This window comes from Aegilops tauschii, chromosome 2 (genome assembly GCF_002575655.3).
Source record: "Aegilops tauschii subsp. strangulata cultivar AL8/78 chromosome 2, Aet v6.0, whole genome shotgun sequence".
In the NCBI taxonomy this organism is placed as follows: domain Eukaryota; kingdom Viridiplantae; phylum Streptophyta; class Magnoliopsida; order Poales; family Poaceae; genus Aegilops; species Aegilops tauschii.
In genome coordinates, this window is record NC_053036.3 from 164,783,700 (window position 1) to 164,927,878 (window position 144,179).

Sequence of the window (144,179 nt, forward strand, 5' to 3'; positions counted from 1 at the left end):
ACTTCACAACAATTATTACTGTAGATCTTATTCAAATAGAGAAACGAATTCAAACTTAGTTCATATTGAAGCGGTAGTATATACGTTTGGAATGCACTAAAACGTTCATTTGAGTAGTAGGTTGCATGCATTATACACGTAGCGAAATATTTTAATTGAACATAACATGAATTCAAAGTTTTGAATGACATTTGTAGTGCGCATTGATTTGGTACAGTACACGTTAGGCTTGTCCGGAAATTTCAACCCGCGCCTTGTTAGCCCGAAATATTTAAGATATATCTTTGTCTCGTTGTGCTCCGACAACTCCCTCCATCTCAACCCGTGCCTTGCTATTCCGAAATTACAACGCGCGCGAAAACTCCCACCTCCTATGAAATCCCGACACGTGAAATGCCAGTGGTACCCCTGAACCGAAAGAACCGCCTCAAATTGGTGGGGGTACTTTCGTAACTTACCCCACATTTCGGACAAGCGCGTCTCTAAGCCAGGTTCCCCACTGCCATCCCATCCGCCCACCCATTCGTACACCGAGGCCGCGAAAACCCACGACGAAACCCCACACCCTGCTCCGTCCGCCACCCAGCCGGAGCCTCTTCCCCGACGACGTCGTCCACAGCAACACCTCGACGTCCCTCATTCACCATACCGGATGAGGATCCGTCGTCGATCTCATCGTCCTGCCGGTTCAGCCACCCCGTCCTCCACCTCCAAGGAGCTGCCCCGAGGTTCCTCTCGTCTTTCACGCCACCTCCATTCCCACACCGCCGTCTTCACCTGCACCACCGGAAGAGCATCATCATCACCGTTTCCTCGGATGAAGCTGCGGCCTAATCGGCGCCACCAAAGAGGTTGTACACTAATCGCCGCATTTTCTTCTTGATTCGATCTCACGGTGCTGCAGGCGCTCGGTCCCGAGCCGACACGGCGCGGCTCCATCCACGGCGGCGTCACCGGCCACTTCCTCCACGGCGTCGCTCCCTCGGCGGCGACGTCCACATCAGTAGGAGCTGCTGCTGCTTTAGCTCTCGCTCGCGCTGCTGCTTTGCTCTTGCTCTCGGTCCCCTGCCTGGTCTGCTCTTGCTATTGCTCTTGCTCGCGCTGCTGCTCTCGCTCTTGCTCTTGCTTGCGATGCTGCTCCGATTTAGCTACACTTCAGTCGACTGGATCGACTTTTGGGTCAGTCGATTTTCAGGGGGTGGGGGGGGGGCTCGCCGGGGTGAAGGAAGAACCAGCCGCAGCGGGGAGGGGGGCTCGCCGGAGAGGTACCCCACTATCTATCTTAGGGTTCAGGATGGGGGCGGTGGTCGCCGGTGGTGGCGGGGCGTTGGCGGGGCGGTGGCGTGGGGATCACCGGAGAAATAGCTCGGCATGGGGGGCCTAGAGGGATGGCCGGGGCGGCGGCGGACCGGCGGTGGGGAGTGTTTTCGGGGCGGGCGGGGCGGCGCACCGCCGGCCGTGGGCGGCGGGGGGGCTGCTGTTTGGCCGGTGGTGGCCGGCGGCTCAGGGGGGTGGAGGTTGAAGATGAACGGCATGCCCTTGATTTCGTATCCAACGGCTACAAAATCGACTGACCAGAGATGAAAAAGTCAGTCGACCGACATGTAGCCTCACCTTGCTAGTGCGTTCAGTTTCGACAGCAAAATTCAGTTTCGACAGCAAAATTCAGTTTCGACAGTTAAGTTCAGTTTCGACAGTTAAGTTCAGTTTCGAGAGTTAAGTTCAGAGATGAGCGGCTGATGTATTTTACATCTAGCACTTTGTGGTTATGTATTTTACGTCATGTATTGGAGATGCTATTAGAATTCCACTCAGGTTAACGTTGTTCGTTGTCTCTCTTGTCCTGCTTCAGCCTCGGCGTCGTACAACTCACCGGAGCTGCTCCAACGACGAAACCCTCCATCACAGCGGAGCAGTACCTCGGGCTCCATCTCCAGACGCCTAAGATCTTCTTCCCCTCCTCCGACAGCAAAGTCAGCCGGAGCATCCTCACCGGCCAACCCAATCACGCTGAGATCGACATGGCTTCGCCAAAGAGGTTGTACACTTGTTGCATCTCTTTTTTACTCTACATGTTATATATATTGTCCACTGAGCACACGGATTTGTTCCTTTAGTGTCTCCTTGAAAGAAAAAACGTAGGAATTTTAATTTTCACTTGTCCTCCTTTTCAAATTCCTATTCATGAAGCACAAGACTAAGAGATAGTAGCATAATAGCATTATAACCGTACATTTTCTTGTGGTTTGACTTAATCTCACCATGCTTCTTTGCATCCTGTGATCTTCCAATTGTTGTGAATCAAACACCCAGATTGGCAGAAATCCTGTGTTGTTAAATTCTCTGTTTTGCACGTGCATTCCTATCCTATTCCTGTCTATTTCCTATCCCTGCATTGTTGGAATCCTCCAATTCAAACGAGCCCTTACAGAATTACTTCTATTACAGATAGTTGTCAAAGAAAACCTTGCGTGGTTTGTCCCGCTCCTGCTGCGCCGTCGTCCACCCCAGCTCAGCTGCTCCAACGACAGAAGGGTCCATCACAGCAGGGATCCGGCCTCCAGACTGTCTTTCGCCGCCTCAGATCTTCTTCCCCGCCGCTGGCAGCCATGAAAACTGCATTACCATCATCAACCGAGCAGATGACCTCGAGGACTACACGGGTCCGCAAGAGAGGTCGCACTCTTTCGTGTCTGCTTACGTTATGCATCGCTTAATATTACATGCTACTTTATCGTCCTGTTCACCGATTAGACTCTGAGTCAGCTCCAAACTAATGGTCAAACTTGAGTTTTTAAATGGTTGTGGGGTACATATCGGGGCCGCTATCAATAGTATCTATCTACTATCTGGTTAATCTCCGGTGTCTACTAAGAGTTTCATGTTGGGTGGGAAACAAACAGTAAAGAAGCCATTATCTGTATTTTTTAACTAAAGGCATTATCTGCCTGCTATTATTGGTTTTGGGTCTATCCATAGGTTGCTACCATCACTCTGGATTTCTGCATGCACTCCTTACATAATCTCACTATGTTTTATTCCTATGCATGACAGTTATTGTAAACAATGGAACTGAACATGTAGAGCAAAAGAGACGAGCCTTGCGTGGCAAATAAAATTTCATGCAGACGTCGCTCCATGGTAGGCGCAAAGGCAGCCCCCCTCCACGCATTTCGGATTGTAATCGAGAGGAAGATATCTGTTCTGAGGGGGATTCAGAAGGAGAAGACAACTCCTATTTACCCCCTGAGGTCTTCGTTCTAACTTGGCATGCTGATGTTGGTTATATCATGCATATGGTGTCTTGCATTGCTTACTTTATACATCAAATATGTCATCTACTTAGTTTAGACATCCTTTGTGCGAATGCCATCTGTTTAGTTTATTCATCGTTTATGTGAATTATGCAACGCCATCTTGTTTAGCCAGGCATCATATATGTGAATTTTGCAATGCCATCCTGCTTAGCCAGTCATCTTATATGTAAATTATATCAGGCCATCCTTTTTTTTGTTACATATTTCATTTGTCAACAATGTTAGTACATTCAACTGCTCTTCGTGTGCATCAGCCATTTGACACGGTGATGGAAATTCTGGAGTGAAAACAAGGTCTTCAGAGCAGACTATGCTATCTGACGAAGCGCATATCTCGCTGGTTACGGATAGCTCCTCAGAGGAGGACTCAGAGACAGATGACCAGTCCTATTCCCCCCCCCGAGGTGTATGCTCTAACTTGGCAGGGTTATGTTGCTCATATCGTGCATATGGTGGCTCGCATTGCTATGTCATTTGATTAGTTTAGACATGCTTTGTGTGAATGCCACCTGTTCAGTATCTAATTACCATATATGTGAATTATGCATTGCCATCTTGTTGCAAGACATTATATATGTGAATTATACAATGCTATCTTGTTGCAAAGGCATTATATATGTGAATTATGCAATGCCATGCTGTTTAGCCAATCATCATGTATGTGAATTATATCATGCTATCATTTTTTTGTATTACGTGTTCCATTTGTCGACAACGTTTGTATATTCAACTACTCTTCCTGTGCATCAGCCATTTGAAGCGGTGATGGAAGTATCTGGAGTGAAAACAAGGTATTCAGAGCACACAATGCTACCTGCTGAAGCAGACATCTTGCTGGTTACAGAGGGCTCCTCAGAGGAGGATTCAGAGACTGATGACCAGTCCTATTTCCCCCCTGAGGTCTATGCTCAAACTTGGCAGGGTTATATTACCCATGTCATGCATGTTATCTTGCATTGCTTAGTTTTTACATCATATATGGATTGCCATCTGCTTACTTGCTTACTATATAAATCATATATTTGAATTATATCATGCCATCATGTTTACATAGTACATACACATCATCTATCTGAATTATGGTATGGCAACCCATTTAATAAAGACATCATATAGTTATATCATCTCATCCTGTTTAGTGTTTACAGTCATCATATTTTGAATTATGGCATTCTATCCGTGAATGTATGTGAATTATGGCATGCCAACCTATTTAATAAACACATTATATAGTTATGTCATGTCATCCTGTTTACATAGTCTCATATTTTGAACTATGTCTTTCCATCTTTTTTAGTTAGCCATCATAATGTGAAATTGTGTCATGCTATCCTGTTTAGTTAGCCATCATATATGTGAAATCGTGTCATGCTATCCTATTTGGTTAGACAACATAAATATGAATTATTTCATGCCCTCTTTTATTCCAAACTATCCATTGCACCTATCTATCATACAATGTCTATACTTTCAATTACTTTTCTTGTTTATCAGCCATTTGAATTGGAGAGTGTGATGGCAGTATCTAAGGGAGTAACAACACGGTCTTCAGAAAAGATAGTGCTACCAGTTGATGCAGATAGAACCACGGTTGTACTTGCCCAAGGACCAGATCCACCACACATAACCCAGACTCTCGCAGATTGTACCCCTACCCAGTTGGACAGAGAACCAGCTACACCACTTCTAACCCCAACCCCGGCAGATAGTAACCCAATTCCAGTTGACACAGCACCGTCTCCACCACAGAGCACCCAAACACGAGCAGTTAGTAAGGGAACTGCAGTGCCCAAAGCACGAGGACCACCACTCCGAATCCCAACTCAACGCTTACAGGAGAAGAAGATTTGTTCTCAGGTCAGGTTCTGTAGCTATGGTTCATACTCCTTTGCTCTTGCATTACTGTATTTACTCATACCAACTATTTTCAAATTTGAAGGATGGAATTGAAACTCCAATGGCGCAACAGGTATGTTTTAAACCTGTTTCTTTAACTGGTTTGCTGTTGTAACCTGCTCTATGTTGATTTTAGTTTCAATTGAATAAAAAGTTATGTTCTCATGTCATGCACATTACAAGTGTTGTTATTGCTCTATAGTTACCCACACTTATATTCTGTCTATTCTGCTTTGTCTTGAACAAATATTATTTGAACTGTGTCTCTATCTTGATTTGGCAACAGAAACTAGAACGATATAGAACATAAAGTGACCATGGTACATAGATATATGTTTGTTTCATGCTGTTATCCTGTCCACTTTACTACTGAACTCATTTACCAAAATGAGTCTCATATACAACATGGTAAACATGTGATGTGTCTGCTTGTTTCTCTTTTAGAATGCGGACAAAATATTGGAGAACAGTACCGCGTTATCCAATGGTAAAGGAAGTAATGCAGATAAGGTTCAAGATAGTGAGACATCCCTGTTGGTCTCCAAGAAAGCTGATAAAAACTATCTTGACGACAGTGAGGGAACCCAATAGTCCTGTCTTGATGTAGTGTTTGAGTTACTGCTCACTACTGCTGGCACAAGCTCTTCGAACTCGCTGCCTGAATCAGTTCGTCTTCTTGAGTCTCAAATTCAAGTTGAAAGACATCGATCAGATGTGCTGCGACAGGAAGCTAAAGGACTGAGGAAGCCCCTGCAGAATTCAGATGCATATTTTCTGGTGCAATAGCAAGCGCTGGAGGATTTAAGCGCCAAACAAGAGAAAGTTAATAAGCTTGCTAAGCATCTTGCCAGCATTATGGGTACCCAGGATATTGTTTCTTGAGATCTTCTGAAGTGGTTTCAGTTCTGGATTTGTTCTGCTGCGGCATTTATTTGCGCTGGTCGCCAACTTTGACAACCTGTGTATATGATATGCTGCTTTGTTCCCTATATTTGCACTGGTGGCGAACTTTGATGCCCAGTGGATGTAATATGTGTAATAGCCGTGATAGCCTAGCGTTAGTTGCTTGCTTATTTATTTCCTTGTTGTCTTGTTTATTTGTTTGCTTGTAGTCATTGCAATTCTTTTTCCGCGGTTAGCTAGTGGCTGCAATAACCTATTTTTTAAAACTAGGCCACAATAACCATGGGCTAATATTTACTGTAGTGACACTGGGCCTCCTACTGGCCATAGAAACAGTGGGCCTTCTATGGGCCGTAGAAACAATGGGCCTTCTACGGGCAGTAGAAACAATGGGCCTTCTGCGGGCCGTATCATCAATGGGCCTTATACGGGCCGTATAATCGATTGGCCAAACATGGGCCAAACAGACCGCATTATGGCCGTAAACGGGCTAGAGTTGGAATCGTCCGTTCATGGGCCGACCATAATGGGCCATCGTTAATAGGCCGTATTTGGTGATGCTATGAAAATGGCCCAACAGACTAACGGTCCACAAACGGGCCGACTGTAACGACGGGCTGAATTTGGCCCGCAAGCAGAAAATGACAGTAATGGGCCGTAAGTAACCGAATGCTGCAAATGAGCCCAAGAATAAATGGGCCCTCAGAAGGCCGAAAGTTAACTTGGGCTGGAAACGGCCCAACGGAATAACGGGCCGTTAATGGGTATAAAGTGATACACTGTTCATTACGGGCCTGTTTCACCACGGGCCGTTAATGGGTCTAAAGTAATACACTATTCATTACGGGCCAGTTTCAGCACGGGCCGCTAATGGGCCAAGAGTTACAAAGGGCCTCATATGGGCCGAAAGACGTCATGGGCTATACATGGGCCAGAAGTGAAAATGGGCTGGAATCATATTGGATGGCCCAGATGACGCTACCGGGCCTAATTCGGATAGGGCATAACGGGCCTTGGGTTAGTGGGCTGTAAATGGGCTATATGCGAACAGGCCGTTAACAGGCTTTCCATGGGCCGGCCCGCCAGCTTTTGACCAAGTCAAACGGGCCGGCCTTTTCATAGGAATGGGCCACTGTTGGGCCGTGCCACGTGTCGACGTATCATAGGCGCCTTGTGTCCAGTGAGTGGATGACATCTGTCCCAACGATGAGCCGACTCGTGTTTCCTCTAGCCAATGATGATTTTACACGTGGAAAATCCCCATTGGTCGGGGCTGTTAACGGGTTATTGGATCCAAAACCCGACCCGGTAGCTTAACGGTGTTCCGTTACGGTGGATGCCACGTGTCGGTCACCCTTGACGAAAACACTTCTGTGACGCGCGATTTATCATCATGGAAGTGGACACTTCCGTGATGATAATTTTGGTAATGTCATGGAACACTTCTACGACAGCACAGGTATGACTATCTTGATTCTGTCATAAATTTGTCATGGATGTACATGCATGACAAAAAACGTGACCTACTGTGACAAACACGTATCATCACGGAAGTGTATTTTTTTGTAGTGCAACTGCTCAACGCTGTTGATGTAGTCGTCCACCACGGCCGGGTCGATGGTGTACACCACCAAGAGATCTGTCTCCCTCGCGTGGGTCTCCACTCTATGCTCGCCGAACTCCATTGGAGCGCTGCCGGACATCCCCTCTCTATGTGTCATCGTGGGTGTGCTTGTTGTGTTGTGGGGCGCGATCGAAAGGTTGAAGAGACTAAGGTTATAATGCCCGCGGAATTAAAGGGGAAGCCGGACGGCCAGGAATATCGGCAGGCCCTGATGGCATTTCTAATTTGCAGCGCGTAACTCCATCGTGCCGCATGTAACTGCATCGCGTGGTAACGCGCGCGGCGCAACCACATGCATATGGGGCCCCCGATGTGATCGTGCGCACGCCCAACCGCTGGCAGAGCGCGCGCGGAGGGACGCGAGCAGAGCGCTTCGCGGTCGCCTCAAGGAAAAGCTGTCCACAAGCCGAGTGTGCCGACGGACGCGAGCAGAGTGCGCCAACGGACGGGACCGAGCGTGCAGTGGTGCCTAACAGCGAGCAAAGCGCGCTGTGGCACCTAACGGCGAGCAGAGCTTGCCGAGGGACGCGAGCAGAGGACGGCACAGTGATACGTGGCAAATAAGACGAACTATGCGAGGGATGTCGAAGACATCAAGCACGAATCAGATTAGAGTTGCGTGTGCGATACATGGCAGACAGTTGATCCATCAGAGCTGTTTGTCATGGAATAAGCCGTGTGTGTTGCGGGCAAACGCTTGTTGGTGTATAACCTTAAATTTAACTAAAAAAGTGTTAATGCATGTTACAAAAATTGTATAGCTGGAAACTATGTTCAAATACGACTCCAACGATATAATCTATGGCGACATGCATTCCTATTTTATTAGTTAATAAATCCTACTTATAAACCAGGACGGGGGTATAGTAGGTAATTAAATTGCAAAGGTTTTTTTATTAACTGTATGTGTATGTGTCCTCTCGTCCTCCTCTTGCATGTCTTGTCACCGCGCTGCCGCAGACGGCTTACAACGCAGCGCGCGGGGGCGTTCTTTTGGCCAAACGGTGGCACCAATGAATCGTCGGTGAGCCCGTTCCCACGCAACCTTGCAGGTTCCCGCGCAAGCTTCGCGCCCAACTCGGTGAAATCCCCCAAAATCCCAATGCTTACCGGCCTGCTATAAAAACCCTCACGGCCGGTGAGTCCTGCGTCGCATTTTCCCCTCCCTCCCTGTAGCTTATCTCGTCTGCTTCTTCCACAATCGCCAATGGCACCAGTCCGTCATCCTCGCTCAGCCACTCCGCCGTCATCAGAGGACAGCTCCAGCTGGGAGGCTACACCGCGGCGGCGGCGCAGTCCCCGGCGTAGTGTAGTGCACGTGGCGTCCCTGTTGGGTGTGCGCGGAACACCCACCACACGCTTCGCCGCCGCTGCCCGTCGGCAGCTGTCGCCAGCCGCCGTTGCTGCCACACCACCGTCGAAAGCTAGGGCCATCTCCCGCTCCGCCGCCGCGGCACGAAGGCGGGAGGTGGCCGTCGTGGCCGCCACCTCACTGCCGGCCACCGTGGCCATCACCTGCTCCGCCACCGCGGCCCGAAGGCGGGAGGTGGTGGTCGTGGCCGCCACCCCATCGTCGGCCGCCGTGGCCGCTAGCCTACCGTCGACCGCCGAGATCATCACCCACTCCGCCACCGCCGCCCGAAGAAGGGGGGCGGAGGTGGAGGCCCGCACATGCGTGAGCGACCTTGCGCGCTACATCGAGTTCCTGCGGGAAGAGGAGGAGCACCTTGTCGAGCACGCAAAGAGCCTTACCACAGCCGTGGCCGCAGCACACGCCAATGCAGAGGCGAGGAATCAGGAGATCTACGAGCAGTCCAGCCGCTTCGAGACGGATCATCTGGAGCGGCAGTGGGCGTTTGAGCTGGCGAGCGTCGCTGAACGTGCAGCAGCGGCAGGCACCGTATTGCATTTTTCCAGCTTGTCGGTAGGCTCCTCCTCCTCCTCTGCCTCTTACTGAGCGCACTCGACAGAGGAGAGGCTGCCGGAAGTAGCACAAAGCCCCTCCGTGGTAGTAGTAGTATTTAGGGGCTATTTTGTTCAGTTCATCTGACTATAGATGTGTGGTTGAATTGTACAACGTACTTAAAATTAGCTAGTATATATAGGTGAACTAGCTATTTTAGTACGTGGTTGGCAACAATTGGGGAGAAGTTTGGTCGGTTCAGCTGTCGAGTTGAACTGTTTGTATAAATTATTGCTTAATCTATGAATGAAATCTATCCTTAATTACTGAATTTTAGTTGCAAAAATTACATAGTGCTAATGATTTCTAGCTGCATATTTAGACAAATCGTAGTGTTACAAGGATTGACAAATGGCAACGTTACTAGATCAACAAATGTAAATCTTTCCAGTTTGACAAATGGCAACATACACAATATGATAGATGCAAATCTTACCAAATTATCTGTACGTGGTTGCACACGGGTCATCCAGAACAACCGTTTGCATTGAAGGGATGCACAAATCCTGCGCTGCTCTTACTTTGCATACGGGTGTTCTATCTAAATCGTTTGCGATCAAGAGCTGCAGAAATCCTGCTCGGCACATTTTCTCTTGGCTTCCTGGGGAAGCTGTCGGTTTGCATACGGGTGTTCTAACTAAAACGTTTGCGATGAGTGTTTTATATTTAAAAAGTGAATTAAACTGCGGCGGGCGCCATTAATGGAGAGGACGCGAGCAAGGCGGGCAGCCATGGAAATCAAAGGGCTCGCTTCCCAGTGAGCCTGCGCAGCGTACAGCTCGCACGCTTCCCGGTGAGCCTGCGCACTCGAGGACAGCTTGCACGCGTCTCGGTCAGCCTGCGCACCTGACGGCGCTCGCATGCCTCCGTTCAGTCAAGGTCAAGCAGCTGTCCACACGGCACCTCCTACAGCCATCAAAACCAAGACACATGGCGTCACATGAATGGTTAACAGAATTTTGGATTTACTAGAATTTAAAAACCAGGCACCTCAATGTTTTGCCAGCAATCAACGGTGCCCCGGTGTTTGAAATGCATGCCCATTTCTTGCATGGGACCTAAGCATGCACCCAAGGACACAGATTTGACTTTTGAACCAATTTATATGCACTGGAGCATGTGCAATTAGTTCAAATTTGAATTATGCACATAAAATGCATTGAAAACTCAACTAATGCATAAAAATGTCCAAACGAACCTCGAAAAATCACAAAAAATCACACAACACTCCTATTGTTCTATCTTGACACGAGAAAAAAATTTGAAAGCAATAAGAGGCAATGGATATCGTTTCGTCCCCAAAGGTGGGACGTTCCCTACCGAAAACCATCATGCTTGTTGTGAGAAGCTTCAGTTTGTGAGAAGCATATACCCAAACCTGCCCCAAATAGGACAAAATTTGTACCACAGCATGTTGATGCCGCTCCATGATAGCATGCCAAGTTCCATGAATTTCAGACGAGTTTTGGATTTACTAGAATTTAAAAACCAGGCATCTCAATGTTTTGCCGGCAATCAACGGTGCCCCGGTGTTTGAAATTCATTCCCATTCCTTGCATGGGACCTAAGCATGCACCCAAGGACGCAGATTTGATTTTTCAACCAATTTATATGCACTGGAGCATGTGCATGTAGTTCAAATTTGAATTATGCCCATAAAATGCATTGAAAACTCAGTTAATGCATAAAAATGTCCAAACGAACCCCAAAAAATCACAAAAATTCACACAACACTCATGTTGTTCTATGTTGTCATGAGAAAAAAATTAAAGCAATAAGAGGAAATGGATATCGTTTCGTCCCCAAAGGTGGGACGTTCCCTACCGAAAAGCATCACGCTTGTTGTCAGAAGCTCCGGTTTGTGAGAAGCATATACCCAAACCTGCCCCAAATGGGACAAAATTTGTACCACGACATGTTGATGCCGCTCCATGATAGCATGCCAAGTTTCATGAATTTCAGACGAGTTTTGGATTTACTAGAATTTAAAAACCAGGCATCTCAATGTTTTGCCGGCAATCAACGGTGCCCTGGTGTTCGAAATTCATTCCCATTTCTTGCATGGGACCTAAGCATGCACCCGAGGACACTGATTTGATTTTTCAACCAGTTTATATGCACTGGAGCATGTGCACGTAGTTCAAATTTCAATTATGCACATAAATGCATTGACAACTCAGTTAATGCATAAAATATCCAAACGAACCCCGAAAAATCACAAAAATTCACACAACACTCCTGTTGTTCTATGTTTACACGAGAAAAAAAAATTGAAAGCAATAAGACGCAATGGATATCGTTTCGTCCCCAAAGGTGGGACGTTTCCTACCGAAAACCATCATGCTTGCTGTGAGAAGCTTCGGTTTGTGAGAAGCATATACCCAAAACTGCCATAAATGGGACAAAATTTGTACCACGGCATGTTCATGCCGCTCCATGATAGCATGCCAAGTTTCATGAATTTCAGACGAGTTTTTGATTTACTAGAATTTAAAAACCAGGCATCTCAATGTTTTGCCGGCAATCAATGGTGCCCCGGTGTTCGAAATTCATTCCCATTTCTTGCATGGGACCTAAGCATGCACCTGAGGACACAGATTTGATTTTTCAACCAGTTTATATGCACTGGAGCATGTGCATGTAGTTCAAATTTGAATTATGCACATAAAAACAATGAAAACTCAGTTAATGCATAAAAATATCCAAACGAACCGCGAAAAATCACAAAAATTCACACAACACTCCTATAGTTCTATGTTGACACGAGAAAAAAAATTGAAAGCAATAAGAGGCAAAGGATATCGTTTCGTCCCCAAAGGTGGGATGTTCACTACCGAAAACCATCATGATTGTTGTCAGAAGCTCCGGTTTGTGAGAAGCATATACCCAAACCTGCCCCAAATGGGACAATTTTTTTACCATGGCATGTTGATGCCGCTCCATGATAGCATGCCAAGTTTCATGAATTTCAGACGAGTTTTTGATTTACTAGAATTTAAAAACCAGGCATCTCAATGTTTTGCCGGCAATCAACGGTGCCCTGGTGTTTCAAATTCATTCCCATTTCTTGCATGGGATCTAAGCATGCACACAAGGACACTGATTTGATTTTTCAACCAATTTATATGCACTGGAGCATGTGCATGTAGTTCAAATTTGAATTATGCACATAAATGCATTGAAAACTCAGTTAATGCACAAAAATGTCCAAACGAACCCCGAAAAATCACGAAAATTCTCACAACACTCCTGTTGTTCTATGTTGACACTCGAATTTTTTTGAAAGCAATAAGAGGCAACGAATATCGTTTCGTCCCCAAAGGTGGCACGTTCCCTACCGAAACCATCACGCTTGTTGTGAGAGGCTCTGGTTTGTGAGAAGCTTATACCCAAAGTTGCCCCAAATGGGACAAAATTTGCACCACGACATGTTGATGCCGCTACATTATAGCATGCCAAGTTTCATGAATTTCAGACGAGTTTTGCATTTACTAGAATTTAAAAACCAGGCATCTCAATGTTTGCGGCTGAGTGACAGTGGCAGGGTGTTTGAAATTCATTCCCATTTCTTGCATGGGACCTAAGCATGCAACCAAGGACACATATTTGATTTTTCAATAAGTTTATATGCACTGGAGCATGTGCATGTAGTTCAAATTTGAATTATGCGCATAAAATGCCTGGAAAACCAAGTTAATGTATAAAAATGTACAAACGAACCCTGAATCATTCCAATTTTTTTGACGACACACCTATAGTTGCCTGTTCACTGCAGATATAAGTTCTAACAATTCAAACACCATCCTTTGTAGCTGTGACCCCATTACGTAATTCAAATGATCAAGACGATAAATCAAGTAGATCGCATACAGTTTATTATCACCAACCGTGTGAGATGCAGCACAAAATATCTTGGAGCACCATCGGTGTATAGTACGCCCATGGCTTACGAGAGAAGGTGCGTCGGCTACAGTCCATAGCCGGCATGTCAAGCACACTAGCTCACTCCCCAAGTATCATTTCACTGTTCATTCGTCGCCGGTGAAAGATGGGGACGTGGACCCACGTCGTGAGGGCAACTTCGGCGGCCCACTCCGGCGAGAGTGCGGCCGCAGCCGCCAGGCGTGTGCTAACAAGCTTCGTGAGGGCGACCACAGTCTGCGTCCGGGCGGCCAAGGCAGCCCAAACGGCCGCTATTGCTTCTCAGGCGGTGGCAGTAGCATCTTCCTCGAGGATAGCAACTGGCGAGAGCGGCACAACAGATGTCCGTTCTACAGCGGCGGGCTTAGCCCTGCTGGAGGCTGCCCACTACCATGTCGAGGCCGTCCACTCCTAGCTCGTGGCGGTCACCACACAAATCGAACGAAGCTTCTCCGACAACGGTCGGCAACCCACGGCCAAAGAGCTGGCAATCGTCGAGAGAGTTCGAGCAGCCGTCCGTTCCTGCGCGGCATACCTTGCCACGACGGAGCCCGCCAGAGCCTAGATGGCGTCCGCCCACGCCCAGCTCGTGGCGGCATTTTCCAAAGAGATGGCGGACGCGGATGGCGAGATGCTTGCCGAGTATGGTGCGATGGATGCCATGGAGCCCCTTCCCCAGGAGACCGTCGGGCGCGAGCTGGACATGGAGGCGGCGGCGGAGATCGACGAGCACCAGCGGTAGTAGTACTCTTTGTTTTGTTTAATTAAGAGCGCCTATCTTTAATTTCTTAGAGTAATGTTTAGGTCAGCTAGCTCTATTTAATTGCTGAACTTGCTCGATTAAGAAGTTAGTCTCCTTTATTTGCAAAAAAAATAAGTTAGTCTCCTTTGTGTACCCAAATTATGCAATGACGTGGATGATCACTGTAACCAGGGAATTTCGAACCAAAATTTTTGACGTTCAAACTCAACACACACGGGTTTAGCTATCTGAATCATTTGTGATGTGCACATATCGTACACAGTTCTGAATAAGGGACCGTGTCCGATGACACTTTGCGCGCCAGTTTTTTGGCTGAAGCGATTCCAAATTTTCGGCTTCCGCGGAAATATCTACCTCCCCGCCCCCTCCCCCTTACCAAAAGCCACATTTCCCATCTTTCCGCCTTCCTTTCCAAGTTGAAACCTTCACTCCTTGCTTAAAGCGCCGCCGCCTCCTCGCCGTTTACCCTCCTTCACGCTCATCGGCCTCGCCTATCCAGGCAGGTAATCCACACCCGACCCCCATCCTCCTCCTCCTTCCACATCCCACATACCCCTACTGCCGGCGCGAGCGCGACACCTTCCATCCAAATCACCGACCCCTCCACCAAATAAGCGTCAGCCTAAGCCATGGTGCACACAGTATAGCCAGGACCTCAAGGAGCATTTGGCAGCGGAGAAGCAAATCGCGGCCGCACGCGCGGATGAGGTTGCGATGGTTGCCATTCGTGCCGACCCCCAGATCTTGAAGGAGCACCTTGCCATTTGCTAGCTACGCCGGTTATGCATGCTCGGTTTACCCGTTGCATGTGCTGCTCGTGCCTTTCCTTCACAAATTCTAGTGAATTGTGCTATCTAATTTTACCATGCAATCTGTTGCTCTAGTGTATATGTTCTATATGTCGTGTAGTGTGGCGCTCACTTATTAACTGTTTTGTTAATTAGTTGTCGTCTTCAGTTAACTGTTTGGTTCAATTCTGCAAATGTGATGTTCAATTCTTCAGGCTGCAATTTTGTATTGTCTTCCATGTGAGAAATAAATCGAATTTATCTTTACGAAATTGTGGGTGCATTCTGTTATTGTATACCATGTGAGGAATAAATTGAACTTGGCTATATTAAATACATGAGAAAGAAATACAATTGCTACAATTGGTTGTAGTTAACTGTTTAGTTAACTGTCTGATCTTCTATTAGGAGTATGTTATATTGTGCAATGTGGTGCTTAGTTAATGTTTGGTTCATTTGTTGTGGTGTTTAGTTAACTGCTTGGTTCAATGTTATATTGTGCAATGTGGTACTCAGTTAATGTTTGGTTCATTTGTTGTGGTGTTTAGTTAACTGCTCGGTTCAATTCTGCAATGCGATGTCCAACTGTCGTGGGTAGAATTTTGTAGTATTGTGCATGTGAGGAATAAATTGAATTTGGCTGCACTTAATACATGAGAAACATATACAAGTGCTATATTTCCTAGTTCTTAATCATGCTTGGTTTGGATAAATGGGTTTTCCCTATGGCTTGAATTAATCTGATGAATCTACAATGTGATTATTTTTCATCAACATATTTTACTGATAGCATGTGAACCCTTACTTAACCTGATGACTAACTACCTTATAGTGTTGCAGGGAAACAATGGGAAGCACTGAGGTTTAAAATCGAGGTTAGCACGTGCATGGTCCGTTGTCTAATAGCACATTATTGTGCTATTACAGGAACCATTCTGATATTTAGGTTTTTAACAATTTGGTCTTGCACATGTAGGTCCTGCTGTCAGAGGTTTTGACCCACTGTTCGACCCTTTTTGCATATGGGGAAATGAGTTGTCCATGAATATCAGTCAAGTCAAGAAACTCAGAAAGATTGTTAGGATAAAGAAATTAGCGACAAAAAACAACAAGATCTTTGTCTGCACAATGAAGAAGACATCAGTTCACTACAGGATGGTACTAACTATTATACCTTGCCTTTTTTATTCCTTTGCCCCATTTCCAATATAGAGAATATATTTATGCACATCCTTGTTTTCAGGCCTTTCCAAAGCATTTCACTGAGGATTACCTCTCAAACCACCTGTATGGTCAGGAGACGAGGACGGTATTCATACAACACCCACGGTTCAATATTGAAGTGTTCCTGAAGAGGATGAAGGATGGACGGTCAATCATCCACAGGCACTGGCCTAAAGTTACAAAGACCTTGAACATCAATGAAGGCTCAATATCCGCCTTCTGCTTCAGCATTTTTCCAGATGAGATATATCTGTCTATGTACCGTCTATGATGCTAATTTCGAAAGGTTATAGATGTTGCATGTGAAACTTGGTCCTGGTGTAGTTGTGTAATGGGGTAGCTGAGTGCTGAAGCTATATGTTGTTGTACTCTGATGTATTTCAATTATGAAAATGAAATATATTGTGTGCTTAATATGAACTGTCAATTAGATTAATAAATGGATTATGAATAATCGGATAATTAGCCTGCTAGTGGCGAATTAGCCTGCCAATTGGGTTTCGCTATTGCAAACGGTTGTTAAAAAATACCGTGGGCGATGACCTCAGGCAACGCACATAGTTTCTAGGAATGAACCGTGTTGGATCAATGAACAATCACACACGACTTTCTCTTGAAAACTATTTGCGTTAGGCCACCTTGCGCAAACGTTTACCACATGAAAACTGTGTGTGATGTACAGCCTTTGCCACACAGTTTCTTCCATGGACCGTGTGTGATATATTCAATAATGCAAGCGATTTAACTGGAAAAATACCTGTGAACGGACACGTTTTCCTTCGAGCGACTGTGTGGGATGTACATACGAACGGAAACGTTTAGCGGGGACTGACTGTGTGGGATGTACTTGCGACCAGAAACAATTTCGCCGTATAATTGTATTTTTTAGCTCTACTGTACGTATTTTCGTATCAGTGCTCGCCGGTCGCACACGACCTCATTTTGCCGAACGTGTGTGCCAGGAGGGCATATCCCCAACGGTTTCTGGGTCGTGTGGGAAGGACCCCCTATCGCCGACACTCACTTGGCGACGGTTCCGGATGCCGTCGCGGAAAGGGGTTTTAAACTGTTTGTTTAGGAGCTCACTGTACTAGTGGTTGCACAAACTTGTGATGGTGAAGAATAAAAGTGACAGACTGCATAATAAAGGTCGCTATCACAAGGGGCAATGCAACGTGACGTTCTTTTGCACTAAGGGGTTGAGCATACAAACAAATAAGCACATGGCAACCTCTGCTTCCCTCTATGAAGGGCCTATCTTTTACTTTCATGTATTTACTTTTATGCAAAGAGTCAAAGTTTTCTCTCTATTCATTTTTATTTTCTCCTTTGTCAAGCATCATGTGGTGAGGAAAGATCTAGGCACATATGTCCAGTTGAATATGGGTAGCATGAGTTATTATTGTTGACCTCACCCTTGAGGTGAATACGTTGGGAGGCGAAACTATAAGCCCCTATCTTTCTATGTGTCTGGTTGAAACGTTTTGCTCATGTGTATGCGGTGAGTGTTAGCAATCATAGAAGACTATATGATGGTTGAGTATGTGGACTTGCCTAAAGGCTCCAATACGTGACCCTTCCTGAAAAGATGATGAATTGTAGTTGCAAAGTTGACTGAGAACATAGTTTGTTGGTTTCTAATAGAGTTTATGCTTTATACTTTGATTGCGTGATGAACTGTTACTTATTCATGAGAAGTTTATGATAAGAACTCTATGATAAAAGTCTTATGTTTAATTTTGTTGCTGTTATAATAATCTACATGATGCTTCTATGTACGCATTTTGTTTTTATCGACACCTCTCTCTCTAAGCATGTGGACATGTTTTTCGATTTCGGTTTTCGCTTGAGGACAAGCGAGGTCTAAGCTTGGGGGAGTTGATACGTCCATTTTGCATCATGTTTTCCTACTGTTATTTATGATGTTTTTATCCATAATAATGCTTTTTGGAGTAATTCTAATGCCTTTTCTCTCATAATATGCAAGGTACACACAAAGAGGGAGAATTCCGGCAGCTGGAAATCAGGACCTGAAAAAGCTACATCAGGCTACATATTCTGCACAACTCCAAACAAGCTGAAACTTCACGAAGGACTTTTATGGAATATTTCAAGAACATTGGAGCAAATAACTACCAAAGGGGGCCCACCAGGTGGGCACAACCCACCTGGGCGCGCCAGGCAGCCTTGGCGCGCCCGGGTGGGTTGTGCTTGTCGGCATTCTGGGAACGGGGGTCCCCATACTTGCCTGCCTGCGGCCCACGGCATGTCCCTGCGAGCGGGCCCATACGACCCATCTTCACCAACAAGCATTCGAGACCCTCGCGAGGGGCCAAGCCTCGCGAGGCCGACGACACAAGACCTCCTTGGGAGCGGCCTCACCAGGTTGGCTCGCGAAGGGCGGAGAGATCAAGGCAAGGCAAACCTCGCGAGATTCCAATGACGTAAGCCATGACGATCGAGACCAGGCGGGCGCCAGCGTGCACAGTGTCCTTGTTTCCTCTTGGTGCTAAGGAGGCAAGCGCAGACGAAGAGTACCGAGGCGTCAAGTAAAGGTTTCCATATCGGTGCAACGAGGCCATGACCAGCAGGACGGCAAGATGGAGGTCACCATGGAGCTCAAGGCGGCGTCACCACCAGAGCCTTTGGCAGGCGAACACTACTTTTGTCAGGATAGGTTGTACTAGCTGTTCCCTTTCAAATTGGCCGTTGTTGGCTCCCTTCCCACTCAATATTTGAGGAGAGGACTAGGGCCTCTATAAATAGGATTAGCCACCATACTAGGAGGCAACTCAACTCGAACTGAGCCTCAGCCATCTCATCTTGGACTAGATCCAACCCATCCTCACACCCACCAAGCACAAGAACACCTAGCCTCAGGAGGCTGTTCTTCCCCTTGTACTGTTCATCCTCAGCCCGAGAGGCAATCCACCACACCACACTGGAGTAGGGTATTACACCACAACGGTGGCCCGAACCAGTATAAATCTTGTGTCTCTTGTGTTGCGAGTTCGTCGAGCTAGCCTTTGAGATTGTAGCGAGATTGAGGGCGTGATTTGGTAGGGGGAGATCTTCATCGAGCTAGCCAGTGTTCGAACCTTGAGGGTTTTGCCGGAACCCGAGATCCGACATTTGGCGTGCCAGGTAGGGGTGCGTCGGAGCTGTTCTTCCGCCAGTTGATCTGCTCATTGGTCCCCCGGCACTCCGCGGCTCCGATGTCCGGCGACTCAAGGACCAACACCGACCGCTGGGCAGCGTGGCCAGCCCGGGCGATGCCGCCCGCCCAAGAAGACCTTGACCACGCGCCCCAGGCAGCACGCGCACCACCAAACGCTGCGGGGCATGGGCGGCGCGGTCACCCGCCGGCCGCCCTTACTCCATGACAAGTGCGGGCAGCCGCAAGGGCCTCAAGCCACGTCGCGGCCACGGCGCCGCACACCCGACAGGAGCAAGCAAACATGAGGGCCGCGCTCACAGTGGCTCGGGAGCTGCTGCGATGCTGGCTAATGGAGAGCGGCCGGGATGCATTGCTAGAACACGTCGCCGAGCTCTTGGACGCCACGGCCTTGGGAGCACCACCCTTCTACTCTCTGCTCACACCTCAAGCTACGGCCGGGTCGCATGGCGGGCCTCGCCGCGGCCGCGTGCCCATGGGCGCGCCGCCAGGCTTCATCGACACCGGCGCAAGCAACGAAGCTGGACGCCCGCTCGCACCCGCGCCACCTCCGGTGGGCGCGGGCATGAACGCTGCCACCTACGGCCCCGGCGAGATGCAACCCTACCATCCTCGAGGTGGCACGCTAGGCCAGGCAACATGGAGCATGGGGCACTACGGCGAGGTCTTCGAGGCGACGGCCTCGGAGGCCTACGTGCCCCGCATGGTGTACCAGGAGTACATGCTGGAAGAGGACCCTGGCTCGTTCCACGAGCCAGGCTGGGAGGAGGAGGCGCTAGAAGTCGGCACCTTTCAGGAGCCCTCCGGAAGCCTCACCAACCGCGCCGGCGACAACAGCTACAGGGTACCACTAATTCCTCAGGAGGAGGCTTACGCTAACCATGAGACGTAGGAGGATCAAGTCGTAGTCGTGGATGGCGGCCCCAGCTCGTCAGCCTCCCTGCCGCCAGGGGGGCACGCTGATAACCCACAAGTATAGGGGATCGCAACAGTTTTCGAGGGTAGAGTATTCAACCCAAATTTATTGATTCGACACAAGGGGAGCCAAAGAATATTCTCAAGTATTAGCAACTGAGTTGTCAATTCAGCCACACCTGGATAACTTAATATCTGCAGCAAAGTATTTAGTAGCAAAGTAGTATGACAGTAATGGTAACGGTAACAAAAGTGACAGTAGCAAAAGTAATATTTTTGGTGTTTTGTAGTGATTGTAATAGTAGCAACGGAAAAGTAAATAAGCGGAGAACAATATGTGAAAAGCTCGTAGGCATTGGATCGGTGATGGAGAATTATGCTGGATGCGGTTCATCATGTAACAGTCATAACATAGGGTGACACAGAACTAGCTCCAATTCATCGATGTAATGTAGGCATGTATTCCGAATATAGTCATACGTGCTTATGGAAAAAGAACTTGCATGACATCTTTTGTCCTACCCTCCCGTGGCAGCGGGGTCCTAGTGGAAACTAAGGGATATTAAGGCCTCCTTTTAATAGAGTACCGGACCAAAGCATTAACACATAGTGAATACATGAACTCCTCAAACTATGGTCATCACCGCGAGTGGTCCCGATTATTGTCACTTCGGGGTTGCCGGGTCATAACACATCATAGGTGACTATAGACTTGCAAGATAGGATCAAGAACTCACATATATTCATGAAAACATAATAGGTTCAGATCTGAAATCATGGCACTCGGGCTCTAGTGACAAGCATTAAGCATAGCAAAGTCATAGCAACATCAATCTCAGAACGTAGTGGATAATAGGGATCAAACCCTAACAAAACTAACTCGATTACATGATAGATCTCATCCAACCCATCACCGTCCAGCAAGCTTACGATGGAATTACTCACGCACGGCGGTGACCATCATGAAATTGGTGATGGAGGATGGTTGGTGATGACGATGGCGACGGATTCCCCTCTCCGGAGCCCCGAACAGACTCCAGATCAGCCCTCCCGAGAGGTTTTAGGGCTTGGCGGCGGCTCCGTATCGTAAAACGCGATGAATCCTTCTCTCTGATTTTTTTCTCCCCGAACATGAATATATGGAGTTGGAGTTCAGGTCGGTGGAGCGTCTGGGGGCCCACGAGGCAGGGAGCGCGCCCAGGGGGTGCGAGTGTTCCCGATTATTGTCACTTCGGGGTTGCCGGATCATAACACATAGTAGGTGACTATAGACTTGCAAGATAGGATCAACAACTCACATATATTCATGAAAACATAATAGGTTCAGATCTGAAATCATGGCACTCGGGCCCTAGTGACAAGCATTAAGCATACCAAAGTCATAGCAACATCAATCTCAGAACATAGTGGATACTAGGGATCGAACCCTAACAAAACTAACTCGATTACATGATAGATCTCATCCAACCCATCACCGTCCAGCAAGCCTACGATGGAATTACTCACGCACGGCGGTGAGCATCATGAAATTGGTGATGGAGGATGGTTGATGACGACGATGGCGACGGATTCCCCTCTTTGGAGCCCCGAACGGACTCCAGATCAGCCCTCCCGAGGGTTTTAGGGCTTGGCGGCGGCTCCGTATCGTAAAACGCGATGAATCCTTCTCTCTGGTTTTTTTCTCCCCGAACACGAGTATATGGAGTTGGAGTTGAGGTCGGTGGAGCGTCTGGGGGCCCACGAGGCAGGGGGCGTGCCCCCACCCTCGTGGACAGGGTGTGGGCCCCCTGACGTGGATTCTTCTTCCAGTATTTTTAATATTTTCCAAAAATATGTTCCGTGGAGTTTCAGGTCATTCCGAGAACTTTTGTTTCTGCACATAAATAACACCATGGAAAGTCTGCTGAAAACAGTGTCAGACCGGGTTAGTTCCATTCAAATCATGCAAGTTAGAGTCCAAAACAAGGGCAAAAGTGTTTGGAAAAGTAGATACGATGGAGACGTATCAACTCCCCCAAGCTTAAACCTTTGCTTGTCCTAAAGCAATTCAGTTGATAAACTGAAAGTGATAAATAAAAACTTTTACAAACTCTGTTTGCTCTTGTTGTTGTAAATATGTAAAGCCAGCATTCAAGTTTTCAGCAAAGATTATGACTAACTACATTCACAATAACTCTTAGGTCTCATGTTTACTCATGTCAATGGCATAATCAACTAGAGAGCGATAATAATAAATCTCGGATGACAACACTTTCTCAAAACAATCATAATATGATATAACAAGATGGTATCTCGCTAGCCCTTTCTGAGACCGCAAAACATAAATGCAGAGCACCTTTAAAGATCAAGGACTGACTAGACATTGTAATTCATGGTAAAAGAGTTCCAGTCATAGTCATACCCAATATAAATTAATAGTAATGGATGCAAATGACAGCAGTGCTCCCCAGCTGGTGCTTATGATAAGAGGGTGATGACTCAACATAAAAGTAAATAGATAGGCCCTTCGCAAAGGGAAGCAGGCATTTGTAGAGGTGCCAGAGCTCGGTTCTGAAATAGAGATAAATAATATTTTGAGCGGCATACTTTCATTGTCAACATAACAACCAAGAGATGGTGATATCTTCCATGCTACACACATTATAGGCGGTTCCCAAACAGAATGGTAAAGTTTATACTCCCCCTCAACGAGTGCCTCCAACTAGCAACAGTCCCAGGGGGAGTTTTGTTTGCAATTAATTTGATTTAGTTTGCATAAAGCATGGGACTGGGCATCCCGGTGACCAGCCATTTTCTCGTGAGTGAGGAGCGGAGTCCACTCCTCTTGAAAATAACCCGCCTAGCATGGAAGATACGGACAGCCCTAGTTGATACCTGAGCTATTCGAGCATACAAAACAAAATTTCACTTGAAGGTTTAGAGTTTGGCACATACAAATTTACTTGGAACGGCAGGTAGATACCACATATAGGAAGGTATGGTGGACTCATATGGCATAACTTTGGGGTTTAAGGGATTGGATGCACAAGCAGTATTCCCGCTTAGTACAAGTGAAGGCTAGCAAAAGACTGGGAAGCGACAAACTAGAGAGAGACAATAGTCATGAACATGCATTAAAATTAATAAACATTGAGTACAAGCATGAGTAGGATATAATCCACCATGAACATAAATATCGTGAAGCCTATGTTGATTTGTTTCAACTACATGTGTGAACATGTGCCAAGTCAAGTCACTTAAATCATTCAAAGGAGGATACCACCCCATCATACCACATCACAACCATTTTAATAGCATGTTGGCACGCAAGGTAAACCATTATAACTCATAGATAATCAAGCATGGCACGAGCAACTATAATCTCTAATTGTCATTGCAAACATGTTTATTCATAATAGGCTGAATCAGGAACGATGAACTAATCATATTTACAAAAACAAAAGAGGTCGAGTTCATACCAGCTTTTCTCATCTCAGTCAGTCCATCATATATCGTCATAATTGCCTTTCACTTGCATGACCGAACGAGGTGAATAATAATAAGAGTGCATGTGCATTGGACTAAGCTAGAATCTGCGAGCATTCAATAAACAAGAGAAGACAAGGTAATATGGACTCTTGGTTAAATCAACAATAATGCATATAAGAGCCACTTCTACAATTTAATTATGGTCTTCTCCTATCGATCCCCAAAGAAAAGAAAAGAAATAAAACTATTTACACTGGAAAGCTCCCAACAAGCAAAAGAAGAACGAGAAATATTTTTGGGTTTTCTTTTTAATTATTACTAAAGCAAGAAAAGTAAACTAACTAAAAGCTACTACTAATTTTTTTTAGTTTTTCTTAAGGTTTATCAAACACACAAGAAGAAAGCAGGAAAAGAAAATAAACTAGCATGGATATTACAGTGAAAAAGTATGAGCACCGACATCTAGCAATGAGTGTGTGAACATAAATGTAATGTCGGTGGGAAATACGTACTCCCCCAAGCTTAGGCTTTTGGCCTAAGTTGGTTTATTGCCACGGATGGCCTGGCGGATATCCATAGTTGTAGCCGGGGTCGTACTGAGATGAAGAAGACTCTGACTGCCACTGGTTGGCAATCATCTCCGGATCCCACTGGTAATTAGATTGTCGTGGAGGATCAAATTGTGGTTCCGGCTCTGACTTTGTAGCTGATGTAGGGTTCCGGTAGGCGTGTATGGCCACCAGCGGAACGAGGTATGGGCTGTTCCCGTTGGTCGCGGAGGAAGTCGGTGAGGCCTCCGCGGTGCGAGGCAGATTATATTTGGGCCTCTCAGCTTCCTCACTTTGCTTTTCCTTCGAGCTTCGGCTCGATGAGCCCCTCAAAAATCTCTTCATTATTTTCTGAAAAATTCTGAAATTTTTAGTAACTTCAAAATGAAAGTGAAGCAAGCTTAATAAAACTGATAGCAGCTACTCCTACCAGTGCCTAGAGACTATATCATGCATTAGAACTACTTGGAACCACATAAATTTGACATGCACGCTCAAGAACATGGTCACCTAGGCAGCACAAATTTGCAATGAATAAAGCACTAAAACAAAAACTAATTGGACCAATGGAGGAGTCACATACCAAGGAACAATCCCCCCAAGCAGTTTTGTGAGAGGTGCTTTGAGCAAGGCGATCGAAAATCGCAGCAAAATGAGCTAGAACTCGTGCTTGAGCTGGATGGTGATTTTTTTGGGAGGAAGAAGTGTGTGGGTGCAGGAATAACTGGAGGGTTGCCACCATGGGCCCACGAGGCAAGGGGCGCGCCCTGGACCCTCGTGGCCAGGTGCTTGCAACCCCTGCTGTGTTCTCAGTGCCAGATATTCTCAAATATTCCAGAAAAAATCATATTCCAATTTCAGGGCATTTGGAGAACTTTTATTTTCGGGGTATTTTTATATTGCACGGATAATTCAGAAAACAGACGAAAAAATACTATTTTTACTTTATTTCAACTAAATAACAGAAAGCAGAGAGAGGGTACAGAAGGTTGTGCCTTCTAATTTCATCCATCTCATGCTCATCAAAAGGAATCCACTAACAAGGTTGATCAAGTCTTGTTAACAAACTCATTCCGAACAACATGGAACCGGAGAAATTTCGAATAACACTATGTTACCTCAACGGGGATATGCACATCCCCAATAATAAGAATATCATATTTCTTCTTGACAGTTGGAAGAGGAAATTCAAAACCTCCAAAAATAATCGATGGAATTTTTCCAATAGAGTTGATACTATGAACTTGAGGTTGTTTCCTTGGAAAGTGTACCGTATGCTCATTACCATTAACATGAAAAGTGACATTGCCTTTGTTGCAATCAATAACAGCCCCTGCAGTATTCAAAAAGGGTCTTCCAAGAATAATAGACATACTATCGTCCTCGGGAATATCAAGGATAACAAAGTCCGTTAAAATAGTAACATTTGCAACCACAACAGGCACATCCTCACAACTGCCGACAGGTATAGCAGTTGATTTATCAGCCATTTGCAAAGATATTTCAGTAGGTGCCAACTTATTCAAGTCAAGTCTACGATATAAAGAGAGAGGCATAACACTAACACCGGCTCCAAGATCACATAAAGCAGTTTTAACATAGTTTCTTTTCATGGAACAAGGTATAGTGGGTACTCCTGGATCTCCTAGTTTCTTAGGTATTCCACCCTTAAAAGTATAATTAGCAAGCATGGTCGAAATTTCAGCTTTCGGTATCTTTCTTTTATTTGTAACAATTTCTTTCATATATTTAGCATAAGGATTCATTTTGAGCATATCAATTAATCGCATACGCAAAAAGATAGGTCTAATCATTTCAGCAAAGCGCTCAAAATCCTCATCATCCTTTTTCTTGGATGGTTTGGGAGGAAAAGGCATGGGTTTCTGAACCCATGGTTCTCTTTCTTTACCATGTTTCCTAGCAACAAAGTCTCTCTTATCGTAACATTGATTCTTTGATTATGGGTTCAGCAGGTTCAACTTCTACATCATTATCATTACTAGGTTGAGCATCAACATGAACATCATCATTAATATTATCACTAGTTTCATGTTCATTACCAGATTGTGTTTCAGCATCAGAGATAGAAATATCATTTGGATTCTCAGGTGGTTCAGGAATAGGTTCACTAGAAGCATGCAAAGTCCTATCATTTTTCTTTTTCTTCCTTTTAGAAGGACTAGGTGCATCAATATTATTTCTCTGAGAATCGTGTTCAATTCTCTTAGGGTGGCCTTCAGGATACAAAGGTTCCTGAGTCATTTTACCAGTTCTAGTAGCCACTCTAACAGCATAATCATTATTCTTACTATTCATTTCATTGAGCAAATCATTATGAGCTTTAAGTACTTGTTCTACTTGAGTGGTAACCATAGATGCATGTTTACTAATGAGTTTAAGTTCACCTTTAACACTAGACATATAATCACCCAAGTGTTCAAGCATATTGGAATTGTATTTCACTTGTCTACCAAAATAAGCATTGAAGTTTTCTTGTTTGACAATAAAATTATCAAACTCTTCTAAGCATTGGCTAGCAATTTTAGTAGGAGGGATTTCAGCTTTATCATATCTATAGAGAGAATTTACCTTTACTACCTGTGTCGGGTTATCAAGACCATGTGTTTCTTCAATAGGCGATGAATTAAGATCATATGTTTCTTCAACAGGCGGTAAATTAAGACCATGTATTTCTTCAATAGGAGGTAAATTCTTAACGTCTTCAGCTTTAATACCTTTTTGTTTCATAGATTTCTTTGCCTCTTGCATATCTTCCGGACTGAGAAATAGAACACCTCTTTTCTTCGGAGTTGGTTTAGGAATAGGCTCAGGAGTTGGCTCAGGTAGTGTCCAATTATTTTCATTGGTCAACATATTATTCAATGGAATTTCAGCTTCATCTGGTGTTCTTTCCCTGAAAACAGAACCAGCACAACTATCCAGGTGGTCTTTGGAAGCATCGGTTAGTCCATTATAAAAGATATCAAGTATTTCATTTTTCTTAAGAGGATGATCAGGCAAAGCATTAAGTAATTGGAGAAGCCTCCCCCAAGCTTGTGGGAGACTCTCTTGTTCAATTTGCACAAAATTATATATATTCCTTAAAGCAGCTTGTTTCTTATGAGCAGGGAAATATTTAGCAGAGAAGTAATAAATCATATCCTGGGGACTACGCACACAACCAGGATCAAGAGAATTAAACCATATCTTAGCATCACCCTTTAATGAGAATGGAAATATTTTAAGGATATAAAAGTAGCGACTTCTCTCATCATTAGTGAACAGGGTGGCTATATCATTTAATTTAGTAAGATGTGCCACAACAGTTTCAGATTCATAGCCATAGAAAGGATCAGATTCAACCAAAGTAATTATATCAGGATCAACAGAGAATTCATAATCCTTATCAGTAACACAGATAGCTGAAGTAGCAAAAGCAGGGTTAGGTTTCATTCTAGCATTAAGAGATTTCTGCTTCCATTTAGCTAATAACTTCTTAAGATCATATCTATCATTGCAAGCAAGAATAGCTATAGCAGATTCTTCATCCAGAACATAATCCTCAGGCACAACGAGCAATTCATATTTATTAGGGGGAGAGTCTTCATCATCACTTTCATCAATATTATCTGTTTCGATAATTTCATTCTCTCTAGCCCTAGCAAGTTGTTCATCAAGAAATTCACCAAGTGGCACAGTAGTATCAAGCATAGAAGTAGTCTCATCATAAGTATCATGCATAGCAGAAGTGGCATCATCAATAACATGCGACATATCAGAATTAATAGCAGAAGCAGGTTTAGGTGTCGCAAGCTTACTCAAAACAGAAGGTGAATCAAGTGCAGAGCTAGATGGTAGTTCCTTACCTCCCCTCGTAGTTGAGGGATAAATTTTTGTTTTCTCGTCTTTCAAGTTCTTCATAGTGACCAGCAGACATAAATCCCAAGTGACTCAAAGAATAGAGCTATGCTCCCCGGCAACGGCGCCAGAAAATAGTCTTGATAACCCACAAGTATAGGGGATTGCAACAGTTTTCGAGGGTAGAGTATTCAACCCAAATTTATTGATTCGACACAAGGGGAGCCAAAGAATATTCTCAAGTATTAGCAATTGAGTTGTCAATTCAGCCACACCTGGATAACTTAATATCTGCAGCAAAGTATTTAGTAGCAAAGTAGTATGATAGTAACAGTAACGGTAACAAAATTGACAGTAGAAAAAGTAATATTTTTGGTGTTTTGTAGTGATTGTAACAGTAGCAACGGAAAAGTAAATAAGCGGAGAACAATATGTGAAAAGCTCGTAGGAATTGGATCGGTGATGGAGAATTATGCCGGATGCGGTTCATCATGTAACAGTCATAACATAGGGTGACACAGAACTAGCTCCAATTCATCGATGTAATGTAGGCATGTATTCCGAATATAGTCATACGTGCTTATGGAAAAGAACTTGCATCCCATCTTTTGTCCTACCCTCCCGTGGTAGTAGGGTCCTAGTGGAAACTAAGGGATATTAAGGCCTCCTTTTAATAGAGTAACGGACCAAAGCATTAACACATAGTGAATACATGAACTCCTCAAACTATGGTCATCACCGGGAGTGTTCCCGATTATTGTCACTTCGGGGTTGCCGGATCATAACACATAGTAGGTGACTATAGACTTGCAAGATAGGATCAAGAACTCACATATATTCATGAAAACATAATAGGTTCAGATCTAAAATCATGGCACTCGGGCCCTAGTGACAAGCATTAAGCATACCAAAGTCATAGCAACATCAATCTCAGAACATAGTGGATACTAGGGATCGAACCCTAACAAAACTAACTCGATTACATGATAGATCTCATCCAACCCATCACCGTCCAGCAAGCCTACGATGGAATTACTCACGCACGGCGGTGAGCATCATGAAATTGGTGATGGAGGATGGTTGATGACGACGATGGCGACGGATTCCCCTCTTTGGAGCCCCGAACGGACTCCAGATCAGCCCTCCCGAGGGTTTTAGGGCTTGGCGGCGGCTCCGTATCGTAAAACGCGATGAATCCTTCTCTCTGATTTTTTTCTCCCCGAACACGAATATATGGAGTTGGAGTTGAGGTCGGTGGAGCGTCTGGGGGCCCACGAGGCAGGGGGGCGCGCCCAAGGGGGGCAGGCGCGCCCCCACCCTCGTGGACAGGGTGTGGGCTCCCTGATGTGGATTCTTCTTCCAGTATTTATAATATTTTCCAAAAATATGTTCCGTGGAGTTTCAGGTCATTCCGAGAACTTTTGTTTCTGCACATAAATAACACCATGGAAAGTCTACTGAAAACAGCGTCAGTCCGGGTTAGTTCCATTCAAATCATGCAAGTTAGAGTCCAAAACAAGCACAAAAGTGTTTGGAAAAGTAGATAGGATGGAGACGTATCACACGCTGGGGGCTGCAGGAGAGGGGTCGGGAGGAAGGCCCCTCCCCGCGCCGCACGGAGCAAGGCGTCCCCCGGAGGTAGGCCCTCTACCGGGGAGGTGCTCTAGAGCCTTCCCCCCGTAGAGGACCCGTGGTCGCCGAGGGCGCCGCTGGCGCCCCCTTTGCCCCTTGGTGACGTCCTGGTTTCTGGTCGCCCCCAATGGTGGTCGAGGGAGGTGCAAGGCGGGGCCCTCGTCTGGCGATATGAAGTAAGGCTCACGCGTATGAAGGTCTCCACTCGTGACACTCTCACGTAATAATGAGTGGGGTTGTACATGCCCCGGAGTCTCAGGAGTGTCGCCGTCGGGCCTCGAGGGCTCCCTCCCACGTCCTAGTGGCAGCACTTAGCTCCGCGCTTGTGAGAAGACGAGAAGACTAGACTAGGCGCCAGACGCGGCCATTTGCTTTGGATCTCTTTTCTGTAACCCTGCCTTCTGGATTTGGATTTAAGTTGAAGTTGATTTTTCATTGATATGCGCGGGGGGTGCCTTTTCTCGTTCGAGCGATTTCTTGCTATCTGGTTCTTGCCTTAATTCGGAGTTCATTCCTATTGCTTCCCCCTCGCAGGCCCCTCGTGAGCGAGGCTAGGCATGGCGCACATGCGCCACGCGCATGTCGCGCCACGGTTAACGCCTGCTTATCACGCGCCCCCCTTGGGCGTGTCGACGGGCTCCTCAGGAGCTTCCCAGAAAATCGCAACCTCACGAGCCGGTTCGGGGCTCGTCCAGGCTAAGGTAAACCGCAACAGCAAACTTGCCCCAGGATACGTGAGTTCATGAAGACACATAATCAATTCGACCTAACAAGATAGAGGCAGTAGTATATTTACATGAGGGGCTTCCCCTCCAAAAATGCTCTTACAACCTCTAGGGCCATGCCTGAGCTTCTGCGTGCAGGACAAATAGCTGCGAAACACGGGATTAGTCAGACATGTCGCCCACCGCATCCCCCGGATCGCCCTCAGGCGCGTCGCTGGCATCGCTGCCACCATCACTAGCATCACCATCACCTCCACCAGCGCCGCCATCACCATCGTCGACCACGTCGCCTTCGTCCGCCACGACCACCATCGCATCGTCATCAGAAGTGAAGGCCCTGACCAGTGCGTCTATGTTGTCTTCCACCCATCGCGCCAGGTCACCCCGGATGGCCTCGGGTACGGGAGCGATGGCAGCGTCAAAATCAAAGTTGGGAGCGGTGTTTTGGAGATGGCTGAAGATGCGGGAGAACGCACGCCCAAGCAAGCCACGGCTCCTCTCTTCAACAAGTTGGCGAGCTCTCTCGGAGCGACTCTCCAGGCGCGTCACCGCGTCGGTAAAGAAGCGGAGGAGGCTGGCGTAGTCGTTCGCGTGGGGATGAGGAGCATTCTCATCACAGATGTGGCCCAACGCCGCGTTGGCCCTGTTCCTGAGGCCCTCGAGCATGGGGCGTGCATGTGCTCCAGCGTCCGCCATTGAAGCACTTCCTCCCTGTTCTGATGCGTGATGGACTCCGCGTTGGCGACCCGCTGCTGGAGAGGAAGCAGCTCAGCGCGGGCGGAGGCCAGCTCAGCCTACGCCGAGGCCAGGGCGGCTGCGGTGGCCTCCTCACGCCGTTCCGCCTCAGTCAGCCTAGACTTGAGGGCAACAGACCTGCCCGCGGCCTCGGCCGCTACGAACTCCCACTTCAGGTCGTACCTGCCCTCAAGATCCACGCGAGCCTCGGCCACCCGGCGTTCGACCTCCTGCTGGGCCCTGGCCTCGCGCGCGCCAACAACATCTTCCGCTTGGGCAACCTGACGTTCCCTCGTCTCCAGTCGCTCGAGCTCAAGGCTACGCTCCACGGCTTCCAGCGCCAACGCCTCCTCGCGCTTCCTGATCTCTTCCTCTTCGGCGGGCGTCCCCCTCAACGACGCAAGGGCGGTGTTGCGCGCCTCCACTTGCTGCTCCAAGGAGGCGCTCCAGGCTTGGAGCTCCCACGCGCACTTCTCCGCGGCTTCGCGGCGGCGGTCAGCTTCCCAGGCCTCTTCCTGAGCTCGGGAGCAGGCCTCTTGCGAGGCTACGAGAGAAACCTCGGCCTTCGCGTTATCAAGCTCGCGCTGGTGGCGCCCGAGGTTGATAGCCACCTTTAGCTTATGCCCCTCCTCCACCAACCGAAGACCCTCGGCCATGAGGCGCGCATCCACATCCACGAGTTCTTCACCAAGCCGGTTCATCGTGCCCATCGCCTCCCGAAAGAGCTCATGGCGGACGACGCTCCTTTCATGCGCTGATTTGAGCATACTGCTGACTCCGTCCTCCGCCGCGGAGACCCCAGATGGGGCCTAAAGCGACTCGCCTCCTTTCAGGAGGGGGCTGGGGGCTAGCGCCCACCCAGTTGCCGGCCAGGCCTCGCGAGCAGCCCGAACGAGTGGAGGCCTGCTGCTTGAAGAGGAGCCCAAGATCGAAGCCACCCAGCCGCCGTCTACGACCAGGGGAGGAATCCTTGGCACGCTTGCCATATTCCAAGCAAGGCTGCGAAGGAGAGACGGCGAGGGCGCGAGCTCAAGACGCCATGTCGACGGGCTGGCTTCCCCGGTTGACTCCACGCCGTGAGCAGCGCGCGGGCTTGCAGCGCTCAAGTCTAGCGGGAGCAACGAAGCGAGAGGAGGTTGCTTCTCAGGAGATTCCGCGGCCTTGGCAGAAGGGATCCTGCAGAGCCATCGTCAGGAAAGGAAGCAGCACTCGGAGGATCACAAAGATAAGATACTTACTCGTCGACGGCAATGTACTTTCTCCGTTTTAACGGCCCGAAGGTGCCGCTGCCGCGGCTTGGGGACCCCCTCCTCTTGCGGAGTTCCTCGAAGTCCACACAAAGCCGACCGAAGCACTGGACATGACGGCCAACGCGAGGCGCAACTGGAGAAGCGCTCGAAGGGACAACCTCAGGAGCGCCAAGCTAACGGGAGCTATCGGGCTCTGCCTCGCAGCGACTTGCCGAGGCCTCAGGAGCCTTGGCCTCTGGAATCGCGGGCTGCGTCGCCCCCTCAACTGCCGCCCCAGGGCAAGAATCACGAGTTCCCGAGGACAACGCCTCGGGAGCCCTAGGCGGCATCAGCACCTCGGCACCTGTGCCATCGGCCTCCAGCGGTGCTCGCCCCCTTGCATCCACACTTGGGGAGAGCTCGACACCAGCGGCAAGGAGGGGAACCACGTCGATGGGGTTCTCACGGGGCCCCACCAGACCGACTGGGCGCAGCCCCCACTAATCGAAGGAGGGCATACGCTCCACGAATTCCGCCTTGTTCGAGCAGTGGTACAGCAGGCAGCTGATACGCCTCCGTCGTATCTACTTTTCCAAACACTTTTGCCCTGTTTTGGACTCTAACTTGCATGATTTGAATGGAACTAACCCGGACTGATGCTGTTTTCAGCAGAATTGCCATGGTGTTATTTATGTGCAGAAACAAAAGTTCTCAGAATGACCTGAAACTCCACGGAACTTATGTTTGGAAAATATTAAAAATATTGGCGAAAGAATCAAGGCCAGGGGGCCCACACCCTGTCCACGAGGGTGGGGGGCGCGCCTACCCCCTGGGCGCGCCCCCTGCCACGTGGCCCCCCTATTGCTCCACCGACCTCAACTCCAACTCCATATATTCGTGTTCGGGGAGAAAAAAATCAGAGAGAAAGATTCATTGCGTTTTACGATACGGAGCCACCGCCAAGCCCTAAACACTCTCGGGAGGGCTGATCTGGAGTCCGTTCGGGGCTTCAGAGAGGGGAATCTGTCGCCGTCGTCATCATCAACCATCCTCCATCACCAATTTTATGATGCTCACCGCTGTGCGTGAGTAATTCCATCGTAGGCTTGCTGGATGGTTATCGGTTGGATGAGATTTATCATGTAATCGCGATAGTTTTATTAGGGTTTGATCCCTAGTATCCACTATGTTATGAGATTGATGTTGCTATGACTTTGCTATGCTTAATGCTTGTCACTAGGGCCCGAGTGCCATGATTTCAGATCTGAACCTATTATGTTTTCATGAATATATGTGAGTTCTTGATCCTATCTTGCAAGTCTATAGTCACCTACTATGTGTTATGATCCGGACACCCCGAAGTGACAATAATCGGGACGACTCCCGGTGATGACCGTAGTTTGAGGAGTTCATGTATTCACTATGTGTTAATGCTTTGGTCTGGTACTCTATTAAAAGGAGGCCTTAATATCCCTTAGTTTCTATTAGGACCCCGCTGCCACGGGAGGGTAGGACAAAAGATGTCATGCAAGTTCTTTTACATAAGCACGTATGACTATATTCGGAATACATGCCTACATTACATTGATGAATTGGAGCTAGTTCTGTGTCACCCTATATTATGATTGTTACATGATGAACCGCATCCGGCATAATTCTCCATCACCAATCCAATGCCTACGAGCTTTTCATATATTGTTCTTCGCTTATTTACTTTTCCGTTGCTATTGTTACAATCACTCCAAAACCCAAAAATATTACTTTTGCTACCGTTACCGTTACTTCCATATTACTTTGCTACTAAACACTTTGCTGCAGATACTAAGTTATCCAGGTGTGGTTGAATTGACAACTCAACTGCTAATACTTGAGAATATTCTTTGGCTCCCCTTGTGTCGAATCAATAAATTTGGGTTGAATACTCTACCCTCGAAAACTGTTGCGATCCCCTATACTTGTGGGTTATCAAGACTATTTTCTAGCGCCGTTGCCGGGGAGCATAGCTATATTCTTTGAGTCACTTGGGATTTATATCTGCTGGTCACTATGAGGAATTTGAAAGACAAGAAAACAAAAATTTATCCCTCAACTACGAGGGGAGGTAAGGAACTGCCATCTAGCTCTGCACTTGATTCACCTTCTGTTTGAGTAAGTTTGCGACACCTAAACCTGCTTCTGCTATTAATTCTGATATGTCGCATGTTATTGATGATGCCACTTCTGCTATGCATGATACTTATGATGAAACTACTTCTATGCTTGATACTACTGTGCCACTTGGTGAATTTCTTAATGAACAACTTGCTAGGGCTAGAGAGAATGAAATTATTGAAACTGATAATATTGATGATAGTGATGATGAAGACTCTCCCCCTAATAAATATGAATTGCCTGTTGTGCCTGAGGGCTATGTTATGGATGAAGAAACTAAAAGAGACTTTCTTGCTTGCAATGATAGAAGTGATCTTAAGAAATTATTAGCTAAGCTTAAACAAAAAACTCTGAATGCTAGAATGAAATATGATCCTGCTTATGCTACTTCACCTATCTTTGTTACTGATAAGGATTATGAATTCTATATTGATCCTGATATAATTACTTTGGTTGAAGTTGATCCTTTTTATGGCTATGAATCTGAAACTGTTGTGGCACATCTTACTAAATTAAATGATATAGCCACCCTGTTCACTAATGATGAGAGAACTCGCTACTTTTATATCCTTAAAATATTTCCGTTCTCATTAAAGGGTGATGCTAAGATATGGTTCAACTCTCTTGATCCTGGTTGTCTGCGTAGTCCCCAGGATATGATTTATTACTTCTCTGCTCATAAGAAACAAGCTGCTTTAAGCGATATATACAATTTTGTGCAAATTGAAGAAGAGAGTCTCCCACAAGCTTGGGGGAGGCTTCTCCAATTACTTAATGCTTTGCCTGATCATCCTCTTAAGAAAAATGAAATACTTGATATCTTTTATAATGGACTAACCGATGCTTCCAGAGATTACCTGGATAGTTGTGCTAGTTCTGTTTTCAGGGAAAGAACACCGGATGAAGCTGAAATTCTATTGAATAATATGTTGACAAATGAAAATAATTGGACACTTCCTGAGCCAACTCCTGAGCCTATTCCTAAACCAACTCCGAAGAAAAGAGGTGTTCTATTTCTCAGTCCTGAAGATATGCAAGAGGCAAAGAAATCTATGAAAGAAAAAGGTATTAAAGCTGAAGATGTTAAGAATTTACCTCCTATTGAAGAAATACATGGTCTTAATTTGCCGCCTGTTGAAGAAACATATGATCTTAATCCATCACCTATTGAAGAAATTCATGGTCTTGATAACCCGACATAGGTAGTAAGGGTAAATTCTCTCTATAGATATGATAAAGCTGAAATCCCTCCTACTAAGTTTGCTAGCCAATGTTTAGATGAGTTTGACAACTTTATTGTTAAACAAGAAAACTTCAATGCTTATATTGGTAGACAATTGAAATATAATTCCGATACGCTTGAACACTTGGGTGATTATATGTCTAGAGTTAAAGGTGAACTTAAACTCATTAGTAAACATGCTTCTATGGTTACCACTCAAGTAGAACAAGTACTTAAAGCTCAAAATGATTTGCTCAATGAAATGAATAATAAGAATAATGACTATGCTGTTAGAGTGGCTACTAGAACTGGTAAAATGACTCAGGAACCTTTGTATCCTGAAGGCCACCCTAAGAGAATTGAACAAGATTCTTACAGAAATAATATTGATGCACCTAGTCTTTCTAAAAGGAAGAAAAAGAAAAATGATAGGACTTTGCATGCTTCTAGTGAACCTATTGCTGAACCACATGAGAATCCAAATGATATTTCTATTTCTGATGCTGAAACACAATCTGGTAATGAACATGAAACTAGTGAAAATGTTAATGATAATGTTCATAATGATGCTCAACCTAGTAATGATAATGATGTAGAAATTGAACCTGCTGTTGATCTTGATAACCCACAATCAAAGAATCAACATTATGATAAGAGAGACTTTGTTGCTAGGAAACACGGTAAAGAAAGGGAGCCATGGGTTCAGAAACCCATGCCTTTTCCTCCTAAGCCATCCAAGAAAAAGGATGATGAGGATTTTGTGCGATTTGCTGAAATGATTAGACCTATCTTCTTGCGTATGCGATTAACTGATATGCTCAAAATGAATCCTTATGCTAAGTGCATGAAAGATATTGTTACTAATAAAAGAAAGATACCGGAAGCTGAAATTTCCACCATGCTTGATAATTACACTTTCAAGGGTGGAATACCTAAGAAGTTAGGAGATCCAGGAGTACCCACTATACCATGCTCCATTAAAAGAAATTATGTTAAAATTGCTTTGTGTGATCTTGGAGCCGATGTTAGTGTTATGCCTCTCTCTTTATATCGTAGACTTGATTTGAATAAGTTGACACCTACTGAAATATCCTTGCAAATGGCTGATAAATCAACTGCTATACATGTCGGTATTTGTGAGGATGTGCCTATTGTAGTTGCAAACGTTACTATTTTAACGGACTTTGTTATTCTTGATATTCCCGAGGACGATAGTATGTCTATTATTCTTGGAAGACCCTTTTTGAATACTGCAGGGACTGTTATTGATTGCAAGAAAGGCAATGTCACTTTTCATGTTAATGGTAATGAGCATACGGTACACTTTCCGAGGAAACAACCTCAAGTCCAAAGTATCAATTCTATTGGAAAAATTCCATCGATTATTTTTGGAGGTTTTGAATTTCCTCTTCCTACCATCAAGAAGAAATATGATATTCTTATTATTGGGGATGTACATATCCCCGTTGAGGTAACATAGTGTTATTCAAAATTTCTCCGGTTCCATGTTAGTCGGAATGAGTTTGTTAACAAGACTTGATCAACCTTGTTAGTGGATTCCTTTTGATGAGCATGATATGGATGAAGTTAGAAGGCACAACCTTCTGTACCCTCCTTTTACTTTCCGTTATTTAGTTGAAATAAAGAAAAAAATAGTATTTTCTGCCTATTTTCTGAATTATCCGTGCAATATAAAAATACCCCGAAAATAAAAGTTCTCCAAATGCCCTGAAATTGGAATATGATTTTTTCCAGAATATTTGAGAATATCTGGCACTGAGAACACAACAGGGGGAGCAAGCACCTGGCCACGAGGGTCCAGGGCGCGCCCACCCCACTGGGCGCACCCCCTGCCTCGTGGGCCCATGGTGGCTCCCCTCCACTTATTCCTGCACCCACACACTTCTTCTTCCTCCCAAAAAAATCACCATCCAGCTCAAGCACGAGTTCTAGCTCATTTTGCTGCAATTTTCGATCTCCTTGCTCGAAGCACCTCTCACAAAACTGCTTTGGGGGATTGTTCCGTGGTATGTCACTCCTCCATTGGTCCAATTAGTTTTTGTTCTAGTGCTTTATTCATTGCAAATTTGTGCTGCCTAGGTGACCATGTTCTTGAGCTTGCATGTCAAATTTATATGGTTCCAAGTTGTTCTAATGCATGATATAGTCTCTAGGCACTTGTAGGAGTAGTTGCTATCAATTTTGTTGAGCTTGGTTCACTTTTGTTTGAAGTTACTAAAAATTTCAGAAATTTTTCAGGGGAAGAAATATGTTTAGGAAAATGTACCAAGGTGGCCCTTCAAGGAAGCAAGGACCGAGGCTCGCAATGCGCGATGCCGATGATGAGCCACCAAGGAACACTCCAGTGCGGCCTTGTGAATGGCCTTCAAAAGACTTTATGGATCGAGCGGGAATCAAGGAAGAATTTAATGTGTATTTGCATAACATTGATCTTGTGAGCTTCGAGGCAGAAAAGTGCCGCCAGTACCACTATCTCACTAGTTCATTTGTGAGGAGGTTTGAATATTCATCTTCACGCAATTCTCAAACTGTCCTATTTGATCTCTATGAAAATTCTTATACTATGGACTTAAAGGATTTTACCACTGCTTGCAAACTTCCACAATGGGGTAGTATTAGTGAACCTCGCAAATCTGAATTTAGAGAATTTCTTGCTGGTATAACTGTGGGGGAATCTAGAGATATAGCACAAGCTACCATAGGGAGCATTCATTTTCCTGCTATACATTATTTTGCTCTCTTTATAGGTAGGTGCATAAATGGTAAAGATGAAGCATGTCACATGTGTGTCCCTGACCTCAGTGTTCTTAGGAGTGCTGTGTTAGGAGATAAATCATAATTTGGGAGCCATTGTTGCACGTAGGTTGCATCATAATAGATTTAATGGAGATTTCTTTGGCAGAATTTATGCAACCAGCTTAGCTGATTTTCTTGGTGTAACCATACGCGATGATGATATTGAGTTGCCTCCTACTTATCTAGACTTTAATGCTATGGTTCACCATCAGGTTGTCGAGAGGAATGAACCACCTCTCCAGTACCGACTAATCTTTGACAGGCGTCACGCCGTCAATATTGCTCTCCCTGCCCCTACTCTCTTTGACTTTCAGGCAAAGGGGAGACAGTTTATAACCAGGGAGGAGGCAAATGAGTACGAAAGGAGGACGAGGGCAGCTCGCCTCCAAGCTCCAGCCCATGATGCAATAGCCGCTGCATCTCAGTACAACCCCAACTACAATTATGGATATCCGCCAGGCCATCCGTGGCAATAAACCAACTTAGGCCAAAAGCTTAAGCTTGGGGGAGTACGTATTTCTCACCGACATTACATTTATGTTTGCACACTCATTGCTAGATGTCGGTGTTCATACTCTTTCACTGTAATATCCATGCTAGTTTATTTTCTTTTTATGCTTTCTTCTTGTGTGTTTGAAAAATCCTAAGAAAACCAAAAAAATTAGTTATAGCTTTTAGCTAGTTTACCTTTCTTGCTGTAGTAGTAATAATTAAAAAGAAAACCCAAAAATATTTCCTGTTCTTCTTTTGCTTGTTGGGAGCTTTCCCGTGTAAATAGTTTTATTTCTTTTCTTTTCTTTGGGGTTCGATAGGAGAAGACCATAATTATAAAATTGTTGAAGTGGCTCTTATATGCATTATTGTCAATTTAACTGAGAGCCCATATTACCTTGTCTTCTCCTGTTTATTGAATGCTCGCAGATTCCAGCTTAGTCCAATGCACGTGCACTATTATTATTATTCACATCGTTCGGTCGTGCAAGTGAAAGGCAATTATGACAATTTATGATGGCCTGATTGAGATGGGAGAAGCTGGTATGAACTCGACCTCTCTTGTTTTTGTAAATATGATTAGTTCATCGTTCCTGATTCAGCCTATTATGAATAAACATGTTTGCAATGACAATTAGAGATTATAGTTACTTATGCCATGCTTAATTAGCTAGGAGTTTATAATGGTTTACCTTGCGTGCCAACATGCTATTAAAATGGTTGTGATGTGGTATGATGGGGTGGTATCCTCCTTTGAATGATTTAAGTGACTTGACTTGGCGCATGTTCACACATGTAGTTGAAACAAATCAACATAGCCTTCATGATATTTATGTTCATGGTGGATTATATCCTACTCATGCTTGTACTCAATGTTCCTTAATTTTAATGCATGTTCATGACTGTTGTCGCTCTCTAGTTGGTCGCTTCCCAGTCTTTTGCTAGCCTGAATACTGCTTGTGCATCCAATTCTTTAAACCCCAAAGTTATTCCATATGAGTCCACTATACCTTCCTATATGCGGTATCTATCTGCCGTTCCAAGTAAATTTGTATGTGCCAAACTCTAAACCTTCAAATGAAATTCTGTTTTGTATGCCCGAATAGCTCATGTATCAACTAGGGTTGTCCTTATCTTCCATGTTAGGCGGGTTATTCTCAAGAGGAGTGGACTCCGCTCCTCACTCACGAGAAAATGGCTGGTCACCGGGATGCCCAGTCCCATGCTTTATGCAAATCAAATCAAAATAATTGCAAACAAAACTCCCCCTGGGACTATTGTTAGTTGGAGGCACTCGTTGTTTCGAGTAAGCCATGGATTGATGCTTGTTGGTGGAGGGGGAGTATAAACTTTACCATTATGTTTGGGAACCGCCTATAATGTGTGTAGCATGGAAGATATCGCCATCTCTCGGTTGTTATGTTGACAATGAAAGTATGCCGCTCAAAATATTATTTATCTCTGCTTTAAAATCAAGCTCTGGCACCTCTACAAACCCCCGCTTCCCAATGCGAAGGGCCTATCTATTTACTTTTATGTTGAGTCATCACCCTCTTATCATAAGCACCAGCTGGAGAGCACTTCTGTCATTTGCATCCATGACTATTAATTTATATTGGGTATGACTATGAATGGATCTCTTTTACCATGAATTACAATGTTTAGTCAGTCCTTGAGCTTTAAAGGTGCTCTGCATTTATGTTTTGCGGTCTCAGAAAGGGCTAGCGAGATACCATCTTGTTATAACATATCATGATTGTTTTGACAAAGTGTTGTCATCCAAGATTTATTATTATTGCTCGCTCGTTGATTATGCCATTGATATGAGTAAACATGAGACCTAAGTGTTATTGTGAATATGGTTAGTTATAATCTTTGTTGAAAACATGAATGCTGGCTTTACATATTTACAACAACAAGAGCAAATAGAGTTTGTAAAAGTTTTTCTTTATCACTTTCAGTTTATCAACTGAATTGCTTGAGGACAAGCAAAGGTTTAAGCTTGGGGGAGTTCATACGTCTCCGTCGTATCTACTTTTCCAAACACTTTTTCCCTTGTTTTGGACTCTAACTTGCATGATTTGAATGGAACTAACCCGGACTGACGCTGTTTTCAGCAGAATTGCCATGGTGTTATTTATGTGTAGAAACAAAAGTTCTCGGAATGACCTGAAACTCCACGGAACTTATTTTTGTAAAATATTAAAATATTGGCGAAAGAATCAAGGCCAGGGGGCCCACACCCTGTCCACGAGGGTGGGGGCGCGCCCCCTGCCTCCTGGGCCCCCTGTTGCTCCACCGACCTCAACTCCAACTCCATATATTCGTGTTCGGGGAGAAAAAATCAGAGAGAAAGATTCATCGCGTTTTACGATACGGAGCCGCCACCAAGCCCTAAACTCTCTCGGGAGGGCTGATCTGGAGTCCATTCGGGACTCTGAAGAGGGGAATCCGTCGCCATCGTCATCATCAACCATCCTCCATCACCAATTTCATGATGCTCACCACCGTGCGTGAGTAATTCCATCGTAGGCTTGCTGGACGGTGATGGGTTGGATGAGATTTATCATGTAATCGAGTTAGTTTTGTTAGGGTTTGATCCCTAGTATCCACTATGTTCTGAGATTGATGTTGCTATGACTTTGCTATGCTTAATTCTTGTCACTAGGGCCCGAGTGCCATAATTTTAGATCTGAACCTATTATGTTTTCATGAATATATGTGAGTTCTTGATCCTATCTTGCAAGTCTATAGTCACCTACTATGTGTTATGATCCGGCAACCCCGAAGTGACAATAATCGGGACCACTCCCGGTGATGACCGTAGTTTGAGGAGTTCATGTATTCGCTATGTTTTAATGCTTTGGTTTGGTACTCTATTAAAAGGAGGCCTTAATATCCCTTAGTTTCCATTAGGACCCCGCTGCCACGGGAGGGTAGGACAAAAGATGTCATGCAAGTCCTTTTCCATAAGCACGTATGACTATATTCGGAATACATGCCTACATTACCTTGATGAATTGGAGCTAGTTCTGTGTCACCCTATATTATGATTGTTACATGATGAACTGCATCCGGCATAATTCTCCATCACCGATCCAATGCCTACGAGCTTTTCATATATTGTTCTTCGCTTATTTACTTTTCCGTTGCTATTGTTACAATCACTACAAAACCCAAAAATATTACTTTTGCTAGCGTTACCATATTACCTTGCTACTAAACACTTTGCTGCAGATACTAAGTTATCTAGGTGTGGTTGAATTGACAACTCAACTGGTAATACTTGAGAATATTCTTTGGCTCCCCTTGTGTCGAATCAATAAATTTGGGTTGAATACTCTACCCTCGAAAACTGTTGCGATTCCCTATACTTGTGGGTTATCAGCAGCTCTTCCCCGGCATGTCATCTGGCAATAGGACACCCGTCAGGACCTCAAGCACCGTTCGCCGCGCCTCAAGGGGGAGCCCGGACTCCTGGAGTCTCATGTGGTCCTTGCTGCTGAGCAAGGCCCACATTGGCCGGGAATGGCGCTGAAACAGAGCAACCCGGCGCCGGACCAACTCCTTCACCACCATAGGCGCAGTCATGCTGAGGTCTTTCAGTCCCTTTAGCCTGAGCCAGACGGGGACAAGACGCGAATCGGCGATCCCTTGATGGCACCAACCGGAGTTGGGAATGGCAGGCGCCGACGGAGAATGGATCAGAGGGCTGAGCACTCCAACATCAACAAATATCCACCGTGTCCGAAACTCGCTCGTGGATGGTGGAAGCTCGAACTCAATATCCGCACCTGCCATCGCCGCCACGGCCTGGAAGCTCAGGCACCCCGAGCTCTGCCGAGGATCAATCAGGTGCAACGAGAAGAAGTGGCGGAGAAGGGCCACGGAAGGAGCAATGCCCACCATGGCCTCGCAAACAAAGGTGAAGACGGCAAGAAGGGTCACGGATTGGGGATCCAGGTGCAGCATGTGGATCTGATAATGGGCAAGCACAACGTTGAAGAAGGCGGCGAAAGGAGGAACCAGGCCAGCCCAAAGGGCATCGATGAAGAATGGGACCTTGGTGGTTGTCCGGTCGATGCGAGCATGAGACACAGGCCAGGCCACCATCCCTCCCCACTCATTGAAGCTGGAGGCGAGCATGGGACGCACCTTGTCCATGGCTTCTTGGTTGAGCACCAGCGACCTGCCAACGGCAGGCTCAGTGGTCGAGCGTAGCTCGACGGAGGACAGGGGACTCTTCCCTTTCTCCGACTGGTCCGGCGCCATGGCAATGGGAGGATTGAGCTCAGATTGGATCGAGAGAAGAGGCAGAGCTTCGAGGAATGGAAGAATTGGGAAGTGCGCTGCAACAACGGGGGGGGGGGGGAAACCGTGTAGACCGCTGTGGCCGCCTAGCCAAGCGGATACCAAAGCAGCGTGGGGAAGCGGAGACGCCCACGTCCAATCAACCGCCACGCGTCGACCAGGGCCGCAGGCTATTGGGGCCCGCGGCGCTCCACCCTTGCCCTTTGGCTTCGCCTCGAAGCCAAGCCCGAGCGCGCCTTGGGCCCGGGGGCTACTGTCGGCGTTCTGGGAATGGGGGTCCCTAGACTTGCCTGCCTGCGGCCCACGGCGTGGCCTTGCGAGCGGGCCCGTACGACCCATCTTCACCAACAAGCATTCGAGACCCTTGCGAGGGTCCAAGCCTTGCGAGGCGGATGACACAAGACCTTCTCGGGAGCGGCGTCACCAGGTTGGCTCGCGAGGGGCAGAGAGATCAAGGCAAGGCAAACCTCGCGAGGTTCAATGACCTGAGCCATGACAATCGAGACCAGGCGGGCGCCAGCGCGCACAGTGTCCTTGTTTCCTCTTGGTGCTAAGGAGGCAAGCGCAGACAAAGAGTACCGAGGCGTCAAGCAAAGGTTTCCATATCGGTGCAACGAGGCCAAGACCAGCAGGACGGCAAGACAGAGGTCACCACGGAGCCCAAGGCGACGTCACCACCACAGCCTTTGGCAGGCGAAGACTACTTTTGTCAGGATAGGTTGTACTAGCTGTCCCCTTTCAAATTGGCCGTTGTTGGCTCCCTTCCCGCTCAATATTTGGGGACAGGACCAGGGCCTCTATAAATAGGATTGGCCACCACAGTAGGAGGCAACTCAACTTGAACTGAGCCTCAGCCATCTCATCTTGGACTAGATCCACCCATCCTCACACCCACCAAGCACAAGAACACCTCGCCTCAGGAGGCTGTTCTTCCCCTTGTACTGTTCATCCTCAGCCCGAGAGGCAATCCACCACACCACACTTGAGTAGGGTATTACACCACAACGGTGGCCCGAACCATTATAAATCTTGTGTCTCTTGTGTTGCGAGTTCGTCGAGCTAGCCTTTGAGATCGTAGCGAGATTGAGGGCGTGATTTGGTAGGGGGAGATCTTCGTGCGCACCCCAGTGTTCGAACCTTGAGGGTTTTGCCAGAACCCGAGATCCGACAGTGCTCACCCAAGCCCACCTTCGCTGCCCATCTTCTTGTATATAGTTCATTTTGACCTAGAAAAAAACAGAGAGGACTTTCGGGAAGGAGTGCCGCCGTCTCGAGGCGGAACTTGGGCAGGAGCACTTTTGCCCTCCGGCGGAGCGATTCCGCCGGGGGAACTTCCCTCCCGGAGGGGGAAATCATCGTCATCATCATCACCAACAACTCTCCCATCTTGGGGAGGGAAATCTCCATCAACATCTTCAACAGCATCATCTTATCGCAAACCCTAGTTCATTGATAACCCATAAGTATAGCAGATCGCAATAGTTTTCGACGGTAGAGTATTCAGCCCAAATTTATTGATTCGACACAAGGGGAGCCAAAGAATATTCTCAAGTATTAGCAGTTGAGTTGTCAATTCAACCATACCTGAAAGACTTAATATCTGTAGCAAAGTATTTAGTAGGAAAGTAGTATGGAAGTAACGGTAACAGTGGCAAAAGTGACAGTAGAAGTTTTGTAGCAATCATAACAGTGGCAACGGAAAAGTAACTTAGCAAAGATCAATATGTGAAAAGCTCATAGTCAATGGATCAATGATGGATAATTATGTCGGATGGCATTCACCATGCAACGGTTATAACATAGGGTGAAACAGAACTAGCTCCAGTTCATCAATGTAATGTAGGCATGTATTCCGAATATAGTCATACGTGCTTATGGAAAAGAACTTGCATGACATCTTTTCTCCTACCCTCCCGTGGCAGCGGGGTCCTAGTGGAAACTAAGGGGATATTAAGGCCTCCTTTTAATAGAGTACCAGACCAAAGCATTAACACTTAGTGAATACATGAACTCCTCAAACTACGGTCATCACCGGGTGTGGTCCCGACTATTGTCACTCCAGGGTTGCCGGATCATTACACGTAGTAGGTAACTATAACTTGCACTATCGGATCTAGAACACAAATATATTGATGAAAACATAAAGGGTTCAGATCTGAGTTCATGGCACTCGGGCCCTAGTGACAAGCATTAAGCATAGCAAAGTCATAGCAACATCAATCTCAGAACATAGTGGATACTAGGGATCAAACCCTAACAAAACTAACTCGATTACATGGTAAATCTAATCCAACCCATCACGGTCCAGCAAGCCTATGATGGAATTACTCACGCATGGTGGTGAACACCATGAAATTAGTGATGGAGGATGGTTGATGATGACGATGGCGACGGATTCCCCTCTCCGGAGCCCCGAAATGGACTCCAGATCTGCCCTCCCGAGGAAGAACAGGGCTTGGCGGCGGCTCCGTATCATAAAACGCGATGAAACTTTCTCTCTGATTTTTTCTCCCTGAAAGTGAATATATGGAGTTGGAGTTGAGGTCGGTGGAGGTCCAGGGGAACCACAAGGTCGCAGGGCGCGCCCCAGGGGGGTGGGCGCGCCCCCACCCTTGAGTATAGGGTGTGGGCCCCCTGATGCTGATTCTTTCGCCAATATTTTTAATTAATTCCAAAAATAATCTCCGTTGATTTTCAGGTCAATCCGAGAACTTTTTATTCTGCACAAAAATAACACCATGGCAATTCTACTGAAAACAGCGTCAGTCCGGGTTAGTTCCATTCAAATCATGCAAGTTAGAGTCCAAAACAAGGGGAAAAGAGTTTGGAAAAGTAGATTCGATGGAGACGTATCAACTCCCCCAAGCTTAAACCTTTGCTTGTCCTCAAGCAATTCAGTTGATAAACTGAAAGTGATAAAGAAAAACTTTTACAAACTCTGTCTGATCTTGTTGTTGTAAATTTGTAAAGCCAGCATTCAAGTTTTCAGCAAAGATTATGAACTAACCATATTCACAATAACTTTCAGGTCTCACATTTACTCATATCAATGGCATAATCAACTAGCGAGCAATAATAATAAATCTCGGATGACAACAATTTCTTCAAAACAATCATGATATGATATAACAGGATGGTATCTCGCTAGCCCTTTCTGAGACCGCAAAACATAAATGCAGAGCACCTCTGAAGATCGAGGACTGACTGGACATTGTAATTCATGGTAAAAGAGATCTAGTCACAGTCATACTCAATATAAATTAATAACAATGCATACAAATGACAGTGGTGCTCTCTAACTGGTGCTTTTTATGAGAGGATGATGACTCAGCAATAAAAGTAAATAGATAGGCCCTTCGCAGAGGGAAGCAGGGATTTGCAGAGGTGCCAGAGCTCGAGTTTTGAAATAGAGATTGAATAATATTTTGAGCGGCATGCTTTCATTATCCATGTAACAACTAAGAGATCTCGGTATCTTACATGCTACATACATTATAGGCGGTTCCCAAACAGAATGCTAAAGTTTATACTCCCCCACCACCAACAAGCACACTCCACGACTGGTCCGAAACAACGGGTACCGTCCAACTAACAATAGTCCTCTGGGAGTTTTTTCCAATTATTTTGATTTGATTTGCTTTAAGCATGGGACTGGGCATCCTGGTTACCGGCTATTTTCTCGTGAATGATGAGCGGAGTCCACTCATCGTGAGAATAACCCACCTAGCATGGAAGATATTGACAGCCCTAGTTGATACATGAGCTATTCGAGCATACAAAACATATTATCATTTGAAGGTTTAGAGATTGGCACTTGCAAATTTACTTGGAACGGCAGGTAAATAGCGCATATAGGAAGGTATGGTGGACTCATATGGAATAACTTTGGGGTTTATGGAAGTGGATGCACAAGCAGTATTCCCGCTTAGTACAAGTGAAGGCTAGAAAGAGACTGGGAAGCGACCAACTAGAGAGCGACAACAGTCATAAACATGCATTGAGATTAACCAACATTGAGTGCAAGCATGAGTAGGATATAAATCACCATGAACATAAATATCGTAGAGGCTATTTTAATTTTCTTTCAACTACATGCGTGAACATGTGCCAAGTCAAGCCACTCGAATCATTCAAAGGAGGATACCATCCTATCATACTACATCACAACCATTTTAATTTCCATGTTGGCATGCAAGGTAAACCATTATAAACTCCTAGCTGATTAAGCATGCATGAGTGACTATAATCTCTAATTGTCATTGCAAACATGTTTCATTCATATTAGGCTGAATCAAGAACGATGAACTAATCATATTTACAAAAACAAGATAGGTCGAGTTCATACCAGCTTTTCCTCATCTCAATCATTTCATCATATATCGTCATTATTGCCTTTCACTTGCACGACCGAACGGTGTGGATAATAATAATGGTGCACGTGCATTGGACTAAGCTAGAATCTGCAAACATTTATTCAGAGGAGAAGACAAGGTAATATGGGCTCTTTGTTAGACGAACAATAATGCATATGAGAGCCACTCAACCTTTTCATCGTGGTCTTCTCCTCTCGACCCCCCAAGAAAATAAAAGTATTTAAAAGAAACACACTGAAATATTTTTGGAGTTTTTTGTTTTTCTGAAGAAAGTAAAACAAGAACGAGAAAAACTATTTACACGGGAAAGCTCCCAACAAACACGAGAAATCTTTTTGGGTTTTCTTTTAATTCTACAACTAAGCATGCAATGGAAAGTAAACTACTACTAATTTTTTTGTTTTTCTTAAGGTTTAATAAACACGCAAGAAGAAAGCAGAAAAAAAGAAATAAACTAGCTTGGATGATACAATGCAAAAGTATGAACACCGACAACTAGAATGAGTGTGTGAACATGAATGTAATGTCGGTGAGAGATACGTACTCCCCCAAGCTTAGGCTTTTGGCCTAAGTTGGTCTACGCCCACAGATGGCCCGGTGGATATCCAAACTTGAAGTTGGGGTCGTACTGTGATGCGGCAGCTACCGCTTGGCAAGCTGCCTCCTGAAGTCGAGCGGCCTCCGCTGCTCTCTCATACTTGTTCGCCTCCTCTCTAGTTATAAAGTATCTTCCATTTGCCTGAAAGTTGAAGAGAGCAGGAGCAGGAAGAGTAACAAGGACGGCACGCCGTCTATCAAAGATTAGTCGGTACTGGAGGATCTGTTCGTTCCTCTTAAGAAACTGGTGGCGTACCATAGCCTCTTAATCCAGAAAAGCAAGTGGAAACTCAATATCATATCCTCTAATAGGTACGTTCAAATATTTAGCTAAACGAGTTGCATAGATCCCACCAAATAAATTTCCATCTTTAGCATTAAGATGTAACCTTCTAGCAATAATGGCCCCCAAATTATATCATTTATCACCTAACACCGCACACTTAAGGATACTAAGATCTGGTACGCAAATATGGCATTGCTCATCTTTACCATTAATACATCTACCGATGAAGAGAGCAAAATAATGTATGGCAGGTAAGTGAATGCTCCCTACGGTTGCTTGTGTGATGTTTCTAGTTTCTCCTGCAGTGATGCTAGCAAGGAAATCATTATATTCAGATTTATGAGGCTCAGTAAGACTACCCCATTGTGGAATTTTGCATGCCTCACAAAAATCCTCTAGGTCCATGGTATAAGATTCATCATAAAGATCAAACAGGACAATATGAGTATTGTGCTTGGATGAAAACTCAAACCTCCACACGAAGGAATTAGTGAGATAATAATACTATAAGCACTTATCTGATAAGAAATCCTCGATGCCGGCATTTTGTATGTACGCATAGAATTCATCCTTGAAACCTGCATGATCCATAAATTCATCCGACGGCCATTCATACGGCCTCACTTGAGCTTCCCTTGGTAGCTCAGGGTCTGGGTCGCGTATCGCACGCCTCGGTGCTTGCTTCCTTGAAGAACCACCTTGGTACATTCTACTAGACATTTTTATTTCTCTGAATTTTTTTTAAAATTTTTAGTAACTCAAAATAAAAGTGAACCAAACTCAACAAAATTAATAGCAACTACTCCTACAAGTGTCTACAGGCTAACCCAAGCATCAAAAGACCATATAAATTTGACATGCAAGCTCAAGAACATGGTCACCACAGCAGCAAAAATTTGCAATGAATAAAGCACTAGAACAAAAGCTAATTGGACCATTACAGGAGTCACATACCGAAGAACAATCCCCCAAAGCAGTTTTGTGAATGGGACTTTGAGCAAGGAGATCGAACATGGCAGCAAGATGAGCAAGAACACGAGTTTGAGCTATGGAGTGATTTTTTCTGGAGGAAGAAAAAGATGATGGGTGCTGGAATAAGTGGAGGGGAGCACAAGGGGCCCACAAGGTCAGGGGCGTGCCCCAGGGGTGGGCGCGCCCTCCACCCTTGTGGTCAACTGGTGAGGCCCCCTAGTGAGTTCTTTGCACCAGAAATTCTAAAAAAATCTAAAAAAATCATATCCAATTTTTAGGGCATTTGGAGAACTTATATTTTCGGGACATTTTTATTGCATGGATAATTCAGAAAATAGATAGAAATTACGATTTTTGCTTTACTTATTCTAAATAACAGAAAGTAAAAGATGCGTATAGAGAGTTGTGCTTTCTAAATTCATCCATCTCATGCTCATCAAAAGGAATCCATTAACAAGGTTGATCAAGTCTCATTAACAAACTTCTTCCGAGTGGCATGAAACCGGAGAACTTTCGAATAACACTAGGTTACCTCAATGGGGACTGCATGTCCCCAACAATAAGAATATCACATTTACTTTTGGTAGTAGGAAGAGGAAATTCAAAACCTCCAATAGTAATAGTTGAAATTTTTCCAATAGAGTTGATACTATGAACTTGAGGTTGTTTCCTGAGAAAGTGTACCGTACGCTCATTACCATTAACATGAAAAGTGGCATTGCCTTTGTTGCAATCAATAACAGCCCCTGCAGTATTCAAAAAGGGTCTACAAAGAATGATCGACATACTGTTAACAAAGTCCGTTAAAATAGTAACGTTTGCAACCACAACAGGCACATCCTCACAAATACCGATAGGTATAGCAGTTGATTTATCAGCCATTTGCAAAGAGATTTCAGTAGGTGTCAACTTATTCAATTCAAGTCTATGATACAAAGAGAAAGGCATAACACTAACACCGGCTCCAAGATCACATAAAGCAGTTTTAACATAGTTTCTTTTAATGGATCATGGTATAGTTGGTTCTCCTAGATCTCCAAGTTTCTTTGGTATTCCACCCTTAAAAGAATATTTAGCAAGCATGGTGGAAATTTTAGCTTCAGGTATCTTTCTTTTATTTGTAAAAATATCTTTCATATATTTAGCATAAGGAGGCATTTTAAGCATATCAGTCAAACACATACGCAAAAAGATAGGTCTAATCATTTCAGCAAAGCGCTCAAAATCCTCATCATCCTTTTTCTTGGATGGCTTCGGAGGAAAGGGCATGGGTTTCTGAACCCATGGTTCTCTTACTTTAACATATTTCCTAGCAACGAAGTCTCTCTTATCATAACATGGATTCTTTGATTGTGGGTTATCAAGATCAACAGGAGGTTCAATCTCTACATCTTTATCATTACTAGGCTGAGCATCAACATGAACATCATCATTAACATTATCGCTAGGTTCATGTTCATCACCAGATTGTGCCTCACCATCAGAAATAGAGATATCATTGGGATTCTCGGGTCTGTCTATAGCAGGTTCACTAGCATGCAAAGTCCTATCAGTTTTCTTTTTCTTTTTAGTACGAGGACTGGGTGTATCAGTATTAATTCTCTGAGAATCCTGCTCAACTCTCTTAGGATGACCCTCAGGATACAAAGGTTCCTGGGTCATTTTACCACCTCTAGTCATAACCCTAACAGCATTATCATTATTCTTACTATTCAACTCATTAATCAATTCATCTTGAGCTTTAAGTACTTGTTCTACTTGAGTTGTAACCATGGAAGCATGTTTATTAATAAGCTTAAGATCATTAACAGTTCTACTCAGATAATTACCCAAGTGATCAAGTATGTGAGCATTACGTTTCAATTGTCTACTAACATAAGCATTGAAATTCTCTTGTTTAACAACAAAATTATCAAACTCATCCAAGCATTGACTAGCAGACTTATTATGAGGAATATCACATTCATCAAATCTACGGAGAGAGTTTACCTCTACTACCTGTGTCGGGTTAACAAGACCATGTATTTCTTCAATAGGCGGTAATTTTTTACATCTTCAGCTTTAATACCTTTTTCTTTCATAGATTTCTTTGCCTCTTGCATATCTTCAGGACTGAGAAATAGAATACCCCTTTTCTTCGGAGTTAGCTTTGGAGTTGGTTCAGGAAGTGTCCAATCATTTTCATTACTCAATATATTATTCAATAGCAATTCAGCTTGCTCAATAGTTCTTTCCCTGAAAACACAGCCAGCACAACTATCCAGGTGGTCTGTGGAAGCATCGGTTAGTCCACTATAAAAGATATCAAATATTTTATTTTTCTTGAGAGGGTGATCAGGCAAAGCATTAACTAATTGGAGAAGCCTCCCCCAAGCTTGTGGGAGACTCTCTTCTTCAATTTGCACAAAATTATATATTTCCCTTAAAGCAGCTTGTTTCTTATGAGCGGGGAAATATTTTGCAGAGAAGTGATAAATCATATCACGGGGACTACGCACACAACCAGGAGCAAGAGATTTAAACCATGTCTTAGCATCACCCTTTAATGAGAAAGGAAATAATTTATGGATATAGTAATAGCGATTTTTTTCCTCATGAGTAAATAGGGTGGCTATATCATTTAATTTACACTACAAAAAAATTCACTTCCGTGATGATACGTGTTTGTCATAGTAGGTCACGTTTTCTGTCATGCATGTACATCCATGACGATTTTATGACAGAATCAAGATAGTCATACCTGTACTGTGGTAGAAGTGTTCCATGACATTACCAAAATTATCATCACGTGTAACATCCCAAAATTCTAAATTTTGGAATGTTATATTAAATAAATAGTTTTGATTGATTGTGTGAAATTGAGTGAAATTTCAAACCTTTGAAGTTAAATGAGAGGGAATAAAAGGACTTTCCCAAAACTTTCATCTTGCTTTTATGATCTCCATGAATTCAAATAATTTCATCACAAAACCCTAGAGTGAAGATGAAATGACTTCTTCCATTTAAGTAAATGAAAAGGGTTTTTGAAAATATTTGAATTTCATTTGGAAATATTTCAAACTCAGAAACTTTATGCAACTCAATGATTTTCATGAGAGAAGATAAAATGACTACTTCAAAACATATGAAATATGAGTTGGGAGTTTCGGAGAATCAAATTGAAAATCCCTTTTGAAATTATTTTCAATTTGGAGTTATTTGGCTTTTATTCAAATTATTTTTCTCCAAAAATAAGATATATGGAAAATAGGGTAAAATGATTCCCTACATTAGAAAATTGGAGAGAAATAAATTTGAAATCATTTTGGCATTTCTAAAATGATTTTTGTGAGGTTTTATTGCAATAGTAGCACTCTTTGCTTTATTTAAAATTTTGTGGAATTTATTTGACGTTAGAAAATTCTTCATGTTGTATACAATCTTTTTCTGGAAATTTTTATATATAATATGCCTATGTAAATTTTGTTTTTAGTTTCGTTATTAAGTTTACCTGTTGTGTCTATTTAAAAAAAATATCTGCACTTGCGGCCCATCCCTAATTGTTGCGCACGTGCACATCATAGTACCAGAGGGCGCCCCATCTTTTTTTTCTTTTCCTATATGGGCCAGGCCCAGCGAGCCATATTCCTCCCAAAATTTTTCCATAGTTTTCTTCTTCTTTTCTTTCTTTTCAATTGCTCAAAAAAGAAAAATAAAACTGCAGTGCGCGCGGCCGAACCGCCTAAGGCCTTTAGGCCCATGCAAGGCGCCTCCCCTTTTATTTTCTTTTCGTCTACGTTTAGTCCCACATTGCCTATCCTTTGACCCCCAAATCTCTTTTCCACCTATAAATATAGACTCATAGAGTCTCCAAAAATCATCTGATTTGGGTTAAATCAATATTTTGGTTTGACTAGATTCACTAAAGAAAAATATATTTCTCCTCTCCAGCGGGACTTCTGTAAATATTTTGGTTTGACTAGAATTCTTTTATCCGTAGCAATTTTTCTTCTGTAAAACAACTTGGCCCTGATTTTTCAACTAGTTCATCCAAATTAGATGAAATCAGCGCCTATAGTTTTGTCTTGTTTTCACCTATCGAGTGAACCTGTCACATCAACTTTTTGAAATTTTCAAATTTCAAAATTTGTTTAGATTCATATTCAAACTTCTTTTGATCATAACTTGAGTTTCTTAACTCCGATTTAGTTGATTGTTTTTTCAAATCGAAGCTCTTGACCTAAACTTTCTGATAAGACCAAATTCACCCAATTTTGGTACTATTAGAAAAAAATTTCTGTTGCAAGAGTTAATTGCTTGTTTTCGAAGTTTTCCGAGATCTTTTCCTCGATTCTTTTGCATGATTGCTAATGTGTGGTTACTATTGCTTGCTTACGATAGATTGAACGGAGTGTGACGAGTAGAACTATCAGGAGTTATGAGTGCGAATCATCTTCATCAACAGTACAAGGCAAGTTCGCACTTTGATCATACTTTTCATTACCCAGTTTTCTATGCATTAGTTTCAACCCTCAAACATTGCATGAGTAGGATTGATAACATGTGGGTATTGGGAAGTAGTTGATGAGGTAGGAACCTATTGTCTTTCATTCAAACCTTGGGAATTACTACGTTATGCTTACTACTATGCTATGCTCGTAGACGTGGTTTGGTTTTGAGAGAATTCATGGACGATGTGAGAGTTATGATTAACTAAGGGATACTTAAGGTAGCTACTTTAATACACATCTGGGTGGAATGGTTGGGGCACCCTGGAGCACCCAGTGGTTTGCCCGGGCACCTGGAGAACCCAGTGCTTGCCCAAGGAAATCCCGGAGTACCCGTGTGATTACCTATGGAATGCCACCAAGGCTCAAAGGGATCATTAGATTATTCATGCTAGAAACTTCCGTGTGCAGCCACAAGCTATTATGGGCTCTAGCATAGTTGAGTATGTTGCATGACCTCTTTCAGTGGTGGGCTAGCAGATGTAGGGGAAAGTAGGTGTAACTGTCCACCCAGAGTAAAGAGTAAATGCTTCTGAAAGACTGTATCTCAGTCATCTGTTTCTCAAACACCATGTAGTGCGAGAAATCCAACGGAGGAGATCGAGTCTTGTGGGGAAAAGTGCGCAAACCTCTGCAAAGTGTACAAACTGATCATGAATAGCCGTGTCCCCGGTTATGGACATCTTGAGTATCTGGTACTTGAATTATTGATTTGATCTCATCACGCTACTTAAATAATTTGTTGGGTTATATCTATTTTTTTTGGGATTGAGTTGGAGGAACCTTCTCAATATTTTCAACAAACTTTGTAGTTAAATAAATATATTCCTTTGTTGTAGGGAAAAATTGGCTTTTCGTAAAAAACATTATAACCATAGAGCCTCCACCAGCCAAATATGCATGTACTGATAGCCATTATTCAGCATTGCTCTACAGTGTGAAATTGCCAGTACATTCAATGTACTGACCTGCATGGCTGCAACGTCTCATGATGCAGGATTCTTACGACGAGTAAGTGATACGTTAGGGTTACGATGTCTACACTCAACTTTGCCATTGGTGTTGATGGGAATCCACAACTTTGTTGTTACTTCCGCTATATGGATTGAGGTAATAGTATTTAAGTTACTTTATACATGTGATTTACCTCTGTTATAAATCCTCGAGTACTATGTGTGTCACAATACCGATGCAGGGATGACACTTAAGCAAAGAGACTTGATCCATTCGGGTCGGGTCGCTACATCACGGAAGTGTCCACTTCCATGACGATAAATCGCGCGTCACAGAAGTGTTTTCGTCAAGGGTGACCAACACGTGGCATCCACCGTAACGGGTCGCCGTTAAGCTATCGGGTCCGGTCTTGGATCCGATAACCCGTTAACAGCCCGGACCAATGGGAATTTTCCACGTGTAAAATTCTGATTGGGCGGAGGAAACACGTGTCAGCTCGTCAATGGGTCAGATAGGCGCCTATGATATGTCGACACGTGCGACGGCCCACCACTGGTCCATTTAGCTTACAAAGGCTGGCCCGTTTGACTTGGTCAAAAGTTCGCGGGTTGGCCCATGAAAAGCCTGTTAACGGTCTCTTCGCAAATAGCCCATTTTACGGCCCAGTAACTCACATCCCGTTAGGGCCTACCCGAAATCGGCCCAACAACGTCATGTGGGCTGTCGAATATAACACCAGCCTGTTTCACTTTCGGCCAATGTATGGCCCATGACGTCTTTCGGCCCATATGAGACCTTTCGTATCTTTAGGACCTTTAGAGGCCCACAGTGACTCTAGCCCATAAGGAATAGTAAATTTCTTTGTACCCATTAACAGCCCATGACTCACATGGGTCGTTTCCAGCCCGTGTTAGCTTTCGGCCTACAGACGGCCCATACGTTCTTGGGCTCCTTTCCGACCCTCGATTACTACCGGCCCATTACTGGCCTGTTCCCCTAATGGGCCAAATCCGGCCCGTGGCCAGAGTCGGCCCGTTTGTGGCATGTTAACCCGTTGCGTCATTTCCAACCCGTCCTATATTCTGGCCCATTAACGACCCGTTATGCATGTGACAGAATTAAGCCTTTGTTGTCCGTGCTGGGACGATACCAATTATGCCTGTTTATGGCCCATGTAGACCCATTTATCCGACGGCCCGAGGCCCATCAATTTTACGGCCCTGTTGGAGACCCATTTATCGACGGCCTGTAGGAGGCCCATGGATCCTACGGCTTGTAGCAGGGTCAAGGTTACCACGGTCCGTATATGGCCCATGTTTGTTGTGGCCACTAGCGAACCAGGGAAAAAGAAGACTAGGAAATAAGTAAGCCCGAAACTAACGCTAGGCTATTAAGGCAATTGCACAGATTACATACACTTGTCATCAAAGATCCCCACCAGTGCAAATATAGGGAACACCCTACACTATACAAAAATGGCTTGCTGTTTTCTTCAGCCGGTGGCTGCCCATTAAGAACAAATTTTGTATTGCAACAAAACAAATTACAACTATAAACCAAAAGGTTGGCATAAAAATTAACAATCTGGCAGATAAATGCACCACCAGAAGTTCAGAAGCTCAGTTCATTTGACCTGACTGTTACGTTTTCATGTTGTATTGTCTGATGGAGCACCATAACCTTCGCCTTCATTTCTCCTAGGCTCCTGAACAACATAGCAAATGTCTGATAGTCTAGTTTCAAAACCATGCATATCTTGACGACATCGAACAATGTCTGTCCTTGTTTCACAAAGGGTCTCTGTTAGGGAATGGACTTGTGTCTGGAGCGCAGATATAACATTGTTTTGTGCTTGCATATCTTGATCATGAGGCAGTTTGGACAAGATTGCCTTAACAACCAACCCAGTATTACGCAGGAACGTGCTTTTGGCACTATTAGTGGACAGGTACTGACCCACTGCAGCAAGAGCTGACATTGCGGTTATAGTTGCCTCGCCACCTTCAGAAGGTGGCGATTCCACTATTTTTTCCATAGCTTGCTGAAAAGTTGGGTGTTTACACTAGTAGTACCAGAACAGAAGATATTAAGGAGGCAGCAAAACCAAACAAAATAGCTTTGGTCTATATACAGAACTTATTCTGGTGAACCCATGTAAAATATTAGTTGTATTTTACTGCAAAGTACATAATAAAACCAGGTTCCAAACATATGACCATGTATCATGGCTAATATATTGTCTATTTATTCACATTGTATTGACAACTAAGGATAAAGAGACAAAGTTTATAATACAGTAAGCATAGTATGACGTCATTCATATCACAAAACAACTGAGAACAGACAAACAGCCAATTGTAACATTGTGTTGGCAAGTCCAGCACGGAACTAGATTATAGATCAAGATCAAAGGAACATCACTCCCCTCTTTTAAACCTTGTAAGGTGCAATGATACGCTAAGACAATTGTGCATAAACTTGAAAAGAGTAATAGACATTGGCTGCAAACCATGTAGTTTAAGGCACAAGTCAGAGTAAGTAGTAGTTAAAAGGCATGAGGATTAAGGACTTACAACAACGGCTTTGACTGGTGTAGTCATGCCCTTCGTCTTGCTGGTGTGACAGTCCTTGAAGATTTCCACAACATTTGGTTCAGGTACTTTTTGGTCCTTGCGGGCTTTCCTCTGCATTTGGAACAAGTCAATATAGACCTGATAATATGGTACAGCGAAAAGAGTGAAACAGCAGCTAATAACAAGAGCCTCGCAGTGTGCAATATAGCTACGAGATCCTATCGTCTGTTGGAATTTCACTTTCATACGGTTGGCCTTGTTCCTTGAACAGTTTACCTACAAGAAGATAGATTTGTGAGGCACATGCGTAAATAGGACTTCAACATGTGATCTGATCACATATATATAATGTACTTGATACTTTGGATCAGACCAGTGTTTAAGGAGGCCTCTCCAGTCTTCATCCGATATATTTTCCACTGGAGATGTTTGGGCAAGTTCACTGTTAGCCTTGCCTTCAAAGTGAGTTTTCCTCAAGTTATACCGATACTGTCGCAGAGCAGACTTGAAAACATGGGTGCAAGCTTTTCTGGTTGCATCATCTTGGTTATCCAACTTGAACCTCATCTGTTGAAAATTATGGGAGTCTCATTATCAGCAACCTAGAAAGTATGGGGCAGAGCAAGATGATATTACTAGTTTCCATACATAAGCATACTTACAGATAAATGGTCGAGGAAGGTGTTGAGCTGGGTTTCGTCTTTGTCATTCCTGTACTGAATCCATGTTGGGAGGATACGTACATGACACCTAACGGCAACCGCTGCCTCTGATACTAACTTGGCTGACTTTGTAGCATCACGTGGCCTTTTTAAACCTGCCTCAAAATGGGTCTCCATTCTTCCTCCTCTAGATTTAGTTAACCTATCGAGCATTATCCCTGATGTTTGTTTCCTCTTGCACCTAGGTGCTAGTCCAACAATGAACATAGGAAGTGTTAGTGTACATCAAACTGTGAGACTACATATAAAGAAGCATGCAACTGTAACTTGACTCCAGCAACTACCTTCTTGCTCTTGAAGCTCACAAAGTTCATCTGATCTTGCCAACTCGTCTTTTGTCAAGAGTGCTTCGGAAGTAGTGTCAGGTGGCAAGGGAGCTTGGGAACGTGCTGCTAGCTGAGTTGACCAACGAGTAACTCATGCAGCTGGTGGTACTGTGGAAGGTGTTGCAACAACTAGGGCTGTCTCTGCTTGTTTGGTGGCAGCTATTGGTTTCTGTTTGGCTTGTTCTGCAGCTCGCGTAGCACGGGATACCCTGTTTGTACAATTTTCGGCTCGACTTTAACCTTCTATTGCACCATCAGTACCAGCAGAATCTGTAGGATTCTTCCGCTTCCTTTTCCCTGTCATTATGTGTTCCTTCCTCTTTCTCTGTGCCATGTTAAGTCAAGCCGACAAGAAAAACGAATAACAATTTACTTCTTCAGAACAAACTGATGCGTGATACAGACAAACTGAACTTTGATGTTAGACAACCACATGATAGGAGGATGTAATATGTACGAAAAACAGGACGACATGAGATAACCAGAACTATGATGTGTAAACTAAGCAGAAGACATTTCACTAAATTAGAAGCAATGCAATGGAAGGTAGACACCATATGAAAGATGCTACAAATATCGCTCTGCCAAGTTAACAGTGTCTCGTCATAAATGGAGTTTAAACAAATGTGAAGCAGTACAAGAAATAAATCATATGCAAGATGCAAAAAACATCACACTACCAAGTTAAATGTCTCTCGTCATTAGTGCCATTGCATATTCACAACATTGCATATTCACAGCTTATGACGTGTAAACTAAGGAGAAGCCATTTCAACAAATTGGAAGTAGTACAAGCTAGAAAAGAATGCGAGATGTAACCTATATCACACTCCCAAGTCAAACGTGTCTTATGATAAGTGATTGTTGTAGGTTACACAACGGTAGTACTTTGATGTAAGAACATGGTGTGATAGACAAATATTGTATGTTCTAGAAACAGGAACATGTGTCTTATTCACAAGTATAATGTGTAAAGTAAGCAGATGGAATTCTACAAAATTAGAAGCAATACAAGCTAGACATCATACATAACATGCAACCACATATAACAGTGCTAAGTTAGAGGGAGCACCTGTGATGGTGCACTAGGGGAGACGTGCTCATCATCAACGCAGCTACGTTGAGTGTCTATGCATGTGTTTTCTTGCAAATCTTCTTGGCGGGGGTGGGGGTGGCGGAGTAGAATCTGTAGAGGCCCTCCGTTTGGAAGGAGCACCTATATTCGCTGCCTTGCTACTTTCCTTCCGCTTTATTGATTTTGAATTGTCAAGTAAAACCGACAAGAAAAAACAATAAAATTCACTCTTTAGAACTCATTCGTGCATGGTACTGACAATCACTACTTTGATGTAAGGCAAACACATGATACCAGGATGGAATATGTACGAAAAACAAGACGACATGGAATATTCACAACTGTTTGTGTAAACTAAGCAGAAGCCATTTCAACAAATAAGAAGCAATGCAAGCTAGACACCACATGAAAGATGCAACTAATATGACTCTGCCAAGTTAAAAGCGTCCCATCATAAATGGCGTTTCAACAAATTAGAAGCAGCGCATGCTATAAATCATATGAAAGATGCAACTAATATCAAACTGTATATACAAGATGGCATTGCATGATTCACATATATGATATAGAAACTAAACAGATGTCATTCACACAATGCATGTCTAAACAAAGCATATGACATATTTTATGTATAAAGTAAGCAATGCAAGGCACCATATGCATGATATGACCAACATCAGCATGCCAAGTTAGAGAAAAAGACCTTAGGGGGTAAATAGGAGTGATCTGCTCCCTCCGAATCCCCCTTTGAACTGTTCTCTTCCTCTTGATTACAGTCTGGAATGGGGGGAGGGGGTTTGCTTTTGCGCCGACCATGGAGCGACGTTTGCATGAAATTTTATTGCCACGCAAGGCTCGCCTCTTTTGCTCTACATGTTCAATACCATTGTGTACAATGACTGACATGCATAGGAATAAAACATAGTGAGATTATGTAAGGAATGCATGCACAAATCCAGAGTGATGGTAGCAAACTATGGATAGACCCAAAACCAATGATAGCAGGCAGATAATAGCGTTAGTTAAAAAATACAGATAATGGCTCCTTTAATGTTTGTTTCCACCCAACATGAAACTCATAGTAGACACCCGAGATTAACCAGATAGTAGACAGATAGTATTGATTGCTGCCCCAATATGTACCCCACAACCATTTAAAAACTCAACTTTGAGCATTAGTTTGGAACTGACTTGGAGTATAATCGGTGAACAAGATGATAAAGTAGCATGTCATCATATTAAACAATGCATAACTTAAGCAGACACGAAAGAGTGCAACCTCTGTTGTGGACCCGTGTAGTCCTCAAGGTCATCTGCTTAGTTGGTGGTGGTAATGCAGTTGTCGTGGCTGCCAGCGGCGGGGAAGAAGATCTGAGGTGGCGAAAGATAGTCTGGAGGGCGGATCCCTACTGTGGTGAACCCTTCCGTCGTTGGACTAGCTGAGCTGAGGTGGAACACAGTGCAGCAGGACCGGGACAAACCACACAAGGTTTTCTTTGACACATATCTGTAACAGAAGTAATTCTGTAAAGGCTTGTTTGAATTGGAATTCTAACAATGCAGTGATAGGAAATACACAGGAATAGGATAGGAATGCACGTGCAAAGCAGAGAATTTAAAAACACAGGATTTCTGCCAATCTGGGTGTTTGCTTCACAAGAATTAGAAGATCACAGGATGCAAAGAAGCATGGTGAGATTAAGTCAAACCACAAGAAACTGTATGGTTATAATGCTATTATGCTACTATCTCTTAGTCTTGTGCTTCATGAATAGGAATTTGAAAAGGAGGACAAGTGGATATTAAAATTCCTACGGCTTTTCTTTCAAGGAAACACTAAAGGAAAAAATCCTACAGTTTTCCTTTGCTCCATTCCTTTGAACCAAAGGCATGAATAGTAGTACCATAGGAAACTTTCCAATTCCTATGTTTTTCCTTCAATTTTCCTTTCAAGCACTGGCGATTCTAGTAGGCAGGCTTAAACAGGGAAAATCCTAGACTCAAAAATGTTTTTGTGCTACTTCTACTACTTTGGACCCAGGCCACTGCCCTACTAGCTCAACTCCCAGGCCCATCTACAAATGCACAGCTCAAACGCGCAAAAATAAATAATGATGGCATAAAAGAGAGTCCATCACGGATAGATAAGTTGCCTGGTACCTCACTGCTTGTAATATATTAGGAGAAACTAATCATATTTCACGTTACTACGTGTGCTCAGTGGACAATATATATAACATGTAGAGTAAACAAGTGATGCAACAATTGTACAACCTCTTTGGCGAAGCCATGTTGATCTCATCGTGATTGGGTTGGTCGATGAGGATGCTCTGGCTGACTTGGCTGTCAGAGGAGGGGAAGAAGATCTTAGGCGTCTGGAGATGGAGCCAGGGGTACTGCTCCACTGTGATGGAGGGTTTCGTTGTTGGAGCAGCTCTAGTGAGTTGTACGACGGCGAGGCTGAAGCAGGACAAGAGAGACAACGTTAACCTGAGTGGAATTCTAGTAGCATTTCCAATAGATGATGTAAAATACATTACCACAAAGTGGTAGATGTAAAATACATCATCCGCTCATCTCTGAACTTAACTGTCGAAACTGAATTTAACTGTCGAGACTGAATTTTATTGTCGAAACTGAATTTTGCAGTTGAAACTGATTTTTCTGTCGAAACTGAACGCACCAATAGCAGAAAAGAAGTAGCAGCACTAGCAGCGCCTAGAGGAGCAGCGCCTGCGAGAGACAGGGCAGCTAGTCGTGTAGCAGCATCTCGGGTAGCAGCTGCAGGGGCTCGAGCGAGAGTAGGATAGGTTGCTCGTGCAGTAGCAGCGCGAGCAAGAGTAGAGCAGTAGCGCAAGCAAGAGCGAGAGCAGAAGCGCGAGCAAGAGCATGAGCAGACCAGGCAGGGGACCGAGAGCAAGAGCAGAGCAGCAGCGCGAGCGAGTGCCAAAGCAGCAGCAGCTCCTACTGATGTGGACGTCTCCATCGAGGGAGCGACGCCATGGAGGAGGTGGCCGGCGACGCTGCCGTAGATGGAGTCGCGCCATGTCGGCTTGGGATCAACCGCCGGCAGCACCGTGAGATCGAATCAAGAAGAAAATGCAGTGATTAGTGTAGAACCTCTTTGGTGGCGCAGATTTGGCCTCAGCTTCATCCGAGGAATCGATGATGATGCCGCTCTTCCGGTGGTGTAGGTGAAGACGGCGCTGTGGGAATGGAGGTGGCACGGAAGACGAGGGTAACGTCGGGGCAGCACCTTGGAGGTGGAGGACGGAGTGGCTGAACCGGCGGGATGACGAGATCGATGACAGATCCTCATCCGATGCGGTGGATGAGGGACGTCGAGGTGTTGTTGTGGACGATGTCGTCGGGGAAGAGGCTCCGGCTGGGTGGTAGATGGAGGAAGGTGTGGGGCTTCGCGGGTTTTCGTGGCCTCGGTGTACAAATGGGTGGCCGGATGGGATGGGAGGGGGAACCATGGCTTAGGTACGCGCCTGTCCAAAATGTGGGGTAAGTTATGAAGTACCCCCACCGATTTGAGCTAGGCGGTTCTTTCGGTTCAGGGGTATCACGGGCATTTCGCGTGTTGGGATTTCGCAGGAGGTGGGAGTTTTCGCGCGCGTTGTAATTTTGGAATAGCAAGGCAAGGGTTGAGATGGAGGGAGTTTTCGAAGCACAACAGGACAAAGAGATATCTTAAAATTTCGGGGTAACAAGGCGCGGGTCCAAGAGGCGAGAGTTCGCAGCAGGATAGACAAAGATGCTAGCTTGAAATTTTGGCATAACAAGGCGCGGCTTGAAATTTCGGGAGAACAAGCTCAACATGTACAAAAAAAGACAATTCGCACCTCACTAGAGAGAGCCATGTCATGTTTTACTATATTACTAGAAATTTATTCAAATACAACAAAAAATAAAAAAAATGGGACAAGAAACATATCATGTACAGTACCAAATCAATTTGCACTTCCCTCAACAATAAAAAAAAATTCATGTTGTCTAGCATATGGAGTAAATTTGAGTACATTTTCCCTGTTTGAATGGGATTGTACTCGGGTTAGTTATACAACCATCTAAATATTATCTTCACAACACATGACATGAATATAGGAGTAGTAAATTCCTATATAAATACGAACTACATGTACATATGATCTCAAATTAAAATATATGTACCCATTTTATGTTGAATTCAAATCATAGTACGTGTATGCTCTAGCTAGATGTTCGGAATCTAAACCATGTATGATACTACATAGAATGTGTTTAAGACGCACAACACACACACACACACACACACACAAACACCATTTAGACTAGTAAGGTACACGTGCATTGCAGCATGAGATTTGGCAACCAAATTATGAATAAATACCACATTATAGCATGTAAGCTTTGAGTCATATATGCATGATGTAGATGTTCGTTTTATTCTTATAGTTCATCTCATTCAAAATCAATTAGTTTTTGTAAAAAGCTAATCTGTTTTAAGATTCATGGATATGTGCGTTGTAAAGCATAAAGTAAAAACAAATAATGGCAATTCATGTAGAAAAAATTTGGGCAATTATGATACGGAAGATTCTAGAACAAAGGAGAAGTGCTTGTGTTCTGAGGTTTGTGCATTATGCTTAAGTTCAACCATGGAGTCTTCTAGATTGTACATGTGGCAAAATCTGGTGGAATGTAGATGATATCCAGCGGCCAGTAGTGCTCGGATTTGCCATCTCTGCACCGTCAGATTGGCTTCATCCAACGACCATCGTTCAAAGTTATTCGCACACTATATAGGAGTATAGACTAAAGGTGTCTCGTCATATTGATTCATGCGGGATACAAAAAAACAATAGTTTTATGTAAGGACATGCTTAATAGATAGATGTACTATGTACTAAAAATAGGAAGGCATGTCACATTAACAGGTATAATGTATAAACTAAGCAGAATAGCACATGCAATTTAACCAGATTTGAAGAATTACAGTCTAGACACCATATGCAGCCTACAACCACATATCACGCTGCCAAGTTAGAGAAAGCATCTGCGATGCTGGTGTAGGGGAAATGCGGTCATCAACTACAGAGCAACGTTCACTATCTTCATATAGCCATGTTGTTTCTTGAGAATCATGTGGGGAGGCTGACACTGCATTCTTCAAAAGAGGATCTTTTCTCAAAGTAACCCACTGGGGTGACTGTCTCATCATAAGTGATTGATGAGGGAAACACAAGAACATTAGTTTGATGTAAGAACATGGTTAATAGACAAATGTACTAGTATGTACTAAAAATAGGAAGGCATGTCATATTCAAAGGTATAATGTGAAAGCTATGCAGATGCAATTTAACCAAATTGGAAGCAATACAAGCTAGACATCCGGCTGGAGTAGTGAGCATGATCATCGACGACCTGAGAGCCTGGTGGGAGGCATGCTGCTTCGCCACCATCATGGCTTTTTAGTTGGCTTCCAGGTGATGCCTGTCTGTGTTGGGCTTGTCACTGGCTCGGCCAGTGCCCTGACTAGCTATTTGTCTTCTGGTGCTCCCAGGATGGTGGTTCATGTAAAAAATAACTTTCCATATATTAATAAAGACCGACTTCGGCCTTTCAAATACAAGCTAGACACCATATGCAACATGCAACCACATATGACACCATCAAGTTAAAGCAAGCACCTGGGATGGTGGTTCACAGCGAGCGAGATCATAAACTCCGGAGCTATGTTTACCGTCTCCATCTACAGACACTACACCCTTTAAAGTGCTGAAACGCGTCTGGCCTACCCGCGTACGAAGCAGGAGTGACTTCTCTCTTTTCTTTTCTGCTTCTGTCAAGGTAGCAGAGTATGAAATACCCTTGCATGAAAACACAATAGTGAGAGTATGGGTGAAGTGTGTGCAGAACTAGTGCACTATAAAAGTAGCAGATAGCAGGTGGCTGAAAAATAAATGACAAGAGACATATGATAGCTCTACAACATTGCATGGCAAACAAAATGAGATTCTACTCCGTATGATTTTGTAATATATGGGCACAGGGATGGCTGGGAAATGCAGGTACCCCTCCAGCACACCACCACATGTGGTCCTATCAAAATAACAGTCGACTGAAAATAAATAGGTCAGTCAATTTTTTTTATGAACCGTCCGATCTATAAGGAACGGGCAGATGACCTTCGTCTACCTCCTGCCAGCCACTGTTGACGATCTTTCTCGAACCGCCAGCGACCACCGGCCCAGACCCCTGCCTCCACCGCCCCGCCCTCCCCTCGACCTCACACCACCGCCGAGCTTGGCAGCGCCCCCAGGCCATCCCTTTAATCTCGACCGACCTCCAGATCGGGCGCCAGCAGCTCTAGGCCCCACATGCCCCTAAGATAAACACTGAGGCACTGCTTTCCCGGCGTAATAGGTGGACTAGCGCCTGTTATGCCGGGGAATGCTTCCGTTAATTGGGAATCAACTGACCAGGAATTGAAATCCAGGGGGCAACGGACCTCTAGCTAAGGTGAAATAGTATATGAGGAGAAACCTTGTGCATCGTGAGTTACTAGGAACATCTAGTATCAAGAATAAGCGGTCAACTATTGTCTTCTGTGGGATGAATACCGTGCAAGCAGACACGTAAGATTTGCATGAATAAGGGAAGATTTTCTTCTTTTCGCTGGGGGAACCGATGTTTTGGAGGAGGGTGCAGCCTTGGACGAACGCTTGGCCACATTGTTGACTGTGTTGCCGTGGCTGTATGTCGGCGGAGGGGAAGCAGATCCGAGACGGCGAAGGATGGCATAGCAGGAACAGCTCCGGTGTGGTGGACGGTGGCGAAGTTGGAGCGGCAGCGGTGAGGCGCAGGACGGCATGGTTGAACTAGCTTGGGTACGGACGGCTCAGCCTCGGCTTCAACTACTGTCCATGGAGGGCGTTGCGGTTGAGGTTGCGGTGGACGACAACGTCGGGTTATCTGATACGTCTCCAACGTATCTATAACTTTTGATTGTTCCATGCTATATTATATTCTATTTCGGACATTATTGGGCTTTATTATACACTTTTATATTATTTTTGGGACTAACCTATTAGCCGGAGGCCCGCCCAGAATTGCTGTTTTTTGCCTATTTCAGAGTTTCGCAGAAAAAGAATATCAAACGGAGTCCAAACGGAATGAAACCTTCGGGAATGTGATTTCGAAACGAACGTGATCCAGAGGACTTGGACCCTACGTCAAGACATCAACCAGGAGGGCACGAGGTAGGGGGCGCGCCTACCCCCCTGGGCACGCCCTTCACCCTCGTGGGCCCCCTGTTGCTCCACCGACGTACTCCTTCCTCCTATATATACCTACGTACCCCCAAACTACCAGATATGGAGCCAAAAACCTAATTCCACCGCCGCAACCTTCTGTACCCGTGAGATCCCATCTTGGGGCCTGTTCCGGAGTTCTGCCGGAAGGGGCATCGATCACGGAGGGCTTCTACATCAACACCATAGCCTCTCCGATGATGTGTGAGTAGTTCACCTCAGACCTTCGGGTCCATAGTTATTAGCTAGATGGCTTCTTCTCTCTTTTTGATCTCAATACAATGTTCTCCCCCTCTCTTATGGAGATCTATTCGATGTAATCTTCTTTTGCAGTGTGTTTGTTGAGACCGATGAATTGTGGGTTTATGATCAAGTTTATCTATGAACAATATTTGAATCTTCTCTGAATTCTTTTACGTATGATTGGTTATCTTTGCAAGTCTCTTCGAATTATCAGTTTGGTTTGGCCTACTAGATTGATCTTTCTTGCAATGGGAGAAGTGCTTAGCTTTGGGTTCAATCTTGCGGTGTCCTTTCCCAGTGATAGTAGGGGCAGCAAGGCACGTATTGTATTGTTGCCATCGAGGATAACAAGATGGGGTTTATATCATACTGCATGAGTTTATCCCTCTACATCATGTCATCTTGCTTAAAGCGTTACTCTGTTCTTATGAACTTAATACTCTAGATGCATGCTGGATAGCGGTCGATGTGTGGAGTAATAGTAGTAGATGCAGGCAGGAGTCGGTCTACTTGTCGCGGACGTGATGCCTATATACATGATCATACCTAGATATTCTCATAACTATGCTCAATTCTGTCAATTGCTCAACAGTAATTTGTTCACCCACCGTAATACTTATGCTCATGAGAGAAGCCACTAGTGAAACCTATGGCCCCCAGATCTATTTTCCATCATATTAATCTCCCGACAACAAGCTATTTCTGACACCATTTTTATTTTGCTTTCATTACTTTGCATCTTTATCATAAAAATACCAAAAATATTATCTTATCATATCTATCAGATCTCACTCTCGTAAGTGACCGTGAAGGGATTGACAACCCCTTTATCACGTTGGTTGCGAGGATTTATTTGTTTGTGTAGGTGCGAGGGACTCGTGCGTGGCCTCCTACTGGATTGATACCTTGGTTCTCAAAAACTAAGGGAAATACTTACGCTACTTTGCTGCATCACCCTTTCCTCTTCAAGGGAAAACCAACGCAGTGCTCAAGAGGTAGCAAGAAGGATTTTTGGCGCCGTTGCCAGGGAGTCTACGCAAAAGTCAACATACCAAGTACCCATCACAAACCCTTATCTCCCCCATTACATTATTCGCCATTTGCCTCTCGTTTTCCCCTCCCCCACTTCACCCTTGCCGTTTTATTCGCCCTCTCTTTTTTGTTCGCCTCTTTTTCGCTTGCTTGTCATTATGGCTAGTCCCCTTTCTTCTCCGTTGTCTCCCGAGAATGAAGTTCTTAATTTTAAGCAAAGGGAGGAAGAAAATCTAAAATACGCTTGGTATAGAATTTGCAATGCTCAAAATAGATCTACCAGGAAGCAATCTACTCCCGTTCTTCTCCGCAATTTTTATGTAGGCGCTACTCCTTGGTACAGATATGTTCTTGATACCATTACCGGAGGGAATTTCTTAGGTAGCCATACTTTTGATTCTTATAATGCTATGATAGATTTGTTTGGCTCGCCACCTCTTTTGGTTAATGGAACTATGTTAACTTTGGAGCATGTAATGCAAAGACTTGAAATTATTGAAAATAAGGTTGCTACTGTAGAGTTAATTGAAAATTTGGATAAGAAGATCCACAACCAAATTACCCAATATGGATCTAAAGTAGGAGTAACTTTGAAAAATATTAAGGAGAAGGAACCCATAGTTAATGAAAGAATAAATCAGGATTCCACTAGAATCGATAAACTTGAGGGTATCATTACCAACTTGGGGACCGCTTTTTCTTCCGTAAAGAATACTCCAAGTTACCCAACTAAAATTTCCAAGCTTATGTATGTTCCTAAAAATAAGGGTGAATCATCTAGTAAGGAAACTGCGGATCTCAAATCTATAAGTATTCATCCCAATCTTTTTGCTATTATTAAGGAACCTTTAGTTACAAATGAATTTTTCGATCTTGTGCCTAAAAGTTTGATAATCAATAAAAAGAAAGAAATTCCTAAGGATAATAGATGCCTAATTGAAGAATTTCCTACCAAAGATGGCAATACCTAGATCTATCCTTGCTTTTATGCCTAGCTAGGGGCGTTAAACGATAGCGCTTGTTGGGAGGCAACCAAATTTTATTTTTAGTTTTTTTTCTTTTTTTTTCTTCTGTTTAGGAATAAATATTTGCTCTAGCCTCTGGTTAGACTTGTTTTTATGTTTTAATTAGTGTTTGTGCCAAGTTAAACCTATAGGATCTTCTTGGATGATAGTTATTTGATCTTGCAGAAAATTCCAGAAACTTTCTGTTCATGAAATTAATTGTTAAAAATCACCAGAACGTGATAAAATATTGATTCCAATTGCTGCTGATCAATAAATAAATTTTCTAGGTCGTCCTATTTTTTCTGAATTTTTGGAGTTCCAGAAGTTTGCGTTAGTTACAGATTACTACAGACTGTTCTGTTTTTGACAGATTCTGTTTTTCGTGTGTTGTTTGCTTATTTTGATGAATCTATGGCTAGTAAAATAGTTTATAAACCATAGAGAAGCTGGAATAAATTAGGTTTAACACCAATATAAATAAATAATGAGTTCATTACAGTACCTTGAAGTGGTCTTTTGTTTTCTTTCGCTAACGGAGCTCACGAGATTTTCTGTTGAGTTTTGTGTTGTGAAGTTTTCAAGTTTTGGGTAAAAGATTTGATGGATTATGGAACAAGGAGCGGCAAGATCCTAAGCTTGGGGATTCCCATGGCACCCCAAGATAATCTAAGGACACCTAAAAGCCAAAGCTTGGGGATGCCCCGGAAGGCATCCCCTCTTTCGTCTACTTCCATCGGTAACTTTACTTGGAGCTATATTTTTATTCACCACATGATATGTGTTTTGCTTGCAGCGTCTTGTATGATTTGAGTCTTTTCTTTTTATTTCACCACAATCATCTTTGCTGTACACACCTTTTGAGAGAGACACACATGATTCAGAAATTATTAGAATACTCTTTGTGCTTCACTTATATCTTTTGAGTTATATAGTTTTGCTCTAGTACTTCACTTATATCTTTTAGAGCACGGTGGTGGTTTTGTTTTATAGAAACTATTATTCTCTCATGCTTCACTTAGATTATTTTGAGAGTCTTAAACAGCATGGTAATTTGCTTAATCCTAATATGCTAGGTATTCCAGACTAGTAAAAACTTTCTTATGAGTGTGTTGAATACTAAGAGAAGTTTGATGCTTGATGATTGTTTTGAGACATGGAGGTAGTGATATCAAAGTTGTGCTAGTTCAGTTGTTGTGAATTTGAGAAATACTTGTGTTGAAGTTTGCAAGTCCCATAGCATGCACATGTGGTAAACGTTATGTAACAAATTTGAAACATGAGGTGTTCTTTGATTGTCCTCCTTATGAGTGGCGGTTGGGACGAGCGATGGTGTTTTCCTACCAATCTATCCCCCTAGGAGCATGCGCGTAGTGCTTGGTTTTTGATGACTTTTAGATTTTTGCAATAAGTATGTGAGTTCTTTATGACTAATGTTGACTCCATGGATTATACGCACTCTCGCCTTTCCATCATTGCTAGCCTCTTCGGTACCGTGCATTGCCCTTTCTCACATTGAGAGTTGGTACAAACTTCGCCGGTGCATCCAAACCCCATGATATGATACGCTCTTTCACACATAAACCTCCTTATATCTTCCTCAAAACAGCCACCATACCTACCTATTATGGCATTTCCATAGCCATTCCGAGATATATTGCCATGCAACTTTCCACCGTTCCGTTTATCATGACACGTTCATCATTATCATATTGCTTTGCATGATCATGTAGTTGACATAGTATTTGTGGCAAAGCCACCATTTATAATTCTTTCATACATGTCACTCTTGGTTCATTGCATATCCCGGTACACCGCCGGAGGCATTCATATAGAGTCATACTTTGTTCTAGTATCGAGTTGTAATCATTGATTTGTAAATAAATAGAAGTGTGATGATCATCATTTTCTAGAGCATTGTCCCAAGTGAGGAAAAATAATAAAAAAGGGAGAAAGGCCATAAAAAAGGAAGGCCAAAAAATGAGAGAAAAATAGAGAAGTGACAATGTTACTATCCTTTTTACCACACTTGTGCTTCAAAGTAGCACCATAATCTTCATGATAGAGAGTCTCTTGTTTTGTCACTTTCATATACTAGTGGGAATTTTTCATTATAGAACTTGGCTTGTATATTCCAACAATGGGCTTCCTCAAATGCCCTAGGTCTTCGTGAGCAAGCAAGTTGGATGCACACCCACTTAGTTTATTTTGTTGAGCTTTTATATATTTTTAGCTCTAGTGCATCCGTTGCATGGCAATCCCTACTGCTTGCATTAACATCAATCGATGGGCATCTCCATAGCTCAATGATTAGCCTCGTTGATGTGAGACTTTCTCCCTTTTTTGTCTTCTCCACATAACCCCCATCATTATATTCTATTCCACCCATAGTGCTATATCCATGGCTCACGCTCATGTATTGCGTGAAAGTTGAAAAAGTTTGAGATTACTAAAGTATGAAACAATTGCTTGGCTTGTCATCGGGGTTGTGCATGATGAGAGCATTCTTGTGTGACGAAAATGTGGCATGACTAAACTATATGATTTTGTAGGGATGAACTTTCTTTGGCCATGTTATTTTGAGAGGACATAATTGCTTAGTTAGTATGCTTGAAGTATTATTATTTTGATGTCAATATTGAACTTTTATCTTGAATCTTTCGGATCTGAATATTCATACCACAATTAAGTAGAATTACATTGAAATTATGCCAAGTAGCATTCCACAAAAAAATTCTATTTTTATCATTTACCTCCTCGAGGACGAGCAGGACTTAAGCTTGGGGATGCTTGATACGTCTCCAACGTATCTATAATTTTTGATTGTTCCATGCTATATTATATTCTGTTTTGGACATTATTGGGCTTTATTATACACTTTTACATTATTTCTGGGACTAACCTATTAACCGGAGGCCCAGCCCAGAATTGCTGCTTTTTGCCCATTTCAGAGTTTCGCAGAAAAAGAATATCAAACGGAGTCCAAACGGAATGAAACCTTCATGAACGTGATTTTCGGAACGAACAAGATCCAGAGGACTTGGACCCTATGTCGAGACATCAACCAGGAGGGCACGAGGTAGGGGGCGCGCCTACCCCCCTGGGCGCGCCCTCCGCCCTCGTGGGCCCCCTGTTGCTCCACCGACGTACTCCTTCCTCCTATATATACCTACATACCCCCAAACTACCAGATACAGAGCCAAAAACCTAATTCCACCACCACAACCTTCTGTACCCGTGAGATCCCATCTTGGGGCCTGTTCCGGAGCTCCGCCGGAAGGGGCATCGATCACGGAGGGCTTCTACATCAACACCATAGCCTCTCCGATGATGTGTGAGTAGTTTACCTCAGACCTTCGGGTCCATAGTTATTAGCTAGATGGCTTCTTCTCTCTTTTTGATCTCAATACAATGTTCTCCCCCTCTCTTGTGGAGATCTATTCGATGTAATCTTCTTTTGCGGTGTGTTTGTTGAGACCGATGAATTGTGGGTTTATGATCAAGTTTATCTATGAACAATATTTGAATCTTCTCTGAATTCTTTTATGTATGATTGGTTATCTTTGCAAGTCTCTTCGAATTATCAGTTTGGTTTGGCCTACTAGATTGATCTTTCTTGCAATGGGAGAAGTGCTTAGCTTTGGGTTCAATCTTGCGGTGTCCTTTCCCAGTGATAGTAGGGGCAGCAAGGCACGTATTGTATTGTTGCCATCGAGGATAACAAGATGGGGTTTATATGATACTGCATGAGTTTATCCCTCTACATCATGTCATCTTACTTAAAGCGTTACTCTGTTCTTATGAACTTAATACTCTAGATGCATGCTGGATAGCGGTCGATGTGTGGAGTAATAGTAGTAGATGCAGGCAGGAGTCGGTCTACTTGTCGCGGATGTGATGCCTATATACATGATCATACCTAGATATTCTCATAACTATGCTCAATTCTGTCAATTGCTCAACAGTAATTTGTTCACCCACCGTAATACTTATGCTCATGAGAGAAGCCACTAGTGAGACCTATGGCCCCCAGGTCTATTTTCCATCATATTAATCTCCCGACAACAAGCTATTTCTGACGCCGTTTTTATTTTGCTTTCATTACTTTGCATATTTATCATAAAAATACCAAAAAATATTATCTTATCATATCTATCAGATCTCACTCTCGTAAGTGACCGTGAAGGGATTGACAACCCCTTTATCGCGTTGGTTGCGAGGATTTATTTGTTTGTGTAGGTGCGACGGACTCGTGCGTGGCCTCCTATTCGATTGATACCTTGGTTCTCAAAAACTGAGGGAAATACTTACGCTACTTTGCTGCATCACCCTTTCCTCTTCAAGGGAAAACCAACGCAGTGCTCAAGAGGTAGCAGTATCGGCTCCGGCGTGATGGAGGAGGGTGGCGGTTGATGGGTGGGATGGGTAGCGGATGGAGGATGACGGGGTTTTGTGGCTGGTGGAGAGGTATTTTTGGTGCCCACGGAGTACGAATGGGGAATCGGACAGGGGGCGGGGGCGGGGGGGAGCTAAGGGAGAACCATGTTTCGGTCTGGGACGCGCTTGTTTTTGGATTTTTTGAACAGATGGGACGCACTTGTTTGAAATTTGGGGAAGTACAAACTTTGCCCCCATCTTAAATTTCGGACCTACTGCGGGTCGGGGGTAGGATGGTAATCCCAAGTGTCCCAAATAGTGGGCAGGAGCGATTTCGGCCGCGCGCATGTGTGCTTAGGCGGCCATTGTGTATGTTTGGAGGCGGTTGCGTGGCATCTAGATGAAGCTTCAAACCTACCCCGGTATAAACCTTTGGACGTCGGGCCGGTAGGTTTCACGGGTCGGAGTTAGAAAATTAATTTCCTTCTACTACCAAACATTGGTCTCACGCGGTTTCGGGCGAGTAGAGCCTCTTTTGGCGCTTCGTTCGAAATTTTGAAACAGAAGCATTCACGTTTCGAGTCACAAATTATGGTTAACTTTTAACAGGAAAGGAACATCACCTCGATATAGAGCTTCTCCGGGCACGGAAAGCATGTCAGGAAACTGACAACTTGCTCCAGGTTGGGGCCGATAGATTCTAGTGCCAAGACCTTCACTGTGCGCAGTTTCGGGGTCAAGCTTGTCGGAATCATTTTCTGAATGACAGACGAACAAAAATCTTCAAAATTAGAAATAATGTTAATTTGTAGAAGGAGAGGTAGAAGGCGGCTGTTGTACCTGAACGGGTGTGGATCCAATAACAAGTTTGGAGTATTTGCGAGACGAGTAGCCCGCCACTGTCAATTTCAGCGCAGAAATGACATTGATTCTTGTTGGACCTTCTTGATCAACTACAAGTAATCTCTCAAGTGCAGGTGTGTCCTCAATGACCATACCGTGGTACACATCTTGTGATGTCTTCCTGCCGCACCAGCAACACACATAAATAGTCCGGAGAGTCATGGAGGTGATGTGGAAGGTACTCAACCCATTGATCGCCTGAAGACGAATGTACTCGAGTGCAGTACAGCCACGGAGCAGGCGCTCCATGTCACCGTTTGAGAGGAAGATGGCGATGAGCTCGAGGTGCTTCAGTCGTGGTAGAATAAGAGCGGGCACGTCATTAAGGGGGATGGCAATTCCTAAAGTTGGCGGCGCGCAGCGTTGGCGGAGGCGGAGTGCGGACGTTGGCAGCGACCGCATATTCCCATCGCCAAAAGTGAGCTCCTCGAGCTGATCTAGGGCGGGGGATCGGAACCAGTCGTCAAGCTTGGCTCGGTCCTTGCCGTTGGAACGGAACTTGCCCATTCTAAGGCCTCTGGTTGGGCCAAGGTGACTGCCGAGGATCTTGGTGAACGTATCCAAGCTTTTGTGATAGCCATGGCAGAGCTCGTGGGTGTCGATGAGGTTGATAGGGCTGGAGTTCCATAGTGGCGCCACCGTCGGGAAAGGACGGTTGTCCGCGCCCCATATTTGATTGGGAGGAGGGAGATGATGAATGTCAACATATCACCGGGGAGGCTGCTGATGAAGTCTAGGCCTGCTGGAGTCGCTTGCGGTTCTAGCTCGCCCCGCCTCCGCTTGTTGGCAGCCCCGTTCTCCACCTCCGGAGTCTCCTTGTCAGCGGCGCTTTCTGATAGAAATGGGAGTACAGGGAATATTTAGTTAAAACAGGGCAATAGAAAAGTGTATTGGTAACTAGAAGTTATTAGGTAGGAATATAGTAAGAAAAGGGAATAACAATTGGTTGCTTAAATACTACACAATAAATTTGACATTGCTGGGTAAGTCAACATGCAGATAGTTGAAAAGAAAACTTACTTCGAATAAAGTCTGGACAGATGATTTTGTCGGGGAAGTTAGCATATATCTCATGACCAGGCCCTTTTATGTGCAGTGCAATTTTAGTGCCAGCTTTCAGTACATAAAACTTAGAAATTTCTTTCCAAAAGCCAGTGCCAAAATAGGAGTCACCACGTTCATCAAGTCTTACAGAAGCAACGATTGTAAATCCATGGTTTGCGTGCAGTATGACATCCGTGCAGTCTTGATCTATGTAAAGGGAAAGATTGTGCACTACATAATCTGTTGCATAGCAAGGGATACGCTGCAGAAAATGGTAGCGTTGTTAAAGAAAATATGGTAACATGCAAATATGGGACCAAATTGAAAGAACTGTACAACAGTTGAAATCGAAGGACAAAAATCTATAATTAAACAGATAGGGTAAACATGATGTCATGGAAATATGAGAGTAATCGAAAGAACAATACATCATTAATTTTCCTAATATAGAAAGAAGAGGGGAAAATCCCCTTTGACGTATATGGTGCATGTGGCACCTTTTATCCAAATGTAGCAATATTTAGAATATGTTCAGGAAAGTAGGCCATGCCAACCGATTTAGGGTGAGAGTGAACATACCGCGGGCATCCTCAAGTGATCTAGTACGGTGAGATGGAATCTTTGGCGGAGGTCGCAAAGTCCTGATGTGTCGGCGCGCTGTACATTCTATGAATGAAAGAAACCCCTCAAATCAGCTCGAATAAAAATGAATTCACGGCGATTTCCGCCGGGTGATTAAAGGAGGCAGATGAACTGGGATAAGAGATGAGATAATATCTCATTAAATTAGTTACCTTGTCGTCCATGGGAAAGAACCCTCGGTATGGAAGATTCCCCAACCGAGCGGAGCTGGGTCGACCGCGAGCAGCGTCAAGAAAGTCGATGGCGATAGGCAGCGGCAAGCGAAAGTGGTGAAATGCAGTGGGCTTTGCCGGCAGCCTGGCGACGGCGGCAGGCGTCGAGCTAAGTGTTTACCGCCGTGATAGGCGGTGCCATGGCATAGACGCGGAGGAGCTTGCGCTGGTGTGAATGGAGACCGGAGGGTGTGGCGGGCGAGGTGAGGGTTTTTGTGATGTGGGGATGGTGAAGGTTTTCTTTTTTCTTTTTTGAATTGGGTGGTGAGGGTTTTCTGTCCCACAAAGAATTTTGGAGGCGATGGTTTGCTAGAGCGAACCGCGTGTGATTGATGTAACAGGAAAATTTAAAGTCATTGCACACGGTTCCAATTTTGGGATTCGTGTGTGATTGACCTACTACCTCCGTCCTGGTTTATTGGTCCCCTTTTGTAATTTTTACCAAATTTTGACCAAATATTTAACATACTCAGACATAGATAATAAGGTACACGTACATAAGCATAGTTCAACCATAACTACATAGTTCAACTGTCATTAAGCATACTCAAGCGTACATAGTTCGATCCATCCCACATCTCATCTCACATGCCGGCACGATACTGAAGCTTCTCCAGGTACTCAGTGTACGCACCGTGCGCCACCCTGCGAGAATACTTCTGCTTGAAGGAGCCAGCGGCCCATCCTCTCGCATGCGCCAGAACACTAAGATACGCGTCATGAAGCTTGTGGTTGCAAAATGGGCATTTATAGCCGCCGTTCTAGGTCCTAATACGCCTGTTATGCATTCCCGCATAAAGCTCCCTCAGGATTTGCCTCTTGTACATCCTCTGGCCATCTTCATCGTCGATGTCCACATCGTCAGACGTCACCTATACAAATAGTAAAATAAATTTGGCATCAAATCAATGATTACATGCCGTGAAGTAGGATTATGAATTTATTGCTATTTGTTTATACATATCCAGAGATTATGGTTCGATTTTTAAGCACAACCATCTATGTACAGACCAATCTTGAAGAAAATAATGGCACAAACATATGTAGGTCATTCAAAATCAATTGTCAAGTCCTGGCTAGGAATTGTTAGCACGAACACTAACCCTAGTCGGATTACTAGCAGAAATCATTTGCACAGATGAAACAACTAATCACTTATCACTTGTACCATTCAAACAATCAATACACTACACGGATCTAACGAAACTTACTCAGATTTCATGGATTGGGAGAACATAACCATAGGATTTCGATTCCAAAAAGGGGGAGGCAGGAGTAACCAAAGAAACCCTATGATCTATTTGACACATAAATGGGTATAGATGACTAACCAGTTGTCCGTCGTCGTCGGAGTCGTCGCCGGAGTGGTCGTCGGAGTCGTTGCCGGGGTCGTCACCAGAGTCGGTGTAGAACTCTGCCTTCGGCTATCGAAGCTCGACGCCGTCGACGATATCAGGGTGCAGCGATAACTCATCGGCGGTGGCGGCAACCTCTTTCTCCATCTCCACGTCGTGCTCCCGTGCTTTACCAGCCCCGGCGTCGCCACTCCCTCCGATGGGGCGCTTCGGCGGCATCCTCATACACTGACGGCTTTGAGGACTGAGAGCAGCGTCGAGGATGCAAGCGGAGAGAGAGGATTGTGTGTGTGTGTGTGTGTGTGTGGCGAGGATGGGGGGTGCGGCCGCTCGGGCGCACCATTAATATGGAGTAGTGGGAGTTGTGGGAGAGAGGCGAGCGGAGGTCAAACCGATGGCTCGCCTCCCAGTGAGCCTGCGCACCGGACTGCTGGCATGCCTACCAAAGTTTCACACAGCTACTCGCACGCCTCCTGATGACACTGCATAGCGAGCACGCCTCCGTCAATTCACACACCTGCACGCACGCCTCCCCGTCTGCCTGTGCGGCGGACTGCTCGCATGCGTCCTGTTAACTCACGCCTGCTCGCACGGCACACGGGTCGCGCGGCGGCACGTATATTGTTTTTCTATTTGGATGATTAATGTTGTCGCTTTATTGCTTAACCGAAGCATGGCACGTATCCACTGTTGGTCTAATGCTCACGGTTCGAGTAAATAATCCGTTTGGGATATTGGTTCCCAATTATTAATAATCTCCCATTTGTAATTAGATAAAAATTACATCAAAACTGGTCTCAAATTTGACAAAAAAAGGTACAATGCCACTTTGTATTGGTGTCCATATGACAACACGATGAGTTTCATGAACTTCAAATAAGTTTTGGATGTACTAGAATTTAAAAATCAAGATTCTCAATGTTTGAAATTTGTTGCACGGGGAGTAAACTTGCACCCAGTGAGACACATGTGTTTTTGCAATCCATTTAGGTGCACTGTCACGTGTGCATGTAGCTCAAATTTGATTTTTGCACATTATACCCGTAGAAAATCAATCAATTAATGTACTAAAACATCTTAATGATCTCTGTGATTTTTTCAAAATTAAAACGTCCCTCCTTTGGTAACATATGTTCACCGTGGGATAATTAATTTAATATGCATCGTAGTTGCGGTGGATTCGCGATGTGTGTGTGGGTGTGTGCGTCTGGGGGTGGCGGTTGGCTCGCAGTACACTACGAGTTGTGAGCCACCGTGTGGGTTGGCCGTTTTGTTAAGCAGGCCGGTGCCACATCAGAGTCGTGAAATCGTTATTTAAAACATTACACAACCCTTTCATACATACATGTTTTGGCCACATGGAGCCGATGGTTGTCCTACACGACACTCGATACTCGCGTGTGACGCTTTATGTGGGCCCGCGAGGTCGTCATCCATCACTTTGACGAACAGCTGGCAGTGAGGTTAATTTGACCAGAAAGGTAGACTCTTTTTTGTTTGTGTTATGGTGGTATATAGTACGCGTCGAAGAGGTGGGAGGGGACTAGCATATATACTATACGTACACGTCCGTGAACAAGTACACCTCACTCAGTGTAGGGACTTTTTGGTTTCCGAGGCACGTCCCACATCAAAATTGTGAAATTGGCTATTCCAACACCACACAACACCTTTTTGGGCCACATGCATGCACGCGGTTACATCAGGAGAGGTTAATTAACGATTACACCACACAATTGGTTATCCTAGCTAGGACACTCACGTGTGACGCTTCCATCTATGGGCCACATGCATGCACGCGGTTACACCACACAATTGGTTATCCTAGCTAGGACACTCACGTGTGACGCTTCCATCTATGGGCCCACGAGGCCATCGTCGATGCATGCATGCATCACTTTGACCTACATCAGGAGAGGTTAATTAATTTCCCCATCGATGAGGATTATTTTGGGTTGTACATATTACGGCAGGAGCATATAGTATGCGGTGAAGAGGGGGGAAGGGGACCATCATATGTAGTACGCTTCATGAACCTCGCTTTGTGTGGGTGCATGGTTTACGGTTTTTGAGGCATGTAGCACATCAAAGTTGTGCATTTTGGGTATTCAACATATATATGTTTGGCCCACATGCAAAGCGGTGGTCGTTGTCCTCTCGCACCCACTTAAGGTGTTATCAGCGATATCGATGCTTTCCATCTATGGGCCCGCTCGGTCCATCACTACTTTTTGCCTGACAACAAGAGAGGTTAATTTGACTTAAGAGGGGATTATTATTTTTGCTTGTAATACGGTATATATATATAGGTCATGCTCTGGGATGACATGCATCACTACAAAAAAATACACTTCCATGATGATACGTGTTTGTCACAGTAGGTCACGTTTTTTGTCATGCATGTACATCCATGACGATTTTATCACAGAATCAAGATAGTCATACCTGTGTTGTCGTAGAAGTGTTCCATGACATTACCAAAATTATCATCACGGGAGTGTCCACTTCCACGATGATAAATCGCGCGTCACAGAAGTGCTTTCGTCAAGGGTGACCGACACGTGGCATCCACCGTAACGGGTCGCTGTTAAGCTATCGGGTCCGGTTTTGGATATGATAACCCGTTAACAGCCCGGGCCAATGGGAATTTTCCATGTGTAAAATTCTGATTGGCCGGAGGAAACACGTGTCAGCTCGTCAGTGGGTCAGATAGGCGCCTATGATACGTCGACACGTGCGACGGCCCACCACTGGCCCATTTACCTTACAAAGTCTGGCCCGTTTGACTTGGTGAAAAGTTCGCGGGCTGGCCTATGAAAAGTCTGTTAACAGTCTCTTTGCAAATAGCCCATTTTACGGCCCGGTAACTCACGGCCCGTTAGGGCCTACCCGAAATCGGCCCAACAACGTCATGTGGGCCATCGAATATAACACTAGCCCGTTTCACTTTCGGCCCATATATGGCCCACGACGCCTTTCGGCCCATATTAGGCCTTTCGTATCTTTAGGCCCTTTAGAGGCCCACGGTGACTCTAGCCCATAATGAACAGTAAATTTCTTTGTACCCATTAATGGACCATGATTCACATGGGCCGTTTCCAGCCTGTGTTAGCATTCGGCCTACTGACGGCCCATACGTCCTTGGGCTCCTTTCCGGCAATCAATTACTTCTGGCCCGTTACTGGCCTGTTCCCCTAATGGGTCAAATTCGGCCCGTGGCCAGAGTCGGCCCATTTGTGGCCTCTTAACCCGTTGCGCCGTTTCCAGCCCGTCCTATATTCTGGCCCATTAACGACCCATTATGCCTGTGACAGAATTAAGCCTTTGCTGTCCTCCGGCCTGTTAACGGCCTGTTACCGTGCTCGGCCGATACCAATTACACCCGTTTACGGCCCATGTAGACCCATTTATCCGATGGCCCGAGGCCCACCGATTCTACGGCCCTGTTGGAGGCCCGTTTGTCGATGGCCCGTAGGAGGCCCATGGATCCTACAGCCTATAGCAGGGTCAAGGTTACCACGGTCCGTATATGGCCCATGGTTGTTGCAGCCACTAGTAAACCAGGGAAAAAGAAGACTAGGAAATAAATAAGCCCGAAACTAAAGCTAGGCTATTAAGGCGATTGCACAGATTACATCCACTGGGCATCAAAGATCGCCACTAGTGCAAATATAGGGAACACCCTACACTATACAAAAATGGCTTGCTGTTTTCTTCAGACGGTGGCTGTCCGTTAGGAACAAATTTTGTATCGCAACAAAACAAATTACAACGTTAAAACAAAAGGTTGGCATAGAAGTTAACAGTCTGGCAGATTAATGCACCACTAGAAGTTCAGAAGCTCAGTTCAATTGACCTGACTGCTATGTTTTCATGTTGTATTGTCCGATGGAGCAACATAACCTTCGCCTTCCTTTCTCCTAGGCTCCTGAACAACATAGCAAATGTCCGATAGTTTAGTTTCAAAACCATGCATATCTTGACGACATCGAATAATGTCTATCCTTGTTTCATAAAGGGTCTCTATTAGGGAATGGACTTGTGTCTGGAGCGTAGATATAACATTGTTTTGAGCTTGCATATCTTGATCATGACGCAGTTTGGACGAGATTGCATTAATAACCAACCCAGTATTACGCAGGAACGTGCTTTTGGGACTGTTAGTGGACACGTACGGACCCACTCCAGCAAGAGCTGACATTGCGGTTATAGTTGCCTCGCCACCTTCAGAAGGTAGCGGTTCCACCATTTTTTCCATAGCTTGCTAAAAAGTTGAGTTTTTACATTAGTAGTACCAGAACAGAAGATATTAAGGAGGCAGCAAAACCAAACAAAATAGCTTTGGTCTATATACAGAACTTATTCTGGTGAACCCATGTAAAATATTAGTTGTATTTTACTGCAAAGTACATAATAAAACAAGGTTCCAAACATATGACCATGTATCATGGAAAATTTATTGTCTATTTCTTCTCATTGTATTGACAGCTAAGGATAAAGAGACAAAGTTTATAATACGGTAAGCATAGTATGACATCATTCATATCACAAAACAACTGAGAACAGACAAACATGCAATTGTAACGTTGTGTGGGCAAGTCCAGCACGGAACTAGATTACAGATCAAGATCAAAGTAACATCACTCCTCTCTTTTAAACCTTGTAAGGTGCAATGATACGCTAAGACAATTGTGTATAAAATTGAAAAGAGTAACAGACATTGGCTGCAAACCATGCAGTTCAAGGCACAAGTCAGAGTAAGTAGTAGTTAAAAGGCATGAGGATTAAGGGCTTAAAACACTGGTTTTGACTGGTGTAGTCATGCCCTTTGCCTTGCTGGTGTGACAGTCCTTGAAGATTTCCACAACATTTGGTTCAGGTACTTTTTGGTCCTTGCGTGCTTTCCTCTGCATTTGGAACAAGTCAATATAGATCTGATAATATGGTACAACGAAAAGAGTGAAACAATAACTAATTACAAGAGCCTCGCAGTGTGCAATATACCTACGAGATCCTGTCGTCTGTTGGAATTTCACTTTCGTACGGTTGGCCTTGTTCTTTGAACAGTTCACCTACAAGAAGATAGATTTGTGAGGCACATGCGTAAATAGGACTTCAACATGTGATCTGATCACATATATATAATGTACCTGATACTTTGGATCAGACCAGTGTTTAACGAGGCCTCTCCAGTCTTCATCCGATATATTTTCCACTAGAGATGTTTGGGCAAGTTCACTCTTAGCCTTGCCTTCAAAGTGAGTTTTCCTCAAGTTATACCGATACTGTCGCAGAGCAGACTTGAAAAGATGGGTGCAAGCTTGTCTGGTTGCATCATCTTTGCTATCCAACTTGAACCTCATCTGTTGAAAATTATGGGAGTCTCATTATCAGCAACCTGGAAAGTATGGGACAGAGCAAGACGATATTACTAGTTTCCATACATAACCATACTTACAGATTAATGGTCGAGGAAGGTGTTGAATTGGGTTTCGTCTTTGTCATTCCTGTACTGAATCCATGTTGGGAGGTGTCGGTGTTAAAACCGGCGGATCTCGGGTAGGGGGTCCCGAACTGTGCGTCTAGGATCGTTGGTAACTGGAGACGGGGGACACAATGTTTACCCAGGTTCGGGCCCTCTCTATGGAGGTAATACCCTACTTCCTGCTTGATTGATCTTGATGAATATGAGTGTTACAAGAGTTGATCTACCACGAGATCGTAATGGCTAAACCCTAGAAGTCTAGCCTATGAGTATATGGTAATGAATCTGTCCTACCCGGACTATGCCCTCCGGTTTATATAGACACCGGAGAGATCTAGGGTTACACGGGGTCGGTCACATAGGAGGAAATCCTCATAATCGGTCGCCTAGCTTGCCTTCCACGCCAAGTAGAGTCCAATCTAGACACGGGTATAGTCTTCGGCCTTCATGTCTTCATAGCCCATCAGTCCGGCCCAACAGATAACAGGCCGGACGCCCGAGGACCCTCTGGTCCAGGACTCCCTCAGGAGGATACGTACATGACACCTAACGGCAACCGCTGCCTCTGATACTAACTTGGCTAACGCTGTAGCATCACGTGACCTTTTTAAACCTACATCAAAACGAATGTCCATTCTTCCTCCTCTAGATTTAGTTAACCTATCGAGCATTATCTCTGATGTTTGTTTCCTCTTGCGCCTAGGTGCTAGTCCAACAACGAACATAGTAAGTGTTGGTGTACATCAAACTGTGAGACTACATATAAAGAAGCATGCAACTGTAACTTGACTCCAGCAACTACCTTCCTGCTGTTGAAGCTCACAAAGTTCATCTAATCTTGCCAACTCGTCTTGTGTCAAGAGTGCTTCGAAAGTAGTGCCAGGTGGCAATGGAGCTTGGGAACGTGCTGCTAGCTGAGTTGACCAACGAGTAACTCATGCAGCTGGTGGTACTATGGAAGGTGTTGCAACAACTAGGGATGTCTCTGCTTGTTTGGTGGCAGCTATTGGTTTCTGTTTGGCTTATTCTGCAGCTCGCGTAGCATGGGATACCCTGTTTGTACAATTTTCTGCTGGACTTTGACCTTCTATTGCTCCATCAGTACCAGCAGAATCTGCAAGATTCTTCCGCTTCCTTTTCCCTGTCATTTTGTGTTCCTTCCTCTTTTTTTGTGCCATGTTAAGTCGAGCCGACAAGAAAAATGAATAACAATTTAGTTCTTCAGAACAAATTGATGCGTGATATGGACGAACTGAACTTTGATGTTAGACAACCACATGATAGGAGGATGTAATATGTACGAAAAACAAGACCGCATGAGATAACCAGAACTATGATGTGTAAACTAAGCAGAAGACATTTCAGTAAATTAGAAGCAATGCAATGGAAGGTAGACACCATATGAAAGATGCTACAAATATCGCTCTGCCAAGTTAACAGTGTCTCGTCATAAATGGCGTTTAAACAAATGTGAAGCGGTACAAGAAATAAATCATATGCAAGATGCAAACAACATCACACTACCAAGTTAAAGGTCTCTCGTCATTAGTGCCATTGCATATTCACAGCATTGCATATTCACGGCTTATGATGTGTAAACTAAGGAGAAGGCATTTCAATAAATTAGAAGCAATGAAAGCTAGACACCATATGAAAGATGCAACGAATATCACTCTACCAAGTTAAAACTGTATCGTCATAAGTGCCATTTCAACAAATTAGAAGTAGTACAAGCTAGAAAAGAATGCGAGATGTAACCTATATCACACTCCCAAGTCAAACGTGTCTTATGATAAGTGATTGTTGCAGGTTACACAACAGTAGTACTTTGATGTAAGAACATGGTGTGATAGACAAATATTGTATGTTCTAGAAACAGGAACATGTGTCTTATTCACAAGTATAATGTGTAAAGTAAGCAGATGGAATTCAACAAAATTAGAAGCAATACAAGCTAGACATCATACATAACATGCAACCACATATAACAGTGCTAAGTTAGAGGGAGCACCTGTGATGGTGCACTAGGGGAGACGTGCTCATCATCAACATAGCTACGTTGAGTGTCTATGCATGTGTTGTCTTGCAAATCTTCTGGGGGGGGGGGGTAGCGGAGTAGAATCTGTAGAGGCCCTCCGTTTGGAAGGAACACCTATATCCACTGCCTTGCTACTTTCCTTATGCTTTATTGATTTTGAATTGTCAAGTAAAAACGACAAGAAAAAGCAATAAAATTCACTCTTTAGAACTCATTCGTGCATGGTACTGACAATCACTACTTTGATGTAAGGCAAACACATGATACGAGGATGGAATATGTACGAAAAACAGGACGACATGGCATATTCACAACTGTTTGTGTAAACTAAGCAGAAGCCATTTCAACAAATAAGAAGCAATGCAAGCTAGACACCACATGAAAGATGCAACCAATATGACTCTGCCAAGTTAAAAGCGTCCCATCATAAATGGCATTTCAACAAATTAGAAGCAGTGCATGCTATAAATCATATGAAAGATGCAACTAATAACACACTGCATATACTAAAGGTGTCTTGTCATATTGATTCTTGTGGGATACAAAAAAAATAGTATTATGTAAGGACATGCTTAATAGACAGATGTACTATGTACTAAAAACAGGAAGGCATGTCACATTAACAGGTATAATGTATAAACTAAGCAGAATAGCACATGCAATTTAACCAGATTGGAAGAATTACAGTCTAGACACCATATGCAACATGCAACCACATATCACGCTGCCAAGTTAGAGAAAGCACCTGCGATGCTGGTGTAGGGGAAATGCGGTCATCAACTACGGAGCTACGTTCACTATCTTCATATAGCCTTGTTGTTTCTTGAGAATCATGTGGGGAGGCTGACACTGCATTCTTCAAAAGAGGATCTTTTCTCAAAGTAACCCACTGGAGTGACTGTCTCATCATAAGTGATTGATGAGGGATACACAAGAACATTAGTTTGATGTAAGAACATGGTTAATAGACAAATGTACTAGTATGTACCAAAAACAGGAAGGCATCTCATATTCAAAGGTATAATGTGTAAGCTAAGCAGATGCAATTTAACCAAATTGGAAGCAATATAAGCTAGACATCCGGCTGGAGTGGTGAGTGATGAAGCCATGTACCTAGGTGAAAGATTGTGGATGTCGCCTAGAGGGGGGGTGAATAGGCGCTTTGAAATAATTACGGTTTAGGCTTGAACAAATGCGGAATAAACCTAGCGGTTAATTTGACAAGCACAAAACCTACAACAACTAGGCTCACCTATGTGCACCAACAACTTATGCTAAGCAAGATAAACAACTAAGTGATAGCAAGATATATGACAAGAAACAATATGGCTATCACAAAGTAAAGTGCATAAGTAAAGGGTTCGGGTAAGAGATAACCGAGGCACGCGGAGACGACGATGTATCCCGAAGTTCACACCCTTGCGGATGCTAATCTCCGTTTGGAGCGGTGTGGAGGCACAATGCTCCCCAAGAAGCCACTAGGGCTACCATAATCTCCTCACGCCCTCGCACAATGCAAGATGCCGTGATTCCACTAAGGGACCCTTGAGGGCGGTCACCGAACCCGTACAAATGGCAACCCTTGGGGGCGGTCACCGAACCCGTACACTTTGGCAACCCTTGGGGGCGGTCACCGAAACCCGTCAAATTTCTCGGGGCGATCTCCACAACCTAATTGGAGACCCCGACGCTTGCCCGGAGCTTTACACCACAATGATGGAGCTCCGAACACCACCAACCGTCTAGGGCGCCCAAGCACCCAAGAGGAACAAGCTCAAGGGCACCAAGCACCCAAGAGTAATAAACTTCTCAACTTGTAACTTCCACGTATCACCGTGGAGAACTCAAAACGATGCACCAAATGCAATGGCAAGGGCACACGGAGTGCCCAAGTCCTTCTCTCTCGAATCCCACCGAAGCAACTAATGCTAGGGAGGAAAAAGAGAGGAAGAACAAGAAGGAGAACACCAAGAACTCCAAGATCTAGATCCAAGGGGTTCCCCTCACATAGAGGAGAAAGTGATTGGTGGAAATGTGGATCTAGATCTCCTCTCTCTTTTCCCTCAAAAACTAGCAAGAATCCATGGAGGGATTGAGAGTTAGCAAGCTCGAAGAAGGTCAACAATGGGGGAAGAACACGAGCTCAAAGGATAAGGTAGAATGGGGAAGAAGACCCCCTTATATAGTGGGGGGGACAATCCAACCGTTACCCCCCACTTCAGCCCCGCAGAGAGCGGTACTACCGCTTGGCCAGCTGTACTACCGCTCCCCCTCGCCGTACTGCCGCTGGGCCCAGATCGGTACTACCGCGGTGGTCAGGGCGGTACTACCGCACACGGGCGGTACTACTGCCCCCACTGCCGCGGCTAGTACCGCAAAACCCGACACGGAAAAAGACCCCTCGAATCGAGGCGGTACTAGCACGAACCGGCAGCGGTACTACGGCTGGGGGCTACAGCGGTACTACCGCTCTGGAGCGGTCCTGCCGCTTGTAGCACCCAAGCGGTACTACCGCTCCGGCCCGCGGTACTACCGCTGGGACTAGAGAGGGCACACTTCCACGACAACAAGTATACTCCACGAGAAACCAAAACTGCCATAACTTCTGCATATGAGCTCCGAATTGAGCAAACTCAGGCTTATAGTAAGAAGAGGCAGGGGAGGCATGCCAACAAATAGAGGAGTGAAACCTCCAACCGAGAAGAACCGGCATAACCTCCAACATCGAAAACATCATTTAAGATGCGAGTGAACTCCGTTTTCGATGAACTCGAGCTTGTCATCAAGATGACCATAAGCTCCAAAACTCACAAAGAGAAGAACCAAACAAGAACCAATAAAGATGATGCAAGGATGCAATGGTTTGAGCTCTCTATGAACGATACGATCAAGCTACTCATCGAGAGCCCCCCTTGATAGTACGGCAATCGATCCTATAACCCGGTCTCCCAACTACCATCATGAGACCGGTAACATAGAAAACCTATCAAGGGCAAACCTTCGCCTTGCACATGGTCCACTTGAGCTAGATGATGACGATCTTGACTCCCTCAAGTTGGACCACCTTTCTTGGTTGCGTTGGCTCGATGAAGACTAGTTGATTGCTCCCCCATACTCCACTATGGGTGAGCCACTCTTCCGCACATCTTCACAAGTCCATTGTCACCACAATGGACGGCAAGCTTCAAGCATTTGATCTCTTCATGATGCTTGACTTGAACTTGCACACCGCAACATCTTCACAAGTCCATTGTCACCACAATGGATGGCAAGCTTCAAGCATTTAATCTCTTTCATGATGCTTCACTTGAACTTGCACACCGCAACCTAACCCCACAAAGAACTCTCACGAAGATCATGGGTTAGTACACCACACCATGGGATCACTTGATCCCTCTCGGTACATCTTCTACGCTTTGTGTGTTGATCAACTTGATTCACTCTTGACTTAGTCTTGATCAACCTTGACTCTTTCCAACTCTCTTCATTTGGATGATGTCTTGAAGGTAAACATGAATGATCACACAATCTTCTTCTTCAAGACATGCTTGCAATAAGCTCAACTCTCACATGACCAATCTTTGGATAATTCCTTAATAACACCTTGGTCACCACATAAACTCCTTGAAACCAACACATGGACTTCAAGAAATGCCTATGGACAAATCCTTCAAATATAACTCAAGGCAACCATTAGTCCATAGAGATTGTCATCAATTACCAAAACCAAACATGGGGGCACCGCATGTTCTTTCACTAGGGTAGGGTCATAGGCCTGACCTAGACACCCACCCCAAGGGCATCACCCTAAAGACAGAAGCATCAAAACAGCGACTGGTTATAGTAAGAAGAGGCAGGGAAGGTATGCCAACAAAATAGAGGAGTGAAACCTCCAACCGAGAAGAACCGGCATAACCTCCAACATCGAAAACATCATAGAAGATGTGAGTGAACTCCGTTTTCTATGAACTCGAACTTTTCATCAAGATGACCATAAGCTCCAAAACTCACAAAGAGAAGAACCAAATAAGAACCAATAAAGATGGTGCAAGGATGCAATGGTTTGAGCTCTCTACGAATGATACGACCAAGCTACTCATCGAGAGCCCCCCTTGATAGTACGGCAATCGATCCTATAACCCGGTCTCCCAACTACCATCATCAGACCGGTAAAATAGAAAACCTATCAAGGGCAAACCTTTGCCTTGCACATGGTCCACTTGAGCTAGATGATGACGATCTTGACTCCCTCAAGTTGGACCACCTTTCTTGGTTGCGTTGGGTCGATGAAGACTCGTTGATTGCTCCCCCATACTCCACTATGGGTGAGCCACTCTTCCGCACATCTTCACAAGTCCATTGTCACCACAATGGACGGCAAGCTTCAAGCATTTGATCTCTTCATGATGCTTCACTTGAACTTGCACACCGCAACATCTTCACAAGTCCATTGTCACCACAATGGACGGCAAGCTTCAAGCATTTGATCTCTTTCTTGATGCTTCACTTGAACTTGCACACCGCAACCTAACCCCACAAAGAAGTCTCACGAAGATCATGGGTTAGTACACAAAGCGTAATTGACAATGCTTACCACACCATGGGATCGCTTGATCCCTCTCGGTACATCTTCTACGCTTTGTGTGTTGATCAACTTGATTCACTCTTGACTTAGTCTTGATCAACCTTGACTCTTTCCAACTCTCTTCATTTGGATGATGTCTTGAAGGTAAACATGAATGATCACACAATCTTCTTCTTCAAGACATGCTTGCAATAAGCTCAACTCTCACATGACCAATCTTTGGATAATTCCTTAATAACACCTTGGTCACCACATAAACTCCTTGAAACCAACACATGGACTTCAAGAAATGCCTATGGACAAATCCTTCAAATATAACTCAAGGCAACCATTAGTCCATAGAGATTGTCATCAATTACCAAAACCAAACATGGGGGCACCGCATGTTCTTTCACTAGGGTAGGGTCATAGGCCTGACCTAGACACCCACCCCAAGGGCATCACCCTAAAGACAGGAGCATCAAAACAGCGACTGGTTATAGTAAGAAGAGGTAGGGAAGGTATGCCAACAAAATAGAGGAGTGAAACCTCCAACCGAGAAGAACCGGCATAACCTCCAACATCGAAAACATCATAGAAGATGTGAGTGAACTCCGTTTTTGATGAACTCGAGCTTTTCATCAAGATGACCATAAGCTCCAAAACTCACAAAGAGAAGAACCAAATAAGAACCAATAAAGATGGTGCAAGGATGCAATGGTTTGAGCTCTCTACGAATGATACGACCAAGCTACTCATCGAGAGCCCCCCTTGATAGTACGGCAATCGATCCTATAACCCGGTCTCCCAACTACCATCATGAGACCGGTAAAATAGAAAACCTATCAAGGGAAAACCTTTGCCTTGCACATGGTCCACTTGAGCTAGATGATGACGATCTTGACTCCCTCAAGTTGGACCACCTTTCTTGGTTGCGTTGGGTCGATGAAGACTAGTTGATTGCTCCCCCATACTCCACTATGGGTGAGCCACTCTTCCGCACATCTTCACAAGTCCATTGTCACCACAATGGACGGCAAGCTTCAAGCATTTGATCTCTTCATGATGCTTCACTTGAACTTGCACACCGCAACATCTTCACAAGTCCATTGTCACCACAGTGGACGGCAAGCTTCAAGCATTTGATCTCTTCATGATGCTTCACTTGAACTTGCACACCGCAACCTAACCCCACAAAGAACTCTCACGAAGATCATGGGTTAGTACACAAAGCGTAATTGACAATGCTTACCACACCATGGGATCGCTTGATCCCTCTCGGTACATCTTCTATGCTCTGTGAGTTGATCAAGTTGATTCACTCTTGACTTAGTCTTGATCGACCTTGAATCTTTTCAACTCTCTTCATTTGGATGATGTCTTGAAGATATACATGAATGATCACACAATCTTCTTCTCCAAGACATGCTTGCAATAAGCTCAACTCTCACATGACCAAACTTTGGATAATTCCTTAATAACACCTTGGTCACCACATAAACTCCTTGAAACCAACACATGAACTTCAAGAAATGCCTATGGACAAATCCTTCAAATATAACTCAAGGCAACCATTAGTCCATAGAGATTGTCATCAATTATCAAAACCAAACATGGGGGCACCGCATGTTCTTTCACTAGGGTAGGGTCATAGGCCTGACCTAGACACCCACCCCAAGGGCATCACCCTAAAGACAGAAGCATTCGAAGGGTACCATCACCCACTCGAGCAGAGACATTCCACTCGGAAGAATCAATGTCACTCGACCGACACAGAAACCACTCGACATACAAAAGATCTAAAGTCACTCTACGCAGCAACGGTCGGGCGTTTACCCATAGACTTAATTACCATTTATAACACTTTATTGCGGACGTTACCTGTAACGCTTACTCTTTATGAACATTGAACCCTGTGTAATGGAGGGGAGCTGGGGTCCTGGCGCACTCTATATAAGCCACCCCCTCCTGTGGGACAAGGGTTCGCACCCCCTGTAACTCACACGTGCATAATCCAGTCGACCGCCTCCGGGCTCCGAGACGTAGGGCTGTTACTTCCTCCGCGAAGGGCCTGAACTCGTAAAACTCGCGTGTACAAGTTCGCCATAGATAGGATCTTGCCTCCTCATACCTACCCCCCATTCTACTGTCAGTCTTAGATCCACGATAGTTGGCGCCCACCATGGGGCAGGTGTCTTAGCGACTTGTTGGAGAAGTTGCGATTTTTCCGATCCCCATCATCATGGTTTCCGGCGGAGGATTGGCCGAGGGCTGCGAGATCCGTCTCGGCGCGCTCGTGTTCGTCGCCGACGACTCCGCTTGGCTCCAAGTGGCTCCACTCGACGTTGAAGCGCTCCCCGTCCGCGGGGCAACGCACTTTCGCGCGTGCGTCCGCGGCATCCTTCTTCGACAGCCGTCGACTCAGTATCGGTCGGCTCCTGTGGCGTCCTCGCTCCCCGCTGTTCACCGGCGCAAGCGTTCCGGTCGGTCGCGGCTCCAGTGGTGGGTGAGGCATGCGGTGGCCCGCCAATCGGCCACCCTGCAAGTCGCGGCAATCGAGCCCGACGAAACTCTCTACGGCCTGTTCGACTGGCTCCGTCGAGACTGCATCTGAGTGCGACAGCAGTGACCCCGCGGCGGAAGTCCTGATGGTCAAAGGACCGCACAGTCCTCCTGGCTTCCCCCGCGACGACGGTGGTGTTGGCGGCGGCGATCCATCGCGCGTCCATGAGGAGTACCGCCCCGAGCCCCTCTTTTCGCAGCAGAGGGAAGAGCTTCGCCGCCGTAACATGGATGCACTTCACACTCCTATCGTTGGAGAAACCCCCGAGGCCCGGGCCTTGGAGGAGGCGCGCCTGGCCAACTTGGCTGAGCGCACTCGACTGGAGAACCTCCAGCACGCACTCGATGAGCGTGCTCGGCAGCGGATTCCTGAGTCCAGTCGACGACAACTTTTTTCGCCTCCAACTCAGGTATACCGAACTCCGATTCAAAATCTCACAGCTGCAGCCCGAATAGCAGAGTCGATTCAGCCTTCCCAGTCGGAAGCTGGCAGAGGTTTGATGCAGATCCGGACTTTACACCGGGCTGCAGGAGAGCAGAACACAGCAGTATCACAGTCACGGAATAGAATTCATAGCAGGTATGTGGTGGCAGACACAGTTCAGTCAGCTCACAGCCCAAGACCGCCCCCGCGGCGTGAGGGACGTGAAGACCGGCGAGATCAGTACAGAAACCGTGAGCAAGATGATCGCCGACTCGACCACGATGACCGTCGTCGAGTGCACACACCTCCCCCGAGGAGTGGGTCATATGTGCCTCGGCAACACGATGACAGACGCCCTCACAGTGGCGGGCGAAGAATTCTAGTCGACCCCAGGGAGCCGGGCTTTGATGCGAGATCTATTCTTGTTCAAGGTCTGGTCGATAGAAACAGAGCACACAGAAAGGGTCATGGCAGAGATCACCCGACTGGCAGCAGAGTACATGTTTCAGGCCCAGAGTGCTTTAGCAGAGCCATCAGGGCTGCGGTGATTCCTCCCAACTTCAGCTTGGCGACTGGAATCAGCAAGTTCACTGGTGAGTCCAAGCCTGACACTTGGCTTGAGGACTACCGAGTGGCTGTGCAGATCGGTGGCGGCAATGATGAAGTGGCCATGAAACACCTTCCTCTTAGGTTGGAAGGCTCAGCCAGAGCGTGGTTGAATCAGTTAGCACCTGGCAGCATATACAGTTGGGAAGAACTCGCCCGAGTGTTTGTCAGAACCTTTGAGGGTACTTGCAAACGGCCGGCAGGGTTAACAGAATTTTAGTCCTGCGTGCAGAAACCGAATGAGACCTTGAGAGATTACATCCAGAGATGGATCACATTGCATCATACAGTGGAGAATGTGTTAGATCACCAAGCAGTTTGCGCCTTCAAGGAGAGTGTTAAGTATCGAGAGTTGAATCTGATATTTGGTTGGGAAGGAGATATGTCTCTATCCCGGATGATGGAGATCGCCACCAAGTATGCTAATGGTGAAGAGGAAGACCGACTCCGGAGCGGCAAACATAAAACAGTCACCCAGGAAACCGGAGGAGGGAATTCCAATCGGAAGCAGAAGCGCAAGGCCGAACCAGCTGCTCCTGGTGAAGCTTTAGTGGTGGCTCAAGGGAAGTTCAAGGGGAAGCCCAAAGGACCCTGGAACCCTAAGAAAGTGAAAGATCAAGATGGAACTGATGTGTTGGATTTACCCTGTCACATTCACATCAAGAAAGATGAAGAGGGTAATCTGATTTACCCTAAACATACCACTCGACAGTGTCGGCTCCTGATCCAGCAATTCCGAGAGAAACAACCCAAGGAGAAGGAAAAGGAGTCGGACAAGGGTGAGGATAAGGAAGAAGACGATGATGGTTTTCCCAACGTCAATTCCACTCTGATGATTTTTTCCGATGTTGAAAGCAAAAGTCGACTGAAAGTTATAAACAAAGAGGTGAACATGGTTGCTCCGGCAACACCAAGTTATCTGAAGTGGTCCCAGACTGCCATCACATTCGACCAGCCTGACCACCCAGCACGTATAGCCACCCCTGGGAGGCAAGCGCTGGTGGTCGACCCAGTTGTTGAAGGCACTCGACAGACTAAAGTGCTGATGGATGGTGGTAGTGGCCTAAATATCCTATATGCGGAGACCTTGAAGGGAATGGGCATTCCGATGTCCAAGCTCTGTGAAAGCAATATGAGTTTCCATGGCCTCATACCTGACAAGAAGGCTGAATCGCTCGGCCAGATTGCCCTTTATGTGGTTTTCGGTGATTCCAAGAATTACCCCAAAGAAAAGTTGACATTTGAAGTAGTGGATTTCCAGAGTGCTTATCATGCCATTCTGGGTAGGCCTGCCTATGCACATTTCATGGCTCGACCATGTTACGTGTACCTCAAGTTGAAAATGCCTGGTCCTAGAGGAGTGATCACTATCACTGGCAATCGGCAGAAGGCAGAAGAGTGCTTCCAGAAGGGTTCAAAAATCACCGATGCGCAAATGGCAGCAGTCGAAATGCAAGAATACCGGAAGAACGTAGATCCGAGTGATTTGTTGCGCTCCAAGAAGCCTGCCACTGATTCTGCATTTCAGTCGTCCGGTGAAACCAAGACGATTCATATTCACCCGACGGACCCTAATGCTGCTCCTACTCATATCTCAACATCACTCGACAGTAAATAGGAAGAAGCGCTCGTCCAGTTCCTCCATGAGAACTGGGACATCTTTGCATGGAAACCTTCTGACATGCCGGGTGTACCCGGGGGACTGGCTGAGCATCGTTTGCAAGTCGACCCGAAGGTAAAACCAGTCAAGGAACATCTTCGACGGTCCTCCGTACAGAAGAGGAAAGAAATTGGTGAGGAAGTGGCTCGGCTCCTGGCAGCTGAGTTCATCCGAGAGATTTACCACTCCGAGTGGCTCGCCAATGTTGTCATGGTCCCTAAGAAGGACGATTCACTTCGCATGTGCATTGACTTCAAGCATATCAATCTGGCCTGCCCGAAAGATCATTTTCCTCTCCCCCACATCGACCAAATTGTCGACTCGACTGTGGGGTGTGAGCGATTGTCTTTTCTGGACGCCTATTTCGGGTATCATCAGATCCGACTGTATGGACCCGATGAGATAAAAACGGCTTTCATCACTCCATTCGGATGTTTCTGTTATGTCACCATGCCATTCGGCTTGAAGAACGCTAGAGCCACATTCATGAGGATGATTCAGAAGTGTCTGCTCACTCAAATCAGTCGGAATGTGGAAGCATACATGGATGACATTGTGGTCAAGTCACGAAAGGGTTCCGACCTGCTGGCTGACCTTGCTGAAACTTTTGCCAACCTCAGAAGGTATGATATCAAGCTTAGTCCATCAAAGTGTACATTCGGAGTTCCTGGCGGAAAGTTGCTCGGTTTCCTTGTTTCCGAACGAGGGATCAACGCAATCCCAGAGAAAGTTGGTGCCATACTCCGGATGAAGCGCCCTGTATGTGTACATGATGTCCAGAAGCTTACTGGTTGTTTGGCCGCCTGGAGTCGATTCATATCTCGTCTCGGTGAAAAGGCCATGCCTCTTTACCGACTGATGAAGAAATCTGACAAGTTCGAGTGGACAGATGAAGCCGACGCAGCGTTTGCAGAACTCAAAGCCCTGCTTTCCACCCAGCCGGTGCTTGCTGCCCCAATCAGCAAAGAGCCTTTACTGCTTTATATTGCAGCCACAGGACAAGTTGTCAGTATGGTGCTCACGGTCGAGCGGGAAGAAGAAGGAAAAGCCTATAAAGTTCAGCGCCCAGTATACTATGTTTCTAAAGTTCTGACTCCATCCAAGCAAAGATATCCACATTATCAGAAGCTTGTTTATGGGATTTACATGACCACGAAGAAGGTTGCACATTACTTCTCTAGTCACTCCATTACAGTCGTCAGCGACGCACCATTGTCAGAGATCCTGAACAACAGAGATGCAACTGGTCGAGTGGCAAAGTGGGCGATTGAACTCCTTCCCTTGGATATCAAGTTTGAGGCAAAGAAAGCTATCAAGTCCCAAGCAATAGCAGATTTCCTCGCCGAGTGGATTGAACAGCAACTGCCGACTCAGATTCACTCGGAGCATTGGACCATGTTCTTCGATGGATCCAAGATGCTGAATGGTTCCGGTGCTGGGGTGGTATTGGTATCCCCCCGAGGCGAGAAACTCAGCTATGTTCTCCAGATTCATTTTTACTCCTCCAACAACGAAGCTGAATATGAAGCACTTCTGTACGGGTTGCGTATGGCCATTTCACTCGGCGTCCGTCGCTTCATGGTCTACGGCGACTCAGATTTAGTGGTTAATCAAGTGATGAAGGAGTGGGATGTCAGAAGCCCAGCTATGACTGGCTACTGTAATGCAGTGAGAAATTTAGAGAAGAAGTTCGAGGGGTTAGAGCTCCATCACATACCCCGACTGAAAAATCAAGCAGCCGATGATCTGGCAAAGATAGGTTCCAAGAGGGAGGCCATTCCCAGCAATGTGTTCTTGGAACATATTCATACACCTTCAGTTCAAGAAGATCCTTTCACTGAAGAGCCCCCACAACCAAAAAGCGCCACCGATCCGACTGAAGTCGAAGTCCCAGCCGTGGTCGACGTGATCATGGAGGTTTTGGTCATCACTCCTGACTGGACAGTGCCATACATTTCATACATCCTTAGGAAAGAATTCCCAGAGGATGAAGAAGAGGCTCGACAGATCGTCCGTCGATCCAAAGCCTTTACTGTGATAAGAGGACAGTTGTTCAGAGAAAGTGTGAATGGAGTCTACCAGAAATGCATAACACCAGAGGAAGGTCGAGTGATCCTCAATGACATCCACTCGGGGACCTGTGGTCACCATGCGTCTTCTCGGACCATTGTGGCCAAAGCATACCAAGCGGGATTGAGCAAATGAGATGGCAAAGGAAATAGTCGACAAATGTGAAGGTTGCCAGTTTTACTCCAACATGTCTAACAAGCCTGCATCAGCCCTGAAGACCATTCCACTCGTCTGGCCCTTTGCTGTTTGGGGATTGGATAGGGTTGGACCTCTCAAGACTGGTAGGAGCGGCTTCACTCATGTGCTCGTGGCAGTCGACAAGTTCACCAAATGGATCGACGCCAAGCCTATCAAAAGTCTTGAAGCCAGTACTGTTGTCAGCTTCATCAGAGAGTTAACATTCAGATATGGTGTTCCGCACAGCATCATCACTGAAAATGGGTCGAACTTCGATTCTGATGAGTTCAGAGCCTTCTGTGCTTCCCAAGGCACTCGAGTCGACTATGCTTCAGTTGCCCACCCCTAGTCGAATGAACAAGCTGAAAGAGCAAACGGATTGATTCTCAAAGGACTGAAACCCCGACTGATGCGTGATCTCAAGCACACAACAGGCGCCTAGGTCGATGAACTTACATCAGTGCTTTGGGGATTGAGGACAACTCCCAATCGGTCGACTGGTCAAACTCCATTCTTCTTGGTCTATGGAGCTGAAGCTGTACTCCCGAGTGACTTGCTTCACAATGCACCCCGAGTTGAGCTTTTCTCAGAAGATGAAGCAGAACAGGCACGGCAAGATGCAATTGATCTCCTGGAAGAGGAAAGAGAGATGGCCCTGATCCGGTCGACCATCTATCAGCAAGACCTGCGTCGATTCCACGCCAGAAACGTGACGGGTCGAGCATTTCAAGAGGGAGACTTGGTTCTTCGAGTGGATCAGCAGAAACCATGCAAGCTTGCTCCTGCTTGGGAAGGCCCCTTCATCGTCACAAGAGTGCTGCACAATGGAGCATACCACCTTTACAACGTCGAGCACAAGAAAGACGAGCCATGCGCTTGGAATGCGGAGTTGCTCCGCCCCTTTTATACTTAAGCGTTCAGATGTAATAAGAAATACCTTCTAGTTTGATTATCAAAGACACAGTTTTACAGTCTCCTAAATGTTTGATGTTTCTTTGTTATATGTTTCAAATCCCCCAGTGGGTGCCTTAGCCGCGAATCCGTTTTGCCTAAGTTTAAAAAATCCTACCGAGTGGTGAGCAAGCCTCTCACTCGCGGGCTTAGCTGCGAATCCGTTTTGCCTAAGTTTAAAAAATCCTACCGAGTGGTCAGCAAGCCTCTCACTCAGGGGCTTAGCCGCGAATCCGTTTCGCCTAAGTTTAAAAAATCCTACCGAGTGGTGAGCAAGTCTCCCACTCGGGGGCTTAGCCGCGAATCCGCTTCACCTAAGTTTAAAAAATCCTACCGAGTGGTGAGCATGTCTCCCACTCGGGGGCTTAGCTGCAGTCCAGTACTCGCCTAAGTTTGAAAAATCCTACCGAGTGGTGAGCAAGCCTCCCACTCGGGGGCTTAGCTGCAGTCCAGTACTCGCCTAAGTTTGAAAAATCCTACCGAGTGGTGAGCAAGCCTCCCACTCGGGGGCTTAGCTGCAGTCCAGTACACGCCTAAGTTTGAAAAATCCTACCGAGTGGTCAGCAACCCTCCCACTCGGGGGCTTAGCTGCAGTCCAGTACTCGCCTAAGTTTGAAAAATCCTACCGAGTGGTGAGCAACCCTCCCACTCGGGGGCTTAGCTGCAGTCCAGTACTCGCCTATGTTTGAAAAATCCTACCGAGTGGTGAGCAACCCTCCCACTCGGGGGCTTAGCTACAGTCCAGTACTCGCCTAAGTCTGAAAAATCCCACCGAGTGGTGAGCAACCCTCCCACTCAGGGGCTTAGCTGCAGTCCAGTACTCGCCTAAGTTTGAAAAATCCTACCGAGTGGTGAGCAACCTTCCCACTTGGTGGCTTAGCTGCAGTCCAGTAATCGCCTAAGTTTGAAAAATCCCACCGAGTGGTGAGCAAGCCTCTCACTCGAAGGCTTAGTTGCAGTCCAGTACTCGCCTAAGTTTGAAAAATCCCACCGAGTGGTGAGCAACCCTCCCACTCGCGGGCTTAGCTGCAGTCTAGTACTCGCCTAAGTTTGAAAAATCCCATCGAGTGGTGAGCAACCCTCCCACTCGGGGGCTTAGCTGCAGTCCGGTACTCGCCTAAGTTTGAAAGACATCCCTATCCGCAAGGACGACGAGGTGCAGGTCGACTGCAACCTTCTCCTCGGAGCTACGCCAAGTATAATGTACGCTCCATCCTCATCCGCAAGGACGACGAGGTGCAGGTCGACTGCAACCTTCTCCTCAGAGCTGCGCCACAAGTATAACATGCGCTCCATCCTCATCCGCAAGGACGACGAGGTGCAGGTCGACTGGAACCTCTTCCCCAGAGCTGCATCTCAAGTACAAAAAATATTCCGAGTGAAGAACAAATTCCACTCGAAGGCAAGCACAAGCATATTCGAAGATAAACCAAATTCAGATAAATCCTAAGGTTCTGACCGCGGATTAAAGTACTCGGGCATCAATCCCGAATGAGTTTAACGGTTACAAAATCACGAGGCATTCCGAGGCAAATTTAAGGTGGGGCATAAAAGTTTGCTCACTCTGCAGGAGGAGGGCTGGCAGGCTCAACGAATTCGTCCAGATCGATTCTGTCGGCAATCCGAGTGGCAGCAGCAATGAAGGTCTCCATGAAAGATTGGAAGTCATGCTTCTTGGTGTTGGCGACCTTGATCGCTGCCAGCTTCTCTTCCCGCGCTTCCTTGCACTGGACATGAACCAAAGACAGAGCCACATCAGCGCCGCACCGGGCAGAAGACTTCTTCCATTCTTGCACTCGACCGGGAATCTCATTAAGTCGAGTCATCAGAGACTCGAGGTAATTATAGAGCGTTGCCCCTGGCCAGAGTGCTGTGTCGATCCGCGACATTGCGACCTTCAGTCGAGCAAGATAATCAACAACACCAACAACACGAGATTCCAATCGGAGTACATTCATGGCTGCCTCATCTTTCACTGGAGAATGGATGGGGTCCAAGCTTGTTTCAACTTGCCCAGTCTCTTCTTCGAAGTTCTGGCAAAATTCTGCACGTACAATTCAAAGATGAGTCAGCGGTTGTATATCGAGTCGACAATGACAAGTCAGTCGGTTCAAAGAAAATACCTTCAAGCATGACAAACAACTTCTTGGCAAGACCTCCCAGATAATTCTCCAGATCGTCCCTCTTCCGAGAAATGCCTTCCATCTTCTCGTTCAGATTGTTCTTGTCCTTCTTCAGGCGAGTCTCTTCCTTATTGGCTTCATCAAGGGCAGTTTTCAGCTTGGTGTTTTCTTCCTCCAGTTTGCCGACTGAAGCTAGCTTCTGTTCGGCGAGTGCAGTTTTCTCGTCAGCTGCTTTCTGTGCGGCCGCAAGATCTTGGTCCTTTTTCGCCAAAGCTTGATTCATTTTCTCTAAAAGAAACAGCGCTCGATTCAGAAAAAGCGAAATAGAATCTGGTACAGAGACAAATCAGTCGGCAAGCTTTCTCTTGCCAGCAGCTTCATCCTTGGCCTTCTGCAGATTTGTCTTGGCCAGTTCCAGATCGAGGTTGAGCTGAATCTGTTTTTTCTCCAATTCAGCAAAACAAACTCCGAGTTCACAAGATTTTTGTAATCAAGGGACAGTCAATCGACAGATGGAAAGATTAGTTACTTCAGAACAATAGTTCGATAAATTCAAGTTGTTTTCAGACCATAGTCGACTGCCCGCAGTCAACCACGGTCTCGGGGACTACACCCAGTGGGTGCACTTAGCGTGCCCCCACTGGTCCAGTTTCCACTCGACGTGGTCTGTCCAGGCCGAGTGTAAAAAAAGAAGAGGATCTAAGACCGTAGTCGACTGCCCGCAGTCGACCACGGTCTCGGGGACTACACCCAGCGGGTGCACTTAGCGTGCCCCCACTGGTTCGGATTCCACTCGACATAGTCCATCCAGACCGAGTGGAAAATTTAGCTTCTCAGACCATAGTCGACTACCCGCAGTCAACTATGGTCTCGGGGACTACACCCAGTGGGTGCACTCAGCGTGCCCCCACTAGTTCAAAAATCCAATCGACACAACCTAGTCGACCTAAGATACAAGTTTGCTCAGTGGCAAATCAAAACACCCAGTGGGTATACAGATGCGAAGCGCAGACAGATGAAAAGAGTCTTCGAAAGAAAGTTTTCAGGTAGCATATCCTAACAGAACAAGCTAAAAGAGTCAGTCGGCAATCTGCTAACCTGGACGTTGCTCTGGAGAGCGAAGCTGGCATCATAAGCAGCTTGGCTAGCTTCCCGCACCATCTTCATCTTCTCCATCATAATGCCCGCCTGGTGTATAGCCTCTTTGGCAGCACCCACCTGGTCCTCTGGGACGTGATGTGCAGCAAAAAGTGAAGGTGGATTGGCGGGAGTCTACGCGACTGACGTTGAAGGTTGAGCACTCGACAGTGGTATGGCGAAGGTGACGGAGGTCCGATTGGCATCGCCGGCTTCCTGGATTACCGGTTCTGCCACCGGCGTCGACTGAGGCGTCCTGCCAGCGGACGTTTTCCTGCTTCTTCTCCCCAAGGGCCTCTGTGGCTCATCTTCGTCGTCGTCTGGGAGATCGATGATGTTGGGAGGAGCTGTAAAAAGATCAATCACCAAAAATTCATCCTCGTTGGTTGTACCGCAGCTCAATCGACAAAGCAAAGACAAGATCACAAAGATTATACCTGGGTTGGAGGTGACCGCATCTTCCATGTCCTCATCCTCGTTTTTGTAAGCAGAGGTCCCAGAAGTAGCGGCACTGCTAGTTTCAAGATTCATTCGGTCAAAGCAAGGAAAAATAGACAACGCAGAATTTCGGGTAAAACTGAAGACAGGACACTTACGCAGAGGCAACAGGGATGTCGATTTCGATTCTGGGCAGCACCTTTCGGGTCTTCTGCGGTACGGCCTTGGATTGTTTCGGAGCCTTTTCAGTCGGCGCCGGAGAAGACGTCCGAGGACGCTTTGACGACTGCCCAGTCTGAACGGTTGCCTTGTCGCGGGGGCTTGCGGGATCGTGGGTGAGCTTGGATCGCCTTTCCCTACGGGGAGGTGAGTCGACCTCTTCTTCACCACTCGGGTCTAAGCTCTCCTCATCCCCTTCACCATCAGAATGCCACTCGCCGCTCTCGCCTCCGCTCGCCTCCCCCTCCGGATCCTGTTCCTGCTCTCCGTTGGGCATCGAATACATCTCAGTAAGAGCCTAGAAGACAACAAGCAAGACAAAAGTCAGTCGGTTGATTACAGGCAGTTACATGATAAATCAAGATAACACTCGGCAATTCAGAGTTGGACCTTGTCTGTTTGGTGCGAGTTGTCAAGTGGAGGGACTCTCCTGGCCCCCCGGGGTTATCTTTGTTGCCAGTGATACCCCTCAACCACTTCCCCACCGTATCCTCGTCGACTTCTTCTGGATGGATCCGAGTGGAATCATCAATGCCCTAATACATCCACATCGGATGGTCACGGGCTTGAAGCGGCTGAATGCGTCGCCCGAGGAAGACTTCCAATAGATCCATGCCGGTCACGCCATCACGGATGAGCTGGACCACTCGCTCGACCAGCACCTTCACGTCTGCTTTCTCCCCCGGGGTCACTTTCAGGGCAGAAGGCTTCTCTACTTGAGCCATGGAAAAGGGGGGAGTCCAGTCGACTGACCGGGAGTCGACTGGTCTTTGCAGTAAAACCAGGTCGACTGCCACCCTTGGACTGACTCGGGTAGGATTATGGCTGGGAAAGAGCTCTTACCCCTCATTTGGATTCCAAGACCCCCACACATCTGGATCACTTTTGTCCTCTCATCACTCGGATTAGCTTTTTTCACCGACTGGGAGCGACATGTGAAAATGTGCTTGAAGAGGCCCCAGTGTGGTCGACAACCCAAGAAGTTTTCGCACATGGACACGGAAGCGGCAAGATACACGATGGTGTTGGGGGAAAAATGATGAAGTTGTGCTCCAAAGAAGTTCAAGAAAGCTCAGAAAAAAGGATGGGGAGGCAAAGAAAACCCGCGGTCGACGTGGGTGGTGAGGAGGACGCACTCACCCTCCTGCGGTCGGGGCTCAGTCTCGTCCGCTGGGAGCCGCGCGGATCCATGGGGGATCAATCCCTCCTCGGCCAGATTGTCGATGATGTCTTGGCGAATCATCGACCGGATCCAATCTCCCTGGATCCAGCCGCGCGGCAGACCGGACCTCGAGGAAGATCCGCCCCAGCTGGACTTCTTCCCCTTCGCCTTCGCCGCCGCCTTCTTCGCGTGCTCCAATGCCACCGTCTTCTCCTTCCCCATCGCAGCAGACAGAGCTTGAACGGAGCAGCGGCGCCGGGGCAGGAGGGGATGCGGTGGAGAAAACAGAGAAGGTAGAGGAAGAATGGGAGCGCACTGTTCAAAAACCCCGGACCGACGCCTTATATGAGGTTGCTTCCGAGTGACTGACTTGTGGACCCGGGCGATCATATCAAATCCCGCAAGAGTCGCGCGAGCGATACATGGCGAAAAAGGCGGTGCGGAAATCGAGGCAGCCCTGCCTTATCCAGCCCGATTGCTGCGGCCTCCTCCGGCCCGTGCGCTTCCCAAAAACTCGAATCCCGCAAGATCCATGGGCAACAGAGCAACCTATCAGACAGAAGATTTTCTCCATATCAACGCTCGAAGCTTTTCAGTAAAAGTTCACTCAACAAAACCAAGAATGGATCAAGGCGACTGAAAAAAGAAGTTGATGTCACCGTGTTGATTCATCGATCCCAACCAGACACTCCCAAAGTGCAACAGCTGAATTGGAAGTATTTTCAACTCCTTCTCCACTCAAACCCTGAACCATTCGGGGGCTAATAATGAAGCCATGTACCTAGGGTAGGGTCATAGGCCTGACCTAGACACCCTCCCCAAGGGCATCACCTAAAGACAGAAGCATTCCAAGGGTACCATCATCCACTCAACCAGAGACATTCCACTCGGAAGAATCAATGTCACTCGACCGTCACAGAAACCACTCGACATACAAAAGATCTAAAGTCACTCTGCGCAGCAACGGTCGGGCGTTTACCCATAGACTTAATTACCATTTATAACACTTTTTTGCGGACGTTACCTGTAACGCTTACTCTTTATGAACATTGAACCCTGTGTAACGAAGGGGAGCTGGGGTCCTGGCGCACTCTATATAAGCCACCCCCCTCCTCTAGGACAAGGGTTCGCACCCCTTGTAACTCACACGCGCATAATCCAGTCGACCGCCTCCGGGCTCCGAGACGTAGGGTTGTTACTTCCTCCGCGAAGGGCCTGAACTCGTAAAACTCGCGTGTACAACTTCGCCATAGCTAGGATCTTGCCTCCTCATACCTACCCCCCATTCTACTGTCAGTCTTAGATCCACGATAGTGAGTATGATCATCGAGGACTTGAGAGCCTGGTGGGAGGCGGGCTGCTTCGCCACCATCGTGGCTTTTTAGTTGGCTTCCAGGTGATGCATGTCTATGTTGGGCTTGTCACTGGCTTGGCCAGTGCCCTGGATAGCTATTTGTCTTTTGGTGCTCCTGGGATGGTGGTTCACGTAAAAGACCGACTCCGGCCTTTCGAATACAAGCTAGACACCATATGCAACATGCAACCACATATGACACCGTGAAGTTAAAGCAAGCACCTGGGATGCTGGTTCACGGCGAGAGAGATCATCAACTCCAAAGCTACGTTTACCGTCTCCGTCTGCTGACACTACACCCTTTAAAGTGCTGAAACGTGTCTGGCCTACCCGCGTACGAAGCTGGAGCGACTTCTCTCTTTTCTTTTCTGCTTCTGTCAAGGCAGCAGAGTCTGAAATACCCTTGCATGAAAACACAATAGTGAGAGTATGGGTGAAGTGTGTGCAGAACTAGTGCACTGTAAAAGTAGCAGATAGCAGGTGGCTAAAAAATAAATGACAGGAGACATATGATAGCTCTACAACATTGCATGGCAAACAAAATTAGATTCTACTCCATATGATTTTGTAATATATGGGCACGGGGATGGCTGGGAAATGCAGGTACTCCTCCGGCACACCACCACATGTGGTCCTATCAAAATAACAGTCGACTGAGAATAAATAGGCCAGTCGACATTTTTATGAACCGTCCGATCTATAAAGAACGGGCAGATGGCCTTCGTCTACCTCCCGCCAGCCACTGTTGATGATCTTTCTCGAACCGCCAGCGACCACTGGCCCAGACCCCTGCCTCCGCCGCCCCGCCCTCCCCTCGACCTCACACCACCGCCGTGCTTGGCAGCGCCCCAAGGCCATCCCTTTAATCCCGGTCGACCTCCAGATCGGGCGCGAGCAGCTCTAGGCCCCACATGCCCCTAAGATGAACATCGAGGCGTTGCTTTCTCGGGGTAATAAGTGGACTAGCGCCTGTTACGCCTGGGAATGCTTCTGTTAATTGGGAATCAACTGACCAGGAATTGAAATCCAGGGGGCGACGGACCTCTAGCTAAGGTGAAATAGTATATGAGGAGAAAGTTTGTGCATCGTGAGTTACTAGAAACATCTAGTATCAAGAAGAAGCGATCAACTATTGTATTCTGTGGGATGAATACTGTGCAAGCAGACACGTAGATTTGCACGAATAAGGGAAGTGGAGCACCATTTGCGGTTTCCAGTACTGTTGTTTCCTCCATATGTCGCGGCGATTTTCTTCTTTTTGCTGGGGGAACCGATGTTTTGGAGGAGGGTGCAGCCTTGGACGAACCCATGGCCACATTGTTGAATGTGTTGCCGTGGCCGTATTTCGGCAAAGGGGAAGCAGATCCGAGGCGGCGAAGGATGGCATAGCAGGAACAACTCGGTGCGGTGGATGGTGGCGAAGTTGGAGCGGCAGCGGTGAGGCACAGGACGGCGTGGTTGAACTGGCTCGGATACGGACGGCTCGGCCTCGGCTTCAACTACTATCCATGGAGGGCGTTGCGGTTGAGGTTGCGGTGGACGACGACGTCGGGGTATCGGCTCCGGCGTGATGGACGAGGGCAGCGGTTGATGGGTGGGATGGGGTAGCGGACGAAGGACGCCGGGGTTTCGCGGCTGGTGGAGAGGTATTTTTGGTGCCCATGGGGTACAAATGGGGAATCGGACGGGGGGCGGGGGGAGCTAAGGGAGAACCATGTTTCGGTCTAGGACGCGCTTGTTTTTGGTCTAGGACGCGCTTGTTTTTGGCTTTTTTGAATAGATGGGACGCGCTTGTTTGAAATTTGGGGAAAGTACAAACTTTGCCACCCTCTTAAATTTTGGACCTACTGTAGGTCGGGGGTAGGATGGTAATCCCAGGTGTCCCAAATAGTGGGCGGGAGCGATTTTGGCCGCGCGCATGTGTGCTTAGGCGGCCATTGTGTATGAATGTTTTTCGGAGGCGGTTGCGTGGAGTCTAGATGAAGCTACAAACCTACCCCGGTTTAGACCTTTGGACGTCGGGCCGGTAGGTTTCACGGGTCGGAGTTATAAAAGTAATTTCCTTCTACTACCAAACATTGGTCTCACGCGATTTCGGGCGAGTAGAGGCTCTTTTGGCGCTTCGTTTGAAATTTTGAAACAGAAGCATTCACGTTTAGAGTACTCTTGAACTTTGAGGATTGACCTAAATAGACAACGTTAAATTTGACCTTGTATGTTTGAAAACCTCATTACGCTTCTTTTTGAAGTTTTGACACTTGAAAATCCGATAACTACGATTATTTTGGAATGGAGGAGCTAAATTTGAATCTATTTTGTACACGACTATATATGCTATTATGTACAAAAGTAGAGCAAAGATTGGTGCCCCCATAATTTAGGTATGATTTACAAATGCCATGATATCAAATTCAAATAATTGAATGGACTTCATGTTGAATTCGAATTTTTTAAACCACCTTAAGTTGAATTCAAATGTATGCTAGTTCATAGCTAGCTATTTATAATGTTCATCGTGTAACTTCCGTATGTATAATGTGCTTTACACACACAACATGAACTATACGCACATTTATATTCGATTGCTAAAGCGATGCATTGTCTGGAGTTCAAAATACTAACTATGTGGATCGATTATGTCGAATAATAACATAGACATGCTCAAATTCGATAGAATCTAGATGTCTGATGGATCAATGACCATTCCTTACACGAATTGCAAATATCATGATCTCATCCTAATATTTGGATACAATTTATATCTTTAATCAATGCGTACATCAGTCTTTTATGTGTAGTTTCACTCTCCATCGGTGGTCTCTCACACATGCTCACACACTCTCTCCCGAGGTGTCTTTCTCGCAGGCATGCTCTCGATATAACCCTCCCTCCCTCTCGTAACCATTTACGACTGTTTTCACTAACCTTTATCACAAGCACTCTTCCTCTCACAATCATACACACCCACAATCCCCATCGACCCATTTCTATATGCATAGACTTGCCTACGTGTCTCCTGTACGCAGATTATCTTTAGGCCTGTCTCTCACGCATTGTCTCACACCTCTCTTCCTAATCGACGAGTATGATTCTAGCGGAGCATCATGTAGGATGCCCCTTAAAGTTAGGTTGGATGAATAGTAATATCAGAGATAAGGGGTTACCTTAGTCCGAGGACCTAGGGTTACAAATCCTAGCCGGCTTTGTCAGTGTACACAGAGTCCTTCACGATTCTGCTATCTTTGTCTTGTACGACTAGTCATCCATGGGTCTCCCTAAATGCGTCACGGTCCGACCAATGTGGCGCAGGATGGAACCGAACCAAGGACCTCACCTCGGCCCACCGGACCTCACGCGGTGACACACCCTCTGTCCCCAGGTCTCGTTATCTTCTCACACCCACACATACCAACATAGACACCACACAAAAAAATTCACCTCATGCCTCTATCCCCTCCCCCTTGCATATACACACTCAAGGGAATCTCTCGCCATGACATCATGTTCGTCTCTCTCTCTAGACCTCTCTCATTTCTCGTGCTATCTCTCCCATGCCCCTCCCCCCGCAGGCCCCTCTATCCATGCCTCTCTCAAATATGTAATACACACACATACCTCTCTAGGCCTTGCCAAATACATCAACTACACATTCACACATGTTACATCACGTACCCCATTGATCTAAAAAGCCCTCTCTTCACGTTTATTTCTCATACAACATTCCTTTTGAATAAAGTGGGGCCAAAAAATTATTTTAGAATTTATACATATATACAACATTACAAAGTTATATGGAGGAGTATGAACGTTAATTTGCATTGCATGGTGCCCACAATGATATTTATTCCGCACTGTGAATTTTTATATTTTTATACTATATATAAAGTTAGTCATAATAAAGAGAAACAAAGAGCATCTCTCTCTCCATCGCATACATCCGCTCTACGCCCCTTTCACGTACGCACACAAACTATCTTCAGGTCCTCTAAAATTACGCCTCCAGCACATTCACGCATGTTTCATATTTCTCTCGCGATATATACAATGACGATCATTGTATTTGAAGCGAAAGCACGATACGTACATTGGACTTCAGAATCCACTCAATACGGTTACCATTTATGTTTTGTGGTTATTATACAGTCACAGGCTCACCGTACATCTCTGTATTTGCTCAAGACACGACTAGTTGACAAGTTAAACGCTCCACGTGGCACCTCTAGTGTTGCAGCACATTATCTCACTACCATTGGGCCCACCTGTCGGCTTGTATCTATTCTACACTCTTATAAAAAACAGAGTTGGTGATGATGGTGTGCCTGCCATCCTGCAATATAGGTCGTCCGATTTATATCTGACAGATAGGAAGGAAACTATGGCAATTTTGCAAAAAGGTACCCACACACCTATCCACATTTGCAAATAAGGCCTTCCCTCGTTCATCATTTTCTCTCACAAGATAAACTAGTCATACAAATGCATCTTGATGTTATGTGCAACACACAGCCATCTTGCTAGTAAGAATGAAATCAAACGACAAGAAAATATTGGACGGTGGTTCGAAATCATGACCGCGGGCACAGCGGACAAGGTGGCCTTGTATTGGTATGCTGAGCCGTCTATTTTAACACACATGAGCTGGTGTGGTGATTATACACACACGCACGCATGCACACGAACTGCATGCACACAACACTCGCACGAACACATGCAGCCACGCACGCACGCAACACTCACACATACACACGCAGCCACGCACGCGACACTCACACGCACACACACTCCCATGCATGCACACACCACACGACCAACACACACTCTCATGCTCAAGTGCTCAACCTCCACGTGCATGCACACACATCAGGCCCTTACAGAGACATACACAACCAGGTGGTTCCCGCGCACGGGTTGGAGTCTTGTCGCGCCTGCGTAAATTTGTGTTTATCTGACCTTTTTCCTATGCGAACTGATAGGTGGGACCCACAAGGAACATGGTCAATTTAACTAGTCAACATGGTGCCACGCAGACTATTTGGCCGGTCAACAGAGTGCAATCCGATGCTGAACGGTGAGCAAGTGACCGTATAATCACCGCAAAATGTATATAGTGACCGTAATGAGCGTATTCTGAAGTCCAGTGATCGTATTACGCTTTTCTCTCTGTAGGCCCTCCAAAACTACATCTCTACACGTTCTCGCATGTTACATCTACCAACTATGCAATACAACACTACTACTACACTCTAACACAATAAATTTGTGTTTTTAGTTTTACTAGATATCATATTGTTACTTAATTATTCAGTTTGCATACATTAAAATTGCCTTTGAAATGTATGGCCAGTATCATCTACCGCGCGGGAAAAGTCTCGCCCGTTCCTGTTTAATCGGGTTTGTATCGATAGATCGTGCGAAACAGCAAAACTATAATACTATAGTACTATACAGTACAAGTAACAGTTCACTGGGCCGCCATGTCGTGTACTCCTCCATCGTAAAAGTGGAGCACTCGCTTTCATAAATGTTCTAGTCCCTTTCGCTGACATGTGGAACACCAAGCTACCGGGTCCACGTGCCATACCAAAATACAGTGCAGAGCAGCAGGGGTGAAGCACCCCAGTCATGGCGACAGCATAGTAATGAGCAATGAGGCGTCAATTCACAAAGCTGCACCTTTCCCGCAGTTAAGTTGGAGGGACGAAGTAATAATGCAAAAAAAGAAGTTGGAGGGACAAAGCAACCGTCATTTCACTCGTTGCTGAATCCGCTTCTCCCTCATCTTCTTCAAGTTAACCACGTGTTGCTTCTGACGTTGTTCTGCCTCATGTGGGACACGGATCGGCTTGGTAAAGCACTGACACGTGGGACCGCATGTTAGCAAACCGCCAGGCCAACGTCCTCTAAAAATAAGAAACCTCCCCCGCCATCCGCGCGGCAAAATCACCTCTTTTTTACTAATCTTGATTCTATAATTTTTTAGATCAATATAATTGAGATTTGTATAGATAGCACACAGGAGCAAAACCAAGTGGTACGGTTAAGGGCATCCACAATGTGTAGCCAAATGTGAAAATAGCTTTTGGCATCGATGGCAACCATTGTGGACGATGCTGCCAAAGCCAAAAAGATGGAACCGAAGCTCCCTGATTGATTGATTGAAGGAATAGAAAAATGCAACATCTCTCCTCTTTCTCTCGTGCTTGGACGCATGTACAATATAGAGCACAAAGTCTACTCCCATGTCCCTTCTATCACAAATCACAAAGCAGTGAGGCGTCAAATCACAAAGCACGGACGAAGCAACCATCATTTCACTCTACGCTGACTCCGCTTCTCCATCGTCTTCTTCGAGAAACCACCTCACCGCACTAAGCTAGACGGACGACGCTATTGTGTACTAGTAGTACTAGTACATTTACGCATCCTTTGGTTCAACGGACTTCCTGGATGCCAATAAGGTTGTTGTCTCGGCTTGCAGGCAGCACTTTTGAACGACTTACCGTGATCTCCCTCAATGGTATTCTCCGTCGAACGCACTTCACCAAACCACAACGTTCGAGATATCGTCGACGTCACCGCAATGGGGAAGGAAGTCAAATAGTTACTACCCCCATTTTTTTGTACACAAGGCCAGTATATCAATATTACAATTTGCAAAAGGCCACTAACACTAATTGAGGCTAAATTGATGGGGTTTGCCTCGTACTAGCAACCAAGGACATTAATATACCCTTGCATGCATGCGGAAGTGAGAAGGTTGGTTTGCATGGCGCTGCATTAATCAAGCGACGAGGAGTGAGATGGTTAGCTCTTTGGGCTTTGGAGAAAAAATACGCATTAATTGGAACGTCAAACGAGGATTTGTATCGATAAATCCCGTGAAGGAAAACCCCGCCTTTCTTTTTTAACACCAGTACTCCTAGTACGTATGTACTTGTATCCTATTTGGGTCTAGGCCTTGCGTTGCCATACTTCGCCACACATTTTTGCCAAGCTTGCCCAAAGTTTTCAAAATGAAAAGGAGGTACACTTGCGCACGGGTGTCGCGGTCGCACCGCACCCTCATACATTCGCTCCTGCATGTCGCGGTCGCACCGCACTGTAACAGCCTGGATTTTGGCCCTCTTCTTTTTCTTCTGATTTAGTTGGTTTGCTCTGTTTTTCTTTTGGAGTGGTTCTGTGGCCTTGCCACCTGGGAAATCATCCTCATTCCTCCTCCCAAGTGGCTCATCATTCTCAAAACCTTGCCAAGATCATGTCACTTCACTCCTTGACCAAACCCTAAAATCGTTTTCTAGGGAAAATTCCTTTTTCATTAAAGGAATAACCCTATCTGCCCTAGGTTGTGAAGCAACCTATATTTCTGTCGATCCAAAAATCCCCAAATAATTCTCATAATTCCTTTGGGTCATATATAGCTCAAATATGCCCAAACATTGCCTTGGCCAGTTCAAAAATAATTCCCCAATATTCCTTTTTCTATTCTGCCCTAAATGGCACTTTGTGAAGGAAGTGTCATTTATGTTTCTCCTAGTGGCTCCCAACCTTTTTGGGCATGTTTCTATGTCCAAATAATTGCCCCATGCACAAGTTCAAATTTATTTGCCTAGCCAATCTTCCTCAGTGAATTTTCAAAGTTTTTGTCAGATAGAAGGCTTTGTGAAGGAAGTACTAGCTAGGAGTACCCAAATAAGTTGAACTTTTGCACACTCCTTAATGTGATCATATTAACCCCCTCTACCCATTTGCAGCCCCATCCAATCATCTATGTGAGCACAGGAGCAAATCTTTGATTTTGCCAATATTTTATATTGCTTCAAAAATCCTGATAAATTACCAGATCATTCTTATACCTATAAAACATCTCTCCACCCAATTTGTCATCATTTCATTGAGCCATTTGATCACCAATATTATTTCAAGTTTCTGGACAGAAATGATGTTTGTGAAGCAAGTGCCATTTTGGCTTGTCCATTTGGCATGAGCTTTTTACAGCATCTCCATATGCCCAAATAATCAAGCTTTGCCCAATCTTAGCCCAATTTGATACTCTATGTGAGAGCATCATCATGATCTTCATTTCTGGACCATTTTGGCAGTTGCAAAGCAACTACTTTAAATCTTGATGCAAATCTTCTCCAACTTACCAGGATGTAAGTTCTTCTTTACCTCAACCTCGCAGACAAACTCTCTGGCTGCGATCCCTTTCCTGTTGATCAGCAGTTCTAACCCAAGTTTACTGCAGTAAACTTCAGAGACTACTTACCGTTTAACCAGATCACTTTTAACCGAGCTACCACCACGGTTGCAACCTCCCCTGGATGGACTACGCCCTAGACAACGTTTGCCAACCCTTGGCATCTTCTCCTCGCCAGTCTGCGCGGTGACCACCGACTTGGCATGTAGTACACGCGTCCAGAATGGCTTCTTGCTCGGGCCCCTCCTCTGCTCGGCGTCTCAGCGAGCACGAGCATGTCCAACTGTTTTACCGCGTCGTCGTCATCCTCCTGGACCTCTCTCCCTCTCCGTAAAACCCCTCGCCGAAGCTCACCGACGCTCGCCCACGGGCGCACTGTGGCCGACCGAGCATTAATGGCGCCGTGGCCGCTTCCCCTCTGTGCCCCTCGGCCCCCCTGCCCTGTGCGTCTGTGTAGCTCGTCCGCACCTCCCTCGTCGCCTTCTCGTGCCACCCCGTGCTCGCGGCACGTCGCCAGAGCTTTGGCCGAGCTCGAAGGGCGGCAACCGGCTCGGCACCTCGCCCTGCGCCTATATAAGAGCCACCACGAGGCCGTTCGACCTCACCACCAGCTTCACACCACCTCCAGCAACCTCCCCGGCCTCTCCCTCGAGCTCCAGAGCCCCTCCCCACCTCTCTCTGCCGCCATGGCCGCCGCACGGCCTCGGCTAAATTCGTCCTACGCCGAGCCCCTCTCCACTTATTTCTGCCACCAGAAGCTCACCCGTAGTCCAGCGATCCTTCCCATCTCCTCCATTCATCGTCGGAGCCCCTGCTGCCGTCGTCTTCAAGCTCAACAGCCGCCGCTTCCTCTATTCTCGGCAGTCGCGCAAGCCCCGTCGCTCCACTCCTCCCCGACGCCCGTTCTACCTCAGAATGGACGCGGCGCACCTCTCTGATCCCGCCGGTGCCTTTCCCTCCTCCGGAGCCGGCCGGAGCCGCAATCCCCATCGCCGGCGCCCGCCTTTGCTCGCCTCCGTTCCCCGTCGCCTTGGTCGTTCCCCGACGCTCCTGTTAGGCCTCCACGACGCGGCGCCCCTTCCCGCATCCGCCGGTGTCCGGGCCCTCGCCAGAGGTGGTCCGTGCTGCCGGAGCTCGTCGACGGAGCCGCGCGGCCTCGCCCCTGCCTCTGTCCGTCGGGAGGAGGAAGAAGGGACGAGGAGGAGAGAGTCAACGCCCGCGGGCCCAGTGCGTCAGTGAGCCCAGCCCCGGCCCCGCCTCTGATGAGGTGGATAAGTAACCGGCCCCACCCGCGTGGGACCCGCACGTCAGCATTGACCAGCCTCGGCCCCGCCTTGCCACGTCAGATAAGTGAAAGCGTATTTCCGTTTTACATTTTCGCTGACTGAAAGCGTATTTCTAACTTTGCGCTTCTGCCTTATCCACTCAGGGACCCGACTGTGAATATTATTTTTGCAGAAAAGTCCCTGAACTTCAACCCTCTATAACTTTTCAACCGTAACTCCGTTTGAGGTGAATCCAACGCTCACTTCTTTGTTTCGTCGAGCCCTTACTGTTGGTGTCACTTTCATTATGTTTTGGCATACTAAAAATGACCATTTTGCCCCTGCCCTTAATCAGCCCCCTCCGAGAGAGAACGATTTCCGGTGATTCTTTCCGCAAGCTTCTTGCACTTTCTTCCGATGATTTCTTCCACCCCAGGCAAGCCACACCCTCCATTTGCATCACTGTAAAGCAGTGACATGGTTTAATTCATTTTAACTTGTTTAAAATGTTGCTTTAGCTACATGATTCTGTGCATGGCATTTTCTCGGAGTATTATTTTGATCTTGTTGTTGCCATGCTATTGTTTGGATTACTAGGAGTTATGTTTGTAGTTGATGATTATCATGTTGCCATTGGAGTATTAGTGGCTGCTATTATGATTGTTTCTTGATGATATCTGTTAGTATGTTTTGGAGTATTACTTTGGATGTTATGCTACCTTTGGATTATTAGTGGTTAGTATGATTATTTTCATGATGCTAGTTGATGTTCTGTTGCTTGGAGTATTATTTTCGGAGATGATGGTTACATGTGGATCTTAGCTGGATAGCTGTATTCTTGTTATTGGAGTAGTAGATTATTGTTTCGGATTCATCATGATAGTAGTGTTATGCTATCCTCGGAGTATTTTGAGATGATGATATTATGCTTGGATTATTTTTTGGATATTGCTATGACTTGGATTATAGTTTGATGGTTGACATCGGAGTATCAGTTATCATGGTTATATTTTTGGGGTAAATTCCGTCAGTAAGTTGGTCAGGTGCCGCCGAATCGAACTTTTCCAGTGCAACCACATTTGCCGGTATGGGACGGCCCTAATGCGGTCTATTGTCATGCCTCTCGCCGGTGCCTCTAACGAGGGAAGGCTATGGGCGCGCGCTACCCTGATCAGGTAGGCGGACATAAGCCTTGTGTGCCCGTTGTTTGAGTTTTTGGATCCGTGTCCCCGTGTGGGACGGGCCACGACGGTGGTCGTTGTGTCTTTGGTAGACACGGGGCCACCCATGACTTAGCCCAGTGGGGAGTGAGTCGGAGTGGCCGGGAGAGTGTCATGGCAGTAGATCGGTTTTGTCGGAACGCCGTTGGTCCACCCGAATGGGAGTGCGAGCCCATGGGTTCTGTGGTGTGGGTACAGTGCGCTACCTCTGCAGAGTGTGTGTTTAATCTATCGATAGCCGCGTCCTCGGTCATGGGCATGGGTTCGTACTAGGGTACACCGTTCGATCAACACTCACATGACGGAATGACTTATAGGTGATGGATATGTGGATATTTGGAGCAGTACAGATGGGCCATTTATTGGTCGGGTTGTGATCGCCATAAGGATCACGGGCCATTCATTGGTCGGGTTGTGATCGCCGTAAGGATCACGGTTACAGTTTGGTTATGATCACGAGGTGATCGAGATGGTATATTGCTTGGCCGGTTAGCCAAGAGAGATATGGTCATGGAAATCAGAGATGGTGATTTATCCGCATTGTAGTAGTTTCATATCATGCTTAGTAGTTGTTGCTGTATCAAGGTAGCTGTTAATTTAATTAACCTGCTTAATGCTATGTTGTTGTCTTGCCTTGATGTTCTTGGTTGTTGTGAGCTTGCAAGTACATTCAATGTACTGACCTGGCGTGTCATGCCAGATTGCAGGTGATGCCGTGATTGCTTGATTGCTTGTCGTGGTTTCTCTTCGTGCGAGCTAGATCGTGTCCCAGCCAGAGTCCCTGCGGAGTGGAGTTCACCACCTTCGTCATTGTTCCGCTGCTAGAAGATTTCCGCTGCTACGAGTTGTTCTGCTGCTAGCATAGAGCAAGTGTAGTATCGCAGGCGTAGTGTCGCCGTGCTGATGTGAACCTTTGTAACATCAGACCTTTGTATTTATTCTTGTAATAAGAGCTGATTTGTTCTATGTCAAGCAGTGCCGTATTCCAGAGACTTCTCCTCGATCTCTGGGCTGGAATACGGGGCATTCCGGTTTCTCTGAGCCGGGGTGCCACACGCACCCTCACACAGTCGCTCCTGCACGCCGCAAACCCAACCAAGGGAACGCACCCTCACCGACACTTGCTACCGCATGTGAACAACCCAAACTCAGCCATCCTACCGCTGACACATAATTTTCGTTCATACAGTATGTTTATCCAACCGCATGTTGGGGAGGATCCGTACGGCCCGTGCGGTGGTCTGTTGGGGAAGAAGAAGAGGTGAGGAAGAAGGGTTAGGAGACGTAGGATATTCATCCAACCGCCTGAAAGGGTAGACTGGCCCAAATAATGAAAGTCAGGCGACTTGCATAAAAATATATGTTTTTACACAGCCAAAGATCCCTAAAAACAACAACATAAAGAAAAACAATCACTGCTCGTGGAACGAGACGGCCTCGTCATCTTTGGCTGCCGCGCGAACCAGCCGTAGCTGCCGACATGTGTCTCCGCACCATGGTTGTCCTCGGCCTCCAGCTACTCGTTCACGCAGAGCGTGCAGGCGCTCTGCAAGGACAAGAGCACAGCCCGGTTCAAGTCCAGGACGTCCGGTTCTGCCTGCAGGAGGGCCTCAATGGCAGCGGCATCCGCACGCTCCGTGTCGAGTTGAGCCTCCGCCGCCCGGTTCAAGTCCAGGACGTCCGGTTCCGCCTGCGGGAGGGCCTCGATGGCAGAGGCATCCGCGCGCTCCGCGTCGAGTTGAGCCTCCGCCGCCCAGTTCAAGTCCAGGACGTCCGGTTCCGCCTGCAGGACGGCCTCGATGGCAGCGGCATCCGTGTGCTCCGCGTCAAGTTGAGCCTCCGCCGCCCGGTTCACATCCATGACCTCTGGTTCCGCCTGCAGGAGAACCTCGATGGCAGCGGCATGCGCGCAGTCGGCGTCCTAGGAACGGGGGTACCCAGACTTGCCTCTCTGCGGCCCGTAGCGTGGCTCCATCAACGGCCCGGTACGCCCCAAGGTCAGCAGCAACAACTCAAGACCCTCGCGAGGGGCCAAGCCTCGCGAGGGGGATGATGCAAAGACCTCCCGGGGGACGGCCTCACTAGGCTAACTCCCGAGGAGCGTAGATATCTATGCAAGGTGCACCTCGCGAGGTTCACGTGACGTGAGCCATGACGACCAAGGCCAGGCGGGCGCTAGAGGGTGAAGTGTACCAGTTTCCCCTTTGGTGCTAAGGAGGCAAGCACAGGCGCGGAGCTCCGAGGAATCAAGCAAAGGTTTCCTTAACGGTGCAGCAAGACCAAGACCAGCAGGACGGCAGGACAGAGGTCATCACGGAGCCCACAGCGGCGTCACCACTAGAGCCTTTGGTAGGCAAAGAGTACTTTTGTCAGGATAGCTTGTACTATTTGTCTCCCTTCAAATTTGGTCGTTGTGGGATCCCTTCCCGCCTACATTTGGGAAGAGGATCAAGGCCACTATTAATAGGACTTAGCCACCACCATAGAGGGGGCATATGGGATCGGAGCCATTCCGTCCGAACGACCTCACCAGCTCATCGAGCTCAAGAACACCTCACCTCCCGAGGTTGTTCATCCACTATACTAGTTCATCCTCAACCCCTCGAGGCAATCCACCACAAAGCTGGAGTAGGGTATTACACCGCAAGGTGGTCCGAACCAGGATAAATCACTATGTCTCTCGTTCCTTGGGTTCGTCGAGCTAGGCCGTGGGATGTTGGGTAGGTAGGCTGGGGAGAGAGAGTTCTTCATGCGCACCCCAGAGTTCGAACCTCTCAAGGGTTTGCGGAACCCCGAATCTGCCATTTGGCGCACCAGGTTGGGGGGCACCGAAACCTCTCTTCTGTCAATCGACGCACCACTGCTCCACTGCTTCCACGGCTGATGCTCGTCGAGCCCGTGCTGAGCGCTGAGCCGCTCTCAACGCTCGCGTTGCCCAGATGGCACCCGTCGGCGGGCCTCCCCATCGCTCTCCATCACCTGCTGCCAACGCCGCCACCGGCCCGACGGGGGACGAGCAGCAAGCTTCATCGCTGCACCCCTTTGTGCGGCGGGAGGGATGCACCGCCACCCCGTCACTGACTCCGGCCGCCTCATCATACCACGCTCGTCGTAGACCCGCAGACGTGCAGGCTGCGCTGCTCATGGCGCGCGAGCTCCTGCACTACCGCCCTATCGATGATCTCTACGAGGACTGGCTGGACCGCATCACCGAGCTCGTCAGCGCCGTTGGGGGCTCCCCTGCACCGTCCCTCTCGCTACCTCGCCCGCCTCCTACTGTAGGCGACGTGGCCCACTGAGCCCTCCGCCACCCCCGCGTCAAGACGTCGCCCTCGCACTAAGACGCGCGGCCCCGCGGCACGACCCACCGCGCAGGGCGCCCGCGCGTGAAGAAGAAAGCTACCAGGAGGTCCAGCGGCCGCAAGAAGATGCTCATGCGCTTCCACCACCGCCACGTCAAGACCGCGCGCCGCCTGTGGCGGCGGCACGTGGGTACCAAGACCAAGCTCTGCCTCCACGACGGGCTCCAGTGACAACAGCGGGCTACCGAGCCTTCACTCCCGAGATGCGCAGCGTAGTCTGGCCCGGGAAGTTCGAGCCCGACCTGCCTCCGCACTACGACGGCACCCCGACCCTGCTGAGTTCCTGCAGCTCTACGAGCTAAGCATCGAGGCGGCCAATGGCGACGAGAAGGTCATGGCAAACTGGTTTCCCATGGATCTCAAAGACGGCGCGCGCTCATCGCTCCTGAACTTGCCCGCGGGATCGATCTCCTCCTGGGGCGAGACGCCCGAGCGCTTCGTCGCCAACTTCCAGGGCACTCGCGACTGCCCGCCTGCCATGGGTGACCTACGGCGCATCAAGCAATAGCCAGGGGAAACCTTGCGGAAGTACATCCAGCGCTTCAACAATGTTCGCCTCAAGATTCCCAAGGTGGCGGACGAGGCCATCTTCTCAGCGTTCTCTGATGGCGTCCGCGATGTCAAGATGAAAGAGGAGCTCGCCATACACGAGGATCTGTGCACGGCTCTGGAGATGTTCAACATGGCGACCAAGTGCGTGATAGTTGAGGAAGGGCGCCTCTCCCTCCTTGAGCTTCCAGCTGCCAACCCAGAAGACAAGAAGGCCAAGACCAAGCGCAAGGGGGCGGATGTGCTCGCGGCTGAGCCCAAGATGAAGCGCGTCTGCGACCACCCAGAGTCGTCCAAGGGCAGCCGCCCGTTCTGCGCCTTCCACAATGTACACAGCCACAACACCAATGACTGTCAGGAGCTCAGGGCCATCCGCGACGGGCGCTTCGGTCGACGCCCCGAGCGCAGCGACCGAGGTTGGGACGACCATGGCCCCCGCTAGGAGTGGCGTGACCACCCACGTGAGGACCGCTGGCAGGGCCAGCCTCGTGAGGACCATCCTCAGGGCAAGGCTTGCCTCCCTCTGCTGCCACCGCCACCAAGGAGGAACGACGATCATCACCAGGACAAGGGGGCTGGGGGCTTCCAGGAGCCGCACGCCATCTCCTGAAACTTGGGCGGCGCACAGGCCCCAACCTCCCAGCGCATCTTCAAGCAGTTCGCCCATGAGGTGAACGCGGCCCTCCCCAGGCTCGAGGCCACGCGCCCGCTCAGGTGGTCCAACTGCACCATTACCTTCAGCTCGTCCGACCAGCTCAAGTGCGCGGCAACTGCCGGCGCCCTCCCGATGCTCTGCTTGCCCATCATCAGCAACGTCCTTGTCACCAAGACCCTCATCGACAGTGGTGCGGGGCTCAATGTTCTTTCCATCGATACGTTCGACCGCCTCCAAGTGCCATATGATTAGTTGCAGCCAACCAAGCCCTTCTTAGGAGTGATCGACGGCTCCACCACCCCGATAGGGCAGATCCGCCTCCCTGTCACCTTCGGCAAGCGCAACAACTACCGCACTGAGCTCATCGACTTCGACATTGCCCACATTCGCCTTCCATAAAATGCCATCCTTGGGTACCCGGCCCTGGCCAAGTTCATGGTAGTGACTCATCATGGTTACAATGTCCTCAAGATGCCAGGGAGCTGCCGCGTCATCACGGTCGCCTGCGAGTAGAAGGATGATGTGTGCTCTCTCGAGCGCGCCTACCAGGCTGCGGCGGTCGAGGACCCGAACAACGAAGGCGCCATCTATCCTCCAGAGGCTGTCCCCAAGAAGAAGAAGCAGCTGCTCCGCCAAGAGCCTCAGGAGAGCAGTGTTTCCAGTGGCACCACCTCAGGACCTGCGCCCAAGGATGGGGCGCCTCCCTCCCTCGCATAGAAAGGCGCGCCCGGCGCCCTCCTCAGGCTGGGCTCGGGGGCTCTCTTCTGAAGGGCCTCAGACTTAGCCGACGTCACGAGGGAGGCGCTCGGGCACCACATGGAGGCATGCTTCATCGCACTCTTCCCTCATGCGGGCACAAGGCACGGGGTACCTGGTGCTCAGGAGTTCATCACCAAGGCCACCGAGGAGCTTCAAGAGGCAAGAGCTATGCACGGCGACCGCCGCCCACCACCTGGCGCAGCTCCTTGTCCTGGCGAGAACGACGAGCTGCGTGTCTGCGTCAACATTCCAGGGCTCAACAGGGCCGCCTCCCAGGAGCAGTTCTGGCCTTCGCGCGTTGGTCGGTGTGAGGGTCCACCTCACAGCTATGTGCGCATGCCATTCGGCTTGCCGAACGCGGCTGTTACCTTCCAGCGTCGCCTGCGGAGCGTTCTGGCGGCTCAGGAGGCCAGGCACCAGGCGGTCCGGGCAGAGATGGCGGCGGTCCTTCATGAGCCTCCCGAGCCCCCAGAGCCTCCCGAGGCTCAGGACCCAGGCGGCTCGTGAGGAGCAACTTCTTCAGCACGCGTCTTCAGCTACTCCAAGACCTCTCCAACAACGGTACTAGGTGACTCTTTTCTGTTCTTTCAGTTGGGGATGCCCCTCGGGCTGCATTATCCCCAGGTTGCACGGGCCTGTCCCTGCGACATGTATCCTTTTGCATCTTTAACTTACTCTGTTGGGGGCGCCCCTCAGGCTGCATCATCCCTAGGCCACATGGGTTCGTCCCCGCGGCATGTATCGTTCTTGCATTTACCTGAACTAGCTTGCCTCCCATGAGTCACTTTATGATTATCACCTGCTTGCCTGTTGCCCTTCGCAGCCTCCCGCATTGCTGACCAGCCTCCTGCTCATCCCGCAACGGGGGCTACACATGCTGGCACGGCGCTTGTGCTCGGATCCATCCCTGCAACGTTGATAAACCTGAGAGTTCGAGCTCTGGCTCGCGGCCCGTCCCGCGCACGTCACCTCACCAGATCCTCAGTGCCTTCATCTTCTTGCGGAAAGATCAGCGGCAGGACAACAAACGATTATGAACTATATTCTCCCCTCGAACTAACCCGCAGGAATCTCCGGAGCTTAGCCACGGGCGGCCCTGCCGGCTGCCCCCTTCTCACGCGATTCGTTTGCACGTTAAAGGGGGGCTCCTGAGCATCGTGCCTCAGGACCTCTTACTGACTCTCCAGCCCTCACCCCCTGGCCTTGACCATGGCATCGCGACCAGGCATACCAGCGGCGGCTGAGCCTCGCTCGAGGGTCGGGACCCGAGGACGCAGAGCATTTAGATGAGCAAGAAAGGGGGAGGCCAGCGTGAGCCTTTCCTAGTAGCACCACCACTGAAGCGCAGATTAGGCGCACCGCGCAGGGAGTCACCTCAGGCTTGTTAAGATAAGTCACATATTCAAATTAGCGCGACGCTACAGTCCGGAATTTTCGACTCTCGCAGCTTTGCTCCGGCAATGCCACCTTCCTTTTCAGCCTTCAGGAAGCTGCTTGCACGCCAAGGGGGCCTCTTGAGCATCGCGCCTCAGGAGCTCTTACCGGACCTCGGGCCGCTCATCTCCTGGCCTTGACCACGACATCACGACCTGGCATACCAGCGACGGCTGAAGCCTGCCTAGGACTGGGACCTGCCGGCGTAGAGCGCTAAGCTACTGCGAGGATGAAAAGGGGGAACAATGCCGAAGCAAGACATGCAACCATAAACATTGTAGAAGGAATAATAAACATCAGAGCAAAAGCATTACAGGTCCTTTACACGCCCCCACGAGGTTCATTTCGATTCCTCGCAGGGAACAAAAGAAGAAAAATCTCAAGGAGCCCTAACTACGGCCGCCGTCACCGATGCCATCATCAACAGTGGGCCACGAGAGGCCGACGCCAACCCCATCCAGATTATCCACGACGACGGGAAGATGTCGCTACCATGCTCCGGGCACGGTGAGAGCTCGGTGGCGCATAGCTGTCGTCGCTCGTCTTTGGAGACTCGCTAGGCACGGGAGAGTCGCTGGACTCCCAGGAGTCGTCGCTGCTGCTGGAGGAGCTATCGGCAGGACCGGGGGCAGGCTCTGCGCCCGCTGCCGCGCCATCCCAGCGGCTTTCTCCGCGGCAGCACTCCTGGCGGCGACCTTCCTCATCGAAGACCTTGAAGAATAGCGTGGGGCACCATCGTACTCGAAGTGGATGGCGAGGGCCCCCTCCGCGCGGCAAGCGTGGGCGACCTCGCCCCATCCTCGGGTCATGAAGATCTTGCCCTGGGGGACGGCCTCGCCCTCTGCCCCCGTGGCCAGGGTGCAGCACCCGGCGTGCTGTAGCCACAGCTCAAGTGCCCCCCTTGGCGGCATCTCCTCAACGAAGAACCACGGGAACTGGATCCATATGCGCGGTGGCATCACCGCCCACACCACGAACTCGCGCGAGGAGCCCTCGGCGTGGGTTCACGGGCCGGCAGGTCGTGCAACCATAGCCTGGCCCTCACCACCGTGGCACGTGCGGCATGGGGCGCTCCCACCTTCTCTGGAGCCTTGCACCTGGGCGTACAAGGGAAGCGGGTAGCCGGGAGGAGGCCGCTCGTACCAGGGTCGTGTCACCGCCAACCTCACGCCGACGTCACGGGGGCGGCCGAACCTCTTCTTCGGCGGAAGTGGCCCCTGCTCCTCGCGGGGGGTTTTCCCCTTCTCAGTGGCGGAGAATCTCCTTATCGGTGCCATGAGTGTCGCGACAAGGCGGCGAGGCGAGGACAAATAAGAAGGAGCAGGCGGTGAGAAGAAGGAGATGAGCAACGAGGGCTTCGCACCTCTCCTCATTTATAGCCAGGAGGAGGCCAACCGACGAGCTCCACGACCGCACGCAATGATGATCTTTTCTCTGCATGCAGCAGAGTCTCGTCAAGTCAAACGGTTGCCGAGGCATCATGGGGAAGCGGAGGCGCCCACGTCCCATCAATCGCCACGCGTCGACCGAGGCCGCAGGCGGTTGGGGCCCGTGACGCTCCGCACTTGCCCCTTGGCTTCGCCTCGAAACCAAGTTCGGGCGCGCCTTGGGCCCGGGGGCTACTGTCGGCATCCTGGGAACGGGGGTACTCAGACTAGCCTGCCTGCGGCCCGTGGCGTTGCTCCATCAACGGCCCAGAACGGCCCAGCGTCGGCAGCAACAACTCAAGACCCTCGCGAGGGCCAAGCCTCGCGAGGGGGACAACGCCAAGACCTCCCAAGGGACGGCCTCACTAGGCTGACTCTTGAGGAGCGGAGATATCTATGCAAGGTGCACCTCACGAGGTTCACGTGACGTGATCCATGACGACGAAGGCCAGGCGGGCGCCAGCGGGCGCAGTGTACCAGTTTCCCCTTTGGTGCTAAGGAGGCAAGCGCAGGCGCAGAGTCCTGAGGAATCAAGCAAAGGTTTCCTTATTGATGGAGCAAGACCAAGACCAGCAGGACGACAGGACGGAGGTCATCACGGAGCCCACAGCGGCGTCACCACCAGAGCCTTTGGTAGGCGAAGACTACTTTTGTTAGGATAGCTTGTACTGGTTGTCTCCCTTCAAATTTGGCCATTGTGGGATCCCTTCCCGCCTACATTCGGGAAGAGGACCAAGGCCACTATAAATAGGACTTAGCCACCACCATAGAGGGGGCATCTGGGATTGGAGCTATTGCGTCCGAACCTCCTCAGTAGCTCATCGAGCTCAAGAACACCTCACCTCCCGAGGCTGTTCATCCACTGTACTAGTTCATCCTCAGCCCCTCGAGGCAATCCACCACAAAGCTGGAGTAAGGTATTACACCGCAAGGTGGCCCGAACCAGGATAAATCTATGTGTCTGTTGTACCTTGGGTTCGTCAAGCTAGGCCGTGGGATCGTTGGGTAGGCAGGCTAGGGAGAGAGAGTTCTTCGTGCGCACCCCAGACCTCGAACCTCTCAAGGGTCTGCGGAACCCTGAATCTGACACGCGCGCTCCGCGTCGAGTTGAGCCTCTGCCTCCCGGTCCTCCTCTACTATCACCAGGTTGAACCGCTGGTCCTCCTGCACCATGGGGGACCCGGACGCCGGCACGAAGTCGACGTCCATCGTCTCATACCCATCGGGGGCCTTCTATGCCGCGACCTCCGCCATGAACATTGGATCGGCTTCCTCCTCCTCGTAGCTTGGCTCCAGAGAACTCGGGGATTGGACCGCCGCAAAGCGAGCTTGGGAACGGGGTCTGTGGCGCCGACCGCCGCCACGATTTATGCGCGGTGCTCCGGCGTCAGCATCTTGTAGTAAGTGATCTTGCGGCGTACCATGGATTTCTGACGAACTAGGGGACGCTTGATGCGGGCTAGGGGATCGAAAGGTGGGGGAATGGGCTAGAGAGGAGGTGTGGTTTTGGGGCAGTGGCTGGTGTAGGCCGAGCAGCAAAGGTTCTGGTGTGAATAGTGGTTCTAGTGACGAACGGTCAATTGGTTTTGACTGTACATCGCTCTTGTTGCGTTCGCATTGCACCCTGGCACGCTGGACCCTCCATGTCGCTCACTGTATGGAACGCGCTTCGCCTTGCGTTTTCGCTCGCTTGTGGGAACGCAGTTGAGAGCAAACCGACGTCCCTCCCCCTCCCCCGCCCGCATCATTTATACTACCACTCCCTCCATTTTATGCGGAGTAAATAAAAACAGAGGGAATATACTACGTATGAGGATCCCTGACGTGGCCAAACCCATTGAGTAACTGACATGCGGAGCCTAGCAAGCATGGGGTCCGCCAGTAAGTGACCGAAAGGGAGGGTAAGGAAGGGATACCTACGTCAGAGGATCCACTTCCACTGCTACTCCCTCCTTCCATCTACTATACAGGTCCTAATGCGTTTTTTGAGGCTAACTTTGACCAAATGTAGAGTAATAATATATGACATGCAACTTACACAGAGCATACGGTCAAATTCGTATGTGAAAGGAGCTTCCAATGATATAATTTTCACATTATACATCTCATGTACTATTAATCTTGTCAATAGTCAAAGGCAGTTTTGAAAAACGCATTAGAGCATGGTTAATAATATAGCCAGCCGATGGCTATAAGGAACTGCCATGTCATCTATAGCCATCATCTATATGCACTCATACAATAGTATGGGCTATAAGGTTGGCTATTTCCCGCAAAAAAAATAAGGTTGGCTATTGTATTAGTACTTTTTTCCATCTCCTCTCTATCTCTTTCTTCATATTTATTGTATTTACCTAGGAATGCGTATATAGCTAGGCTCTTGCATGAGAGCTCACTCCCCTTACTTTTTTACATCTCCCTCCTCCACATAGGCAAAAGTGCCATGTAAGCCGCTATAATCCCACTATTGTACTTGCTCTTAGGCCCTATATAAATGGAAGGAGGGAGTACTATGAGCACTGCATACTCTACTACAGATGTTGTCAGTACTCTACTAGTACTACTGGACAGGGAGCTTAAAAAGAGTTACTATTGGACTGGCTATACGTGGCAAAATCCTAGTAGGAAGAGCATGTGCGAGAACAAGCACATTCACGTGGTTGAAAACAAATTGGAAACCATCTCTGTTTGAATACAAATCTAGGAGTACGTACGAATCTAACAATATTGATTGGGCGTTGTTGAATGTTGATACTTTTTCTGTAAGTTTGATCAAAGTAGAAATACTTTGACTACACATAAAACTTATATGTAAACTAGAAAGGATCGGAGGGAGTATATTGTACGTTCAAAAGCGAAACGAACATTGAATACCCTTTATATATGATTTGCGGATGCCATGATCACCTGTTCAAAATTTTGAATCCGCCTTAGGTATCACACATGCACCCACTCGTTCTCTCTTGATTTCATCTCGGGGTTCGGAGACCGATTGAAGGAGGACTAGGGTGGGTACAATACGTTCCTTTCGCTTATGAATGTACAGTATACTCCCTCTGATCCCCACAGACCCCCCCCCCCCCCCGCGGGTCATTTCTATCATAGAAACAGACCAAACCTTTATCTCCTTGCACGACACACAGTTGATCTTGCAACATGAGTCGATCTCGTCAAGATGTGTCGGGGCATGAACCAAATGGGATGTCAAAACTAAGACAGGAAGCGACACGTAGTGGAGGCATAGTGAAACTTTAAACGAACCGTTTGTTTGTATGCATGTCGGACAAATTACAACATTGGAAACACAAGCATGGTCTAGGCCCACATGCGAATGATACTCGGCGGAATGTTCAAATGAGGCATGCGGGAGGATGGACTCGACCGGAGGGCGGCATGATCGATGGAGAAGAGGGTTGGAGAGGAATGAGAAATAAGAAACGCCACATGATTATACTTGAACGGATCAAATAAACAATAAGTTGTCTCATTTTCCCTTCCTTCTTGGTCACGGAGTAAGATACTCCCTCTGTTTTTATTTACTCTGCATATTAGGTTTGACTGAAGTCAAACTACATAAAATTGGACCAAATTTATAGAAAACTAGCAAGATGCCCGTGCCTTGCACGGAACATCATGATCTTGTGGGGGAAAAGGATGAACGAGGGAAGGCCTTATCTGCAAATGTGGAGATGAGTGTGGGTATATTGTCATAGTTTCCTTCCTATCCGTTAGATATAGATCGGACGACCTATTTTGCAGGATGGCAGGCACACCATCATCACCAACTCTGCTTTTTATCTACATTAGCAAGATGCCCGTGCGTTGCACGGAACAACAAGATGCATCTGTATGAGTAGTTTATCTTGTGGGAGAAAATGATGAATGAGGGAAGGCCTTATTTGCAAATATGGAGAGGGGTGTGGGTATCTTTTTGCAAAATTTCCATAGTTTCCTTCATATCCGTCAGATATAAATCGGACAGACTCTTATTAAAAACTGAGTTGGCGATGATGGTGTGCCTGCCATCCTGCAATATAGGTCATCCAATTTATATCTGATGGATAGGAAGGAAACTATGGAAATTTTGCAAAAAAGTACCCACACACCTCTCCGCATTTGCAAATAAGGCCTTCCCTCGTTCATCCTTTTCTCTCACAAGATAAACTAGTCATACGAATGCATCTTGATGTTACGTGCAACGCACGGGCATCTTGCTAGTAAGAGTAAAAATATGAACATTTACAATAGCAAATCTATATGATGTGAAAGTATATTCAGTAATGAATCTAATGGTATTGATTTGTTATTGTATATATTATTATTTCTGTCTATAAACTGTCAAAGTTTACAAAGTTTGACTTTGAGCAAAGCTAAAATGCGGAGTAAATAAAAACAGAGGGAGTACGCAGGGACTAGTATAGTTACTACTGCCAGAACATGGTAAGTTGGACCCCTAAATGCGGGCACAGAGCATGCACACCTCAATTATTCTTTCAAACTGTCGGACACCTACATTTAGCACACCGTCCGGCTACTTAATCAAGTGTTATGATTCACTACTTGAAAAGGAAAACAGTGGTACCGTACCCAGAACCACCACACGTGGGGCTAGGGTAACAACTTGGTACTATACCACATTTGAACCAGGGCACAAAAACCACCTGTTCTGCGCCTAATGCGCAACACGGACCACTGACGCTCGAATTTGGCCGGGAAAACAGGGAAACCGACATGTGGGGCACACCTATCGGGACAACGTGGCGCAGACTAGTCCAATGGAGGAGAAGGCCCACGACCTCCTTGCCACCGACAACAGTTCATGTGGGCCGTGGGGGCCAGCGACGTGGCGCAGCTCCAGCATCGCCTCTGGACACGGCGACCGCGGTGAGCGACACGCTCATCGTCGCTGGACACGGTCCGTTTCAGTGTGCCGATGGTGGCATTAGCGTTGTGGCACAACCAGCAGATCAACACCCGGCTCGTCAAGGATGCACGGGGCGCCGAAGTGCGCGCGCGCCGCGACACGTCCGCGGAGTGGTGTAGCGCGGCCAACTGCATCCCCAGGACCTGAGACCATGCCGGGTCGTCTTGCTTTTTCAATGACATGTGAGGATCACACGTGAGCAAAGGGCATATCCAACGTTGCCACAACCGCGGCTAACTACCCTGGCACACCAAAAATCCTCATCCCTCGCGTCGTCGCGTGGTGCATTCCCAGCCGGCGCCAGCTGCCCGCATTCATGCCGTCCGTCCGTATGCCGTCATTAAGAGGCTCGGTGCCCGAGGAACCAACTCCGGTGACTTAATGACGCACGCGGACGCTTGGTCTCACCGGAATGCGCTACTTAAAGCGGCAACGCCCAGCTAACCTCCACACCATAGCGCATCGTCCTGCTACCTGGCACCACAGCCGCCATGACCGCGAGTGCGAATGCTCTGCGGGAGAGCTTGTCTTCGGGGATGAAGGTCGAGGCCGCCGCCCTCGCTCAAGTCGCCGCTCGCGACACAATAGCGACGTAGCCGGACACGGATGCGACTGCACAAGCGGTGGCCACGCTGGTGGCCGACGATGGGAGCACCGTCAGCCACGCGTCCTACTTGCCGCCATCCAACGTCTGGCACCACCGAGGTCAGGGACTCCTCCGAAGATGAGTAGGGCATGGGAGGCGGCAGGGCATGGTGTGCCAACTGGCCGGTCCGTCTCCCGTGTTCTACTCTTCCTTGCCGGAGACCGCATCTTCACTTCATGGGTCTTGAACCCCGCCCCCGTACATGGAGATCGCAGATGGAGGACGTCGGTCGCCGCCGTAGAATAGGTTTAAGGTCGGGTTTCTTTTATTTTTCTGTCCTATAAAAGTTTGAAATGTAATGAAAATATGCCGTGTTTGCATTAATCTTGGCCGGTGTATATGAACTTTCACAATAATATAGTATATTGTAGGAGTACTAGCAAGATGCCCGTGCATTGCACGGAACATCAAGATCTTGTGGGAGAAAAGGATGAACGAGGGAAGGCCTTATCTGCCAATGTGGAGAGGAGTGCAGGTAAATTGTCATAGTTTCCTTCCTATCCGTTAGATATAGATCAGACGACCTATATTGCAGGATGGCAGGTACACCATCATCACCAACTCTGCTTTTTATTAAATCGAGACAAAGCTAACATGCAAAGTAAATAAACACATAGGGTCTACATACACAATTTATCTTGGGCACTCCAATAGTACGTCCACTACACATTCACGCATTTCACATCTTTCTACATCTACGGGAACCTATGAAAGGGTTAACGTAAATTGCCTCTCTCTCTTCTCCCTGATTGTCATGGTGGTGGGCCCCTCCCTCCCCCTAATCTACAATCAATAGCTCACACATTTCACATTATGTTAATTACGTAACTGGGATTACGTAGGTGTAGCATTACTCGTCCTAAAAACCCAACTAAGCCAACCTCCCAGCATATCGCGCGGGAAAAGACCTGGCCGCGCCGTTTTAGTCGGGATTACCGGATTACTAGTAGTAGTATCGATGGATCGCGTGAAGCACCAAGTTTTTTTAGGGGGCGAAGCACCTAGTTTAAAAGGAAAAAAGGTGGTACACTCACAGCACCCCTGTCGTGGTCGCATTGCACCCCACACACATTCGGTCCTGCACACGGCTCACGCAAACGGAATGCACTTCGGCTTGACTCTTCACTGACACGTGGGACTGCACTTGGAGAAACCGACCATACGCCAAACTCCCCCCGCCCACCGCGTGAAATCCCCCCCCCCCAAAATTCCCCCCAAATCCCAAATTCAACCGCCCTTCGGCCAAGTAGCCAATAATATTCCCCAAACCCCCTCCCCCATCCCCCTCCACTCCATTCGCTCCGCCAAAGCCGCCCTCCCCGCCGCGTCGATACGTCGGCGCCGCGGTTCATCGAGGGGACACACGGTGATCCTCTTGCTCCCATAGTACGCTCTCGTAGATTGTCGTCCTCTAGCCGCGCCGCCACCGCTGGCGACGTTCGTATGGTGACGCACGGCGGTCAGCTTCTCCCGCGGTATGCGCATTCTAGACTCAGGCCCCGTGCATGTCGGTGTAGCGTTGTTAGCTGATAGACACTGTTAATCTCACTGTTTGCTGAAGTAGTTTACAGTCAATATGCTCTGCTTAAGAAGCTTCCTTTCCCTGTTCTGCACTCAGTCTGCTTAGCTGAGATGGCATGCCAAGCCCGATTAGTTGCTAAAATAAACTGCCATATATTTATTGTGACGTAGATTGCCATGGTCTAGTAGCCAATCTGTTAGGTGAAATAGCTCTACACCGTTTTATACTCGATCTTTGTTGCTGCGATGGCCTTCGATAGTTCGATGGCTGTGTGCTCGGCCTCATTGACTACTGAAATAGCCTGCCATAATTTAGCGCTCAAATATGTTTGCTGAATTAGCTTTACATATATTTCGTCACTTAGATCTGCTCGTCCAAATATCTTGCCATAGCTTTAGACGTCGACCTAGGTATTTTGTTTCTGGACTTCATAAAAAAGAATATATGTTTTTCCTGTAATATCTAGTAGAAGAACTAATTTGTATGTCTAACAGATGGACAGGACTTGGATAACTTCTGCTCGAAGATTCTCCGCTGCATATGTCGAGGGGGTTGAAAACTTCATGAAATTTATCAGAGCTGAGTACGATGGTCCGAAATCAGATGTGCTCTGCCCGTGTAGCAGTTGTATGAATTCACTTACAAGACCCCAGTCAACTGTGCAAAATCATCTACACTTGTATGGGATGTTGGTCACATATACTAGGTGGGTTCATCATGGTGACGCTGTGAACATCAATGTTACTGACTACGTGGAAGCAGCAGATCACCATCTTGATCTGCCTAATGCTCAGGTGGAAGAGGAGGAGGTGGTGGTGGTGGCGGAGCCAGTGAGTTTGACCAACATTGAAACAATGCTACGAAATGCTCATGCATTTCGTGAACTTTCACCTGCAGAAGAAAAACGGTGGGCCCGCATGTTGGAACAATGCAACATGGCTGTCACCCCAGGAAATAAGCTGTCAGTATTCTCAGCTATGGCCACCTTTCTTCAGGTGAAGACATCTGAGCGAATGACCAACAATTCATTTGATGCGATGTTGGCTGCTTTCCGCAAATCTTTCCCAGATGCGTCTGAGCTGCCACACAGCTACAGTAAAATGAAGAATTTCCTTCGTGCAGTTGGAATTGGATATGATATGATCCATGTTTGTAAGAATAATTGTGTTATGTTCCGGAAGGATTATGCCAACTTAAGTGAATGGCCGAAATGCAAATCATCAAGATGGAAAGATGGCGATGCTGTGAAGAGGATTCCTCATAATGTTCTGAGACATTTTCCAATTATACCAAGATTGCAGAGGTTGTTTCATGATGCTGAAACAAGAGAGGATGTACTGTGGCATTCTAGGAACCAGGAGTATAGAGATCAGAATGTAATGAGCCATCCATCTCATGGTAGTGAGTGGAAAAGCTTCAATTAGAAACACAAAAAGTTTGCTGCTGACCCGAGAAACATTAGACTTGGCTTAGCTTCAGATGGATTTAACCCATTTGGCCACCAGAGCGCCACATATAGCATGTGGCTAGTGCTTGTTATCCCTTACAACATGCCTCTAAATGTCTGCACCAAAGAATCAAACTACATGATGGCCTTGCTCATCCCAGGTCCAAAAAGTCATGGAAAGGATTTTGATTTATTCATGGAGCCTCTTGTGGAGGAACTTCAACAGCTATGGAGGGGTGTTCTCACTCGAGACCTATATAGCAGCCCACCAGCTGATTTCTTTCTGCGTGCTATTATAATTTGGTGCATCCATGATTACCGGCTTTGGGCACTATGTCAGGGCGAACGACACATGGTTACCATGCATGTGTTCGCTGTGACAGGAATCCGCTGTTATACACAATACTTAGCAAGATCTGTTACATTGGACACTGCCGTTTCCTTGCCAAGGACAAGCCGCGTCCTACAAAATACCGAAGACATGTGTTCAATGCAAAGCATGAAAACCGTGATGCGCCAAAGAGGCTCACTGCTGATGAGTTGCAAGTGGAATTAGAGAAGGTCAGGCATATTACACCAGGAAACCATCCTGGTAATGGTAGCGGGAAAAGGAAGTGTGGCAGGGCAGAAGAGAGATTATTGTTTACCCGCATGTCCACTTTATGGGACTTGGAGTGATGGAAAGATTTGTATCTGCGGCATAATCTTGATGTGATGCACATCTAGAAAAATATATGTGACAACATTATCGGCACACTTCTTAATATTGAAGGCAAGACGAAAGATACCTTAAAATCTAGGATTGATTTGACACACCTGGGTATCAAAAAAGATTTGCAGGTGGAAGATGAAGGTAACCATGGGATATGGCACCAGCTGTGTGCGTCTTGGACAAGGTAAAAAGAAAATAATTCTGCGAGGTCCTATCACGTGTGAGATTCCCACATGGATTTGCTTCCAACCCTGAAAGGAGAGTCAGTGCAGATGGAAACAAGGTACAAGGGTTGAAAACTCATGACTGCCACGTCCTACTTCAAAGGGTTTTACCTGTTATCCTTAGAGGATTGGGCTGCCCTGACTTATACAAAGTAGTTGCAGAGTTGGGACAATTCTTCAGGGAACTCTGCAGTAGAAATATCAGGATAGATGCTTTGGAGCGTCTTAGAGATAAGATGCCAACTATCCTATGCGACCTTGAGAAGATATATCGTCCAACCCTCTTTGATGTGATGGTGCATTTGGTTGTTCATCTACCTGATGAGGCACTACTTAGAGGTCCAGTGCAGTATTGCTAGATGTACCCTATTGAAAGGTGGCTAGGCACTTTCAAGGGCTATGTTAGGAACAGAGCTAGACCCGAGGGTTCCATTGCAGAGGCCTACATTGCTATAGAAGCGTTGACATTCTGCTCAAAATACATTGAAACAACTAATTAGCTTAGCAAAGAGGTGGGTGAAGACAGTCCCGGGCTCAATGTTTTTGATTATTCTGTTCGAGTTACAGGGAAGAGTCGACAAGAGGACAAACCTAAAGATTTGGACAAAATGGTTTGGTATGTGTTGAATAAATGTCTTGAGATACTGCCTTATATCAAGTAAGTGCTAAGTACTGCAGCTTATACATCGTAATCTACTAAACTTGCACCACATTCTTATGTATTTAGATGTTTGACGCAATCACTATGTTGTGCAGCATCTACAAAAAGGAGTTACTGCCACAAAATCCAAGAAACATTGACAAACTGGTTATGGCAGGATTTGCGAAATGGTTCAAGAGCCATGTAAGCTTTGGAATTGCACTGTCAGTTTTTTTAATATATTGAGTACATAAGATGATCAGCTTGTCTATTTTTCTAACCATAGGTTAAGAAGATGCGGGAGGATGGGCAGGCAGTTGATGATGCCCTTTACGCACTAGCAATGGGTCCTGATACTCGGGTAAGACATTATGAATCTTGCATTGTTGGAGATGTGCGCTACAACACCCTTGCACGCGATGAAGGCAAGAAGACACAAAACAGTGCCATCATGAGCACGGATACGTACGACAGAGAACAACTGAAATGTATGCTAACATAACAGACATTGTTCAGTTGCAATATATCTCCAGTTTCGAGGTTCATCGGTGTGTGGTTCAGTTGTGCTGTCGTTGGTATAACCTGTTTTCTAGGATCGCAAAACCGAGAGCTGATGATTATTTCAAATCCATCAATGTCAAGGCGGCGTACCAGACCAACGAGCCTTTTATTTTGGCAAATCAAGCAATAGAGATATGTTTCTTGGAAGACACATTTGCACGTAGCGATGACTGGAGAGTATTGCAAAGGTTTGAGCAGAGGAATTCTTTTAATGAAGTTGCACAACAAGATGATTCTTACACTGCTCCTGATGTAGAAGATTCCACAAATGTTCCTAATATCTTTGAGAACCATCACGTTAATGACGCTGGCGAAAAGATTGCCTGTCGTGTTGTGGACATATAAGAGTTGATCAAGAAGAAGCCAACGTTCGAGGACATTGAGGATGAAGAAGAAGATGACACTGTGGGGAATTACGATTCAGACTGATAAACATGGCGAAGATGTTGACGCTGCTGCTGCGGATGATGATCAGATTGCTTTTGTCGTATTTGCCTGTCAGAAGACGTTTTTTATCTACTATGTGAAATTGTGTTTGCTATGACAACTGAAACCTGATGAACGTGTTGTTTAGTATTTTGTTGTGAGAACATCACTTGTTATGTATGTTGATTTGTTTTGGTGATTGTATGACGACTAAAACATGATGACATTGTTGTTTATATAGTTGTACTCATATTTGGCTGTGAAACTTGAATTTGATGACATAGTTTGCTGTTGGACTGCAATTTGCTTGACGTCTTTGAATGGGAACAAAGCTGACCTGACGGGGCCTTTGCTAATTTATTTATTTATTTATTACCAAAAGGGCCTCTGCTATTTACTTATTTATGAGCAAAAGGGGATACCCCCCGATTTTCGTTAATAGAAATCATTAGATGTTCACAACACTACGCCCAGCCTGCTACACATGTTTCATTCATTACTAGTTTCAGCAAAGTGCTCATGTCATAGCCACTGAATACATCATGAGTGCTACATACACTACAAATAAAGGGACAATCATCCTACAGAGCACATCGATTTTGCCCATTATCTTCACAAGCTCTTTCATCTCCTCATTGCTGTCAAGGCCGTTCAGCGGTTGTTGCTTGGCCATGATCAGAGGAACTGCATCTTTAACCTTCTGCTCTGCATCTTCCTCTTCTTCCGTTCCTTCAGTTACTTGTCCAACACCCCAACCTGCTGGTATTGGGATTCCTCGACTAACCAAATAATCAGCGTAGTTGCATTCCCCCACATCAGCAACTTCCCACAAATACAAATCACATGAATCTTCCCTTTTCTGCATGAATCAAATTAGAAGATCATCAACCAAACTATTAAAAAAATCAGCAACTGAAAGCAGCATAACAACACTTAAACATATTATTACCCCATGATTCGAGCATTTGTAGAAGACTTGGCCAGGGTTGAGGATTGTGGTTGAGACGCGACGGATGACTCTGCGTGATTTGCAGCAGTAGCACCACACCAACGATAGCGGGTTGCGATGAGCAACCGGCTGCGGTGCGTGTGCCGGCGGGGCTGTGATGAGACCCACAGGCGATGGTATGGGTGGCGACTTGGCGCATATCTGGTTGTTGTCTGCTGAAGAGCAGGTGGACGAGCAGCCAGCGGACATGGTTGCTGCGGCCAAAGCTTCTGATGCTAGGCAGAGTAAGTAGAGAAAAGGAGAAGCGAACGTTGGATATGTCAGTTTCATTACTTGCAGAGTAGCATAGCACCATATATAGTCATAGTCTAGGTTTGGATTTGAACCAGCTATAGGAGCACGCCTCTCTTTTTTCTAAAACTCAGCAACATCTCTTTACTGGTACACTAGCTTGTTCTGTACGCCTTCTCAAGTCTTTGATTTTCTTTCTTTTTTTTTGAGGAAGGAAGGAGGACAAAATTGAGAGTTCCTGGGACGAGAACCCAAGACCTCTCGGTTGAAAACCAAGGGTGCTAGTCACTTATGTGGCGAACGTTCCCTGGGAGGAGGACGACAGACGAATGCATTTTCCTCGCAGTTTTAGTTGCGATGCAAGATTGAACGGTCGCAGTTTCGGGAATGTTATCAGGCGAACGAGCCCAGTTTTTCTTTTCTTCCTATATATAAAAAAGTATGCTACTTGGTGTCGGATTAGTCAACAAACGATTGTGCCAACCTTGACCGTTGGATTGACATTCAAAGTCTGTCGTGTTTTTTCAGTCTCTTCTTCCTCCAGCCACCAAAGCCAAACCAGCGCCAACGGGACCGACTGCTCCCGCCTCCCACGGCTGGCTGTGTTGCCGCGCACACATCGTGGCCACATCGCACCCTAAAACTCTGCGCATCTTCCCCGGCTCCTGTTCGTTCCCGTCTGAGGCCTCACCATCGTCCTCTGCCTTGGTTCGCTCGCCGCGGCGCCGCCCTCCGATGTTGTCAACATGGTCAACAACCGAGGAATAAGGAGATCACTATACATGGTGAGGATGACAGTAGGGACCAAGCAGCACGCGCAGTAATTTTGTTTTTTCGGGACGGAGAAGGGTATCAACTGGGTTGTTCGGGAGCTGTGGCCCGTCTAGCCTAGGCTTTTATTTCATATGTTTAGCACATGACCAGCCCAGTTTGTTTTTTTCCTTTCTGAAAATGGCTAGCCCAGCTGAAAGAACATGCGGTGCCCCCACGTTTGGTTTTGGTAATTGATGACAATCTCTATGGACTAATGGTTGCCTTGAGTTATATTTGAAGGATTTGTCCATAGGCATTTCTTGAAGTCCATGTGTTGGTTTCAAGGAGTTTATGTGGTGACCAAGGATTTGTCCATAGGCATTTCTTGAAGTCCATGTGTTGGTTTCAAGGAGTTTATGTGGTGACCAAGGTGTTATTAAGGAATTATTCAAAGATTGGTCATGTGAGAGTTGAGCTTATTGCAAGCATGTCTTGAAGAAGAAGATTGTGTGATCATTCATGTTTACCTTCAAGACATCATCCAAATGAAGAGAGTTGGAAAGAGTCAAGGTTGATCAAGACTAAGTCAAGAGTGAATCAAGTTGATCAACACACAAAGCGCACAAGATGTACCGAGAGGGATCAAGCGATCCCATGGTGTGGTGAGCATTGTCAATTACGCTTTGTGTACTAACCCATGATCTTCGTGAGAGTTCTTTGTGGGGTTAGGTTGCGGTGTGCAAGTTCAAGTGAAGCATCATGAAGAGATCAAATGCTTGAAGCTTGCCGTCCATTGTGGTGACAATGGACTTGTGAAGATGTTGCGGTGTGCAAGTTCAAGTGAAGCATCATGAAGAGATCAAATGCTTGAAGCTTGCCGTCCATTGTGGTGACAATGGACGTGTGAAGATGTGCGGAAGAGTGGCTCACCCATAGTGGAGCATGGGGGAGCAATCAACTAGTCTTCATCGAGCCAACGCAACCAAGAAAGGTGGTCCAACTTGAGGGAGTCAAGATCGTCATCATCTAGCTCAAGTGGACCATGTGCAAGGCAAAGGTTTGCTCTTGATAGGTTTTCTATTTTACCGGTCTCATGATGGTAGGTGGGAGACCGGGTTATAGGATCGATTGCCGTACTATCAAGGGGGGCTCTCGATGAGTAGCTTGATCGTATCGTTCATAGAGAGCTCAAACCATTGCATCCTTGCATCATCTTTATTGGTTCTTGTTTGGTTCTTCTCTTTGTGAGTTTTGGAGCTTATGGTCATCTTGATGACAAGCTCGAGTTCATCGAAAACGGAGTTCACTCGCATCTTCTATGATGTTTTCGATGTTGGAGGTTATGCCGGTTCTTCTCGGTTGGAGGTTTCACTCCTCTATTTGTTGGCATACCTCCCCTGCTTCTTCTTACTCTATTCGGAGCTCATATGCAGAAGTTATGGCAGTTTTGGTTTCCTAGCGGTAGTACCGCGGGCCGGAGCGGTAGTACCGCTTGGGTGCTACAAGCGGTAGTACCGCTCTAGAGCGGTAGTACCGCTCCTGAGCGGTAGTACCGCTGGTAGCCCCCAGCCGTAGTACCGCTGCGGTCTCGTGCTAGTACCGCCTCGATTCGAGGGGTCTTTTTTCGTGTCGGGTTTTACGGTACTAGCCACGGCAGTGGGGGCCGTTGTACCGCTTGTATGCGGTAGTACCGCCCTGTCACCGCGGTAGTACCGCTCTGGGCCCAGCGGCAGTACCGCAAGGGGGAGCGGTAGTACCGCTTATAGGGGCAAGCGGTAGTACCGCTGGCCAAGCGGTAGTACCGCTCTCTGCGGGGCTGAAGTGGGGGTAACGGTTGGATTGTTCCCCCCACTATATAAGGAGGTCTTCTTCCCCAATGAACCTTATCTCTTGAGCTCGTGTTCTTCCCCCATTGTTGACCTTCTTCGAGCTTGCTAACTCTCAATCCCTCCATGGATTTTTGCTAGTTTTTGAGGGAAAAGAGAGAGGAGATCTAGATCCACATTTCCACCAATCACTTTCTCCTCTATGTGAGGGGAACCCATTGGATCTAGATCTTGGAGTTCTTGGTGTTCTCCTTCTTGTTCTTCCTCTCATTTTCCTCCCTAGCATTAGTTGCTTCGGTGGGATTTGAGAGAGAAGGACTTGGGCACTCTGTGTGTCCTTGCCATTGCATTTGGTGCATCGGTTTGAGTTCTCCACGGTGATACGTGGAAGTTACAAGTTGAGAAGCTTATTACTCTTGGGTGCTTGGTGCCGTTGAGCTTGTTCCTCTTGGGTGCTTGGGCGCCCTAGACGGTTGGTGGTGTTCGGAGCTCAATCATTGTGGTGTAAAGCTCCGAGCAAGCGTCGGGGTCTCCAATTAGGTTGTGGAGATCGCCCCGAGCAATTTGACAGGTACCGGTGACCGCCCCCAAGGGTTGCCAAAGTGTACGGGTTCGGTGACCGCCCCCAAGGGTTGCCATTTGTACGGGTTCGGTGACCGCCCTCAAGGGCCCTTAGTGGAATCACGGCATCTTGCATTGTGCGAGGGCGTGAGGAGATTACGGTGGCCCTAGTGGCTTCTTGGGGAGCATTGTGCCTCCACACCGCTCCAAACGGAGATTAGCATCCGCAAGGGTGTGAACTTCTGGATACATCGTCGTCTCCGCGTGCCTCGGTTATCTCTTATCCGAGCTCTTTACTTATGCACTTTACTTTGTGATAGCCATATTGCTTCTTGTCATATATCTTGCTATCACCTAGTAGTTTATCTTGCTTAGCATAAGTTGTTGGTGCACATAGGTGGGCCTAGTTGTTGTAGGTTTTGTGCTTGACAAATTAACCGCTAGGTTTATTCCGCATTTGTTCAAGCCTAAACCGTAATTATTTTAAAGCGCCTATTCACCCCCCCTCTAGGCGACATCCACGATCTTTCACCAGCTATTTTGTTTTTTGCAGAATAACCAACGTCGGCCTACTTGCTATTCTACGCCCTACTGGGCCGGAAATCTTTCAAGACGAGGAGGGATGCATTTTGCGTAGAAAATGGGCTATAAGTAATAAGAAATGGGCTGTAAAATGAAAAAATATAGCAAACACGCAATTAGTTCCAAAATACTTTTTTCTTTCGGATTTTGATATTTTAAATTTCATTGTTTTTGTGTGGGTAAAATTTCATTGGATTTACATTAAGGTATGTTTAGTTTTTAAATTATTTTGAATCTGGCTAGAAATTTTGGGCTATATGCTGTTTGGGACAGATTTGGAGGCTGACTTGTGGGTCTACTAGGTTGATGTGTACGAAAGGCTTTGTCAACTTAGTCCACAAACGATTCTAGCAGCAGTGACCGTTGGATGTTAATCCAACGGCCGTGCTGCTTCTTCAATATATGATCTTCTTGCTCAGCCGCCCAAACCAGCGCCGGTGGGACTGCCTGCTCCCACCTCCCGTGGCCGGCTGTGCTGCCGCACAGGCCACACCGCCCCACCCTACTCCATTGCTGGCCAGGCCATTCCTCTACTCACCCACACCTCCTGTTATTTTCCGGCGACGGCAGCCGGACCAGTAAACCCTCGTACTCCCCACCGCGTGGGCAATCACTGTCGAGTCTTCCCCGGCTTCGTGTCGTTCCCTTCCTAGGCCTCGTCGTCGTCCACCGCCCTGGTGATCTCGGCGCGCCGTGGTCAACGTGGTCAACGAACGACATCCATCGGATGTGGATTGTACGTGGAGAGGCTAACAGCTGGGTCCACGGCCGCACACAAGGAAATGCCTCCTTATTACACGCAAAATAATGATTCCTCCACCTGACATCTGGGACCCACCAAAAGGGCCTCTGTATTTCGTGAAAAAAACGTTCCCCCCGTTGACAGGTCAGACCCACCAGCTATATCTTCGCACGCAAGGAAGTGCCTCCTTATTACGCACAAAAAATGAATACTCCCCCTGCTAGCTGGCACCCAGCATAGTGGGAGGCTGACTTGTGGGCCTACTAAGTTGACGGGGACGAAGGGCTTTGTCAACTTAGTCAATATGAACGATTCTAGCTCAAGTGACCGTACGATGTCCATTCAACGGCCATAGTGCTTCTTCAACCTCTGGTCTTCTTGCTCCTGCCACTCAAAGCAGCGCCGGTCGTGCCGCATCCTCCTGCCTCCCATGGCCGGCTATGCTGCCGTGGAGGCATCACCGCCCCCTACTAGTCCCACCGCTGGCCAGCCCTGCGGCGACGGGAGCCTCACACCGCAGCCGGACCAGTGAACCCTCGTACTCCTCTCCGCGTGGGCATCCACTGCCGCGTCTTCCCCGGCTACGCGTCTTCCCCTTCCTAGGCCTCGCCGCCGTCCACTGCCTTGGTGCTCTCGGCGCGGTGTGGTCAATGTGGTCAACGAATGACTTCCATCAGAAGAGTACTGTACGTGGAGGGCTGACAGCTGGGTCCACGACCGCAGCAAGGAAGTGCCTCCTTATTACACGGAAAATAATGATTCCTCCACCTGACAGCAGGGACCCACCGGACGGGCCACCGTATTTCATGAAAAAATGTTTCCCCCTGACTGCTGGGACCCATCAGCTACATATTCGCATGCAAGCAAGTGCGTCCATATTACGGGCAAAAAAATGATTCGCCCCCTGACTGTTGGGACCCACCAGCTACATCTTCGCACGCAAGGAAGTGCCTGACAGTCGGGACCCACCTGGTCGAAGCGTATGTAGCATTGTCATTCTGGTCGCGAATGTGTACGTACATACGATCGGTCTGTCTGTAGGCTGTAGCGATGAACCGTGGCCGTGTAAGGAAGGCCACGTGTCGTAGTAGAGGCGCGCACGTAGCATGTCACACAGTCCCGTTAATATCGTGTACACGTACGTACAGCGGTCAGGGTGCAAGAAAGTAAATACGGCCATGTACATACATACGGGCAGGGTCTCGAACGCCTACTCGCGCATACGTACGACCCGGGTTCGTGTACATGGCTGGGTCGGAACGAAGAAACTGCATCGTCGTCGTGTTCATCAGGAGCCAACCGGCTTCGACGGAACAGCCGATCGAAACGAGGCCTGGCGTACCGCAGAACGGAGGAAACGGCCTTGTGTTCGACCGGCCACGGTCGAAACGGGATCATGTTCATCGGGAGGGGTCTGGTGTACCGCAAAATGGAGGAAACGGACTTTTGTTGGACCTCCTACGGTCGAAAGTTGATCGGGAGGGGTGTGGCGTACCGCAAAATGGAGGAAACGGACTTGTGTTGGAGCGCTACGGTCGAAACGGGGGTCCTGTTCATTGGGAGGGGTGTGGTGTATCGCAAAACGGGACTCCACAAGATACAATTCATCTCCACCGTCGACCTCCTCCAGCCTCCACTAGCTACTGTTCATCCACCGTTGACCTCCTCCAGCCTCCACCTGCGACTGTTCATCCACGGGCTCCTGTTCATCCAGCCTCCACCGCTCCTTCTCCGGCTACTATTCAACCAGCCCTCTCCACGGGGTCCTGTTCAACCACCCCTCCACGGGCTACTGTTCATCCAGCCCTCCACTGGCTACTGTTCAACCAGCCCTCCACGGGGTCGTCCTGTTCATCCAACCCTCCACGGGGTCCTGTTCATCCACCCCCCAACCGGCTCGATCGGTGTCCTGTTCATACAGCGGCAACGACCTCTACTACCACGGGGTCCTGTTCATCCACCCCCCACCGAGAACTATTCATCCAACCCCCCCCCAACAATGCTCACTATTCATCAAGAGGCAGCAGGTTCGATCGGCTTCAGTTAGTAGCAGTAGCGAAGGAATCGCTCGATCGGGTTCAGTTAACACCCATCGATCGATCACTCGGGTTCAGTAGGCGAATGCCTCGCTCGGGTTGATTTAGAGCCCAACGCCTCACACCCACGCGCGTACGTGTACGAGAGAAACGCGCATCGCTCGGCCCCCGACCACCCACCGTAACCGGGAACTCCCCGGTATTTTCCTCGCCCTCGCTTCTACCACGGTTTTTTCCATCATGGACGGCCCAAAGAATGTCATGCAGTTGCGTCTCCGGCCCGCCTAGGACGAAAAGCCCATTTTCTGTCATGATTTCTTGTCATAGAAGTAGGAGCCCACCACATCTATGATGATACCGGGTTTTGTCACAATTATCGTCATAGAAGTGTCATAAGCATGACAGGAAAAAAATTCGTTCGGCCCAAAATGTCACGGATGTGTCTTCTTTTGTAGTGTTAGTAAGATGTGCCACAACAGTTTCAGATTCATAACCATGAAAAGGATCAGATTCAACCAAAGTAATTAACTCGGGATCGACAGAAAATTCATAATCCTTATCAGTAACAAAGATAGGTGAAGTAGCAAAAGCAGGATCATATTTCATTCTAGCATTAAGAGATTTTTCTTTCAGCTTAGCTGACAATTTCTTAAGATCTTCCCTATCATTACAAGCAAAGAAGTCTCTAGCAGTTTCTTCATCCATAACATAACCCTCAGGAACAACAGGCAATTCATATCTAGGGGGAGAATCATAATCATAACCTTCAATAATTTCATCAGTTTCAGTAACTTCATTCTCTCTAGCCCAAGCAAGTTGTTCATCAAGAAATTCACCTAGTGGCACAGTATCATCAAGTATAGAAGCAGTTTCATCATAAGTATCATGCAAAGTAGAAGTGGCATCATCAATAACATGCGACATATCAGAACTAATAGCAGGTGTAGGTGTCGCAAGTTTACTCAAAACAGAAGGAGAATCAAGTGCAGAGCTAGATGGCAGTTCCTTACCTCCCCTTGTAGTTGAGGGAAAAATCTTGGTTCTTTCGTCTTTCAAATTCCTCATAGTGATCAACAGATATAAATCCCAAGGGACTCAGAGAATAGAGCTATGCTCCCCGACAACGGCGCCGGAAAAAGGTCTTGATAACCCACAAGTATAGGGGATCGCAATAGTTTTCGAGGGTAGAGTATTCAACCCAAATTTATTGATTCGACACAAGAGGGGCCAAAGAATATTCTCAAGTATTAGCAGCTGAGTTTTCAATTCAACCACACCTGAAAGAATAAATATCTGCAGCAAAGTATTTAGTAGCAAAGTAGTATGGAAGTAATGGTAATAGTGGCA